Here is a 109,725-nt window from a genome sequence, read left to right as displayed (position 1 = left end):
ACATTAAAACTTTATGCGCCTGACTCTTGTATTACACTTCTTTACCCAACGTATTTAGGAGTTATCCAAATTTACACCATATATTTACATTACTACCACTACCCAACCTCTGCCCATACCCTCAAGTCTCTGAGTTCATAAGGTCAGGTGGGCTAGAGGCCTCATAACCCTGCCACATCTTGTTCTCAGTACAATCAGAGGCGTGTAGGCTCTGTCACTGCAGGTAAACGTAGTCGAATTAGAGATTGCTCTGGCATCTGGGTGTCTTTTCATTCGCTCTCTCTTCTTTGGTATTGACTTTCTCTTGTCAATTTGCCAGTCACAATGATAGATGCCGGCTGGTTTATCCCACATTTTACGGGGAAGACAAACTCTGGTCTCATCTCTAGTGTTTTACTTCTTCTTCCTTGGTGTGATGCATGCTAGGATGGAAGATAGCTCTTCCTGTTATAAGGATGTCACTTGATAGTAAACTCACCTTTGCATTTGGTTGAGTGTGTCCTGCTGTCCATGGATAGCTGCTACTCATTTGTGGCACTGACATGCTGGCTGGGGATTGCAGCGTCTGCTGTCTTGACCTACTCAAGGTGTCAAGGTAACTACCTCAGTGGCTGGTTGGTCTGGCCAATGAGGGGCTTCTAAAAGTGGACAAGCCTGTCTGCAAAGAGAGAAGACAATTGAGAGCTGAAGTCCCAGTTGGATGTCTCAGCGACTTGCAGTTCTGTATAATTTACGACATTGGTTGTCTTGACATCTTCTGCCATTTTCAGGAGATTTAGGGCTACACACACATCTCTGCTCAAGAGAGAAAAAGACTGTGGCTGAGATTCTCTAATATCATACGTCCCACCAACACTGCCATGCAAACGGAGAATTTGGCAATCAGTAAAAACTCCATTCACTGCAGCAGGACTGGAGAAACCCAGCCACAGGTGAGGTTGGAGAATTCCTGCCTGCCTACTGAGGTTATAGGTCTATTTGCCACCATACCTTAATGGTTACGGAATCATGCCTATGACCAAAAGTCAGATACTTCTGGGCCCATAAGTGATGTGACTTGTTTGTGGCCAGAAGCTTCTTAGCCATGGTTCTTTGTCCAACAGAACTGTAGCACTGGCTCCTATGTCTAATTTAAAGTTTGTGAGATGGTCATTAACTGAGTATCCAAATTCCAAAACAAAAACCCAGTATCTTTGACTCACCCAAAAATCATATTTGTGTGTGCATCCTCATGGTATGCTGTCTTTTCTTTGTGAATCCTCTTGGGATCTTTCATGGCTTTTGATGTTTTGGTGTTGCACACCTCTTCGAAGTGTCCTATTTGTTTAGATTGTTTACATTGTATTGGACTGAAATTGTCAGACATTGATCATGCCTATAAGAGAGCTTTACTACTCTACTAGTGGGTTAGGGTATTGCTTCCCCTGGCTTGCAGGGTCCTTGTTTCTGTGCTGAAGCACTGATTGAACAATGGGGTTTTCTTTGTATCGCAGTTTTTTTCCCCAATAATGTGGATCTATACTGCTAACAGATTTCAGATTGCTTGACCATGTGGTTGGCTTTCTCAAGCATTAGATCTCCCTTCATGTGAAGTATGTTGGTGAGTTCATTGTCCACCACTCCTGCAACTATTCTACCCATGATTAGCTCAGATTTCAGGTCACTGTAATCGCAGCTTTCAGCTATTCTGTACAGGTCATTAATGAAGGAGTCAACAGGTTCTCCCGGCTGCTGGACATTTTTATTAAATTCAGCCATTTCAAGAATTTTGTTACTTGAGGTAAAAATAAGTGTTCAATGATTTTAACGCTTCCCCAAATTTTGCAGGTGATTCATTGACTCTTTGTCTGGCTTCTCATTGGCTGAATAAAAGTGTATTAATTTGTTTAGCTTGTTTTTTTTATCCAGTAATCACATATCTGAGGCAATTCCTACTCTAAAGTCTTTGGTTTTGTGATTGATTTGTCACTTGGATTATTCCAAGTTGATCTGGAGATGTGAATTTTCGATCAGTGGTTAAAATTTTTAAATTGCAGCTTAAGCTTTAAGAAGTTTCCGAAAATCCAAGATAGTACCGCTGTACACTTCTTCACAAATGGTGCTTCCATTTTTGCCAGTCTTGGTGTGCTCCTACAGTAACTGTGTTCATGATCTCAGCACTTATATTTTTTCAATAATGGCTGACTGGATTGACTGGTTGGAGATTTCCTCACTTTAGTGCAATTTTCTTGGATCTTAGAAGTGTCAAATCCCAGGTGTTGCTGGAGTTTTTTTTAAACGGCCTACTACATTGCAACGAACCAATCTATTTTTCTTTTGTTTAGAGTGAGCTTGGTGCCGGCTCAGGAATTGGGTTTCTTGGACACAATTTAAATGGCAATTTTTAACCACTGCAGTATTTAACTTCATTCAGAACCTGTATTGTCCAGTGATTTTACATTTTTAGCTCACCCCTGCTAGGTCTGCTGATTCTGCACAACCTGAATTTTCAAACTGCGCTATCACGGGAGTCAATGGATTCTTCTGCTGCAGTGAGGAGTTTAATTTCTGCTTTCAGCTTCCAAGCCTTCCTTTGAAACTTTTCTCCAGAGATTCCCTTCTGCGCTTTCTCTTGAGCGTTTCTTCAGATCAGAATGCTTTTAATGCCTTTCCTTCAGTTTTTCAGGATTTATTTTGAGCAGTCTCTGTGAGGTTTTAAGATGTTCCATTTGCAGCCATCATGTTGTAAGGAGCTGGTGTAGTTCGATAGGTCTTTTCAGGTATTTGTAGTCTTGGGTAATTCAGGTTGTAACAGCCATTACTTTGAATATTGGAAAGGGATAGCCCGCAGTCATTACAAGAAATAAAAATGTATGTCCCTGTGCTCAGTGGTTATCCTGAGACTTACGATTGCCAGAGCTGTTTGCAGACTGCATTGAAAGACTCCTCACAGGCCCCAGTACAGTTCAGTTCTGCTGGATTAAAGGCGATCACACCCTTTTTTTTGCACAGCTGCCTTACAGCAGGCAAAGTTTAAAGGATCCAGTGCAATTGACAGGCCAAGGAGAAGGTATGTCTCAAAGGTAGATGGATAGGATTTGGGTGGTTGGGAAAAGGGCCAGAGGTCAAGCATGATGTGGGTGAGTGTTCAAGGGTCAGAGATCAGGGTGGGTGAAGGGATCGCATTCAAAGATTGGTGATGGAGTCAGCAGTAGGATATGGGGGAGGTCATATTTTGTGGGATTGGAGGTATCAGAGGTTTGCTGGAAATGGGGAGGGGATGGGGAAAAGATTGGGGAAGTTGATTGGGTAAGATCTACAGTTGAGATGGGTGGGTGGTTGGATCCGTGGGATCAGTTTAGGTCCACAGATTGGGGTGGGATGGGGTCTGTGTGGATGATCAGAGATCAGGAAAGGGCTGGGGGGTTGTGGGCCCACAGTGGGGAGGGAATCCTTGGTGGGTTGCACTGGTGGGAGAGTCCCATGGTGTTTGCTGTTTACAACTAAATTACAATTTACACCAGCCTGGTGTTTATAATTAAAAGTTAGAAGAGGTATTAATTCTTTTAACTCTTCTGGGTAACTGTTAGTGTTATCTTGGCAAAACCATCTAAAATTTGCAATTTAAATCACATTTTTGGATGATTTCCAGTGCAGGACAATTGTCCAGAGGAGGTATGCATTTCTGGACAATTGCCATCCTGTTGCTTACCTTGGGACCTCAGAGAGGGACTCCCTAGCACATCTTTGGAATACGGCCCAAATTCGATGTTGGGGCGTTTGGAAGTTATGCCCCAACTAGGTATTTATGAATGACTAGAGACTATACACCGAGATACAGTAAAATGTTCAAACAAAGAGCTATCTCCATGCTTGCTTCTACACAAGGCTCTGTTCAAAAGTACACTGACACTGGGAACAGGTCATGTGTTCTCTGACAACATTGTGTGGGAGATACAGTACTCAGTCCCACATTAATCCTTTAAATGTCAGACTATTATACTAGACAAGGGAAGTAGCAAAAGCACAAGGGCAGAAGTGGCAGCCACTTGTGGTTTCACCATTGGAAATGACATACCATGGATGAACTTCTGCCTACAGCATATTATGTGATGTTGCAAGCATGGTCTCTGATTCCAACATTCCCAGCATTTTGCCTTATGAGCTAAAATTTAGCATCTATAAAATATAGGTTCAAAACCAAGATTATCAATTCGTGATTACCAAATTTCTGTCGGTACTCTCTAAATAAATGCATATTATTTCCAGGAAAAATTGTTGCAATGGAACCTGTCATTGAAGCCAAGCAGGCCACTCTTTAATCACAAGAGAGACTGGAGTGGGAAAACTGTGAATGCACTAAAAGCTGCACAAAGACTAACAAACCGTTTGATGGTTACATCTCTGCCAAAATTTTTAGCTGTCCTTTACTGCAAGAGAATGCCAGGACATGTACATAAAGGGATCAAAAAGGCAATAGAGCTTTCAGCAAAAAAAAACCTCAATCAAAACAAAGGCAGAAGAGATTATCACTCACTGCATAAACAATTGAATTAGTAGAACGCTACCTTGAGTTGTACTCAGTTTTGCTCATCTGAAATCCTAGTCCCCGTCAGGGAGACGAATTGCTCTACAATGATCATGCTGCACTAATATTCTATATTGAGGGGCACCTACACAGGCAAACGGACAGACATCTCATGCCATAAAGAGTTTGGTTTAACCATCAGAATCAAGAAGACAAAAGTCATGGCAAGATGTTGTCATACCGCCATCTATCAGCATTGAACTGGTGTGACGCTGGAAGTTGTTGATTGCCTCGCATATCTCGGCTCAACAATCATCAGCCAATCTATCACTTGATGATGAAATCAACCTACACATCACAAAAGCTTCAGCTGTTATGTCCAATGAGTAGAACAGTGTGGAATAACAGCAATTTGGCTGAGGACACCAAACTGCGAGTCTACCAAGCTTGCATCCTAAGCGTGCTCTTTTCAGCGCTGAGACTTGGACATCATATGATAAGCAGGAGAAAAAATTGAACAGTTTCTATCTTCACCAACTCAGACCTAGCTTCGGCATCTCTTTGTAGGGCAAGGTCACCAATACCAAGGTTCTAGGGCTTGTTAATTGCATCAGCGTAGACTCATTGCTAAGCCAATGATGTCTATGCTGGCTTGGCTTTTTTCTTTGGATGGATGACTGTGTATCCATAGACTTTCTGTGTCTGGTGAATAGGCCATAGGACCATGACTGCTACGGCATCCATACCTCTACTGACAGGACACCTGGAAATGAAATATGAAGAGATTGGATATTGAAACCGACAGCTTTCTTTCTCCCGAAGCCATCTTGATGACACTGTGGAAGGGCGTTCCTGTGATGTGAAGAATATTTTGTGGAATGCTCACCTCTTGTTCTTGTCAATGATGGAAGACTGCTACCAAGTTCCAGCGTCTCATATGGTCATAGCATACTGGCTGGGAGCCTGTGTACGATACTTGCAGCATTGACTAGCCATACCATTATCGTAATTGGAAGTAAATGCATCTCAGACTACTGATCACTGCCCGTAATATGGTTATCTTATGGATGCTAGGAGTTTTCTGGGACTTGTAATGAGAATAGACAAACCTGCTCCCCAAAGAGGCAAAAGAGTTCAAAGCAGCAGTCCACATGTGCATACTCTTTAGTGTTTGAATATCAGGACTGTGCAGTTGAAGTTGACTAACAACACTTTTCACATCCACTGCCATCCAATGATCCAAGCCAACCAGGTAACCCTACTGGGAGAGAGAAAGGCTGGTTATGGATGACATACGTCAACTCAAAGATGTGTCAGAAGTATGCCAATGACTGGAAGTCAGATTCCTCCTGCCCCATAAGCGGAGTGTCTGTTGTTTGAAACCAAGGGTGTTGGAGACATGTTTGACAGGACTGTTATGTTGGCACCTGAGTTTAATTTAAATTTGTTTAAGAACCACAAACAATTACCTCACCGAGAAGCATGGCTGTGTGTCTTCTGGGTTTTTGGTCTTGATTTTGTGAATTCATTTTGGGCTCTCTATACGTTTCTGGTATTTTGACTTGCACGATTTGCCACAGTGTCTAATCTTGTTGCAATGGAAGCACTGGGCCGTACTCACAGGATACTGATCCCTCCAATGAGGGCACGTCACGCTGCAGCACTGGCAAGGTCACTCTGCTGAGTAGTTCAGGAATTGCCTTCTCTGACTTGGATTGTGGCTATGCCTTTGTGACCTAAGAAGCTGGACTGAGAGTTGGCTTCTATTCCATGTTTTATTCTTCCTCTTTAAAATTGTCCTGTGCTGCTCAGGTAGCTCAGAAATTCTATCTGTGGAAATTTTCTTGTCTGGGATTTAGTTGGTAGAAGGTCAGAGAGTGGACAACCTGTCACACCCACCACTATTCCATCTCTGTTGGATTCAAAATTTAAATCTCCATATTCACACCCCCCTGCCATTCTGTAGAGATCATTTCAATAGGTTTCCCAGGTAGTTGGACTCTCTTACTGAACTTAACTCTCCAATATTTTGTTGGCTCGCAAGTTGAAATAAACGTTAAAAGATTTTTAAACCTCTTCACATTTGGCAGGTGATATATTAATACCCTGTTTTGCAATAATGTAATCTACAATTAGTCCTATAGAGTAAAGAAGCGTGTTTTATTGCTCTTCTTCTGACTTCTTCTTTAAATCAGAAGTGATGCCGTACCTTAAAAAAAATTCCTCCAATTTTGTGACTGGTCTGAACCTTCGATGAGTCCAAATTGAATTGGAAGTGTTCAATTGTGAAAATGTAGTACAACTTTAAGAGCTTACAAAAGCTGTCATCACCATTCATTGTGATACAAAGGATTTCCCACACTTGCTGGTTTTGATGGGCTCTGCATAATGATAATGGTGTGCTTTTTCAGAGAAAATTTTTAACAATGGCTGCCAGCGTCCACTGTCTGTGGACTTATTTTGTTCAACGGTTTGTTTTTATGAGTAACAAGGCATTTAAATTTAAACACTATTTTCTGACATGTAACAGCTGTGATGTTCCCAAGAGATTTAAATTTTTTTGATCTTACTGGTTTGGAGGCAACGTGTTGAGACTATGACTGGGAAATCAGGTTTTAGCAACAGGTTTCATTCAAACAGCACTTCTGAGCCTGCGAAAGCATTCTCAGGACAAGCTGCCACCTGGAACTTTAAAAAATTTCACTCACCCTTACAGACTTCGTGGGCTCTGCATTCTGAAGTTGGACTTCCAAGGTACCTCTACCTTCAGCTTTCAAACCCTTTTCTCTAGAATGTTTGCTGGTGAATATTCTCAGTGACTTTAACTTCAGTTGGGAGATTCTCTCAAGTTCAAAATTTCTGGTGAAGTTTTTGTTTTTTCTTAGTCTGTAGAATTTTAGTGAGGTTGAGGGTTTTTGATTCATAGCTTCTGCCACATTGGGAGGGTGTTGATTACAGAATGGTGCCTCTTAAAGAAATCTTCAGTAGGTTAGCAACAAATCTTTATTAACTACTTGCAACTATATACTTATGTACACGAAAGGCTGTCTCCATGTCTCTGCTCAACAGTATACTGACACCAGGTCTGGATCATGTGCCTTCTTATGGCATTTATGAATGGTACTGTTCTCAGTCCCACATTAACCTTGTTTGTGCCAGATATTTACAATGCACAAGTCAGGTGTGTGATACAATACTCACTACTTGCCTAGATGAACTCAGTTCCAGTAACACTCAGGAAGCTCGATACCATTCAGAACAAAGCAGTCTGCTTGATTTGCACCCCATCCACCACTTTAAACATTTAGTCCCCCCATCACTGACCTACAATCAGCTGTGTGTATCATCTACAAAATTCACTGTAGCAACTCACCAAGGCCCTTTTGAAATCACCATCCAATCCAGCGATCTCTACCATCTGAAAGACAAGGGCAGCAGATGCACGGAAACATCCGCACCTGCAAGGTCCCCTCTAACTCCGCACCATCCTGACCTGGACCTGCTGTTCTTCCATTATCACTGGATCAAAATCCTAGAATTCCGTCCCTTACAACACTGTGGATTTTCCTGCACCAGATAGATTGCAAAGATTCAAGAAGTTGGTTCAGCACTATCTTCCCAAGGGCATTTCAGGATGGGCAATAAGTGCTGGCCTTGCCAGCGATGCTCAAATCCTGTGATCGAATAAATAAACAAACTTGTTGATCTCTTCAATTCTGCATGCAAGGAACTTAGCCTGTTACCAAATGTTGCCAAAACAAAACTCACATATAATCCCACACCTGCTCAGTCAAATGTTCCACCTTCCATATATGTGGAAGGAGAGACTGTGGAATTTGTAGAAGACTTCTCATACCTTGGCAGCTATCCTTCAAAAGACACAACTGATGAGGAGATCCAAGCCAGATCAACTGTACCAGCTCAGCCTTCTACAAAGTTCAGCAATAAGTGACAACAAAGCTACATCAATAAAAGTCCTAATGAAGAAGAGCTGATGTCACTACACATACTGCAGTGAAATCTGGACTCTGTATCAGTTACACATGAGAGTATTAGAGAAATTGGATCAGCAATGCCTCTGCTGCATCCTTTGAATTCAATGAGAGGGCTTTCAAACACATACTGGTGTCTTTCTGGACGCCAGCTCTACAAGCATTCAGGCAAAATCCCTGTAAAGCCAGCTTTGATGGACTGGACATTGTATCCAATGGTTGAAAAGCATTTCCCCTTCCAGGTCCAATTTTCTCAACTCTCAAATCTATCTATTTTACTACTTACATCCTCTAAAACCCTAGTAGGTTTGTCAAACACCATTTCCCTTTCATAAATCCATGTTGACTTTGCCTAATCCCATGGGATTTCCCTAATAAGTATTTCTTAAGCAGTAATTTTGTTTAATATTTAGAATTTGACTTTGAACTTTAAATCTGCAAAATAATCTGCAAGCTAGTTAGGAAATTAATAAATAGAAAATGCCTGCTAGTACAAATTAATTGTCATTATCTGAGAGTGGTTGCCAGAATAAGTGTCAATAACTGTAGCTTGAAGCTGATTTAGCAGTTATAACTTGAGTGTGATCCATAAGTTCTGTTAAAAAGTAGGCAGTGTTTTTTTACTGCAGAGTTTGGAGCACAGAGTGATTGGGGAACAGAGTACTAAAGAGAGCAATTCAAGGGAAAGTGTTTCTGTTTTTAATCTTTTGTTTCACCTCCAGTAATTGCTGAGTGTTTTTCTTTTGTATCAAAATTAGAAAACTTGTTAAAATTAGGAAACTCTTTACTAAATTAGTAACTAATTACATAAATAAATAAGTTTAGACAGAAATGGCAAGGTATACATAACTCTATAAGATTAACAGGGAGGGAAAACATAGAGTATGAGAAAACCAGCTGGAAATATAAAGGTAGAGTTTCCATAGCTCAGTGGTTCTCAAACAGGGCCAACAGAACCCAAGCAGTCCGTGGAACCCAGGGGGTCCATGAGAGTCCCCGGGGGATCAGTGACAGGAAAGGCACATTTGAAAAATTTGAAAAACGCTACAGGGCTGCTTGCCTGGAGAAGACAACCTCTGATTGGAGAAGTGTGGACAGTGGAGTGATACAAAGAGAAAGCTTTGGAATAGAACTCAGAGTCCATGCGTTGGAGCGTGGTGGGGGGTTTGGGGGGGGGGGGGGATGTGGTCATGGGGGCAGTCTGGAGCTAGTCTTGGAGTAGGTCTGGTCTAGCACAGGTCTAGAGCAGGGGCTATCTAGTGCCTCCTTACAACATGGTGACAGTGGGAGAAGGATCCTAAAATCACGAAGAATGAAGTAAAGAAATTGCATTCTGACCTGAGAGAAGAAAGCCTGACTTGAAGACCTTAAATTCATAAACGGAGATCACTTAAGAAACTCCATTAAAGTGTGAGGCTGAACAGCAGAATAGAAATCCACCGTGCAGCGTAAAAGGATTCCACCACAGTGCATGGAGATCCCTTGCAAGACTCAGTCCAAAACAGAGTCAAAGGACCTAGCGGCTGAGCAAAGCCCCCTCACCCCTCCACACCCAACACGCGTCCCAGACTGAAATAGGCTTTTAAATTCAGTGCAATAATCAAATAGCACTGGCAGGCTGATTGTTTTCACAAATGCGGTTTGGAGAATATTGAAGGTTGTCGGATCCAGGGTTGGCAACATAACATGAGGGGGCTGCCTGCAAGTGAAAAAATAAATTAAAGAGAAGTCAGAGCAAAAAGTTGGCATCAGTTCAGTTCTCCAAGCTTAGGAAAGCAACTGGCTGGCCAAAATTATTCAGTCAAAACTACAAAATTGGTGAAGTTTAATTGGCTCTGCAACTGCAATGGGAACCTGCCAAAGCTCGGCAAACATGGGAAGAGAAGGAAAATATTACTGTAGAGCCATTTAAAAAATAATTAAGGTTGTATTCCTCTGTGCTGAAAACAGCCATGGGTGGTAAGTCAACACTGCCACACCAATTAAGGCAGATGGAAGGGCCAGACCAGCACAACATTAGATATTATGAAGAAGATTTCTCAGGTATATCACTCTTTCACACATACTCACTCTCACACACTGCCTCGCTCATATACACACACAAACTCACTCAGACTCACTCATACATACAGACTCACTCATTCACAGACTTAGTCACACCTCAGCTAGGTCCTGTCAGAATCCCCAAGTGCCCTGGAGAGACAGGTGTTGTTGCTTTAACTCTGCTGTTCCTGGGCGTCTCCTCACCCAGTCTGCCATCTTGAGCCCTGTGTTCCTTTAGGAGCTTGGTGCCTATGTGGGAGGATGAGAGTGAGACAGAGCAGCCAAAGGCACAGAGGGTGCATGCTGTGAAAACAGGAGAAGACAGTCACTGTCATATGTTCGCTTCTTCTCCAATCAGACTGCTCCTCTCTTAGATTTGGGCTGATAGGCTAACAACATGGCAGAGAATTGGAGGAACAGCACTTTGCAGATTCTTTCGTTGAACTTACCCATAATTTCAATGCTGACTCTGTAGGCCAGATATATAAGCTCTGAGGACCAGGTTGTGGCCCACAGGCCATGAGTTGGAGAAGCCTGCACTATAATATGATCTAAAGATGTGATTGTTAATCAGATCCACTCCAATTGGCGAAGTTAAAACTAAGACACAGCTGCTTTTTGTGCTGGAGAGAATTAATTGTCCGTTTATTGCTCAACGCAAACTGGAGGAACAGCATCTCATCTTCCAACCAGGCACTTCACAACCTTCCAGCTTCAACATCAAATTCAACAACTTCAGATGATTAGCTCTACCCCACCTCAGCTCCTTTGTTTTTATTTCATTTCATTTTTAACTATTCTCTACCTTTTATTTCTTTATTGTCTTTCTTTATTTTTCTCTCCTCCCGACTCCCCTTACTCTATTCCCCCCTTTCCTTTGCTTTCCCTTCCCCCTTTTTCTAAATTTTTCCTCTCTCCAACCCATTCCCCTTTCCACCCACATCCTCATCAATCACAGCTTACCCTCTGATTTCAGCTTCTCTGCCATTTGGCCATTCACACCCTTTATTATCTTTATGGACTGCCATTAGCAGCCTTTTTCCTGGTTTCTGTGGCTATGACTCATCTTCCATTCCTTCACCCTACAGTATAAATATCTCCCACTCCCTATCTCCTTTAGCTTTGACAAAGGGTCATCCAGATTCGAAACGTCAGCTCTCTTCTCTCCTTACAGATGCTGCCAGACCTGCTGAGATTTTCCAGAATTTTCTCTTTTGGTTTCAGATTCCAGCATCCGCAGTAATTTGCTTTTGTTGTTGTTATTGTCATACTACATAGTTAACATGACTCCAAATGCACAATGACCCAATTATCCCCATTTATGGCATTTTAATTCAATTCCTATTTATAGGTGTACAAATATCCATGTTTAATAATGTAAATTAATTAGGCTTTGACAGTTTTCCCACCTCTTTCAAATTAAAACATTTTGAAAACTCAAGAACAATCTTTCAAATCAATCAGAAATAAACAAAACTATAAGTATTTGTTCATCCTCTATGCCTCACTTTAACAATAACAACTTTAATAACTTTAATAATAATTTTAACTAATAACTTTCCATATCCTCACTTTAATACAAGGTGCCTCTCTTCCAGTCAATCTAATAATTTCTTGGAGCAAGGTCCTTGCTTTGTAAAACAGTCTGACAATTGGTGACTTGCATCCGCTCATTTTCTTTTGGAACAAGGTCAATTCTCAACCTTTTTTCAGTGAAATGTTTTGTTGAATGAACGTTATCTCAAAAAGAGCAGTTATCCATGTTGCATTCTATGGGCAAACCTTTCTCATTTTGCCACTTGTATAGTGTTTCCTTCAGTATATTAAATAAGTATACCCCCATATCTATTGCTTTTATTCATACCAGTATTTTGGCAGCTAAGGTACTTTTAACTGTGTTTTTATTTGCTTCCCAGGCCAGTGGACAATATTTATTATTTTTCCCCACCAAGAATATGATGAACTGTTGGGGAATATCCATCTGGAAGATTGGCATGTGAAGCATCACTAAAAATGACTAACCTTTTATTTTCCTGATCAGCCAAGACTAGAAACCTGTGTATTTCTCTGAATTAATTTCTTCAATATTTTATTTGCTCTCAAAACCTTGAGGTAGAAAATCAGTCATGGTTGAGTTACATGGCAGAACAGGCTTGGGGGGCTGAATAGCCTACTCCTGCTGCTATACACTTACCGCCCAAATGTAAACTCTTATCTTTAGAACTCAAATCCTGTGAACATAAAAGTATATATCAGGTATTCAAAACAATTTGCATTTATGTTGTGCCTTCAATGCATGAGAATGTTCCAAATAGCAACACAGTAGCTCAATCAGACACTAAGCCAAACACAAAAATTTCTGACTTGTGAAAACTTGATTGAAGATATTACTTATAATTTCTGCTGTAAAAGAGACTCTAAAATGTATGAGTTCTTTATTTTCAAAATGTTAGTTATAGTCATTACTTAAACACCAGAAAAATGTTCCCAAGAAAATAATAGCATCAAAATTATAGGAAAAATATGTATATTAGAAATTGTCAGAAAACTAGGAGACCAATTGAAAAATAATATACCAAGACTGCTCAATACTCTCAGTTTGAAGTCAGAGGCCAGATTGCAAGCCTACAATTTTTTCCCTTCCAACGAAGGAATTCTAAGACTAAATTTGAATTATGAGCATGCTGTTCTTTTAGCAAGTAATTAGTTTTTGAATTGTAATAGGATTTTTGGCTACTAATTATGACAGGCCATTCATTTTTAGATAGGGAATCTTAAAGATGGATGAAGGATGAAATGGCATTTCGCAATAATAGCAATAATGCGTTGTCACTTTGATTTTGATTTATTATTGTCATATGTATTAAAATACAGTGAAAAGTATTGTTTCTTGCGTGCTATTCAGGCAAAGCATACCATTCACAGAGAAGGAAATGAGAGAGTACAGAATGTCGTGTTACAGTCATAGCTAGGGTATAGAGAAAGATAAACTTAATGTGAGGTAAGTCCATTCAAAAGTCTAACAGCAACAGGGAAGAAGCTATTCTTGAGTTGGTTGGTATGTGACTTCAAACATTTGTATCTTTTTCCCGACGGAAGAAGGTGGAAAAGAGAATGTCTGAGGTGCGTGGGGTCCTTAATTATGCTGGCTGCTTTGTCAAGGCAGCGGGAAATGTAGACAGAGTCAATGGGTGGGAGGCTGGTTTATATGATGGATTGGGCTACATTCATGACCTTTTGTAGTTCCCTGCAGTCTTGGGCAGAGCAGGAGCAATACCAAACTGTGATTCAACCAGAAAGAATGCTTTCGATAGTGCATCTATAAAAGTTGGTGAGATTCGTAGCTGATATGCCAAATTTCCTTTGTCTTCCGAGAAAGTAGAGGGTCTTAGAAAATTGGTGGGCTTTCTTAACTGTAGTGTTGGCATTGAAGGACCAGGACAGGTTGTTGGTGATCTGGACACCTAAAACCTTGAAGCTTTTGACCCTTCCTACTTCACGATGAAATTCTTCAGTTTGCTAAACATTAAGCTGCAAAGAAAGATTCATTTTAGTAATGAAGTGCATCAGCACTGGATATCAGGAATTTTGTACATTTTAATGAGATAATTTTAATAAGATTAGACTGAGTATATAGAGAGTAACTGTTATCATTGGCAGAAGGACTAGGATCAGAAGATGCTGATTTAAAGTGATTGGCAAAAAAAATTAATGGTGACATGAGGAAAAACATTTTCATGCAGTGGGTGGTTAGGATCTGGAAGGCACTGCCTGACAGCATGGTGGAAACAGGTACCATTAGTTCTTTCAAAGGGAAATGGTTAAATTTCTGAAGAGAAAGTAAATACAAGAAGAGGGAGTAGAACTAGCTGAGTTGCTCTGTCAGAGAGATCACAACAAGCTGAATGGCCTCCTTCTTTGTTGCAACCAGCCTGAGGACAGAATTTTATACTGCCGAGGGGGGCACGCACCTGACTTGAAAGCGCATGAAATCAGGCATGAAGACATCAGGCATGTATCCGGATATCATTGCACAGTCATGTGATATTTTGGTTGGCAGGAATAGGCATGGATCAATCATGTACCTGCCAACAATTTGGGAGCTTATTGAGAACATTAAAGTTATAATTGTCAATAATACTATATTGCCTTTGTAAATTTTAGGTTACCAACAGGAGAAGAGAAAGGTTAGCTTAATATGTGATAGGACCATTCAAATGCTTGATGGCAGCAGTGAAGGAGCTGTTCCTGAGTCGGTTGGTGTGTGTTTTCAGACTTCTGTATCTTTTTCTTGCCGGAAGAAGATGGAAAAGAGTATGTCTAGGGTGCGTAGGTTCCTTGATCATGCTGGCTGCTTTCCCGAGGCAGTGGGAAGTGTAGCTGGATACAATGGATGGGAGGCTACTTTGCTGGATGGACTGGGCTACGTTCACGAATCTTTGTAGTTTCTTGTTGATCAGAGCAGGAGCTGTGATGCAATGGGAAAGGGTGCTTTCTATGGTGTGTCTATAAAGATCGGCAAGTGTGCACGTGCTGGATTTCCCTAGTCTTCTGAGAAAGTAGAGGGGTTGGTGGACTTTCCTAACTATAGCATAGGCATGGAAGGAACCGAGCAGATTGTTGGTGACTTGAACACCTGGGAATATGAAACTCTCGACCATCTCCGCTTCATTACCTTTGATGTAGACAGGGACATGTCCTCCATATGTTTCCTGAAGTCGATGACTATCTCCTTTGTTTTATTAACATTGAGGGAGAGATCATTGTCATCACATCATCTCACTAGATTTTCTATCTCCTCCCTATACCCTGTCTCATCATTGTTTGCGATCTGACTCACTATAGTGGTGTCATCAGCAAACTTGAAAATGGAGTTGGAGGAGTATTTGGCCATGCAGTCATAGTGTATAAGGAGTTTCATAACAGGCTTGAGAGCACATCCTTGCGGGACACCGGTGTTGAGAATAATCACGGAAGAGGTGTCATTTTCTATCCTGTGGTCGTTGGGTTAGGAAGTCTAGGACCCAGTCGCAAAGGGAGTAGAGTCCTTGGCCACAGATTTGGAGATGAGTTTTGTTGGGTTAATGGTGTTGAAGGCTGAGTTGTAGTCAATTAAAAAAAATCTACATAAATGCCCTTGTTGTCCAGGTGCTCCAGGGTTGATTGTATGACCAGGCAAATGGTGTTTGCTGTGGCAATGGAGGTATTTGAAATGCACTCAAGGGTGAAGGGAAATATAAATAAACACAATTGACTAAAACCTGAGTAGAAATCCATTAAGCTGTCAATGATAGCCTCTTTCAGAGTACTAAACTTTAAAATTGACAGGCATCTAAGATTTCCAATGGAATAGAGAGGGCTTTAAAGGTTTCAGCTTACGAGGAAGGCTCAGAGACTTCAAATCTAAGGTGTGTTGTTACATTGGGGCTGTGCGCTGTAGAGAATGGAACCTTGCCACCCCAGCTGAAATTCACATCTCCTCTCTGTCAGAGGACTTCAAAGAGATCTGCTCACACCTGCAACTTTGCCAAGGAGACAAGGAAATTTCTTGTACAGAATGGAGTGCTACAGTGATATTAAAGGTGACCAGGGGGGCTTGGAGGCTAAAGTGACCTAGCCACTTCAAAATTTTTACAGCTGACAGACAAGAGTAAAGATGTTGATCACAGGGCTGCCTGAAATCACCATGCCAGGGCTCGTCTTCAGGTCTATGAGGGTTAGAAGGGGCAGTCCAGCCATGAGACCCCTCATCCCAGGAGAGCAACGATGTCAAACCCTTGCCTCTATCCTGAGCACATCCAACACTCAACACACTTCCTCTGTACTGGCAATGGCAGAGGGACAAATGGCCACTGGACCTACCTTCTTGAGCCCCCTTGTGCCCCAAGGCAGCATGTCAGGGTGTCAGTGCCAAGATACCAGGGGGCACAGTAAGGTGTGTAGCATGAAGGTGGATCTGAGTGGGGGTCTGTGGGGAAGGGGGGGGCTGAGTGGGGGACCTGCAGGGGGAGGGTGCCTGATTGGGGGGGGGAGTTGAGCTGGGGGATGTCAGATAACCCTCATGCCAGCTTGTTTGAATGGTGGGATTGGGTGGTTGGTGGTGTTGCTCTGGATCCTTGGGATCTAGTACACCGGGTCCATGCTAGTCCTATTACTACCACCTGATGCATTTCCTGCTGGAGAGGTGGATGACTGGAGGGGGCACTGGTCAATGGGCATTACAATTAGCAGGTCTTCATAATAACTGGGTTTGTCATCCACTATGGAACCCAATCAGGCCCAGCAGGCTGTCAGGAGAAACCTGGTTGCTTTGATGCTAGGCAGGTGTAGTACTTAAGTCAAATGCCAGTTACCCATCACCAACACCCTTTATTATGCACCAAAGGAAAAGGCGGCTCCTACAGCAGGTCTTCACCTTCACATCCGCAACTGCTGCCCATGTCAAGTTAAAAACCCCACTGGCTGCTTCCCATTGGGCAAACCTCTGCTTGCTCAATAAGGCAGTTCATACTCCATGAAGCCCATGGGAAGCTCTATTGGTGATCCCATTTGGCCTTTATGGTCAGCATAATAGCCCCCCTCCCTTAGGTCCATGTCTCTCCCAGCACTCCCATTTTGAAGATGTCTTTTCCATCACTTAGCACTTGGATGGAGGTCTATTGAAGGTGGGGCTTGGGCAGGCAATGTAAACTGAACAGGGATCTTCTTTTTTGAGAGAGGATTGCAGTTTTAGCAAAGTAGGTCTCCTCAGGTTCCACATCAGCCTCTATCTCTGAGTTCGTACCTTCATCGCCCTAAGGTGCAAGTTTCAAGCTGAGGGCTGGCACTGATAGTGGCTAACTCCATGGCTAGAAACAGCTCGGATTCCCTGGCCCTGATCAAGTGCTTCTCTAGGGTTTTACCCTGAACTTGTAAAATACTGGTCCTGTTTTCTCCATAATGACGCCAGGGATCCTTCTGGGACCATCCCTGAAGTTCATTTGACGACAGGTGATAAGGTGCAGTCCAGACATGTCAGATACCGCTGGAGAGTGTAAGATTCTGCAGATCACAGTGAAGGCTATGCTATTATCAGAAATAAGGACTTCCGGTTTCCATACGCACTGAAAATTTGCCACAATTCCTTGTTCGTAGCCTGAGTAGGTGTAAAGCTGATGTGGTGCACCTCCATCCACTTGAAGTATGTCCACGATGATTAAAAACACAGGACCTATAAAAGGACCTGCAAAGTGCACGTGAACATGCACCCAAGGCCTGCCAGGCCACTCCCAGGGAGACTGGAGTGGGACAGCTTGATTTTCCTGGCACAGGTCATATTGTTTTATCAATTCTGTGATGCTGGAATCAAGACCAGGCCACTAGACTTAAAGTTAAGTCACGTGCCTAATAATGGATAAAATGGGTCTTTTTGGTTCCAGGCTTTAACCTGCCATGCTGACACTGGCAAGGTCTCCAAACAATTCAGAATCATTATCACCTCTTCTATTGCTGGAACAGGAGGTAGGCTTGTGGGCAATGGGAGGAAACTTAGCGCATCAGCTAAGGCAGTATTCCAGAATATGTTCGTAGGCCACTAATAACATGGCCCAGCATTGTATCCAAGCAGAGGCAATGGGAGAAATTGCCTTGTCCTCTCTGAAGAGGCCCAATTGGGTTTGTGGTGGGTAACTATAAAATACTGTCGACTATAGACATATGGATGAAATTTTTTCACACCTTCACAATTTGTGAGTATCTTTGCTCTGCACCTGAAAGGGTCCTAGAGGCACAAAGGATGGGTTTCTCCATCTTGTCTTTCCAGCATTGTTACTGCACTGCACAACCTCATACTGTGAAGTGTCACAGATTAAATTAAGTTCTTTCTTAGGATCAAAATGGGGGAGTAAGTTGGATGACAGCAACTGCCACTTAGACTTAGAAAAAGCCTCTGCCTGAGGAGCTTCCCAAGACCATCTGTGGTATTTTCATAGTAGGGTGTGAAAAGGCACCAGCACAGAAGCCAAATTTGGGTTAAATTTTCTGCAATAATTGACCAACCCCAGGAAGAATTTTAACTCTGTGGTGTTTCTTGGGGTCAGTGCCTCTTTGATAGCATTTACTTTATCCTCTACCAAGTGTTCCCTCGCTATCTACTTGGGAGTCTAAATAGGTGAATACAGCCTGAAAAATGCATTTCTCCTTCTGATGAACTTTCACCCTAGAAAATCTCTGCAAGATTTCTTCTAGGTTGACCAGATGTTCCTATTCTGAAGTACACATTACCAAGACATCACCTAGCCATACTGCACCCTTAGGTAGCCCTCAAAGGATATTCTTCATGATTCTTTGAAAGATGACAGTTGCTGATGAGACCCCAAAAGGCAAATAGTATGCTCACAGAGTCCCTCATCTGCGTTAATTGTCACAAATTTCTGGGAGGACTCATCCTACTCGAGCTGGTGATAGGTGCGGCTCATGTCCAACTTGAAAGACATCTTGGCACCTGTTAACTTGGTGTACAGGTCTTCAATCTGAGATATAGGGTACCTATTAAGTTTGGAGATCTGATTGACTGTTTTTATTCCCTGCAAAGACATTTGTAAGACTTAAGAACAATGACTATTGGTACAACCCATTCTGCAAACTTCCCAGGCCTTACGTAATACCTAAGCTTTCCACCTTCTCCAGGGGTTGCATGCCTGATTGGAGGTGCTATTGGTCTACACTCTGATAACAGAGACCGCATCTCCTGTGTCCACCTCCATCTTCAAGGGATGGTCATTTACAAATAATTCCACCATTATCAAGGCAACGTACCTTGTTACAATATGATACAGTTGCAGTGCCCCTGTCTCTGGAAGAGGGGATACCTGCAGGATACAATCAGATACCTGTCTGCCTTGACTTTCTTCATTGGCAGCATGTGTTTTGCCTGTTCCTGAAACATTGCCATGGCTGTGTCCTTTGACAATGCTTGCAGTGATCCATCCAGTAAGGAACTTAATCCAGAAAGGTGTAGTTGTCAGTTGACGGATCACTGCAAGCATTGAAATGCCGCATTAGATGGATCACTGCAAAGAACAGCAATGCTGCATTACAAACATTAAGGAACTTAATCCAGAAAGGTGTAGTTGCCAATGTTTCTAATGTGGCATTGCTGTCCCGTGATTGTCTGGTGGGGACATTAGGGTTCCTACATTAAATGAGGGCCTTTAGTACCTTAATGACACAAGCATTAAGGACTGGTTGCATGAGGTCCCTCTCCAAGTTGAAAGCCTGATGCCCCTTTCTCTGCATTCTCAGGTGACAAGGCTATCTCAGCAGCTTTTTTAAACTTCAAATTGGGTTCTGTTAACAGGTTATTCTGGGTGGTTAGGTCATTTATGGCATATACATCTGTTTCACATCATTTCATCAAGAGGCAGTCCAAATTCAGTGGTCAGCTAGTTTCCACAACCTAGCCGAGAACTCAATGACATGTTCCCCAGGAGTTCTCCCAATTGTATTGAAGCAATATTGCTGGAGGATTACCAGGGGCTTTGGGTTGAAGTGTTTTTTTTTTAAAACCAGGTCTACCAGTTCATTAAATGTTTTTGAATTGGGGGCATCCGGATAGGTCAGACTTTTTAATCACACTGCAAGTTGGGGCCCCATATGCTGTTAGCAATATTATTTTTCGCTTTTCATTTCCTTCAATGTTGTTAGCGTAGAAAAAGGAATCCTTGTGCTCAGTATAATGGGCCCAATATTCCCCAAAGGTGTCATAGGGCTCAAGTTTCCCGAAGAGGAACCAATTCTTACCAGAGAAGTCCTTGGTGTTTAGCGATTTAGCAGAGGGAATGAAGGAAGAAAATATTTTTTTCTACTTCTTGCCAATTCAGCGAAATGCCAGTTTCCCATCACCAATATCCTTTGTGTACCAAAAAAGGCTACCCCTGTGGCTCTGTCAGGTAGCCTTCACCTTGAGACGTATAACTACGGTCCAGGTAAAGTTACTTAAAAACACCTGTTGGCTGCTTCTCATTGGGCGAACCTCCTCTCGCTCAATTAGGCAGTTCACAAAGCCCATAAATAGATCTGTTAATGATGCCCCATGGCCTTCGTGGTTGTCACATCAGGAATGCTGATTTTTGGCCAATACCCCAATTGGCACAGCATTGAGATTTCCATGGACTGTCTAATGGGGCTGGAGAATTCAGCCCTGTATCTCACTCACGGGCCTTTCAGATGAAAGACCATGTACTGAGTTAAGAGGCTATTTGATTATGGTGGGTTTTAACAGCCATGATCGACTTATCGTTGTCCAATGTCCACAACTGTACACTTTAAAGTAAGAGGCTTGGACTGCTTTGTTTTCATTTCTACTTCCACCATTTGTTGATATACAACCCACGCACTATTACTATTGGAACAGAGTCTGTATCCAAGAACACAACTATGGTGCCTTGGAATTAGTGTTAATTGCTAATTCAGTTTTGATTCAATGTCACTGTAATTTTTAATGCTGGTATTTGTCACAAAGTTTCAACTTGGCCTTTTCCTCATCATTGCTCATGAACATAATTACAAACATGTTCTGTTTTTAATCATTTCGGCAGCAAGTGAATAGCATAAATTTGGAGTAGACATGACCGCTCAGTCATACTACAAAAATAACTCAACTTTACACCTGTTGAAGCACTGACATGTGAAGTGCTATGTCTACTTTCATAAAATAGCAGCTTGTTAGCTTTAAGTTTGTAGCACAAAACCAAAATGGTCAAAACATTTCCAATTTACTTTTATTGATGCTGAAAATGCACTCTGTGCTTTACCAAAAAAATCTGTAAAGCTGGAACATGAACAGAAAAACTGAAAAGCAAATCTATTTTGAACTCCCCAACAATTCAGTGTGCAATTACATAAAGTTGTGTGGCACTGATTACCTAGACCCAAGGTAGAAGCTTCCAATTCTTGACTGGCATTTAGTTAATTAATCTTAGTCAGGAGGGTAATGTTGTTATGATCAGATGAGAAGAGGTGAATGAGCTCAATCACCTTGGTTGGTATTGCCAAAGGTTTAATTTTTTTTTCATAAGAATATAACCTTTTCCAAATCAGAATGTATTTAATTATTTAAGCTACGAGCAATAAGGAGCCAATCAAACAAGGTTTACATGAGTCAAAGAGCAAATTTATTAACCCCTAATTCCAAAAAAAAACAATGTGACATCAAGCATTCTGCCCTCATGCAGTCCTGAGGCAACTCACCCCTGCCCTACAATTGCCCCCACCCCCCGCACACACACGCATATCAGAAATAAGGGGAATTAGAGTCCAATAAAAAAAAGGTAAAAGAATATACATTTAAGTGTCATTTGATTGTCCTTTTTTAAACATTATAGAGGATTTATGTTAACTGCTTTCCTGAATGTGGTCAAATGAAGGAGATTTTGCAATTATTCATGATCTTGGCTCATTGTTAGGTTTCTGGTACGGTTGGCTTCGAGAGAGAGAGAGAGAGAGAGAGAGAGAGAGCTGGAGACACCCTCTGAAAACCTTCTTGATACATCACTTGCAATCTTTCTCTAATGGGTAGCGGTCTTGCCTCAAAATAGTTCATCCATTTTGTATTTCCAAGATGTCTGTCTCTGGCAACCATTGTTGCAATAGCTGGTACCTTGCATTTTAATGTCTCTTCCTGAAATAGCTATGAGCTTTGATAGTTCTCTGGATTGTAGAAAATACCTCTCTCTCATCACAAACCCCAGAGAGCAATTTGTTGGTTTTTCACCTCCAACTTGGAATGAGCTTAGCATTTTAAGCAGTTTGCCCAGTCTCAATTTAAATTGCAAAATTTCCAGTCAGTTGAAAGTTGAAGAATCATAAAAAAGAGGCACAGCATCATAACAATGGAAATATTAAAAGTAGAAAAAGTAAATTAGAGAGAGGAATTAAAGAAAATTGCCTGATATCAACTAATTAGGAATCTGCTCTTAATCATAAATCAGTGATATACTGAAATAGATATTACAGAAATGTAATGTAATGGCCTTCAAGTTCAACTAACCCACTGACAACATCTGGGAACATGAGAAGATGTTCACTTTGATAAAACATGGCTCTCGCTAGTCAAAGAATTATATCATAGCATGAAGGCAGAGGACAGGAAAGAAAATTCTGATGCACTCCAGAATTTTATACAATGTTGAGAATTTATTTGGTGCACAACAACTTATTATTTAACGTGGTAAATACATTTAACTAGTACTCTGAAAAAATGAAATAAGAAAAGTAATTGTACTTATGGGCTGGAATTCTCAGACCTTGTCCATGGCTGGGATTCTGTGGGCCCGCTGGGTGATTGGAGATTTGGCTGAGCACCTAATTCTTTGTTCTCGGTGGCAGTGGTTTAGGACATACGACATCGGAGAATTCAGGTCGTGGACTGTAGCGGTTTAAGCTGGCCCATCATTACCTCAAGAGCAATTAGGGATGGGCAATGGATGATGGCCTTGTTAGTGTCACTCACATCCCATGAACAAATAAAATAAAAATGTGTTCTCATGTTTTTTAAGCCTTAAAGTGCTTCAGAGAAATCACCTTCTGAGTGCAGTGGCTACACTATTGGCAAACGTAGCAGCCATTCCACATCAGCAACATCCAACTGATGCTTAATGTGTCCTGGTCATATTGGTTGAGGGAAGAAATGTTGGCCAGTATACCAGGAGAACATCTTGCTCTTCTACATTTTGAACAGGCAATCAGAACTTTGATTGAATGTCCCATCACAAAGCTCTCCCTTGGTTTGTTCTGGAATGTCAGCCCAGATGAGTTCCTGGCAAGACTCCAATCCACAATCCAACTTGGAGGTATGAATGATAGCAGCTGACATAAAGGGACAGAAGCTCAATAATTTAAAGGTAAGAATTCCACTTCCACAAAGCAATCTAATTTTTCCAATTGATTGATTTCAATTAAAAATATACACATTAAAACAAGTTTCTATAAAATGTAATGAAGTATAAAAATCTGTGAACTATTGATAAATTAGACCCAGATAACTGAAGTGTGATGATAAAAATATATAAAACCCAGAATGTTTTAGTCTACATGATTAAATATTTACTGATTTGAATGGCTGTTGTCCAAACTACCAGCCAAAACACTGACTTTAGTCATACCGAGGTTAAACATAATGGACTGTAGGTTGATAGCCAGGAAGGTATGCTCTGGATCTGTAGTTCTGTGCAACTCTTGAATCAGGATGTGCATGGTGAACAATTCAAATAATTTCTTATTACTCCTGTAAAGAAAGTACACATTATGATTAGTCTCTCTGATCAGTAGCATTACACTTTGCCACTGAGGGTTAAGATAAGTTTTGGGGCTGGTCCTCATCCAGAGATGTTAAATCGTCTGCTGAAAAATGTAGTCATGAACTGAAATTGATATAAATTAGTGTTTTAAAAACAGCAAAGCCAGTTCTTATATCACAAGTTGGTTTTGTTTTTGCTTTTTTTTGGGTACGAGGTTCATTTGACATCCGATCTCCTACTCATAATCTGAACCAGAAGATTAATCTCAAGTACTGCAATTACTTGCCTCAGCTTCGATGCAGAGATTGATTTTTTAAAAAGCTATAAAAATGAATTGTGTGTTTAGATATCATGCACATAATGTGGTTTGGAGTCATCTTAAATCACAAAAAATGTTAAACATTAGTCATGTCTAAAATTGCTCACAGTATTAGTGAGAATCAAAAATAACCAAGGCAAAAAACTGGAATGCAAGGTGCTCAAACCCTTTCACACATTCAGGGGTCTAAGAACTAATTCCTTCTTTGTAAAATTGTTAATTGCTATTGCTAGAAGTCACAAACAAACTGAAGAATAATTACTGTTATAAATAAAAGTCAAGTTAAATTATACAAAATTACTCATTAATTTGTTAAATTATACTTTGCACATTTCAGTCAATTCAGCAAGATGTAATTTTTCATACTTTAGTTTAGAGAGTTTCTGCAAGATGACGCTGAGTTTCTCGAGAATTTGTATCTCCAGTTTAGAGTTTCTCAGAAGCATGGAACAAGTGCAGAACCAGGTCTCAGTGCTGCATGCCTGGAGGAAATGTTGCAAATATCCTGCACAAAAACAGAGATGCTTACATTAATACATATTCCTTCTTTCATTCTTCCCCACTTAAATTCTTTTCAGTTTCAATGATTCTGCAACTTTTTGATTGTATAAAAGGTGCTTCTTTTACCTTTTTTTAAAAATACATTAAAAGTTGACCATTTGGCCCAAATCATTGGCTTCTATTTAGCGCCATGTTCTTGTTTTGTTTAATGATATATAATTGAACTCCTGTTCTTCATAAAATTAAGCACTGCATTAGCATGAATTCAAAATAATTTTTAAAAACTCGGATTATAGTTTAATGGAAATAACTGGCTGAACTGCTTGTGTTCTTATGAACATTCTGGTACATCTGTAAAATATTACAAACCAGCTTTAAAAGTAAAATACGCTGGATTCTGGAATTCTGAAATACAAACAGAATATACTAGAAATACCCAGCAAATTGGCAGCATCTGTGGTGAGAGAAATAGAGTTTCTTTAGAAGTGCTGGAAAGTATGGCAAAGACAGTGGATGTTGTATCCATAGTCTGTCCACTGCCATTGTATCTTGTCAATGGCGAGAAAGGTGTTAAATGGGTGCTGCCTAGAGTACAATTTGCCACATAAGTGGCTTATAAAAGATCTGTTCCCATCTCTGCTGACACCTTCACTGCATAGGGACCACCTGCTATATCAGGAGACCAGCACGCAAACATTTTTGAGCACTCTATGGCTTAGAGGGGGTCACCATGCAGTCATGGCTGCCTCTGCAGTAATAGCTCTGCTTGCCCTCAATGACTATCTACTTGTCGAGGCCTGCTTGATTTGCTTCAGTGTCTTAGACCCCACTTACCTCATCCAGTAGAAGCAATCCCATCAGTGACCATCACTAACATTGGTGCTGCTGAGATCTCGGGTTGGCTGGGAGGCTGTGGGACAACAGCTCTTAATAAGGATGGCAACCACAGCCACTTAATTTACTGCCGACAACAAGATGTAGACTTGGACCTGCTGACCTTCATAGTGGGTTTGCATCCAGCTTTTATCTCTGGTGGCAGGATTCCTGCTGCTTCCATAAAATCCAGTGTAATGTTAAAAAAGTGGGTAAGTAGTATTAAACAATGCACTCCTGAATTTAATTCTTCATTTGTGCTAAATTTACTAGCATCAGCCAAACTGGTAATGAGGACACCATAATTTACGGAAGATCTAAGCTACGGAGAAAAAAGTAAATCAGGATTCCAATTCATGGAACACTGAAAAGCTGCTCTAGAAGTGTACATAGAGAGACCGAAGATCAAACAGCCAGAGCCACACTCACAAAAAAAAGGGACAATGGGCAGAACTGAATTTTGGCAGCCTTTCCATGAGCTGAAGTTTCAGAAATAAATCTGTCATTTTAATTTTTTTTGAAAACTATTAAAAATACAAAAGGGGCATGACAAAATTCAATTAAATTGAAACTTGTTCAAATAATAAAGTCGGCAAAACAACATTATAGCTAACAGATCAAAAAAGCTAAACATTAAATTGCAAAACAGTAATATATAAACATTTCTTCCTGAAGGCTGCAAGACACAGTGACTTTGAGAATCTTTGATGCCATAAACTCTGATATTGTATGTGACCGTCTATATTTTGATCCACATCATTTTTGATTTACAGAATGGATAGTAAAAGTAGCTTGTTATCTCCCATGACAATTGCAAATATGCTTCAACTGAGCCAAGATTCATTCACTGCTCATCAACAAAAGTAAAGATAACAGATATTGCATGCTGTGTGTTTGGGAAATTGTCATTACATTAACTGTAAAGAAATTGCAGAACATTACAGTCTGTTCTTGGCATAGTCAAATTCATCAATGAGGTCAAAGACATGTGATTTAATGCGATTAGGGGGCCCAGGACCGAATTCTCCAGGCCTGCAAGCCTCTCCCACCCCAAAGTGTTTCACCGCAGTGGGGTTTACAGTAGGTCCCCACTTTCAGGGAACTATTAGGACAACCCTGCAGGAGCAAAACAAGGCGGGGGGGGGGATTGCACCCCCCCCCCCCCCCCCCCCAACCCCCCAAGGGTCAGGCGGCAAGGGGGTCGTGTCCCATGGGTATGGACACCCTGGCCCCTGGCACTGTCATCAACATGCAGCATCAACACGCAGCAGATCAGCTTCATCACTTCTATTTATTCTAGTGCTGGACTATGTCCCGATCCAAGTAAATTATAGGATATTAAAGCTATGCTAACTCTTCATGATAAGGATAATCTTCAAAGATGTCTAGGTCTCTCATTTTTTGTCTCCATACATTTCACTAAAAATCCTCATCATTAGAATTGTTGAGAAAGGGTGTGCCTTTCCTAGGACTTGAAAACCACCAATACCTATTTGAAGCACTGAAACTGCATTATCAGAAGCATAAACATAATTTTACGTTCCTACAGAGACCATTAAGCTTAACACACCTTCATAAAGGATGCCATAGAGGCAGCCAATCACGGGGTGGGGTGGTGGGATAGGTCAGGCTGTGTATAACAATGGAGGCATACTGAGAGCAGCAGAGACTGAGTGATAGGTCTCTGCTGCTAGAGACCCACACATGCACAATGGCACTCTCTGCTACTCTCAGCCAGCATTCATGGTAAAAATGAGAGTGTAGAATTGACAAGTTTACAGTTGGGGAAATAAGTCCACATCCAGGACCCCCAAAAGGTACGTGGCAACCAGCCGAGGTGACACGGATTTGTTCAGAACTAAGGCTGTATGATGTCATTACACACAAAGTTGTAACAATGAGGTATAGCTGAGAATGAATCAGATCCATTCCAGTTCCTGTGCAGTCTATTACACTGAAGACCCAAATACAACTAGGAACAACATCCAAGAACGATAACCACACAAATTACTGAGAGCCGTTAAAGAAACCTCCAGATGAGATTACCATTACAAGATCTGGGTATTACAGCAGATTATCTCTATGCTTAAGAACATAGATTCATCTTCTCTTATACACTTAGGAAATGGCAACTAAACATTAACATATTATAAACTGTCATAGTTCTTTAGGTGGAAAAGTATCTTTAAAAAGAAAGGGGGGGTTGTAATATGCTTTTAAGGATAGCAGCATGCTAGCAGTATATGCTCCAGTCTTAGTTTCACCTTGACTTGTGAACAGAACGCAGCATACAAAGTTTGGTTACTGATGTCTTCAAGCTTTATATGCATGCATATATGTTATTATGTGCTTTTCTCAATAAAATGAACACATTTTCCTCAATCCCTGATGAGTGATCGATGCTTTCATATCATTAAACAAATAGTGTGTGGCTTGGAGGGGAATATGCAGGTGATGGTGCTCACGTACATCTGCTGCCCTTGTCCTTTGGACAGCAGAGCTCATGGGATTGGAAACTGCCATTGAAGAAACCTTGGTGGATTGTTGCAATGCATCTTGTAGACGGTACACAGTGCTGGCACTATGCATGGGTGGTAGAAGAAATGAAGGTTTCTGGAAGGGTTGCAATCAAACGGACTGCTTTGTCCTGGATAGTGTTGAGATTCTTGATTGTTGGAGTTTTACTCAACTAAGTAAGTGGAAAGTATTTCATCACATTCCTGACCTCTGACTTGTAGATGAAAAAGGTTTTAGGAATCAGGAGAGGATTTACTCACCAAAAAATCCCCAGCCTCTGATTTGCTCTTGTAGCCACATTTATATGGCTGGCCCAATTCTGTTTCTGGTCAATGGTAATGCCTGGATGTTGAAATTGTTGATTCAGTGATAGTAATGTTATTAAACGTCTTGGGGAAGGGGTTAGATTCTTTCTTGTTGGAGATGGTCATTGCCTGCTAGTTGTATGGCATGAATGCTACTTGCCATTTATCAGCCCAAGCCTGAACATTGCCCATCTTACTAACCAGGAGAGAGCAACATGATTGACAATTGCAATTATTCACAAGAAGGTTTGAAGTGAAGAAAAGAGCACAGATAGTTTTGATATCTGGCCATGTGTCTTAAGACTGCCTACTGAAAGACTGAGGAGCGCACACATCAAGACACATGCATAAGACACAATATCCAATTCAGATTACAAGGGAGAACTAGGTTATGAACGAGAGTATGCTTTCACATGATTTGATATCTGGAAATAAGAGTCCATTTTGAACACAAGACTCATGAGACTGCTTCTGGGAATGAGAACACTACTAATCTCAAATGAATATCTAAAGCAGATTCAAAATTTGTAACATCATATATTGTGGTACCTATATAGCATAACTGAATGAGGCACTACATTAATTTCCTATCAATACATAAGAATATCTAGTGTATATGTGTACCTAACAAAAGACCAAGTACATGCAAATTAATTTCACAAGTCATTTTGAGACTGAGTGCTACAGTTAACTCCATCTATTATATTTGCAACATACTTTAAAAATGGCCTTTATAATCTTGTTCTAATCTAAATCATTAGGTAAGGAATTATCAATAGTACATAAAAATTGCTGATTAAGAAAGCAACATTTAAAAAATTAACACTTAAAAGTTGAAAATACACCAATGAGGCTGTTTCATCAGAAATTCTTGACTAATTATTGAGCTATAATGTAGAAAATACACATACTTACTGGACTCCATTGTCATCTGCAGAATGACGTCAACAGCACTGCACAGCAGACTTTTATTAGAAGGCTTCAAGTAACAAAGAATAATCTGTATTGCTCGATACTCCAAGAACAAAGCTTTGCCTTCATCTGTCTTCAGATCATTCAAGAGAATGTCAAACACTTGAGCCAGATAATCCACTAGTGATGAGAAGCATGTCGATTAAAAATATTATGCTTTATTTTCCTGAATAAATGTGCATTTCAGTATTTCCAATACCAACTAGCCCTATGGTGTGAACAACTTAACAATTTAGGGCCTCTGATACTGTGATTGTGATAGAATCTCTCAAAAGATTGAAAAGTAATTTATCCTTTTCAAAAGAATATAATTTTTAATGAGTAATCAATCATGTCAGCTGTTTGGGGCTTTCTTAAAATATAAGACAAGGACCGTAGCAGTTCAAGGAAAAGAACCAGTAGCATCTTTACAAGAAGGCAAGAACCTACTGGCTATATATCCTAAATCAGTCCAATTATCATATTCTCAATATGATGGATTTATACAAAACAATCTATATTTGGAAACCCATTTGTATATCCATGAAGTGCCAAGGTAAAAGTTTGCATTGAGTGCCCAAGTTCAGAAATTAGGTCATAAATGAGAATCGTCATAAGCGGAACTTTCCCATTAGCAAAATAAAAAAAATACCCTTGGCATTGAATTGCTGTTGCGCATATCCTTATGTGACTGATGAGAGACTCTTTGCATTAATTCTTTGCATTGCTTTGTTGGATGAAATTTTTGAACAAACCAGCAACATTTCTGAACATTTTCCCAAAATCTTACCTTACTGATAGATGAGCAGACCCTATGACCTGTTCCCAAAAGGACCTTGGGCTAAAGTGCAAACAAGGCTGAAACCCAGATGGCCCAAATGGCATTCAAATTTTGTCTCTTGCTCTGTCCCAGCGGATCTTCTGCCTCAATTTTATTTTACTTTTCTTTTACACCAGAATTTTGGGTCCACGGGCAACAAGGCCATGATGGCTCTCAATGCTCATTTCAAAATAAATTAATCTGATAGTCTACATTTACTAAGATAGAGGTTTACAACATGGAAACAGGCCCTTCGGGCCAACTTATCCACGCTGTCCTTTTTTTTTAAACCCCTAAGCTAATCCCAATTGCCCACATTTGGCCCATACCCATCTAATCCATGTAACTACCTAAATACTTTTTAAAAGATAAAATTGTACTTACCTCTGCTACTACCTCTGGCAGCTTGTTCCAGACACTCCCCACCCTCTATGAAAAAATTGCCCCCTGGATACTTTTGTATCTCTCCCCTCTCACCTTAAACCTAGCTTTAGACTCCCCTGCCTTTGGGAAAAGATATTGATTATTTATGCCCTTCATTATTTTATAGGCCTCTATAACGGTTACCCCTCAGCCTCTTATGCTCCGAGAAACATGTCCCAGTCTATCCAGCCTCTCTTTATAACCCAATCCATCAAGTCCCAGTTGCATCCTAGTAAATCTTTTCTGCACTCTTTCTACTTTAATAATATCCTTTCTATAACAGGGTGACCAGAACTGCACAGAGTATTCCAAGGCCTTTCACAACTTCAACAAGACATCCCAACTCCTGTATTCAATGTTCTGACCGATGAAACCAAGTGTGCCAAATGCCTTCTTCATCACTCTGTCCACCTGTGACTCCTATTTTCGAGGAGCTATGAACATGTATCCCTACATCTTTGTTCTCTAACTCTCCCCAATGCCCTACCATTAACTGAGTAAGTCCTGCCCTGATTCAATCTACCAAAATGCATCACCCCACATTTATCTAAATTAAACTCCATCTATCATTCGTCAGTCCACTAGTCGAATTGATCAAGATCGGACATAATTTTCTTCACTGTCCACTACACCACCAATTTTGGTGTCATCTGCAAACTTACTAACCATGCCTCCTACATTCTCATCCAAATCATTAATATAAATGACAAATAACAGCACTGATCCCCAAGGCACACTGCTGGTCACAGGCCTCTAGTTTGAAAAACAGCCCTCTACAACCACCATCTGGCTTCTGTCAAGAAGCCAATTTTGTATCCATTTAGATACCCTGGATCCCGTGAGATTTAACCTTATGCAACAACCCACCATGCAATACCTTGTCAAAGGCTTTGCTAAAGTCCATGTAGACAACATCAACTGCACTGCCTTCATCTACCTTCTTGGTTTACCCCTGCAAAAAGCTCAAATTTGAGAGACATGTTTTTCCACTCACAAAACCATGCTGACTGTCCCTCATCAGTCCTTGAATCTCTAAACACCTGTAGATCCTGTTTCTCAAAATACCTTCCAAAAACTTACCCATCACAGATGTGAGACTCACTGGCTGTAGTTCCCAAGCTTTTCCCTGCATCCCTTTTTAAACAAAGGCACAATTTTTGCCACTCTCCACTCTTCAGGCACCTTGCCCCCGTGACTATCGATGATTATGTTACTGATGAGATACTTAAACTATTAGTTTAAAAGGAGACCCAAAACATTCATCGACCTTTTTCCCATAACAATGTTGATGGAACTATGCGTTGTCTATATTTTTCAATTTTTGTTTCAGTAAAGAAATTGGATTGCTTCAGCAGACTGAAGCAAACTGGTTGACTTACTCTTGTTGTTTGGTTAACACTTAGATATGGCTTCCTATTTAACCACCTATTTAATCAATTCTGCACACTGGATTAAAACAAACAATAGAGAAGCTGTTGTAGCTAACATTGGACAACATTCAGGCTTAGGCTAATAAATAGCAAGTAACATTTATACCACAGAGATAGACAATGACCATCATCAACAAGACAGAATCTAATCAAGATGAAGTCAAAATATTGCAGATGCTGGAATCTAAAACAAAAACAGAAAATGCTAGAAAATCTCAACAGATCTGACAGCATCTGTGGAGAAGAAATAGAGCCAATGTTTCGAGTCTGGATGACCCTTTGTCAGAGCGGAAGAGAAGGAAGATGATTTGTATTGAGGGTGGGAGGTGGTTGTAATTGTTAGGACTGGCACAGACGAAAAGACAAAGGGAATGTAAATGGTGATGATAAAGACAGGGAATGGTGCTTAGAGGTACAACATCAATCGCTTCCCAGCTTGTTTTCCAATCCCACTCCACTAGATCCAACTGCTACATCCCTTAGGTTGTCCTATGACACTTTGCACCTGTGTTCTGCCATTCACACATTCCGATCTCTTAACGGACACTCTTAGCATCAGTTTGGGAATCCCTGGTTTATGACATATAGCCAATAGGTTCTGCCCTGTTTTTCTTGAAAAGATGCCAGTGGGCCTTCACCTTGAACTATTTACTGCAGTCCAAGGTGCAGGAAGGAAATTTCAGTATATTGATGACAAAAGAATGAAGCTACAGTCATGTTTTTGTTATCTGGTATGCTTTGGGATTAGGTTGTGCCTGTTAATCAAAAATGCTACATTACTCTGGAGAAGTGCTGCTCTATCTTTAAGTGATTGAGGGGAGCAGGGAAACAGCTGAGCAGCTAAGGGCCCCAGCACAGCAGAGCATCACACTAAAATCAGAGCTAAACAGATCACCACCACATTTAAAGGCTGAGCTAAAAAGAAACTCTCACTGATTTAGATACTCAGCTTTAGGTACAAAATCCATATGTTCACTCCAAGTGGATGTGACAGTACAATGCCATGTGAACAATTGCACTCATTATTAAATTATAAAATGCATGTTATGTTACTGCAGTGTGCCCAGGAATTAGGCATTGGTATATTGGTTTTGCTGGGGTTTAGGGCATTGCGAGTGCAGTTGAGGAGTTGCTTGAGCAGAACAACAGTTGCATAAATTTTGAGTGCAACAAGCAAAGAGGATTGATGGATTTTGTTCTGGGAAATGAAGGGGGACAAATAGCTGATACGAGAACAGAAAAAAATGGAAAATGGCAAGGACAACATTACTAGGTTCAGTGTAAGGACAGAAAAAGATAATGGAGATAAGGTTGTTGGGCTGGAAGCCAGTAAAATTTAGCAGCACATGATTCTGGCCCAAATTAACCAGGCAAAAAGTTAGCAAACAAGTCAATGGATCAGCAGTGGGAAATCTTCAAATGCAAGATGCAAGAATACAAAATAAATATAGGATGGATCAAAGTTGTATGTTCTACAGAAATTAAAATGAACTGAAACTTTGAAAGGAGACAAAATTAAAAAGTGCTGATGACACCAAAGTAAATCATGATAGAAAGTACAGCAGAGAGGTGGAATGAGATTAGAAAGCTGGAAATAAATCAGAAAATTCCAGGAGATGAAAGGATAGGGGGCTGTTTAAACATATAAAAATAAAATTGAGGAGAGTACAGCTGCTCAGGAATGAAGAAGGAAGTTTAACTTGATGAACTGTGGCAGAAATATTAAATAAATATATTTTTCAAGTTTTTTTTAAACAAATGACAATGCCTCAGAGACTTCTTTTAAGATCTCTTAAAATCCAAATCTTTGGCCAAGGCCTTTTTTTTGGCTCATTGCTAATTCTCTCGCACATCCACGAAGTGGCTCACAGTGTTCTCAGTTAAAGACACTGTATAAGGCAGGCAGTTGATGTTATAATTCCTCGAATATGCAGATAGATAAAATCATTTAAAAAAATAGCATTTTAAATCGAATATTTAGGAATATAGAGTGCAACAGTAAAATAACACATCTGCACAGATGTTGGTTAAGCCACAATTTCAAGTATAGCATTCAGTTTTGGACACCCACAATGAAATGCACATTAAAGTCATGGGGCATTTTAATGAACATCCAACAGTATAATGCCAGGAATGGAAAACTATAGTTATTAAGAAAGATTTGAGATACTGGAAACTATTTTCACTGGAGCAGAGAAGGTTAAGAGGAGATTTAAAAGAGGCTTTTAAAATTAATGAAGAATTTTAATAGAGTGAATAATTTGGTTGGGAAGTCAGCAATTAAAGATCAATTTAAAACTAATACAGAATGAGGAGAGGGGTTAGGAAAAGTTACACAGCAGTGGTGAGAACACAAACCACATTTCCCAAAGGAACTGGTCGTGGCAGAGACCATTGCAATCTTTAAGAGAAAATGTAATATATTCCTAAATCAGAGTAAGATCCATGCCTATGTGGAAAGGTGAGAGTTTAGAATTTGTTTTGGGTTACCCATGTGATCAGCTTCCACAGATATAATATCTTAAATGACCTCCTCCTGCGTTATAAACCTTTATGTTTCCAAGTGATTTTTCCCCCTAAAATATTCTAAATATTGAATTTAAATTACTATATTAAGCCTTGTATTGAATATAGTAAGTCAGAATCTGACATTCCTAGTACTGTCTCTGATTTAATGCTCATTCCATGATGGAGTACCCAAAATTGAATACGATACTTGAAATTGTGGCTTAACCAACATCTGGTTTAGGGGTCTTCTAATTGTACCTGAAGGAAGACAGAATTTATGCTTTCATCTGTAGGTACCTTAGCAAGTTATAAAAGTAAATCAAATTCAACAGTAGTTAAAAGTTTCTGCGCACCTTGTGTAATTGTTTTGAGGATGCTGAGTGATGATAAAAAACGGACATTAAGATCAGAGCTCCTGAAGAAAGCAGATGCCTTAGATTTGGTTTCTGCAATTGACTGTGAAGGATTCTCCTGCACTATCTGGATCACAGTTCCTCGGAACAGTTCTTCTCCTAGCCTTCGCAAAGTTGAAGTAATCTTCTGGAGTAAAGTTTCAATTATAACAAATCACTGTATCGTTGCTAGTAACTATACCATGACTGGCTTTTTAAATTGAAAGCAGTAAAAACAAATGTTCAAATATATCATATAGAATGAACTACACCAACTAAAGTTTATTTATTAGTCAGAAGTAAGGCTTACATTAACACTGCAATGAAGTTACTGCGAAAATTCCCCTAGTCGCCATGCTATGGCATCTGTTCTGGTCAAAACACCTAACCAGCACATCTTTTAGACTCTGGGAGGAAACTGGAACATCTGGGAGAAAAACACACACTGACACAGGAGAATGTGTAAACTCCACGCAGACAGTAACCCAAGTCGGGAATCGAATCCAGGTCCCTGTGAGGCAGCAGTGCTAACCATTGTGCCACCCCCTAATTATTCAATCCACAATAATTTTAGGAGAAATTATTTTTATAACATCAGATCAAAAATAAATGTTTTATACTAGCAAACACTCTTTGGAATGAACATTTGCAGGGTAATTACCTTTTTATTATAACACAAGAACAGGAGATGGTCATTTAGCCCAGTTACGCTATTCAATGAATTCATGACTCAACTGTGACATGGCTTCCAATGAGGGATGCTGGCAGGTTATTTAGCCTGGCTAAAGCACATTGTGACTGTGGGGCAGAGTGGCATGAAACAAGTTGGTTCCATGCCGACTTTGCTTCTGAGGTGGTGAGCTGTCCACCTCCATTATATGCAGTGCTATGTCTCAGCAAAAGCTCTCAATTAGCCTTGCACTCATTGACATGTATATGGTTTTAACTGTTGGTTATTTAATACCCATGGTACCAAACCATTTTTAGCAACTTTGTTTTACATAAATCCAGGATTAAAAAGGTGTATATAAGTTTTCATTCTAATCATATAGTAACTGCATTACTTTTTGGTTCCTGTAATTAGTATGTGTGAAAATTCTTCTAGACCTTCTTCCAGAAATCAGGTACTAAATAAACTTGGCAATAAATAAAAGCATCCTGAAATAATATTAGACATGGCAAAAACAGTTTATCTACGTGATTTTCAATGTCCTAGGAAAATATTTCAAAATTTAATACACAAATAAAATAACAAAACTCCATAAAGGCATGCTGTTTTGAGTTTTTCTGAAGGTACTGTTTTCAGGATTGTTTATTGAACCTACTGAATGCCACATTAAATCATTGGAAAGAGAAAGAGAACATTTTTATACATACCTGCATCTTTTCTCTGTCTATATGCATTAAAGCCCAGTAAATAAATTTCACTAATGAGAGTTGTAATTTGGTATTTCCAGATGGCATCAAATGAATTTGTGCTGTGATCAGGGGTAAGATCTGAAATTAATTACGTACAGAAGTATCAGTAGGAAAACAAAACATTATTTTACCAAAGCAATGCAAAACTTAGCATCGAGCTCCACTTAAAGTTATTTTAAAAGCATTTAATTTACCATTACAGGAGGATAACAACACAAATCAAATCAGCCCATTGTACCTATGCTGGGTCATTGAAACAGCTATTCAATTGTCCCATTCCCCATAGCACTGCAAGATTTTCCCTAAAAAGTATTTATGCAATTCCCTTTGAAAGTTATTATTGAATCTGCTTCCAAGCCCTTTAAGGCAATGCAGACCAGATCATAACAACTGTACATAATTTTTGTTTCCCTCAAATAACCGGAGTTCTTTTGTCAGTTCCCATAAGCTTGTGCCTCTGATTATCAATGACTGTGCCACTGAAAACTGTTTTTATTTATTTATTTAGGATTAGCCAAAGTCAACACGTATTTACGAAAGAGAAATCACGTTTGACAAACCTACTAGAGTTTTTTTGAGGACATAACTAGTAGGATGGACATGGGAGAATCAGTGCATGTGGTATATCCAGATTATCAGGAAGCTTTTGATCAAATGCCACATAAAAGAGGTTAGTGTGCAAAATTAAAACATGTGGGATTGGGGTAATACGTCGGCATGAGTTGAAAATTGGTTAGCAGATAGGAAAGAGAGATTAGGAATAAATGGGTCTTTTCCAAAATGCTAAGTGTGACTAGTAGGGTACCATAGCATTAGTGCTTGTGCTCCTGCTATTCACAGTTTGTATCAATGATTTAGACAAGAGCCAATAGTATTTTCAAGTTTGCTGATGGCACAAAACTAGGTGGGAATGTGAATAATGAGAAGGATGTAACAAGGCTTCACAGCAATTTAGATAGATTTACTAGGATGCTACTGGGACTTGGTTTTGATTTAGAAGAGGAGGCTGGATAGACTTGGAGTTCTTTCCCTGGAGTGTAGGAGGCTTAAACAGTTGAGTGTGTGGGCAAATATTTGGCAGATGTAGTATGAAATGGATAAGTGTGAAGTCTGCCTTGCTGATAGTCCTCTTGCATTAAATGCAGTTGAATTCAGGTTCCTCCCGCTGTCTGTTCTACTCTTTCCTGAACTGTTGAGTACTAGGATTACTGACACTGCCTTTACAATATAACATGCTCTCTAACTTCTGTGCTGTCCTCAACCTTCTCTTCTATCTCCTTACTGCTTTGGGTCCCACCCCCTGCCAAATTAGTTTAAGTCCTTCCAAGTGGTTGTGGCAAATCTCTGTCAGGATATTAGTCCCCCTCCAGTTCAGGGGTAACCCATCCCTCTTTTCCAAGTCACTCCTATTCCAGATGAGATCCCAATGATCGACAAATCGAAATCCCTGCCACCTGCATCAGCTCTCGAGCTATGCATTCATCTGCCTAATCTTCCTATTTTTTACTTAAGGATAGCCTTGCCAAAAAGGGAGTGCAGCAAAGGTTCACTAGACTGACTGCAGTGATGGCAGGATTGCCTTATGAGGAGATATTGCGTCAACCACGAATATAAAATGAGAAGGGATCGCATTGAAACATAAAATTCTGACGAGGCTGTACAGGATGCAGAGATGATGTTCCCCCTGATTTTGGGGGGATAGGCCATTTAGGACTGAGAGGAGATTTTCTTTTACTCACAGGCTGCTGAACCTGTGGAATTCCCTACTACAGAAGGCTGTGGAGGCCAAGTCATTGAACACATTTAAGGAAGATATACATAAGATTTCTAGACGCTAAAAGCATCAAGGGGTGGGGAAGGGAGCAGAGATATAGCATTGTGATAGAGGATCAGTTATGGTCATATTGAATGGTGTGTAGGCTTAAGGGGCCAAATAGCATTCTTCTGCTTCTATTTTCTATGTTTCTATTCCAGCGAAACCGGTCATGATTTTGAGCATCTATATCAAATCTCCCCTTAACATTCTCTGCTCCAAGCAGAGCAATCCCAGATTCACTAATTTCTCCATATAACTGAAGTTTTTCATTCTTAATTGCAATCATATAAAATCAGTCCTGTATCTTAACTAAGGTCTCGACACCTTTGTAAAGTGTGATGTGCCAAATTAGTTGTAATACTCTAGCTGGGGCCTAACCAGGGTTTTATAAAGTTTTAGCATAAATTCCTTGTTTTAGTACTCTTGGTCTTTATTTCTAAAACCAAGAATTCACCGTGGCTAAATATAGTTTTTTAGCTTGCCCCAACAATTTCAAAAACTTGATTACTTGCTGAAGTCTCACTGTTCTTGCACCTGAAAATTGCACAATTTAGTTTATATTGGCTTGCTTCATTCTTCCTACCAAAAGGAATTACATTTCATGTTCCTGTGTTAGATTTGATCTGCCAAGCATCTGTCAATTTCATAAGTCTGTCAATGTTGTGTTGAAGTATTACAGCCTTTCTCCCTTTATAACATTTCCACATTTTCATGTCATCTGTGATCTGTCAAACGATACCTAGATTGAGGTCCATATGTCAAAAAGAGATGTCCCAACACCAACCATGGAAAATACCACTGCACACTTCTCTGCAGTCTGAAAAACAACTTTGCGCCACTTATCTACAAATTACTTAATCATATTATCACTTTTAATCCCATAGGTTTCCATTTGGGGATGGAGTTTGGGATAAACAGCAAAGTGACAACGTTCACAAATGGCCTTAAAGAAAGTCGTGCAAAAAGATCTATTTATGTCAATGGCATGGATTTCCTCTTTCCCAACAGCACCACATCTCGAGGCCTCCAGGTGTCTAGTAGCAATGTTGTCATCAAGTGCAAGAAGCAATCACACTGAAGTATTAAAACAGACAGCAAGCCAGGAATTAAAAAGCATTGATAATCCTTCAATTTTAATTTAAATTTTCAGAAAAATAAAAGATTATGGCTCCATTAAGTTAAAATATCTTGCGCAAACTTTCTAAAAAATTGTTTTAAATGCGTAATTTATCATGGGGAATATAAAATTTGGTTTCCGGGCCAACGAGGGTGTTTAGAAGTAATTATGAAGGTGTTAAAAACTGTGTTACACTTCATTCAATTTTCAAAGGTTTTTGCTGCAAGACTGAACATAAAAGTAGATGTTTACATCAATCCACTGAATACTAAGGGACTGAACCAGAGGTAGGGATGGAGGAAATGCACTCAACAGATCATCTGGAGAAGCGCAGAAGCACTGACAGAAATGTCTGGTTTCCTACATTATTCTGCACACGTGCAGACTTCAGAAGATGTTGTCAGTTTTGATGAAGTATTGTTGATGGTTTCACCAACACTATCATAGCAAAGGTAACCTTTTGCTTACATGTCCTAACAACAATACATTATCAAATACCTTTGGAAAATCTGTACTGTAACATCCCCCGCACCTTCATCAATCCTGTCCAAATCAAATTTGTTAAGCTTGTTTTTCTGTAAACAGATTCTTGCTGACTTTCACTGATTAATCATACTCTCCAAGTGTCAATTAATTTTGTCCCAGAATATGATTCTTACAAATTTCCCCATCACCAACTTTAGATTTGCTAGCCCACAGTTCCCAGATTTATCCTTCTCCATTTCTCTTGTACAGCGGTGTAACATTTTTCACCCTCCCAGAACTTATAATAAAGGATAAGAACTTATAATAAAGGATCAGTTTGCTATACTGGAACAGCTTGGTTAGGTGTGCAGCCAGTACTGCTACAATACTAATATCTACCTGCAATGTAGAAAATTGCCTAGGTATGCCCAACCCAAAAAAAAGCAGGATAAATCCATTGCAGCCAGTTACCACCTCAATCAACCTTCTGATCATTAACAAAGTGATGCAAAATGGTTAATATTGTCAGAGGCCAATCACCTCAGTCCAAGAACATTATTACATAAGTTCATCGCAGCTGTGTTGAGGCCTAGCAGCTTATTCATCAATTCTCTCTAACAGGAAGCAAGGATGTTTGTTGATGATTGCCCTACCAGTTCTGAAGCACAAATATTCCAGTAGCACGTAAATTTGCTAGGTTGTGGGAAAAGGCTCTGTGTGGGATTGTGGTTGGTGTAGACTCGATGAGCCAAACAGCCTCCTTCTGCACTGTAAGGTTCTATATTCTTGATGGAAGGTGATCAGGGTCCATTGCCTTTGTAGCATCCAATACTATCAGCCATTTCCTGATATCATGTGGAGTGAATTGTATTGGCTTAAAATTGGCACCTGAGGAAGAGGCTGAAATGGAATATACTCAGCCCTTCTATCTGAAGATTGTTGCAAATTTTCTTTGCACTGATGTGTTGGGCCTTCTCATCATTGAGGATGGAGCTATTTGTGGAGACTCTTGCTTCTGTTAGTTGTTCAATGCTCAGGACCATTCATAATTGGATTGCAGAGCCTTGATTGATTCGTTGGTTGTGGGATCACTTTGCTCTACCTACTGAATGCTGTTTCAAATGCTAACAGTCCTGTGCTATAACTTCAACAGGTTGGCACCTCATTTTTAAGTATGCTCAGTGCTGCTCCTGACATGCCCTCCTGCACTCTTCATTAAACCAAGGTTGATCCTTTGTCTTAATGATATTGGTAGGGTGAGGGATAAGCCAACCCATGAAGTTACACATTATGGTCAAATAGCCATAGCACCTCATGGATGTCAGATTTTGAGTTGTTAGATCAGTTCTGAATTTATCTCATTTCTCACGAAGTTTGTGCCAGACAACACAATAGACAATTTCTCAGTGTGAAGATTGGACTTTGTCTTTACAAAGACAATATGATGGTCATTGCAACCTATACTGTCATGGACAGACACATCGTTGACAGGTAGATTGGCAAGGATGAGGTCTAGTAGGTTTTTCTCTCATTGGTTCAGCAAGTACCTGCTGCAGGTCTAATCTGGCAGATATTTCCTTCAGGACTCAGCCAACTTGTTCAGGAGTGGTGTTACCAAATCATTGCTGGTGATGGACTTTAAAGTCCTTCACACAGAATATATTGCCAGCCTCAGTGCTTCTTCCATTTGATGTTCAACTTGGAGTAATAATGATTCATCAGCTCGGAGGGCAACAGGTGATATTCAGTAGCAGGTCACCTTGCCTGGTTTGACCTGATGCCATAAGACCTCATGAGGTCTGGAGTCAATGATGAGGACTCCCAAGACAACTCCCCCCAAAACTTATACCACTGTACCATCAAGTCTGCTGGGTCTGTCCTGCCAATGGGCAGGACGTGTTCAGGAATGGTAATTGTGATGTCAGAGATATTGACTGTAAGGAGTGACTCAATGGGTGGAACAATATCAAAGAACAAAAACAGCGCAGGAAACAGGCCCATCGGCCCAACGAGCCCACGCCGCCATTTTAACATTACCAGTCCCCCCCCCACCCATGTCCCTTATCTATGCTTATGGCATTCCACATTGAGGGAAAACTAATTTAGGGACAATTTATTACCTCCAATCAGCCTAATAGCACACCTTTGAGGTGTGGGAGGAAACCGGAGCACCCGGAGAAAACCCACGCAAGCACGGGGAGAATGCGCAATCTCCCACAGACACTGGCCCAAATCCATGTGTCTGCACGCAAACAGTGATAGTCACTGAGCTGTTGTGTTGCACAGCATCTGGTCCAGTTTAAGCGTACACTAACGACATGAAGTACTAGGCTATTCTTGAACATCCAAGAGCAGCCCTTATACGACCCATCACGTGTATGCCCCTGGTTGGACAACAAGGCAGACCGACTTAAAACCTGTGAATTAAAAGAGAAAAACATTAGTATCATTCCACATCCTTATACATTACCAGGGACGTCCCAATGCTAATGAACCTTATTTAAAACAATCTCCAAATCCTTCCATCTCCAACCCACTCATGTGTCTGTCTAAGTAACTCGGAAACAACTCCAGCGTGCCTGCCTCCACCATCTTGCTTGGCAGAGCATTCCATACCCCACTAGCCTCTGTGTGAAAAACCTCCCTCTAATATCCGTGTTATACCTCTACCCACTCACCCCAAGCCCGTGACCCCTCATACTGTGCGTTTCTAACATAGGAAATAGCTTACCACTGTTTACTCTATCTATCCCCTTCATAATCTTACATACCTCTATTAGATCTCCCCTCAGTCACTGTCTTTCAAGGGAAAACAGCCCCAATTTGCTCAATCTTTCTTCATAACCCAGTCCTTCCATACCAGGCAGCATCCTGGTAAGCCTCCTCTGCACTCTCTCCAGGGTCTCCATGTCTTTCCGGTAGTAAGGCGACCAGAACTGGACGCAGTCCTCCAAATGCAGCCTAACCAACGTTCTCTACAACTGCAACATTAGACTCCAGCTCTCATACTCTATTCCCCTTCCTATAAAGGCTAACATACCATAAGCTTTCTTTACAGCCTTCTCCACCTGTACTGCCACCTTCAAAGACTTGTGCACTTGCACCCCCAGGTCCCGCTGCGTTTCTATACTCTTTATAGGTCTACCCTTTATCATATAACTCCCCCCTACATTATTTCGGCCAAAATGCATCACCTCACATTTATCCGGATTAAACTCCATTTGCCATATATCTGCCCAATATACCAGCCTATCTATATCCCGTTGTATTGCCAGACACTGCTCCTCACTGCCCGCCAATCCTGCCATCTTAGTGTCATCTGCAAATTTGTTGATCACACCACTTACTCCCTCTTCCAAGTCATTTATATATACTACAAAAAGAGGTCCCAGTACTGAGCCCTGCGGCACACTAGTGACAGACCTCCAGCTAGAAAAGGACCCTTCCACTACTCTCTGTCTCCTCTTACCAAGCCAGTTCTCAACCCATCTAGACACCTGGCCTTGTATTCCACGAGCCTTAATCTTTTCAACCAACCTACCATGAGGGACTTTGTCAAACGCCTTACTGAAATCCACATAGACGACATCAACGGCTCATCCTTCGTCGACGATTTTTGTCACCTCCTCAAAAAATTCTACCAGATTCGTAAGGCAAGATTTCCCCTTTACAAAGCCATGCTGCATATCCGTAATCAGATTGCAACGCTCTAAATGCTCATACATCCTATCCCTAAGAATCCTCTCCACAAACTTACCTACCACTGATGTCAAACTCACCAGCCTATAGTTACCAGGGTTATCCCTCCTACCCTTTTTAAACAACGGTACCACGTTCGCTATCCTCCAGTCCTGTGGGACAACTCTTCCAATCTTGGCACCAATCCTAGATTTAGTAAGAGGAATTCTTCAGGGATGGCCATGCCACTGTTGTCCATGTCGATGCCAGGTGATCCATCCAGTTTTATTTCTTTTTGCTTTTCTGTTGTGGTTTGGTACAACTGAGTGGCTTACTCGGCCATTTCAGAGGGCAGTTACGATTCACCCACATTGCTATCGGTTCAGAGTCACTTGTAGACCAGGTAAGGAAGCAGATTTCCTTCTCTAAAGGATATTAGTGGACCAGATGGGTTTTTACAACAATATTATTTTCATGACCCAATAGTTTTCAATTCCTGATTTTTTATTAATTAATTGAATTTATATAAATGCCCTCAGCTACTGGGATTTGTAACCTTTCCCAAGAATATTAGCTTGGGTGTTTGGATTATTGGTTCAGCGACATTAACACCAAGCCTCTATCTCCTGATATTGTGCATTGCCAATGTTTATGCACTTCTACTATCAATTTTTATCCTATCCAATTTCTCTACTTTCTCCTTTATTGTGAGATTGGCAGCATGCTCTTCTTCAGTGAAGATATTTGGAAAGTACTCACTTTGTACCTCAGCCATTTCCTCTGCTTTCACAAGAAAATCTTTGCTTTCCTTACTCCACCCTTCATTATCTTGATAGGCTTATAAAAAGCTTTCGGTGTTCCCGTTTACTTTGTTGACTAACCTGTTCTCATACTCTCCTTCAGTTTTGTACTTTTTATATTCAGCCTCACTCTCGACTGAATTTAAACATAGCATTTATCAGAACCTTCCTTTTTTCTTTTAATCTCCATATCTTTAGTTATTCAGGTAGCCCCTAGCTTTAGAAGCCTGCCCTCCCCTCCAGGTAGTTCAGGTTCATACTAAATGCATTCCTATCTCCCATTTGGGAGTCTTCTATTGCTCAGTCTAAATAACTGCACACAGCTTATTTGTTTCCAGGCAATGGGTGAAAGGAGAAGAAAATTAAGTCACAGGAAAAGGGAGGTGTCAACAATAAACCTTATGGTACTAATTGCAGAAAAATCCCTGCCAGATCAAAAATCATCTACATTACAGACATTAGACAATGTCTAGACATGATTAAATAAACAGGATATGAAATTGCAGGCACATACCCATAATCAGACACTGCGTAACTCGGATTTGACAAATGAATAAGCATTCACACATCTAATACAAAAGTTTAATTTTTAAAATAGTCAAACTCCTAATAAACATCTGTGCATGACTCATTAAATATTGTATGTTGCAACAGCATAAAATGCCTTACGGCATGCATTGCTGCTCTGCTGAAAGAGGTTGGTCACACATTCTGGACTTCCATCTGCATTCACGTGAAATTAGAAATTGACAACACCTAAACCATTTGTTGGGTGGGGTGGCAGACAGTCTCTGCTTGGCACCTGTTTCCAAATCAAAATTCAACTTATGGCTCAGAACAGTTACTATTTTGCTGGGCCACATGCATGTGATATTCTTAAAAGACAAAGCATACAAAATAATGGAAGATACAAGATGGAGGCTGGCAGCTTACCAGAATAGAAGTTATGAAGCATTTATGCACAAAGCTCAAACATAGGCCTCGATTTTCTCATGTAATTGTTGAAAGCTAATGAGTTGTTCACTTAAGTGCAGTCTATCTGATAGAATGCATAGATTTTTTAGTTAATAGTGGGGGGGAGGGTTCAGGGTACGGGGAATTACAAAATCAAATGTAAAGGAGAGGATATGAGTGCAGGTTAAATGTCGAGGACATTCAACTAAAGAACAAAGAACAACGAACAACCCGGGAAACAGGCCCTTCGGCCCAACGAGCCCGCGCCGCCGTCCCAACACCACCAGTCCCCCCCCTCTACCCATGACCCTTGTCTAATGTTTTATGGCCATCCACATTGAGGGAAACTAATTTAGGGACAATTATTACTGCCAATCAGCCTAACAGCACATCTCTGGGGTGTGGGAGGAAACCGGAGCACCCGGAGAAAACCCACGCAAGCACGGGGAGAATGCGCAAGCTCCCACAGACACTGGCCCAAATCCATGTGTCTGCACAGCAATCAGTGATAGTCACTGAGCTGTCGTCTTGCCCAGTATCTGGTCCAGTTTAGGCACACACTAACGACATGAAGCACTAGGCCAATCTCGAACAACCAAGAGCAGCCCATGTATGACCCATCACGTGTATGCCCCTCGTTGGACACAAGACAACTAGTTAAAGGAGTAGAAGGCTCAGGAGAGGTTAGTAGCATTTCAACAAATCGGGTCCAAATAAAGGCTAGCATAAAGACACTTTACCTGAATGCACAAAGCATTTGAAACAAAGCAAATGAATTGATGGCACAAATCAGTACAAATAGGTATGATCTAGTGGCCATTACAGAAATGTAGTTGCAGGATGACTGGGACTGGGAACTGAATATCCAGGGGTATCAGACATTTAGGAAGGATAGACAGGAAGAAAAAGGAGGTGGGGTAGCTCTGTTAATAAAAAATAACATCAGGGTGATAGTGAGAGACGATATAGGCTCTGTGGAGCAAAACGTGGAATCGTTGTGGGTGCAGATAAGGAATAGTAAGGGGAGAAAGTCACTGGTGGGTGTGGTTTATAGGCCCCCAAATAATAACTTTGAGGTGGGGCGGGCTATAAATAAGCAAATAATGGATGCGCGCAAAAAGGGAATGGCAATAATCATGGGGGATTTTAACCTGCATATTGATTGGTTGACTCAAGTCGGACGCGGTGGACTTGAGGAAGAGTTCTTAGAATGCTGTCGGGATAGTTTCCTCAAACAGTATGTTACAGAACCTATGAGGGAACGAGTTATCTTGGATCTGGTCCTGTGTAATGAGACAGGTAGAATTAAAGATCTTCTCGTGAGGGATCCTCTTGGGACGAGTGATCACAATATGGTTGAATTTCTAATACAGATGAAGGGTGAGAAAGTAGGGTCCCAAACCAGTGTCCTCTGCTAGAACAGAGAGGAGTACGAAAGGATGAGGGCAGAATTGGCTAATGTGGACTGGGAGCGCAGACTAATTGGTAGGACAGCTGAGGAACAGTGGAGGATTTTTAAGGAGATTTTTCTCAGTACTCAGCAAAAATATATTCCGGTGATAAAGAAGGAACGTAAGCAAAGAGATAACTAGCCGTGGATAATGAAGGAAATAAAGGAGAGTATAAAATTAAAAACCGATGCGTACAGAGTGGCCAAAACTAGTGGGGAATTAGAAGATTGAGTAAGCTTTAAAAAAACAACAAAGAACAACTAAGAAAGTGATAAAGAAAGGAAAGATAGATTATGAAACTAAACTGGTGCAAAATATAAATACTGATAGTAAAAGTTTTTACAAATATAAAGAAAGGAGAAAAGAGTGGCTAAAGTAAATGTTGGACTCTTAGAAGATGAGAAGGGGGATTTAATAATGGGAAACGAGGAAATGGCTGAGGCCTTAAACAAGCTTTTTGTGTCGGTCTTCACGGTAGAGGACACAAATAGCTTACCGAACATTAACGGTCGTGGGACTGTAGGGATTGAGGTCCTTAAAACGATTACTATTACTAAAGAGGTAGTGCTTGGTAAGCTAATGGGACTAAAGGTAGACAGGTCCCCAGGCATGGATGAAATGCATCCCAGGGTATTGAAAGAAATGTCAGATGAAATAGCAGATGCGTTAGTAGCAATTTAACAACATTCACTGGACGCTGGGGAAGTGCCGGCTGATTTTTAAACAGTGGCTGTTTTCCAAAGGAAGTAGACAAAAGGTGGGTAACTACAGACAGGTTAGCTTAACATCTGTAGTTGGGAAAATGCTGGAATCCATCATTAAAGAAGAAATAGCAGGACACCTGGAAAAGAATGGTTCAATCAAGCAGACACAGCATGGATTCATGGAGGGAAAGTCGTGTTTGACGAATTTACTGAATTTTTATGAAGATGTAACGAGTGCAGTTGACAGAGAGGAACTGGTGGATGTGGTGTTTTTAGATTTCCAGAAGGTGTTCAATAAGGTGCCTCGCAAAGTGTTGCTGCAGAAGATTAAGGTACATGGAGTTGGGGGTAAAGTGTTAGTGTGGATTGAGGATTGGTTATCTAATAGGAAGCAGAGAGTTGGAATAAATGGGTGTTTTTCTGGTCGGCAATTGATGACTAGTGGTGTACCGCAGGGATCGGTGCTGGGGCCGCAACTGTTTACCATATACACAGATGACGGGACCGAGTGTAGGGTAACAAAGTTTGCTGATGACACGAAGATGAGTGGGAAAGTGAATTGCATGGAAGACGTGGAAAGTCTGCGGAGAGATTTGGATAGGCTGAGTGATTGGGCGAGGATCTGGCAGATGGAGTATATAACGTTGGCAAGTGTGAGGTTATCCACTTTGGAAGGAATAATAGTAAAATGGGCTATTATTTAAACGGTGAAAAATTACAACATGCTACTGTGCAGAGGGATGTGGGGGTCCTTGTGCATGAATTGCAAAAACTCAGTCTGCAGGTGATCAAGGCGGCAAATGGAATGTTGGCCTTTATCGCGAGGTGAAGGAATATAAAAGCAGGGAGGTCTTGCTGCAATTGTACATAGAACATAACAGCGCAGAACAGGCCCTTCGGCCCACGATGTTGCGCCCACCAGCTAAAAAGCAATGACCCTCTAGCCTAAACCAAACCCTTTCCATCCATAAACCTATCCACGGATCTCTTAAACGCCCCCAAACTAGGCGCATTTACAACTGCAGCAGGCAGGGCATTCCAATCCCTCACCACCCTCTGGGTAAAGAACCTACCCCTGACATCCGTCCTATAACTACCACCCCTTAATTTAAAGCTATGCCCCCTCGTGCTAGCTTTCTCCATCCGAGGAAAAAGGCTATCACTGTCCACCCTATCTAAACCTCTAATCATCTTATATGTTTCAATAAGGTCCCCTCTTAGCTGCCTTCTTTCTAATGAAAACAACCTCAAATCCCTCAGTCTCTCCTCATAGGACCTCCCCTCCATACCAGGCAACATCCTGGTAAACCTCCTCTGCACCCTCTCCAAAGCCTCCACATCCTTCCTATAATGTGGGGACCAGAACTGCACACAATACTCCAAGTGCGGCCACACCAGAGTCTTGTACAGTTGCAACATGACGCTGCGGCTCCTAAATTCAATCCCCCTACCAATAAACGCCAAGACACCGTATGCCTTCCTAACAACCCTATCTACTTGATTCCCAACTTTCGGGGATCTATGTACACATACACCTAGATCCCTGGTACTGTTCAGGCTGCAACTAAAGTACTGTGTGCAATTTTGGTCCCCTTATTTGCAAAAGGATATATTGGCCTTGGAGGGAGTACAGAGAAGGTTCACCAGATTGATACCGGAGGTGAGGGGGTTAGCTTACAAGAAGAGATTGAGTAGATTGGGCCTGTACTCGTTGGAGTTTAGAAGGCTGAGGGGTGATCTTATAGGGACATATAAGATAATGAAGGGGTTAGATAGGGTACAGGCGGAGAGATTGTTTCCACTTAGAAAGGAAACAAGAACTAGAGGACACAGCCTCAAAATAATGGAGGGGGGGGGGTCAGATTAGAACAGAGTTGAGGAGGAACTTCTTTCAGAGGGTAGTGAATCTCTGGAATTCTCTGCCCATTGAAGTGGTGGAAGCTACCTCATTGAATACGTTTAAGTCACCGGTAGATAGATTTCTGATTGATAGGAGAATTAAGGATTATGGGGGCAGGCAGGCAAGTGGAATTGAACCACTTTCAGATCAGCCACGATCTTATTGAATGGCGGGGCAGGCTCGAAGGGCTAGATGGCCTACTCCTGCACCTATTTCTTATGTTCTTAAGTTGTTAATTTAGGTATGAGCAGAAATGTGCTTTTAGTGTTAATAGGGCTGCAAGGAATAGAAAATGCTTCCTCTTCTCATAACTTAAGCTCCTATGTAGTAATTGTGATGTTCATACTGACTGCAGTAGTACTGATGTAAAAAATAAACATTTGATGAAATATTTTGTAGATTCCCTGTGGAATGAATGTACATGTTTAAACAACATTCAGTTTTGATGTAAATTTCTATTCAGCTCTCACACAACTCAAATCATATAGTGCAGGAGGCCACCATTTGGCCCATTGAGCCTGCATTGACAACAGTCCCACCAGGCCCTAACCCCGTAACCCCATGTGTTTACCTCATGAATCCCCCTAACCTACACATCTTGGGACACCAAGGGACATATTTATCTGCCTGACACTAAGGGCCAATTGAGCATGGCTAATTAACCTAACCTGCACATCTTTGGACTGTGGGGAAACAGAGCACCCAGAGGAAACCCATGCAGAAAAGGGAAGAACATGCAAGTTCCACACAGACAGTATCCCAAAGCCGAATTGAACCCAAGTACTTGGCACTGAAAAGCAGCAGTGCTAACCACTATGCTACCGTGCCACCCAAACTCAGACTGTTTCACTCCACAATGGAACTGTTAGAACCAGTAGATAATGCACTTTTACCCACTTTATAACTATGTCGGAGACATTCCCAGGAGGACTTCCCAAATCTAACCTCTCAAGTCCCAACGATATGGGAAGAGCTGGAGTCAGAGGAACAGATTTTAGATGTATGGTTCCTAAGCCCCAGACAGCACCTGCCTTCCTGAATCAGTGAATAGCAGCATTATCCAGAGGCAATCCATACAAGGGTCACAGCAACTTATTAAAAAAGGTGGAACATAGGAGGTTAGTTTATTGGTCAGCAGAAAGACCATTAATATCCGGTACAAAGAACACCACCACTAATGATTTTTTTAAAACTGACTTTCACCCTATCATTGCTGCCCTCAGTCTACTACATCAATCCAGTGCAGTTCAATGCAAACTTGAGAAACTGCATCTCATCTTTTAATTAGGAACTTAACAGTCTTTTGGACGAACACGGAATTCAATAGTTTCATGTCATTACCTCTGTCCCGATTTTATGTTTTTCTTTGGACAGTAGCTGTGGGTGATCATTCCGCTATTTCCATCAGCACCTCCGCTACACCCATCTTTGGTTTTTTTAAATGTTCCATTTGCATTTCCTTTTGTCTTGTATCAATATCCCTTTTGGCATTTAATCTCTTCTACCTTCCAAATTATTGCACTGTTTTCCCTTTTACTTTTCCCAGCTCTTGCCTTTGTACTTGTTTAAAAGCAGTTACAATGTTAATTTTTCCAGTTGTGACAAAAAGGTCATTGATCTCAAACAATGCTGTTTTGCTCTCCAACGATCTGCCGAGTATTTCCAGCACTTTGTTTATCTTAGTGTTACAGAATAATTCAATTCCAGGAATGACATTCATACGACAGAGAAAAGTCTTTCAAACACAGAAAATGCCCAAGGGATAAAAAGAAATCATGAATACCTTCACACAATTCTCTTGAATGGATTTCTTAAGTAAATAATTGGGACCCAATGAAGTTTGAATATCATTTTCATCATCTGATGTCAAATAACAAAGGTAACCATCAGAGATCCAGTCCAGCAGCACTCCAAGCAGTTCACAGAAATTGCTATTTAAAAGAGGCTAGAAAATAAATAGGAGATCTCAAACATAGAAACAAGTTATAGAATTAGAGAACCAGTCATAATATTAGAATTTATATGCAAGTCTCCAATATCAGTTTTAATTTTGTGCTTACAGCAGGTGATATTATTACCAAATATATATTGAAAAGACTCACTGTACAGGTCAAATGCTGATACAGGATATAAAAGATCTCAATATCCTACTACGTCATTCCGAAAAACAGGAATACAGTCCTTGCATGCATTAGTTTGATATGTTATTTATGGCCATTGCTAACACGGTTCGTGAAAATTTCACGCAGCCAACATCCAAGTTTCAAACAGCCAACAGCATATTGGCTGTTTTGTACAATGGATTCAGGAACTTGGTCAAAACTAGCTTGGATTTACTCTGATAATGTCAGAAATGGGAAATCAGAAATATGAAAATTTAAAAACATGTTTGAATTTTAAAATCAATGAAATACTCTATAAACCAACAGCCCGCAATTCCAAATTAAAGCCACTTAATATAACAAAATATCTTACTCGACTGATCCTGTGAGCAGGTTGAATCTTCTCTTGTTTTTGCAAACTGGTCTCCTTCACACCAGCAGAAACATTTTCATGAAATTTCTGTGCCATACATAGCTCATTCTTCCTCTGCAAAGTAGAACGGTTTCTCTTTGAAATTGTGATGACATCTTGCAATGAGACATAATAGAAATTGCTGGGATACGAAGCTGTTTCACCAGTATGTGCGATGAAAAAAGTGTAGATTCTTTGACAGAAGTTGAATTTCTTTAGAGAAGCTGTAAATTTAGTTTTGAGTTTTTAAACGTTTTATAGACTCATCTTAGACTCATCACCAGTTACCTATATTTCCCACCAGCCATTGTGTGACCATCGCTGCCCAATACTGAAAATCAACAACTGACACTCTACATAAGCCTTCAAAGGTCACTTTGTGATAAGGTATTATAAACTACCTTTTACATTTTAGTGCCAGACTTTAAAGATGACAAATTACTTGAACTAAATTGATAGGTAATCCTGTTAGTAGGGAATAATGACAACTCTGGAGAAAAATCAAAATATTCAAACCCATTCCATCTCTCTCAATAGTGAGGCTACAAGGGTAGGTCAGAGGCTGGAAATTCCAGAGCAGTAACTCACCTTCTGTCTCCTCAAGCTTGTTCACTATCTACAAAGCACAAAACTGGAGTGTGATGTAATTATCTTTGTGTACCTGAAGTAAAGTTCCAACAAGACTCAAGAAGCTTGACACCATACAGGAGAGGGCAATAGATATCTATTGCCTTTGTCCTTGTAGGTGACAGCAGTTGTGCTGTCTAAGGAGCCTTGGCGAGTTCCTGCAGTGCATGGTACACACTATTGCCATGGCGCGCAGGTGGTGGTGATGTGGATTGTTTGTAGAAGGGATGCCAAAAAAGTTTATTAGTCACAAGTAGGCTTACATTAATATTACAATGAAGTTATTGTGAAAATCCCCTAGTTGCCACACTCTGGCCTGTTCAGGTGCACTGGGGGAAATTTAGCATGGCCAATGCACATAACCAGCATGTCTTTTGGACTGTGGGAGAAAGCTGCTGCACCTGGAGAAAACCAATGCAGACATAGTGAGAACATGCAAACCACACAGACAGTTACCCAATCTGGGAATCAAACTTAGGTCCCTGGCTTTTTGAGGCAGCAGTTTACTGTGCCACCCATATGCATGTTTCTTTATCCTGGATGGTGTCAAGCTTCTTGAGTGCTGTTGGAGCTGCACTCATCCAGATAAGTGGAGAATATTCCATCACACTCCTGACTCGCGCCATGTAGATTGTGGAAAGTCTTTATGAAGTCGGGGTACGGAGTTATTTGCCACAGAATTCCTAGTCTCTGACCTCCTCATGTAGGCACAGTACTTATATAATTAGTCAAGTTGAGTTTCTTATTACAACCTTTAGGATGTCAATAAACTGAACAGACAACACATAACTTTAATACTTTTTGACTATTGCAAAATTATAACTTCATGGCTTGGGGTGGGAAAAAGGGGATAAAATGTTCTCTTCCGTACTTCATGTTTTCTATAGATTTTGCAATATTTTCTAGTCCTTTAGAACTCACTTGTAAATTCTCTAAACGATTTTGCACCTTTTTGGCCTGAGTTTCCAATTTCTTATTCTGTTGCTTCACTTCGGTAATCTGCAAAATATCACCACCTGCATTAAAAGACATATTCTAATCTATTATCACCCCATTGAAAGCAAGTGCTTTACAGTTTTGAACTAGATAAAGCTCATTTGAATTATACTTTGAAACATTCTTTGAAATAGACAAATGTACACTTGCAGCATGTAAATGGTGGGGGTGGGGAAATTAAGGAGAGAATTTCTACTTCAACGCACCTTGGACTGCACATTTGGAAAACATACATGTCAGCCTATGATTTTCTGTCTTTTAATTGCAAAAATTCATGGGCTTGTGATCCACTGTTTTCAATGTGTTATCAGCAAATGTGCCAAATGCCAAAAGGAAGAAAAATCTACTTTAATGTCAGTGCAAAGGCAGGATGGTTTTCTTGATTTATAGTTCAGACTGGTTCAGTGATTTGAATAACAGACTGCTCCATTGATGTGGAATACTGATGCATTTCAAAATGGACCCAAAACCCTGCAATGATTTGAAAAATAGAGATAGGTATGTAACTTGTTCATATCTCTCAGTGAGAAATCATGGATATTGTTTGCGTTTGTGGAATCCGGTCTCTTGCTCTAACTAAAAATATGCATGGAGTACTACTCAGTTTGTTGAGAATCAGCTATGTTCAATTGTTGAGCAGATGTATTTCAAATACAAAGAGACGACTTTCCCTTGCAATCTGGAAATGGTACTCTGGTAAACTTTAAGGATCTGGAACAATCAGAATTGTCTTTTGCAATCATTTGCTTGAACACGATTTAGAATTTATATCATGAGACCCCAATCCAAACATCGAAACTTTTTAAATGTGGAGAAGCAAAAATTTGTCTGTGGAATTATAGTCATTTTTGAAATAAATTGGCTGTAGCTTGTCATAATAAAGGCATTTTAATTATGTCATGATAATGTATCAGAGCCTGAATTGTGCATGGACATATTGAACTTTTAAACAAAATGTATTTTTTAAAAAAGAAAATAGAAGTAAAAACTGGCTGAAACTGCAAAATAACCACTTGCTGGAATTCCAATGTAGAATATGCTCAGTCCTTAGGAGAGGAAAAAAAGTCACACCTTTTTCAGATGGAGATACTTCAAAAGGAAGAGATGCAGTACAAAGCTGAACTGTAATCTCCTGTGGAGATAATGGCAGCCATTTACCATATTAGCAGAAACCACCCCTTTGGAGTTGTATCCCACAAATGTTTGTGGTTTTCTCCTTCCAGGAATAAACAAGACAATTGGTCTCTGTGTGCTAGATTGGGGTTCTAGCTCTACTGTGCTAGTGAGAGCAGTATAGGTCACAACTAAGAACATCTAGGCACCCCTGCACTGATAAATAAAAGAATCTCTCTCAGTTCTGAAAGTCAAGTCAGTGAAGGAAGCAGAAAAACTATTCAGCTAACCTGCAGAATCAAGAATCTCCAAACCAACTGCTCAATTGTTTCAGTCAGCATTACCAGAATCCATTACCAACTTAACTGACATAACATTTCACCATCTACGTCTCATGGACAAGCTAAAGCCAGATTTGTATATCTCTTTTAACTTTTATTTTTGGATTCATTTCTCATTTCTAAACTGGCTTGTAAGTATGCTGTGTTTTATTTTCTTTTTGCATTTTAGTAACCAAAAAACTCACTCATTCTTTAAGTCAAAAAAGCCTGGTTAAATTTACACGTTTTAAAGCAGAACTACATTTGGACTGGGAAGATATCCACAAGGGAAGGGATCCCTTTTAAATTAACCTTGTTACAACCAACTGAGGAGATTGAATAAAGACAGGAAGAAAGTTCACCGCTCCTCACACGGGACACAGCAGTTTGGGGGTATCCAGTCCAGAATCATAAATTGTGGGACCTCGTCCAGTGACCGGTCATAACACTTATTTCAAACATCAACATTGTACTTAGTGTGTTAACTATTGTACTTAATGGAGCTATTTATATTCACGTGTAGTTTTTTTTAGCCTATTTATCACTAACACCAGAAATAATTACTTTAATAGCACAGATAAAGATAAATTCAAATTACTTCAAATGGAATTATTGTTAGCTCTCAGGAACCCAGCTCTGCAAGGAAAGCATTCATAAAATATACAATTTCAAAAGTTGTACAGGATGACAGTCTGCCAATTGAACAGCTGTTACATCACCGCCAGACAGGACAGTATTGAAGCGACAAAATATAGCATTAAATGGGTTATAATGATAACAGCCTGTCATTTAATGCAATTAATCACTATAAAATTTGTTAAAAACACCTCGCCCCACAAAATCATTAACTAATTTTGACAAGTTTAGGTAGAGTCTATAGCTTACTCTAAATAATGGCTTTTTAAGAAGTAAATCTCTAACTAAAGGCCAATATTCAATGTTCATCACTCAACTGTTGACTATACATCTACTTATTCAACATAAAATCATTATAATTATTCAGTTGAAACTGCATTCTGAATCATAAAGCCATTCTATGACCAGCTCAATAATATTCAGTAAATCAGGCTGAAAAGGTTTGCAGAGTTGAGAAAAAAATTATTACGAAAATGAATTTAATTTTGACAAGTCAGTAAGTTTGATGGATAAATTAGGTTTAGTGCAGGGCAAGTTGTAGATAGCTGATCTTTCATCAATTTTTAATTTGAAGTAGACAAAGATTGGCAGTCTGGTAAGGGCAGTGGAAAGTTGGGAGTTCTGAAGCTCACGCAAGCAGACAAGGGTTCCACATCACTGGAAGGGGAAGTAGGGGTGGAAGTGAAAACAAGGTCTTTGCTGACAGATTGAATATGGTTTTGAAGATCAGTTCTATACATTTACTTTTTGTATAATTCGGTCTCTCTTGAGCAACCAACAGTGCATACATCATGCATGATGTACCAAAATTTTGTTTTTGATATTTCCTTTTTTTTAAAAATAAAAGACTGCAATGAGGTTACTGTGAAAATCCCCTAGTCACCACACTCCGGCACCTGTTTTGGGTACACTAAGGGAGAAGTTAGCATGGCCATGGCTGCTTTTGGACTGTGGGAAGAAATCAGAACACCCGGAAGAAACCAGAACACCCAGAAGAAACCCTTGCAAACACGGGGCAAATGTGCATACTCTGCACAGATTATTACCCAAGCTGGGAATCAAACTCCAGGTTCCTGGTGCTATGAGGCAGCAGTGCTAACCACCATGCTGCCCACAAAGTTGTCAAATAGGAAAAAAGAAGTTTTTTGTGATATTGTAACTTTAGCTAGGATATGGTTCTATGCAGATTTTCATGTTTTTTCCCCTGATTTTGTATTTTTTTGACAGTGCTACACCCAAGGGAAGGGAGGGGCACTTATGATTAAAGGAAATTTAGAAAGCTTCATCCACATGTTGGTCTGACTCATGAAGGATCTAACTAACTTGATTGCACCTGCAAGATTTTCCCTGCTCAGGAAACAGTTACTACATTTAATGACCCGAGGCAACAGTCTATAGCTGTACTAGTTGAAACACAACCATATTATGGTAATATAAGCTTTAGAAAATAGTTCTTGCCTGTTTTTTCAAGGAGTCATTTAATTCTTTTAATGTGTCAAAGGAGGATTTAAGTCGCTTGTTTTCCTTTATCTTTTCCTTTAAGGCATTTGTGAGTTGACTGACTTCGGCAGTATGTTGCTGTGGGAAACCAAAAAAGGATAGATTTGCAACTTGTCATCTAGGTGTAAAAATTGGTATTGTGGATCACCCACCCATTGCAGAAATCATCCAAATCCCACCAATTTCAATGTAATGAAACTTAAATGATTTTGCTAAATGGCTAATTCACAGTTCTAATTTTACCACTGTTGGAAAGCAAAAAACCTATTCCAGTGAGACTCATTATTCACAATATTACTTTCTGGATACAATCACATTCAATAAGACCATAGGGCATGATGTTAATCTTGGGCAAATTCCAAATTATCACTTTTCCATAATCTGAACTTCACCAAAACTATTTCCTTAATCTTTCTGTTAAGGTTTAAGTTATTGTTCTTGATATCTACAGCAGAGCACAATACAGCTGAGAAACAAATGAAGCAAGAAAATAAATGCAGTTCAAAAGTCTGCATTCTTACTCGGGCTGGAAAATGGCATGCGACTTCCCATAATCAATCTGGAAGCAACCACGACCCCAGGAAACAATCATGGTCTGGTAATAGGACCTCTTATTGTGGAAGGAATAGGTCATGAACAGTACCCCAGAAAGAGATAAGAGAGCAAAGACTATAGAACAATCTAGGGATTCCACTAAAAGTAAGAGCCCTAATGATTGGCTACAGACAAATCAGTAGCTAAATTCTTGAGATGCAAAACAAAGGGCGTTGGAAAATCAGAAATAATTTGGTATCTGCTCTGAAGTGCCAGATGGGGCACAGCTGGCTTTATCAGAGGTGATATCTACAAATAAGGTACTTCTTGAGACGATATACAAGGCTAAAACCAGACTAGTGACTTGGGGTTTCAAGGAGAGACTTGTTAATCAGTATATTAGAATGGTCTTTCCCATGTCAGGAAAAATTATCCTGGAAATTTTCTTAGCTTTCTTGGCCACATATTTGTGCAACATAAAACCAAATTTTGTAGGGAGATGTGTTTATGAAACTACCTAAATAAACTGGTAATGTGGAAGGGAAGCTGTAGAAATTAATCGTGCGTTTATGGATTAAACAATATGTTGAGGGGATGGAAATGGTATTTCTCAGTTACGTCTGTCTTGCTGCAAGTAGGTTGTATTTAGCTGAAAGCAGACCCAGCAATGTTCTATTAACATCACAAAGAGGAATTTGCAGATATCTTTAACACACACAGTTGTGGTTTTCCATGAGGAGGTACTGCAGGGAATTTAGGATTGGTGGTCAGGTTTTGGGGGTTTTCAAAGATACAGGATTAGATATTAATCAGAAAGATCATAGATAACGTTGAATCAACAATCATAATTAGAAAAGGTTAATCATAACCCTATAAATTGGGCCAGGCTCTCACATAAAGATGATTTTTCATCCAAAGGATCAAAGCAGTTAAGCTCAAATAGTCAGTTAAACTGGTTATGCATTCAGACAAGAATGGATGCCAGTTGTGAAGCATTGAAACTTAATATTGTGGTGAAACATGCTACAGTTGAGGAGGTTCTGAGAGCAAACAAAAGAGTAAAAAAACTAAATTTGGAGAGATGTGCAGTCAAGTTTCTAGCCTTGGCTAACCCAAAAATATATGAAATTAGTCCTTTTCGGTGGTGCTTCCTATGCTTCAATTGTAGCATGATTCACCACAATATTAAGTTCCAATGTTTTACAACTGACAAAACATTGAGGATAGACCTTACTAATATGAAGGAAATGTTGATGACAAAAAATAAACTGTAAAATAAATTGGGTTGACACAAATTCTATTATCATACTGTTCTATAAAGAGGAATGCTTACATTGAGAAATTGTTGGAGGTTCTGGAAGAGATATATGTTATGATAAATTCTAACAAAATATGGAAAAACATTTTTTCACTTATGGTTTCGTAATTACTGGTGGGATTATGTTGTTAAACCCACAAAGTTGATGGCAATATTTGATTAAGGACCGAGAACACACATGAACACTGGGTTGACAAGAGGCAGAGATGTCTAATGCTACATCCTGTGAATAAACCTACCATCAGGAAAAGGACTGTGTTTTGTTTCATATTTCACCATCTGCCTTGATCCATATAACAGTAAGATAGGGTGATTATTGGCCATATTGAGTTTGCTCTACTTTTCATGGATAGGGCATACATGACCAATTTTCTGCACTCAGGTAAATGTCTGTACTGGAACAGCTTGGCTAGCAGTGCAGCTACCTCTGGGGCACATGTTTCCAATATAGCAGTTGGGTTGTTGTCAGGGGCCATTGCCTTTACTAAAATCTGTACCTTCAGCCATTTCCTGATCTCATGTGGAGTGAAATGAATTGGCTAAAGACTGTCTTTTATGACACTGGAGACCTTGGGGGGAGAGGGGTGGCGGGGAGGCAAGATGGATCTTCCACTCTGGTTGAAGATAGTTACAAATTTTTCGAGCTTGCCTTTTGAACTGATGTGCTGGGCTCTCATCATTAAGAATGCTGATATTTGTGGCACCTCCTCTGATTAGCCCACTATTATTGAAACTGGATGTGACAAGACTACAGAGCTTTAACCTAACTTGTTGGTTGCTTCTTTTACTGTTTAGTATGCATGTGACCCTGTGTCTACAGTTTCACTAAATTGACACCTCAATTTATATATTTTTATGTGCAATTCCTCACATGTTATCTTGCAGTCCTTCTTGAACCAGAATTGATCTTCTAGCTTGACGGTAATAGTCGAGTAAATTATAAGCTATGGCATGATATTAGATTGTGATTGAATCCAATTCTGTGCTGCTAATGGTCTACAGTGGCCAATTTTGAGCTGTTAGATTTGTTCTCTTTTGCTGGTTCTCTCACCACCTGCCATAGGGCTAGTCAGGCAGATACATGCTGCAGGACACAGCCAGCCCAGTCAGTACTGGTGCTACCGAGTTACTCTGCGACGGCACTGATGTACTCCCATCTAGACTACATTCTATGCTTTTGCTTCCTCCAGGTGATATACAACATGGAGGAGTACTGATTCATCAGCTAAGGGAGGGCAGGTTTCCATATCTATGTTTGATCTGATGTCTTGAGGCTTCATGTAGCCCACAGTCAATGTTGAGAACTCCAGGGGCCACTCCACCCAGACTGCATACCACTGCTCTAACAACTCTGGTGGTCTGCCCTGCCAGCAGGACAAAACAGGGATGGTGGTGCCTGGAACAATAGCTGTTCTGAGTATTACTATAATGACAGAGATAGATCTCCCAACTTTGGCACAAAATTCTAGGCCCTGGTGACAGATCAGTGTTGACTGAGCAGGGTGTGCCTTTGGCTCAGTGGCCAACCACATCGTTCAGGAAAATACAATATACACTGGGAAAAGGTTCACAAATATAATTTGCTTTAAAGAGGTCGTTTATAAATTATAGATATCATGAGAACCCAAGTAACTTAAGAAAGAACTTTTACCTACATGACAATTCTATAAATAAAAGCATTCTGTATTTTTATTATAACTTCTGTCATTATACAAAAAAAATTACCAATATAAATGGAGAAGCTGAAGACAAAATGTCACTGATTTCTGATTTTAGCTGTTTGAAAATGAGACGATATGTCAAGAGTGATTTTTTAAGCAGAATTGGTGTAAGTTATTGAGACTAGGTGAACTTTTACTATGAGCAAAGTAACCATATTAATTGAGTAAACTGTAACTTTCCATTTTGGGCGGCAGTGTCAGCAGCAAATAATCAGGTCAGTTACAGCAGGGTCAGATTGTAGAACAGCTTTGTTTACTTTGTCTTAGCAATATGTCTTAATCAAAAAAAACTCAGAGCGCCACCAGACTGCGCCATGACAAGATTGTCACTGTTGAATTAATGGAAGTTTGGCATCAAGCCCCCATCCAATAGAAACTTGTTTGAAGCTGCCCAAACTTGTTTCATATACAGGCGCTGAAAAAGACTTTTATCTCAGTACTTTGAATCTGATTCAACGTGTTGAAATAATACATGGTGATTTCCTATGTTGCCCACCACGAAGAGCAGGATCCTGTTCAATTGGAAATTGAAGTACTGAACAAAGACAAAAGTTAAATTACTGCAACCTGTAGGCTCTCTACATTTTAACATTCTGCTGAAGGCTATCAAATGATGAAATGTGGAAGGGTAGGCCAGTCCAATGAGGACCAAATTAGTTAAAAAGGGCTCGATTCTTTCCACTTAGCTGTAGATAACCCTTCAGACAAAGCTTAAACTGAGCAAAAGTCAAGAAATTCACAAAATGACACATTTAAACTGGTTAGACTCCCACAGTATCACTGAAGGATTCCTCAAACTTGGCTTTTAGCAAATGCACTCACGTTCTTTGGGCTAAGGTAAAAGTGTGTTCTTAAGAGCACAAAGTGTACACTCCACATCAAGCGAAAAGAAAATTCAATTATTTGGATTAGTTATTAAATATGGTGATGAGTTTCCAGCCAAGCAGCTAACCAGCTGACCAAAAAGAGCTTAATCCAATTATTATTCAGTGTTCACACAACAGACTGAATGCAGAAGTCCTGCATACCATTTTATTTTCCCTCCTCAATGCAGGGGTTTTAATGTTAATTACAGAGTCCTTACCACTATCTTTAACATCAAATAACTTCCAACTGACATGGGATCAAATTCAAAATCTTCCACCTCAACAACTCACTGTGTAAGTGTGCTGTTCTATTAGGGAAATATGCCTGACTTTTTTAAGAAAGCATTTATGGTGTTCAAGTGTGTCATGATCTGTTTTACAGCAATGGAATTTTCACTGCTTCAGAAAAGCACCATGCTCACTTTATTAGATACAGATGAAAGATTCATTTTGCTCTTTCGAAACTGAACAATGCTGTTGTGTTCCTTAAACGTCTGTTGTAGGTAAAATGTTAGAATCCGTCATCAAGGAGGAAATAGCGAGGCATCTTGAGGGGAACTGCTTGATAGAGCAGACGCAGCACGGTTTTGTTAAAGGGAAGTCGTGTCTGACAAATTTACTGGAGTTCTATGAGGATGTGTCTAGGGCGGTGGATAGAGGAGAGCCGGTGGATGTGGCCTTTCTTGACTTTCAGAAGGCGTTTGACAAGGTACCTCACAAGAGGTTATTGCAGAAGGTCAGGGGGCATGGAGTTGGGGGTAGGGTGTTAGCGTGGATAGAGGACTGGTTGTCAAATAGGAGGCAGAGAGTGGGGATCAATGGGTGCTATTCGGATTGGCGGATGGTGACTAGTGGAGTGCCCCAGGGGTCGGTGCTGGGGCCTCAGCTATTTACCATTTATATAGATGATCTGGAGGAGGGAATCGAGTGTAGGGTGTCGAAATTTGCTGATGACACCAAAATTGGTGGAAAGGCAAATTGTGCGGAGGGTGGGGAGAGTCTACAGAAGGATCTAGATAGGCTGGGCGAATGGGCCAGGAAATGGCAAATGGAATTTAATGTTGGCAAGTGCGAGGTGGTCCACTTTGGTAGGAATAATGGTAGGAAGGATTATTACTTACGTGGAGAAAAACTGCAGCAGGCGACGGTGCAGAGGGACCTCGGGGTCCTTGTGCATGAGTCGCAAAAACCCAGCCTGCAGGTGCAGCAGGTGGTTAGGAAGGTGAATGGGATGCTGGCCTTCATAGCGAGGGGGATTGAATATAAAAGTAGGGAGGTCTTGCTGTGGCTGTATAGGGCATTGGTGAGGCCGCAGCTGGAGTACTGTGTGCAGTACTTACGCAAGGATATTTTGGCCTTGGAGGGAGTGCAGAGGAGGTTTACTAGGCTGATGCCGGAGTTGAGGGGGTTGAGCTATGAGGAGAGGCTGAATAAACTGGGCTTGTACTCGTTAGAGTTTAGAAGAATGAGGGGAGATCTCATTGAGACGTATAAGATGATGAATGGGATGGATAGGATAGAGGTGGAGAGACTCTTCCCGCTCAGAAAGAATAGTAGGACTAGGGGACACAGCCTCAAGATAAAGGGGGGCAGTTTAGAACGGAGTTGAGGAGGAACTTCTTCACTCAAAGGGTGGTGAATCTCTGGAATTCTCTGCCCGTTGAAGTGGTGGAGGCTACCTCGCTAAATATTTTTAAGAAGCGGGTTGATGGGTTTTTGATAAGAGAGGGGATTAAGGGTTATGGGGAGAGGGCGGGAATGTGGAACTGAGCCACGACAGATCAGCCATGATCTTATTGAATGGCGGGGCAGGCTCGAGGGGCTAGTTGGCCTACTCCTGCTCCTATTTCTTATGTTCTTATGTTCTTAAAAAATCCAGATCTTTCCCAGAATGCCCTCTATCAGTCCACATTTTATGCAATAAAAATTTTTTAAAAATTGTGAACTTTCTGGATTGGTTTACAAGAGGGATAATATTAACTTGCCAACACTCATAAAGGTTCTTACTATTTCAGCAATGACCATACAGCATTTGTTCAGAATGCTGTATCGATAGATTGAATGCAACATTTTGAATCTCCTAATATTTAAATTATGCAGAAAGGCCAAATCAGTACCATTTTTCATAACAGGGTAATATGTTAACTTAACAGTCAGAGTGTCTCTGGCTTTAACCTACACAGTATTGATGCATTTTTTGAGCGAAGAGAGCGCTGCATAATGGTGTTAAATAACATACAGGAAATAAAGTCCATTGATCTGAGGCACCATTGAACATACAAAACAAAACCGAAGAAATACATATGTACATATTTTCTAGAAAAATATTCCTAATGAATAAATTAAAACTTTTCTAAATAATATAAAGAAAAATACTATTAGGATTAAAATGCATTTATCAATTGGACGGTTTCTGATAAGTAAAGGCCGATGATAATCAGGAAAAATGAAAACATGAACTATCAAAAGTAATATAACGAGTAACCTGCAGCAATTCACTATACCTCTTTCATTATCTGAAATTTAGCATGAACTTCTTCTTCAACTCCTCTTAGCTTAGTTAACGCATCTTGATGTTTGAGGAGCAAAGCCTCACGGTTCGCTAAACGTTGTTCATGTGACTGCACCTGATGTCTGTAATCCTGTAATGCTACACTTTCTCTCTGCAATACAACATAAAAATAAGAGCTGTTGCATATTAAGCATATGCTAAGTCAGTATATATTAAACCTTAAAAACAAAATAGCAGATAAGTGTTCTGTTCCTCCACAAAAAAAAACTCATGCGTTTTTATGATGCCTTTAACATAACAAAATATTGTACAGACTTGATAAAATTAATATTGCCATTAAACTTATAAATAAAAGTGATTTTCACTTTGGGGAAGTATGAGAGAGAGAGAGCGCGAGAGAAAGATGTGGGGGACAATGCTATCACTCACCATCATTCAAGTTGCTTTTTAAAGGTACATAGGAACAGAAGTAGGCTATTCAGTCCCTTGTAAATGTATATGTATATATTCAGCAAAGGAGAAACCTTTTCACACAATAAGTGGCTTGGGTCTGGAATATACAGCCTGGATTGTGTTGGAAGCAGGTTCAATCAAGGCATTAAATGATTATTTGAATAGAAACAACATGCAAGGGTACGGGGAAAAGGCAAAGGAATGGCACTAAGTCAAATTGCCTCCTTCCGTGTCGTAACAATTCTGTGACTGAACATGCTTCAACATTCAATGAAACTGTAGTTGATGTGCATCTTAACTCTATCCACCAACTAGGCTTGGTATCTCATGTGGTCAGCAAAAATCTGTCACTCTCAGAATTCAAGTTACTAATTGAACTAGGATCTACTGCTTTTTGGGAGATAGGGAGTTCCATATCTATCATCATCTGCATGAAGTAGTATTTCCTAACTTATTATCCTGAATGGCTCTGATTTTAAGATTATATCCCCTTGGCTTAGAGGAAAATGTTTTCAATTATCCATTTCATCAATTTCCTTCAAATTGAAAAATCACGAATCAAACAATGCTTCAATCTTCACTGTTCTATGGAATATTAGATTAGTTTTTGTCATTGCTATTCACAATTTAACCCATGGAGGCGTGGTAACATACTGTTGAATCAGTGCTTCATTTCTTCCAAGGTCAATATATTCTTCTAAGGTTTGGTAACAATACACAATTATCAAGACAAGGTTCAACTACTGTGGAAACTGTTCTTGCTTTATATTCTAGCCCTCTAGTTATAAAGTTAACAATGCACTGCCTGTTTTAATGCCAAACTTGGTACTTTGAGAATCAAGTTCTGCAATGTTGTCGACTGTACTGTGAAATTCATTATTCCATTCTTCCTCTACGTATGAATACTTTTCTTATGTTAAAGTTGCGGACACATACATAACGTTCAATAGCCATCATCAGCAATGAGGTAATTACTATTTCACACTACTAAAAAATAGGTAGGCTTAAGCTGAGTGGGGTCAATTCTAAGATTTGGTTGCACTGGAGGACAGTCTCAGGGTTTTACAGAACTGATGTGCAAGGTTAGATGTGCACTACACTGTGGGAGGTAGCTGGGGTTTGGCAGAATGGCGAGAGATCTTGTGGTCTTAGCACCACTTTGGAGAAGGAATTTGGGGATCTGGTGTTTGGCAGAATGTTAGAATGAATTATAGCATTTGGTTCACTGATGAATTCCTGGGGTCTGTCAGTATAAAGGACCAGGGCAGTGGGAGGGCGGGGGTGGCAGTTAAACAAACAGACAACAGAAATTTAAGTTTCCCTGAGATTTCTACAAATATTGAATTTAGCATTTCCTGGGTGTTTTCCTGTGTCTCTCTCACTCAGCTACCACTAATTATAATGCTTACATTTTCCAATATTGGCATATTTCAGTTTGCCTGAGAAGCATTCAAATTAACCATCTGTCCTTTATTTTGGGAATAGAGGAAATAAATTGGGACGAGGAAGAATACTTTACCCCTTCTCCCTCAGCCTGTACTGTTTTGAAAAATTATTTAAAAATGTAATTGAATATCTACTTTAATTCAGCATTCCATTTTTATTGAAACTATTTCTCAACCAAACTGACTTATTATTATATTAGTTATTACGCTAGTCCAAATGCAACCTTAGTTTTGAATATAGATACCGAAGAAACAAAGTTAAAGAACAGGCCCAAGCACTCAATTTTGAGAGATGCAGTGTGAGCGACTTTCGTATAATCTGACTAGATTCTGGTTTTGGTCCCATACTTCATATGTTTTCATCAAACAGAATTGCTATTTACATCCACATTCAAGTTAACTGCACCATAGTAAGAAAATGCAGCAAAGTAGTTTTCCCCACAACTTTTAAGAGTTCTACAGTGGTGTTTACAATGTAAGAATTAGTTTCTGCTTTGGAGCATTTGTTCCAATCATTCCAAATTAAGCCCCAGGGCATGAAGTTTCAGTGGCTAGTTGGGTGCAGGGAGAGCAATGAATCAAAAGCTGAAAGTCATGTCTGGCAAAGTTTTTGGCTAACACAGAGATGGTTAGAACTAGCATTTACTTAAAAGCAACTGACTATTAAACTAGTTTTGACAATCATAATTTTGTCATTCAAGTAGCACCTGCAAGTGTTGCCGTATGCTCGTTAACTCATTATAAATTTGCATTATATCAGGTGGCAAAGGACAGGCATCTTCCCAAGACTCCGAAAGGTATCCATTCTTCTTTGATCCTGTAATGTCATCTGTACAGGGAACTGAAGTTGAAGTGAAATTGGTGGCAGCTATGTTAGAAGATAATGTAACATCTGAAGAACAAGATTAGAAACTCACGTCAGAGATCTTTTTAAAAAATTAAAGCGATAAAATTAAACATATTTCTTACATATTAATCCGGGCATATAATGACCTCCTGTAATATCAGAAGGTCAGACCAAAGATGGAAAGTAACAACTTAAACTGACTGTCTGGGAATGAATGTGGGGACATATGCAACTGTGACAGCCAAAATTAGCATGTTTTGGAAGAAGTAGTCAAATACAAGCAAAAATGTGAGATGGCAGAAGTATCAGAAATCATACAATTTTATCATTGTTCAAACCCAAGGTATCTTTAGCAAGAAAACCAAGTATATCAGACTATATCTACTGGCTTAGACAATAATTGAAAGTGTACCAAATTATGGGGACAATGCTCCCATACCGCTGCACTAATTTTTAGTACAGCAGGCCGGGAGATTCTCAATTCAGCTGATTCGCAGGGTTCATGCATGCGTTCCCGCCATGATAGCGTTTCCCAATGCTGGATATCCGACAGTGTCAGTTCCATGCCAGAAATCCGCGGGGAGGTGCAAAGACCATTTAAACGGTCATTTTAATACAATTTAAGTATAATTAGCGGGCCCAGGACTGAAAACTCCAGACCTGCTAGCATCTCCCCTACTGCCAGAGTGGTTCGCTCCAACGGAGACTACAATGGTCAACTAAAGAGGAACTACCGTTCCCGCTGAAGTGAAGTGGGGGCGCTATTAGCATTGGCACCTGGCAGTGCCAGCCTTGGCCCTTAGGGGAGGGAATTCAGGACTGGGGGGGGGGGGGGGGGGGGGTGGTTCAAGATTGGCATAGGAACAGTGTGGGGCCAGCAATCAGGAGGCCGGTAGTGCAGGGCTACTGCGCATACGCCAATCTTAGCGCTGACAGATCGGCGAACGCACAGTGGCACGTGCTACCACCCTCTCCGGTGGGAACAGGCCCCGTCTACTGATTTTTAGTTATACACATGTTAAATGACCTCTGCAATGCACAAAGTGTGGGAAATTTTTCTCTGATCTCCCATTAAAAAATCCAGCATAAATTACTCCAGTTTCCACACTTAGAATTTTTTGGGAGAATTCCGGACCACATCTATTCACATGAAATGCATTTGATGAATTGTTTACTCTTTGATTCCTCTTCTCTCCCTCATGTCACTATTCGAAGAACAGCAGGAGAGTTCTTGCTCTAAACCAACATCACCAACAAAACAAAATTATTGGTCATTTACCGCATTGCTTTTTGTGAGCAATGTGCAAACTGACTGCCAAGTTTCCCTACGTTACTAAGGTAATAAGGGCTTTCAAATTTTCTGAAATTGTGAATGGTGCTTTATACATGCAGATTCTTTTTTTTTTCCCCCACTTGTTTTGGGATTGAAGTTTATGACCTGAATCTTATGGTATTAGGAGTCAAAGTGAATCAACACATGTCACTGATGTGCCTTGGGACTCCAATGAAATTCTGATGTAAATACACGTGAGGTACATTCACGGGAATTTTAAAATTACAATTTTACCCTGTCTGAATTGCTGCATGATTCTCTATAACACTGCGACCACGGGGCCAACACTACAGAGACCTGGACTGTTTGCCCTATACATATGCTGACTTTCACACAGATTTACTTAGAGTTTTACCTGATGGGTATAAAGCCTGCTTACGAGCATAAATCTGAGTCAACTGGAGTGTCAAAGCACAATGGCAACTGCAATGTTTGCCCCATCCTGGCTCCCTGTCCTGGCAATTTTCACCTGCCCCCTTCTAACAATGTTACCCTCTCCCTGCCAGCAATGTTCACCCCCATACTGACAATGTTGACACCTCCATCCCAAACAACATTCACCCTCTCTCGCCACATCTTGGCAATGTTCATCCACTGGCACCTTTCAGCAATTTTCACTCAATCCCTTCCGTCAATGCTCATTCCTGCCCGACAGCATTCACAAGTCCTCGCAATGCTCATCTCCCCTTGAACTCAATATTCAACCTCATCCCAGCAACGTTCACCTTTCCCCCTCCCAACAACATTCGCTCCACCTCTTGACTACGCTTTATCTCCCTCCATACTGTTCACCTTCTATCCTAACAATGTTCATCACTGACAAAGCAATGTTCACCCGCCATTTAGGCTCACCATCCCCTTCTCACACCCCTGATAACGTCCATCCTCTCTCCTGACTCAGTTTCTGGAATCCCCTGGCTCCTTTGTGGCCAATATTGGAAGAGCGTGCATTATAGGGGCATTGGGGGGGGGGGGGGGGGGGGGGGTGTGGTGGGTAGTGGGAAGTGGTTTAGAGAAACTGAGCACTGTCACGGGTGAGATTGAGTATTTGTGGGGTGAGCAAGGCACAAGCATTGTCAGAAATGAGAGTAAGCTATATCGAGAGGGCAAAGAAGGGTGAGCATTTTTGGAAGGGGTGAGGAATTGGGTGAACAATCAGGGGTTGATTGTTCAGGCCCAGTCAGGGTGGTTCAGAATGGGGTGATCATTGTCAGAGGGTGGGGATGAGAAGGGAGTGACCATTGTTGGGAGCTGTGATGAACAGGGTGAGCGCTGTCAGGGTAGTGGGGAAATGGTTGAACACAAGAGGGGATCAAAAGCAGGAGGAGCATTGTTGGTAGGGGTGGGAAAGGGGTGAGCTTTGTCAGGGCAGTGAGGAAGGGGTGGATTGAGCATTGTGTCAGATGAGATGAAGAACAGAGACAGCGTTGTCAAGGATGGTGATGAGTATCATTGGATGGTGAGGAAGATGGTGAGAATTGTTGAGGGATGAGGAAGGACATGAGCATCGTTGGGGGTTGAGTTGAGGAAACGCATTTGGGAGTGAGCACTGTTGGGGGTAAGGGAAGGTGAGCACTGGTGGAGGGAATGGAGAGTAAGGACTGTTGGTGGGAGAGGGGGGCAATGTGAAGGAGGAGTAAGCACTCTTGGCAAGATAAGGCCGACCAGTGACAGTGGGGGTAACATTTAAAACAGCTCAAATCAATGAACGTAGGTGTACCTTTTTTGCTGCTGACAAGATGATCTGGGTCTATGAATTGTTGCAGATCATCCTTTTAGAAGCAGCAGAAATAGTCCAGTGGGGTGACCATTCACTCTGTGTCTTTATTAAGTATGGCTGCATAATTCCAAATACAATTTGAAGTTACCACTCTCAACACAACATACTAGAAAGGCTCCCTAATTTGTGGCTGAACTCAACGAGGGCAGGTTCAGAGAGCAACCTACAGCAATTCCTCAAATTCTTTTGCAATGTGACTACCTTGTAAGGTACAACGTGCTTTTAATCTAAAAACTTGAGATACATATTTTCTTGACAAAAGTAGAAGGATGGCAAAACTGTTCAATGTTCTGCTTCATAGAGGGCACACCCATGTTGGGAAATTGGCCCAGTATCAAGACAAGAGTCATACAGACCCACACCATGTCATTGGCAATCAGTAGAAACAGAATCAAAGATTGAGCACACCACAAAAATTGCTTGGCCATACAGGAAAACAAAATGACAGCATCTCTTTTGTTTGTATGCCATTTTCCTTTGAGCTCTTTGAGAACATACTGTTCCCATTGTCTTGCCAAACCAAGAACAAAAACAAAGCATCACGGCAGACATCAATGTAAAACAAGTTCAAGTTTCATCAGTACTAACCAGTTTCTGTATAAAGCTGTGTTCCACTATCTTGTTTTGTGTGTATTATGGGTTCTTCCTCATTGAAGAATCCCTCTAATGCTTGATTTGAACGATGAGCATCAGCCCTGTAAGTTTAATGAAAGTGGGGATCATTAGTCTGTTTAAAATACAAGATAATTTCGACACCTTTTCTTTAAGCACATCAGCATGGACACCACATGTGCATCCACTAATGTTTTCGTATGCATGAAGTACCTGAATTAAGTTCATGTTCAAAAATCACTGTATAATCATTGTTGCTTTGACTACAAAACAGTCAGTAAGAAACTTCAATGGCTATGATGCCATCTGGAATGTTCTGAATATGGAAATCACTATATAAAAGCAAGAGCCATGTTCTGAAAAAAAAAAATGATAATGGTGGGCATTTACTTTTGTATTGCATGCAGCATAACCAAAATCATATTCTTAAAAGAATTCTTTATTATTGGAATTCAAGAGTTATATCTACAGAATTATAAAAGAACCACATCAGTCAGGCAACAATTTGTTTCAATAATCATCTATTAAGTTAATTGACCAAATGTGTAATTGTTCATTCACTGGGAAGGTAATAGAAGATACCAATCAGCACAAACATCCAGCATAAAACCAAGCCAATAAAATGCATTCTATTCAAAATTTGTTGTGGAGAGGGTTGGAAAAGAAGAACGGTACAGCACAGAAATAGACCTGTTGGCCCACCAAGCCTGCACTCATACATGACGCCTTTCTAAACACTTTTGGCTAAACACGGTCCATATCCCTCTATTTCCTGCCTATTCATGCATCTGTCAAGATGTGTCTTAAACACTGATTTTATCTGCTTCTACCACCTCCTCTGGCAATGCACTTACCGCTCTCTATGCAAAATAACTTGCCTCTCACATCTCCTTTAACAACTTTCCCCCTTTTATCTTAGTAATTGGCATATCTACCCTGAGAAAAAGACTATGACTATCCATGCCTCAATTTTGTAAACTTCTATCAGGTCACCCCTTAGCATCCAACTTTCAAATGAAAACAAACCAAGTTTGTCCAGTCTCCCCTCATATCTCATGCCCTCCAAACCAGACAACATCTTAGTAAACCTTTTCTGTACCCTCTCCAAAGCTTCCACATCATTCTGGTCATGTGGTGACCAGAACTTATGTAATATTCCAAATGTGGCCTAAATAAAGTTCAATACAGCTGCAAAATAGCTCATCAATTTTTACACTCTATGCCCCAACTGAAAGCAAGCATGCCATATGCCTTCTTGACCACCTTATCCACTTGTGTTGCTACTGTCAGGGATTTGTACGCCTAGATTTCTCTGATGTTAATTCTTCTAAAAGGTTTTGCCATTTACTGAATACTTCCCTCCTGCATTAGACCTTCCAAAACGGAGGACCTCATATTTGTCCGGATTAAATTCCACCTGCATTTCTCTGCCCAAGTCTCCAACCTATCTATACCCTGCTTTATTCTCTGGCAACCCTTCTCAGTATTTGCAGCTCCCCAAACTTTGTATTGTCTACAAACTTACTAATCAGATCATCTCCATTCTCCGCCAAATTTTATATAGAGCGGTTCCCATGTGACTTCATCTTCTGTATCAGCCTGCCATGAGAGACTTTGTCAAAGGCCCTGCAAAAGTTCATGTAGACAACATCCACTGTCCTGCCCTCAATCATCTCTGACACTTCCTCAAAAAACTTCAATCAGGTTTGTGAGACACTGCCTCCCCTGCACAAAGCCATGCTGCCTATCGTTAGTACGAGTCCACATTTTTCCAAAAGTGAGTAAATCTTCTTCTTACGAATCTTCTCCAATAATTTCCCTCCACTGATGTAAGCCCCACCGGTCTGCAATTTCCCAAATTATTGCTGTTGCTCTTGTTAAACAAAAGGAACAACATTGGCTATCCTGCAGTCCTCTGGGACCTCTCCAGTGACTGAAGAGGATACTAAGATTTCGTACAAGGCCTCACCAATTCCTTCCCTCAGTTTTCTGGGATAGATCCCATCAGGTCCTGGGGTTTGTCTCTTTTAATGTTTTTCAAGACACCTGACGCTTTTTTAAAATATCAACATGCCCTAGAATAACAACATTGCCCTCTCTCAGCTCACCATCTACCACGTCTTCCTCTGTGAATACCAATGCAAAGGACCTCACCCAATTCCTGTGACTCCACTAGTAAATTCCCTCCTTTTCCTTGCTACCCTCTTGTTCCTTATACATGTCTAAACACCTTGGGATTTTCCTTACACCAGCTCGTTAAGGACATTTTATGGCCGCTTTAGACCTCCTAACTCTTTATTTAAGTTCTTTCCTGTTTTCTTTACATTCTTCAAGGGCTCTGTCTGTCTTCAGTTTCCTAAACGTTACATAGGTCTCCTTTTCGACTAAGCTCACAATTTCTCTTCCAATCCTTATCCTTCATTTTCACAGGAACGTGCTGGTCTTGAACTCTAATCAACTGATTTTTGAAAGATTCCCACATGACAAATGTGGATTTATCTTCAAATAGCCAAACCCAATCTACATTTCCCAGTTCCTGCTTAATATCATTGTAGTTAGCATTCCACCAATTCACCCGAAGACTACTCTTGTACTTATCCATAAAGTAACTTAAAACTTAAGGCATAATGATCACTGTTCTCAAAATGTTCCTACACTGAAATTTTGATCACCTGGCCAGGGTCATTCCCCAATACCATGCCCAGGATGGCCCTTTCCCTAGCTGCACTGTGTACGTATTGCTTCTAGAAATCCTTACAAATTTGCCCCATCCAAGCCCCCAGCATTAAAGGAAACCCCATCAATATTCTGGAACTTAAAATCACCCACCACAACAGCCCTGTTATTTTCACATTTTTCCACAACCTGCCCAAATATCTGTTCATTTATCTCCTGCTGGTTGTTGGGAGACCTGTAGTACAACCCCAAAGTGACTGCACTTGGTGTCACATGGTTAGTACCGTATCTGAATGCTTATCTATTTCCCCATGCTTGACTACTCAGCTTCTAGTTTATCTCCCATTGTGGCTTGCTGCCAGTGTCTCACGGCGCCAGGGACAGGGGTTTGATTCCCGGTTTGGGTCACTGTCTGTGCGGGGTCTGCACGTTAGAATTTTGGAAATCATAGAAACCCTATAGTGCAGAAAGAGTTCACTTGGCCCATCAAGTCTGCACCGACCACAATCTCACCCAGGCCCTACCCCATATCCCGACATATTTACCCACTAATCCCTCTAACCCACACATCTTAGGATATTAAGTGGCAATTTTTTAGCATGGCCAATCAACCTAATCCGCACATCTTTGGACTGTGGGAGAAAACCCACACAGACATGAGAAGAATGTGCAAACTCCACAAGACAGTGACTCAAGCCAGGAATCAAACCCAGGTCACTGGAGCTGTGAAGCAACAGTGCTAACCACTGTGCTACAGTGCCACCCCATGTTCTCCCGTGTCTGCATGGGTTTCCTCCCAAATAGACTCAAGGATGGTGTGTTGCCTCCCTGGTGACAGAGTCATAAGCAGGAAAAGTGATGAGATCCTGCAAAGGGTGTTAGGTAGCAAGATGAAAAGCAGGACCTCTAGGTTTGTAATCTTTGGATTCCTCCCTCTGCCACATTCTAGTGAGACTAAGAAGAAGAAGAAGAAAGTACAATTAAATACATGGCTAAAGAGCTGGTGTAGGAGGGAGGGCTTCAGACACGTAGATCATTGGGATGTCTTCCAGAGCAAGTAGCACCTGTATAAGGAGAACAGGTCGCACCTAAACTGGAGAGGCACCAATATCCTGGCAGGGAAGTTTCCTGATGTCACTCGGGAGGGTTTAAACTAGTGGGGAAGGAGAGTAGAAACCAGAGCAGTAGGCCAGCAAGTGAAATGACCAAGGAGGAGTTAGAGACTAAGGCCAGTAAGGCTAAGTAAAAACAGACATAGATATTACTGAACACAGCAGGACTGGCAGTCTGAAGAAGTGCGTTGGTTTTAACATGAAGAATATAATAGGTACGACAGATGAATTTAGAGCTGGATTAGTACATAAAAGGATAAGACTGGCAGCTTAATGTTCTGAGATTTAAATGTTTCAGGAATATGAGAGAGATGGGACAGTTGCGTTACTGATTAGGGAGAATATCACAATTGCGCTGAGGGAGGACACCTTGAAGGGCTCATCCACTGAGGACACGCGAGTAGAACTCGGGAATAGGAAGCGTGTTTTAAGTTTACTTATTAATGTAACAGGCTTACATTAAAATACAATTAAGTTACTATGAAAATCCCCTAATTGCCTGTTTGGGTACACCAAGGGAGAATTTACTATGGCCAATGCACCGAACCAGCACATCTTTTGAACTTGGGAGGAAACTGGAGCACCCAAAGGAAGTCAGACATATTAGGCATAATTTTATGAGAATGATTCTAAATGTCCAGTTGGTTCAGGCTGGCTCCAGTTAGCGTGAAAATGGGAGAGTTCCTGATTCATTTTTTGGGCAAGTTTTCAAGCCCAATCTTACGTACTTAGTCATTGAAAAAAAGGTATAGACCGTTTTTAGCTGCTACAAGCAGCGGGCTGGACTTAATTCAACGACAACGCAGAGTTGCTGATAGCTAAGTTCCACACATGAGGACGGCCTCAACTGGGCTCTTGGGTTCATGTCACATTATCTGTAACATTATCCCCACAACTTGCGTGGACTTGCAAAATCTCACTAACTGTCCTGTCTGGAGACCCTACACATCTCTCTAACCTGTGCTTAATGCTCTCTCGACTCTCACTGTCTGTACCTTTAAGACTTGATTACCTGTAAAGATTCGCATTCCAATCATTATTTTGTAAATTGAGTTTGTGTCCTTATATGCCCTGTTTGTGAACAGAACTCCCTGACAAAGGAGCAGCGCTCCAAAAGCTGGTGGATTTTGCTACCAAATAAACCTGTTGGACTTTAATCTAGTGTTGTGAGACTTCTTGTTGTGTTTACCCCAGTCCAACGCTGGCATCTCCACAACTTAATTCGCCAGCCAGCTTGTAGAGGGAGCTGCTGCACATGCGCAATTTCAGCAGCAGGAGTCTGACAGAGCGAGCTGTCAGGCCCCTGCTGCTGGAGCCAGCCTGAACAACAATACCCCTCCCTCCACAACTGAGGGGGCCCGCAGCCAATTGGGAATCCCACAATGCACAGATATCCAGCCCCCGCATCCAGATTGATTGCACCCCTGCCCCATCTGATCTAATCCTGTTGCAAAGTGACAGCAGGCCCCTCTCCCAATTTGATCATGTTGCAGCGTGCAAGAGTGGTGGAGGGTCCATCTCCCTCCATCGGGCCACATCTTCACAGTACCTTGTGACTAATAAATAAAGTTTCATGCCCTGCCCGATTGACAATGCCAAGGTGCCCACTAGGCATTGTCCAGGTTCCAGGCTGGCACTTAAGGGGCATTGTCCAAACATGGGCTCCCCAGGGGGCTTCAATGGCCTCTTGTTCATGGGGAGCAGGTGTTTTCTTCGCCAGGGAGAACCTCTCTCGGCGAGGCCATAAAGACAAATCAGCCCAGACGATTGAGAATCAGCCTAACTAAACACATGCTCGTGAGTATTACAATATATTTAAACTAAAGTAATCAGTCCCTTGACCAGCTCCAGCACGAGGCTTATCATGCCAGAAATCCAGCTCACATTAAATCACGAGAACTAAGGAATCGGGCACTCTCCGCTCTTGCACAATTTTACTGACTCGCTCTGAAAATTCCACCCATTGTCTCTGTCTGAATATCACAACCAGCTCTGCCACCAGGCTTTGAAATCCATTTTGAGAGGGTAAAGCATCCATTATTCCATCTTTTTCTGCTTTTATTTCAGATTTCCAGCATCTGCAATTTTTAAAAATTTATTCGTGAGATAGGGGCATCGCTGGCTGGCCAATATTTATTGCCCATCCCCAGTTACCCTTGTTTAGGGGACAGTTAAGAATCAACCACATTGCTGTGACTCTGGAGTCACATGTGGGCCAGACCAGGTAAGGACAGATTTCCTTCCCTCAAATGACATTAGTGAACCAGATGGGTTTTTCCAACAAAATGGTTTCATGTCATCAGTCTATTCTTAATTCCAGATCTTTTAAATTAAATTCGAATTTCACTATCTGCCTTGGCAGGATTCAAACCCGGGTGCCCAGAACATTAGCCACGTTTTAGGATTAATAGACTAGCGAAAATGCCACGAGGCCATCCTGTCCCCTTTGCTTTTATATTACCCATTATTTTATGTTGCTTTTTTTTTCAAAAAAGTAGTGTTTGCTGTCCAATTTGTATTTATGGTCATAATGTAACTGTCACATTATTAGTACCTCTTGGCCAAGGGTATGCATCTGTTACTGATAAGGATGCTTCTCATCTCTCCTCGTCTCCAATTCAAAGTAGCTGTCCCCCACATCTAGGAATTGCCTTTCTTGCCTCAAGCTGTACAGTCACAGCTTCCTGAACATCCAATGCCAACACACTATAATCTCTACATGTTCACTCCCTACATATGAAAAATGATGATTTTTAAAAGATGTAACATGCATTAAGATGACCAACAGGGCAACATAGTAACACAACAGTTATTTTTAACTAGTCTTTTAAGATGGAAGTTGAAAAACTTTGCTGGCCTAAAGGGTTCTGTCTCATAGTTCTATGAGGACAAATAGAGGTTGGAAGCTTTTGGCTTCAAACCAGATGAAATTGTGGCCATGCCCCCATACACAACAAATGTAATTTTGGCAGTGAAACAAATTAGCCCCTTTTTCATTGCCTGAGACAACTGTCTGTTGGGCATAGGATCCTTTTCTTCTTGCCATCTATGATAATCTCTCTGTGCTCCAGCACTCACTGATCAAAATTTCCAGGGAGCACTGATCACACAATGGCCACTGTATGCCAGTGCATGAGGTGATCCTGAGCTTTCCCCAATGAGCAGTTTGAGGAGCACCCATGCACATGACTGGCTTCCCACTGCAACGTCATCACCTCCTCATTGACTAGAGTTCATTCATGTTTCCTATGCCTCCTCTCAAAAATTACTAATTGTCATTTAACAAGTTGACAATAGCACGTTTGCCTGATGGATTCAAGACCTGCTATTTTCCAGCAGCTTGTAGCTTTCCGATTCCTATTCAAAAATGGCAGTGTGTCAGGAATCTAGCAGTATTCAGTGGGGCAGCCACCTCTGTAGTAATGCAAAAATTTAGCTGAGTATGCATGTAGGGAACAGAAACATTTTGACTGACATAGAGATACAGAGAAAGACAAACTTCATAAGAGACACATAGAAGAGGCAAGGTAAAGTCTTAAGTAGGCTTTAGTCAAACTCTTATATATTTTATTTCTACTACATTTAGATAGTAATGTAATAAAGGCATGCTAGGATATCTAAATGTACAGCTTGTGCCTTGTGGGAACTTAAGAATTTTTCTTGTGTGGACAACCGTGTGTTTCAGAACACATGGGGAAAAGCTTGAGCAGCATTTTGGATCTGTGATATGCTGATGAGGCTGAGAATTATGTGAGTAGCATGTTTCAGGAAGCTCCCTCTTAATTTACAAGTGTGTAGGCAGAAAGCAAATGGGTTGCTATCAAACAGTCAAGGGAGACCAGGCAGGTAGTGCAGGAGCCCTTTATACAGTTCTGACAAGAAAAAATATTAAACCTTGTGTTTCACTCTGAGTTATTCTCCCAGAAATTAACTTCACTGCTTCAAGCCCTGCTGGCAACTCTCCTGGCTCTGTTTAAGTGCAGTGCCACCTAGCCCCACGCTAGCAATCAGCTCTGCAACGTCACCCTTAGAATAATATCATAGGTCCTCTAGAATGAGCTCTCCTTTTCCTTGCTCTGCAAAGTTAGCTTTAAAACTACATAATAAGTAAAATTGCCATTTTATTCCTGTCTGCATTCCTTGCAGGAAAACGAATGTTGCACAACAAAGCCAACAGTTCTCTCTCCCCAGGTTTCTTGTTCTGTATCTCTTGAACACCATTCTTCTCCATCCATTTGTGTCTCTTTCAACTTTTTCTGCCCTGCTGCTAATGTCAACTCTATCCCATTGCTGTTTCCCTCTTTTCCCTTGCCCTTCACTATCCTGACTTATCCTTCATCCTTAAATCTATGCCTCCTACTTATTGACCCCTCCAAGGGGAAAAGTTCTTTCCTATCTATATTCTTTATAATTTTGTATACCTTGAACAGATCACCCCCAGCCTCCTGTGTTCTAAGGAAAACAACCCCAGCTAAATCAGCTTCTAAATGGCGGCATGGTGGCACAATACTTAGCACTGCTGCCTCAACGCCAGAGGCCTGTGTTCAATTCCTGGCTTGGATCACTGTCTGTGTGGAGTCTGCATGTTCTCCCCATGTCTGCATGGGTTTCCTCCAGTTCCCTCTCCACCCAAAGGGTGCGCTGGTTAGGTGCACTGGCTATGCCACATTCTTCCTCAGTGTATTCAAATAGGTGCCGGAGTGTGGCGACTAGGTGATTTTCACAGCAACTTCATTGCAGTGTTAATGTAAGCCTACTTGTGACACTAAGAAATAAACTAAAATGCTCCAGAGGGAATTTCCTGGTGAATCTCCTCTGTATCCTCTTGAACGTGATCACATCCTTTCTATAGTGTTGCAGTGTAACTTCCCTGCTTTTATATTCTATGCCTCGGCTAATAAAGGCAAGAACCCCATACGTTTTCTTAACCATGTTACCTACCTCTCCTACCAACTTCAGGGATATACATGCATACCAAGTACACTCTGGTCCTCTGTACTTCATAGCATTTTACCTTTCATTATATATTCCCATAACATGTTAGTCCTCCAAAAATGGATCATCTCACACTTCAGGGATAAATTCCATTTGCCACTGTTCTACCCAACAGACCAGCCTGCCTATATTGTCCTGTAATCTAATGTTTTCCTCCTTGCCGTTTGCCACACCATCAGTTTTTTTTGTAATTTGAGAGGTTACAGATCTTATCCCCCACATTCACATCTAGATCATTAATATACACTACAAACAGCAAGAGACCCAGCGGAACACAAAATCAACCTTCAATCACCACTCTCTGCCTTCTGCATCTAAGTCAATTTTGGATCCAAATTTTCAAACTGCCCTGGATTCTATGGACTTTTGGACCTTGTCAAAAGACTTACTGAAGTCCACATAGACTACATTAACTGCACTGCCTTCTACACCAGGTCACCTTGACAAATACAAATTTGTTAGACATGATCTTTCCCTAACAAAGCCATGCTGACTTATCCTTGATTAATCCTTACCTCTCCAAGTAGAGATTAATTCTCTCCCTCAGAGTTTTTTCCAATAATTGGCCCACCATTGATGTTGGACTTACTGGCCTGTATTTATCTGGATTATTCCAACTTTCCTGGCATCTGGGATACTGGTTCCACATTAACTGTCCTCCAGTCCTCTGGCACCTCTCCTGATGCCAGAGAGGATTTGAAAATTAGCGTCAGAGGCCCCGCAATCTCCTCCTTTGCCTCCCACAGCAGCCTGGGATACATCTCATCTGGCCTGGGGATTTATCTACTTTAAGCCCTCTAAAATCTTCTCCCTCCTAATGCTCATTATATCATAGTCCCCCTCACTGATTTCTACACCTGTATCATCCTCTTCCATTATGAATACAAATACAAAAAGTCTCATTTGAAATCTCACCTACATCTTCCAACTCCACACAAAGAATCTCACTGTAGTCCCTAATGGGCCCTACTCTTTCCCCAGTTACCTTCACGTACTTATAAAAAAAGTTGGGATTTTCCTTTATTTTGCTCGCTAGTGTTTTTTCATGCTCCCTCTTTACTTTCCTCTTTTTTTAAGCAGCCCTTGAGCACTTTCTATAGGATTTCCAATGTTTTTGAGACCCCTGTATTTACCATAAGCCTCTGTGTTTTTTCCTCATCCAATCCTGTACATGCCTTGACATCCAGGGTTCTCTGAACTTGTTGGTTGCACCCTTTACCTTATTGGAAACATGTTAGCTCTGTACTCCAAGTCCCTTTTGAATGGCTCCCATTGTCGTGATGTGGATTTTCCTACAAGTAGCCGCTCCCAGTCCACTTTGGCCAAATCCTGTCATCTTAAAACTGGTCTTCCCTCAATTCAGAACCTTTGTTTCCATTTAATCTTTGCTCTTTTCCATGATGACCTTAAATTTTACCGAGTTATCATCACTATTTCTTCTTTACTCCTAAATGCCTCCTCTGCCCTTATATTGAACTTATGGATGAGTTGGGACCAACGAGAGGCTACAAGTTACAGTAGAGGGAACATGCGCACAGGATCAGTTCTCAATTACAACAGGGCCTTGGTTAAGTTCAGTGAAGTTTCAAATAAGAACAGGAAGTAAAAATCAAGCTTGCACAGGGTGACATGGTGTTAGTACTCCTAATGCAGCTAAATCAGGAGAACCCAAGCAAGGTCAAATTTAGTCTTCTTGTTTATAAAAAAAAACTTACTGCAAGTTTGTATATTCAACTTGCAAAATCACAAAATAAAATATATAAATCAGATGCCCACTCTTTTTATCCTCCTCTTCTTTGGAAGTGGAAGAGAGTTGGGGCCAGACAAAAATGCATGTTTCCAAGAGAGTTTAAACAGTAGTGAACATTGCTGCATCCTGCCGCAGAGCTATGGGCAGAAGGTGGGACAGCGGCACTTGGTAAATTGCTCCTATCCTACAGAGAGCCAGGCAGACATAACAGGTCAAATGGCCTCCTTCTGCGCTATAACAATTCTATCATTCAGTGATCTTGATTGTAACTGAGAAATAATGGGTGAGAAATTATTAGCTTTTGAATACAGCACCATCTAGTGGTTTGAATCAAAACTCAAAATCAAATCCAATTTAAGTAATGAAATGCAAGTAGTACACAGCACAATCATATCTCTGATCGCCTACTGGTTTGCAATTCTGCAACACTCCCGGCTTCCCTTGGTTATATCTTACAGTAGTCACTCTGCTTAAAGCAAAGGTGGTATCTGACTTCTTGAAAACAAATGGATGCCTAACTCTTCAGAGCAATCGAATTTTAAAATCACAGAAGTACTGTGGATGCTGCAAAAAGCAGAATACTAGAAATACTCAGCAGGAGAAAGCAGTATCAGAAAAGGAAAGAGCCTTCACATTTCCGGATGATAACCTTTTATCAAAACTGGGAAAAATTAGAAATTAAATAGATTTTAAACTAGTGAAAGAGATGAGAATAACAGAACAAAAGGGATGGTGTGAAGTAGGGTGGAAAACAGGAGAGATTAAATGGCAGAAGATTGGGTCAGTGCTAGGTCAAAGTGAGTGCTAATGGGGCAAATAAGGAAACAAAGGATATGTAGAGAGGAGGCGTGAATGGTAGCATGAAGAACAGTTGCCTTGGGACGGTAACACAGTGGTCCGTGCTGCTGTCTCTCAGCTTCAAGGACCTGGGTTCAATTCTGGCCTGTGGTGTCTACGTGAAGTTTTCACATCTCCACGTCTGCAAGGGTATTCACCGGATGCCCCAGTTTCCTCCCAGAGTCAATGACTCAATGACAAATGAATTGGGCACAGTAAAGTATAAGTGCGTGTGTACGTGTGCATGAGTTGGACTGGTGAACTGTCCTGAGTGTACCCTGCCTAGCAACCAGCGGTTGTGAGGATAGGTTCCAACTTTCCGCAACCCTGAATTGGAGTTTAAGTGAAAGTGAAGTACACAGCTGCCATCCAAAGGCAAAAGCAAGTGTAAAATTGAAATCTATAAAGAAAGGGAAAATAAAATTACTGTCAGATATTGCTAAAGTCAATGTTGGCTGTGAGGTGCTGAATCACTGAGTCTGCACCGAACATAATCCCACCCAGGCCCTACCCCCATATCCCTACATATTATTCCCACTAATCCCTCTAACCTATGCATCCCTGGACACTAAGGGGCAATTTCTTAGCATGGCCAATCAACCTTCTGCCCATAGCTCTGCGGCAGGATGCAGCAATGTTCACTACTGTTTAAACTCTCCTGGAAACATGCATTTTTGTCTGGCCCCAACTCTATTCCACTTCCAAAGAAGAGGAGGATAAAAAGAGTGGGCATCTGATTTATATATTTTATTTTGTGATTTTGCAAGTTGAATATACAAACTTGCAGTAAGTTTTTTTTTAAACAAGAAGACTAAATTTGACCTTGCTTGGGTTCTCCTGATTTAGCTGCATTAGGAGTACTAACCCGCACATCTTAGAACATAGAACGCTACAGCACAAATAGGCCCTTCGGCCCACAAGTTGCACCAATCACATCTACACCTACTAAGCCATAGACCTATCTATAACCCCCAATCCCATATGCTCATCCAGAAGTCTTTTAAAAGACCCCAGCGAGTTCCCCTCCACCACCACCGACGGCAGCCGATTCCATTCACTCATCACCCTCAGTGAAAAACTTACCCCTAACATCGCCATCTTTGGACTGTGGGAGGAAACTGGAGTACCCAGAGGAAATCCACGCAGACATGAGGAGAATGTGTAAACTCCACACAGAGTGACCTGAGTTGAGAATCGAACCCAGGGTCCTGGAGCTGTGAAGCAGCAGTGCTAACCACTGTGCTACCATGCCGCCCGGTGCTGTTATGTTGAGCTTCACTCCCCAAGGAGGGATAGATCAGCATGACAGCATGGGGGAGGAAAATTAGGATGACAGGTGGCTGGAAGCTTAGGGTCATGCTTGCAGACTGAATTGTGATGCACAACAATGCGATCACTCAGACTGCATCATGACTAGTGAATACAGAATAGTGATCTGAATAAAGTACATGTAAATTGCTGTTGCATCTAGAAGGACTGCTTAGGGCCTAGTGAGGAGACAGAAAGTAAAAGGGTAGGTGTTGCATTTCTTGCACGTGCATAACAGAGTGCCATGGAAAGGTAAGGAGTGCAGAAGAGCGTATCAAGGTGTTGCAGATGGAATGTTCCCTATTATTTTACATTCTAAAGGGAAGAGAAGGTGTGTTTGATGATAGCATCATGCTAAAATTGACAGAAATGAGGGAGGATAATTCATTGAGCACAAAGGCTGATGGGATGAAGGGCAAGGACAAGGGAAAGGCTGTAATGGTTCTGATAGGCAGGGGAAGGGGTGACAGCAGAGGTATAGGAAATGAGATGGATACAGTCTTATTTTATTTGCAACAAAATGGTTTTCTGCATCATTGCATTTAGAAGCATAAAGGTTGTTCATCTAATTCATTGAGACTGTACTTGCTCTTGATTAAAGCAATCCAAAATCAATTCCAGACCTTGCTCTCTCCAATAGCACGTTCTGCCTCACAGTTATTTCATTTTTCCTTCAAAATTTCTACCTCAGTTATTCCCTGGAGCAAAACATTTGACATTCCAATAACTCTCCAAACCAAGCAGTAAGCCCAAATCTCTCTACGCACACTCACCGACAATTTTATATTGGTGACCCACTCATCTGTAACTCCCCGCCAGAGAAAATATTTTTTCCCATTCATCTATTAAAATCCTTTTTCTTACAAAAAGGAGCACAAAATCTCATTCTCTGCTCCAGCTGATATAAATCCAATACCTGAAGCATTTCCATAGAACTCGTTGAGCATGTGTATGGTTTGCTAAGACTTCATTTTAAGATATTTTTACCTGTACAATTACATTTAAATGCCAAGCTGAAAAAGTTAACTAACCCAGCTTTAACTCGGCCACCTTTTAAAACTCAGCAGGCATGCCGTATTAGGTAGGAAAATTGCTTGCATTTTTGAAAACAATGCCAGCAAAAACAGACTTTTTCATAAGCCAAACAAAATTTTGAGAACAACAACCACAGCTGCAAAACCTGCTTTTGCAGACAGAGACAATCTGAGAAGGACATTCAACAGCGAGAAGAATTAACATGTATTGTAGTCACAGTTCTATGTTGTTAGTTTAGTCCAGAGTCCATTTTGAATGTTGCTTTAATCAGTACAAAAGCCAGTATCTTTCTCTCTCTCTCTCCAATCTTTTTGCTTTCTGTAATGTTTTGATTTTAAGATTTAATAAAAGAAATTCAACTCCATGCCAGTGCCATCTTCGTCTATTCAATGGAATGAATGGACTCTACAGAACTACAATTTCCAAGTCCTAGCATCATCCTGCTGAATCTATCTGTATGCAACTTACGGCCTTCAAAACCTCACAGCTCCCTATGTACAGCCAAGTAAACATTTATTATTGTTTCATTGAACATACCTTATGCTCCTAACAGCAAATCCCAAAATTCTGTTGACCTTTATGGACAATCTTGAACTCTTGATTCTTTGTTCAACCTTTCTTTTCTGAGTGCTGTTCTTGGTCCCTACCACAAACTCTATCCACTGGTTACTCATCTCTCCTTGTAACCATCCGAGCTGTTCACAACCTTGCTGTCATATTTGACCCAAAGATGAGTTTTTTTTACCATATATCTAGATGAGATATTTCCACCTCCATAACATCATCTGACTCCCACCTTGTCTCAGTTCATCTGCTGCTGAAACGTTCATTCATGTCATTATCATCAGACTTGACTATTCTGATGCACTGCTGGTTGGCTTCCCACATTCTACCTTCTGTAAAGTTGACATCATCAAACCCCCTCTCTGCTTACTTCAAGTCCCATGCATCACTCGTGTTTGCTGACCTACATTGGTTCCCAATTAAGTAACACCTCAATATTAAAATTCAGACGCTTGTTTTCAAATCCCATCTCTTTCTGCAATCTCCTCCAGACCTTCCAGGATATTTGCGCGCAACTAAATCTGACCTTGTAAGCAACCCCACTTTTAATTACGGCACCATTAGCGATCAATTGCCCAGGCCCTAAGCACCAGGATTTCCTCCCTAAATCTCCCCATCTGTTTTGCTTCCATCCCTTAAAAACTACCTCTTTAAACAAGTTTTTGGCATCTGCCCTAATATCATGGTATGGGGCTCAGTGTCAAATTTCTTTGGGAAGATTAAAGGTCATTTTATTATGTTTAACACACCATAAAAATGCACATTATTGTTGCATTGCCTTTTTGTTTCTTCAGTTTCCAAAATGCATAACTTCAAGCTTATTACAATTAAAATCTTTTTCACATCTGTCTTTCCCAAAAAGCCCCTATCTTCCTTGTATTTTAAATTTTTCCTCAACGTTCATCAAATCCCCTACTCATGTGTCAAAGTAAGCTGAGAGATTGCCGAGCTGAAACCTTGGTTCTGTTTCTCTTCTCTATAGATGCTGCCTGATGCAGATCTGCCTGATGCAGATGAAGATGAGAAAGTAGTGTCCCGAACCTGTATCCTCCGATTGAACAGAGGGGAGTACGATAGGATGAGGGAGGAATTGGCAAATGTAGATGGGGGGCGCAGATTGGTTGGTAGGACGGCTGAGGAACAGCGGAGGATTTTTAAGGCGATCTTTTTCGGTACTCAGCAGGAATATATTCCGATGGTAAAGAAGGAATGTAGGAGAAGGGATAACCAGCCGTGGTTATCGAAGGAAATAAGAGGAGAGTATCAAATTAAAAGCTGATGCGTTCAGAGTGGCTAAAAGTAGTGGGCGATTAGAAGATTGGGAAAGGTTTAAAAATCAACAAAGAATGACTAAGAAGTTGATAAAGAAAGGAAGGATAGACTATGAAGCTAATATAGCACTAAATATAAAAAAGGACAGTCAGAGTTTTCACAAATATATGAAGAGGAGGAGGCTGGCTAGAGTGAATGTTGGACCCTTAGAGGATGAAAGGGAGGATTTAGTGGTGGGAAATGAGGAGATGGCTGAGGCTTCAAATAAGTTTTTTGCCTCAGTCTTCACAGAGGAGGACATGAATAGTTTGCCAGATATTAAAGATAGAAGGATGGTAGGAGTTGAGGGCCTGAATGTGATTACTGTCACTAGAGAGGTAGTGCTTGATAGACTAATGGGACTGAAGGTGGACAAGTCCCCAGGACTGGATGGAATGCATCCCAGGCTTCTGAAGGAAATGGCAGATGTGATAGTGGATGCCTTAGTGATTATTTACCAAAATTCACTGGATTCTGGGAAGTGCCGGAAGATTGGAAAACGGCTAATGTCACGCAGCTGTTTAAAAAAGGTAGCAGACAAAACGCAGGGAACTATAGGCCGGTTAGTTTAATGTCTGTAGTTGGAAAAATGCTCAAGTCCGTCATCAAAGAAGAAACAGCGAGGCACGTAGAAAGGAATGGTTTGATAGAGTAGACGCAGCACGGATTCGTTAAGGGGAAGTCGTGTCTGACAAATTTATTGGAATTCTATGAGGATATGACTAGTGCGGTAGACAGAGGGGAACCAGTGGATGTGGTGTTTCTAGATTTTCAAAAGGCCTTTGATAAGGTGCCCCATAAAAGGTTGCTACAGAAGGTTAGGGTGCACGGAGTTGGGAATAAGGTGTTAGCATGGATAGAGGATTGGTTGTCTAATAGGAAGCAGAGAGTTGGTATCAATCGGTGCTATTCTGATTGGCGGTTGGTGACTAGTGGAGTGCCACAGGGATCGGTGCTGGAGCCTCAGCTATTTACCATTTATATAGATGATCTGGAGGAGGGGGCTGAGTGTAGGGTGATGAAATTTGCTGATGACACGATGAGTGGAAAAGCAAATCGTGTGGAGGGTGTGGAAAGTCTGCAGAGAGATCTGGATAGGCTGAGCGAGTGGGCGAGGACCTGGCAGATGGAGTATAATGTTTCCAAGTATGAGGTTATCCACTTCGGCAGAAATAATAGTTGGAGGGATTACAATTTAAAGGGCGAAAAGCTGCAGCATGCTACAGTGCGGAGGGACCTGGGGGTCCTTGTGCATGAGTTGCAAAAACCCAGTCTGCAGGTGCAGCAGGTGATCAAGGCGGCGAATGGAATGTTGGCCTTTGTAGCGAGGGGGATAGAATATAAAAGCAGGGAGGTCTTGCTGCAACTGTACAGGGTACTGGTGAGGCAGCAGCTGGAGTACTGTGTGCAGTTTTAGTCGCCGCACTTGCGCAAGGATATATTGGCCTTGGACAGAGTGCAGAGGAGGTTCACTAGGCTGATACCAGAGATGAGGGAGTTGGACTATGAAGAGAGACTAAATAGACTGCGTCTGTACTCGTTGGAGTTTAGAAGGATGAGGGGAGATCTTATAGAGACGTATAAGATAATGAAGGGGATGAATAGGGTAGAGGTAGAGAGATTCTTCCTGCTTAGAAAGGATAGCAGGACTAGAGGGCACAGCCTCAAGATAAGGTGGGGGGCAGTTTAGATCTGAGTTGAGGAGGAACTTCTTCACTCAAAGGGTGGTGAATCTCTGGAATTCTCTGCCTGTTAAAGTGGTGGAGGCTACCTCGCTAAATATATTTAAAGTCACGGGTAGATAGGTTTTTGACAGACAAGGGAATTAAGGGTTATGGGGAGAAAGCGGGAAAGTGGAACTGATCCACTTCAGATCAGTCATGATCTAATCGAATGGCGGAGCAGCTCGAAGGGCTAGATGGCCTACTCCTGCTCCTATGTTCTTATGTTCTAATATATCTAAGCATTTTCTACGTTTACTTCAGATTTCCAGATCAGCAGTAGTTTCCTTTTGGATTGAGATTCTATTGTTAAGCTCACATCTAAATCACTTCAATAAACTTTGACTAACCCATGTTTTCTACATGCTTAACAACCTTTCCTCAAATTATAATTTCTAACATGTTGCCTGGAAGCGATATTACAGTAACTGATTTCCAGATATCAAACTACTTTTTCCCCATTTCACTGCAACCGAGTCTAAACCGTACCCTTTCATTAATAGCAGGGTAGAGCTTCTTTTTTCTTTTTAAAAGTGACCATTACATAATTTGGTGTACACCGAGCAACATAATTTGTCCTCAATTCACACTGCTAAGCATGTTACTGCACACCTTTCTTTACAGTTTCAATATCATTCACGTTTACTGCTGAATACAAGGGAAAATTAAATATTTAAAAATTAATGGTATTGTTGGAAAAAGAGAATTATGATGCAGAAATCTATTCTGCAGATATATCACAACTTTACAGTTCTCCAGCCTTACCATGCAAAGTTACGTTTTGTCTTGCATAGATTATGCAACATTCTGGTGTAGTGCTTTCTCTCACTGTACGTCAGATCAGATATAGGAGACTTCATGGGAGAAGGTTTCTTTCCTGATGATGTACCCAGAGTGGCTAATAGTGAGGACAAAACAAGTTTTGGATTACTTAAAATGCATGATCGCACATCAAATACCAAAAGCTGTGACTAAGCATCCGGTTATTGATTTATATTTGACATCAATCACTTGCAAATAACTGTCACAATTGAAGTCTATCAAATGATTCTGTGGAAAAAAGTTGTGCATATGGATATGTTTTTGAGGGAGGAAAAACAGAACTTAAGAAATGATACCACTGTTGATGTGAGGACAACAAAATACAAACACTTTTTATCTCCAAAGTAATTTTTTAAAATTCAGCTTTGGAATGCTAGATATATAGATATCTAATGCAGCAACTCTTACCACAGGTTTTGTGGCAGAGCTAATCTTACATGTGGATGTTCTTCCAACATCCAATACTGGCTCAGAAATAAGTGTTCAAGTTTCACTCTTTTGAGGATATTGCAAGTATGACGCAGTATGTTTTATGAAATGAAAATGACAAAATTCAACATGCAAAAACCTGGAATATAGTGGTCAGACATTTACAGGTAAAGTTTGGGTGCACCTCTGACCCGGAAGCATATAAAATAAATACACCAGACGATGTCAGGCATGCATCCCAACATCAAGCCCACACATATTTTGGTCAGGAGGTACAAACACATGGGAGTCAGAAGCATGCCCACCAACAACCAGGAAGCCAATTTAAACATCCCAGTCAATTGCTTTTATGTGGTCCATCTGCTTTTATGGTTGGCGGGTGGGCCAATTGGCTTGGCCAGGCGGCCTTTATGTTTTGGCTGCAATCTCGATCCAGGACATCATGAAATTAAGGGCTCAAATAAAATTAATAAAATGTGTCTGGGGACTGACTTGTGGCAGAGTTTTTCTACTGATTTTTAAAAAAATAGATCCGCATGCAGCTCGCTCACATAGTAGCTGTCCCCGAGAGACCAGTGGAAGCTCCAGCACATACCCTCCTTTTTAAGAACATAAGAACATAAGAAATAGGAGCAGGAGTAGGCCATCTAGCCCTTCGAGCCTGCCCCGCCATTCAATAAGATCATGGCTGATCTGTTGTGGCTCAGTTCCACTTTCCCGCCCTCTCCCCATAACCCTTAATCCCCTCTCTTATCAAGAACCCATCAACCCGCTTCTTAAAAATATTTAGCGAGGCAGCCTCCACCACTTCAACGGGCAGAGAATTCCAGAGATTCACCACCCTTTGAGTGAAGAAGTTCCTCCTCAACTCCGTTCTAAACCGCCTCCCCTTTATCTTGAGGCTGTGCCCCCTAGTCCTACTGTCTTTTCCTCTTCCTGTTCTCTCTGGCAGCTCTCAGCCTTTCACAGTATGCATTTCCATTTTGGATGGCCATAAATTGACAACCTACAGCATAACGTTGCATTAACTATTCCAACAATTCCATTCTAACCTATCACCATCTTTTCAAGGGCAACTGGGAATAGATACATCACCTTGCCAGTGATGCCCACATCCCAGGAAAAAGATACAAGTATTTTGAAAATTAACATGATCTCTGACGCCAGTAAAAACAAAAAACAGCAATGAAGTTTGTATATTGAAATGTTTTTAAAGTACTTAGTAAAATATTTTATATATTCACGTAGATTTCAACCAAAATCTCCATATTCCATAGTGACACAGACTCAGTGAAGCCCCTCTCCCCTCCACCTCCCACATATGCATTGTAATCAGAACCACTATGTATTCTCACACTTGCTCCTTTTCCCCCCAGTTAATTTACTAAGCAGCCTGGTCTTGCCAGCCCTACAGCAACACCGAGCTATTCTGAAGGCTCCACAAGCCCCTTCCTGCATAGCCACCATGGCCAGGAACTGGTGCTGATCCACTATAATCAGCTGAGACTAGGGTTAATCTGCATCATTCTCCAGCAAGGGCAGTAGAGTGGCGACGCTGATTGGTTCGTGGGAAAAATTTGCATAGGGGCAGTCACTGCTTCCAGAAAGTGGTTTGTGGAGGAACTGTTGTAAAGAGACAAAGAAAAACTTGCAAAAAGACGCTGTAACCTGATCAGCAGATAGGAAATATATGCTAAATTTGAAAAAGTAAACTTCAAAACGAAAAAAACAAAATCTGGAGTGTGGAGATGAGGGGAGACCTGATAGAAGTGTACAAGATTATGAGGGGCATGGACAGAAGATAGTCAGAAGCTTTTTCCCCAGGGTGGAAGAATCAATTACTACAGGGCATAGGTTTAATGTGCAAGAGGCAAAGTTTATAGGAGATGTATGAGGCAGATCTTTTATACAGAGAGTAATGGGTGCTTAGAACTTGTTGCTGGAGGTGGTAGTGGATGCACATAGAATCACATTGGATACAGTAATGACTTTTAAGGAGTGTCTTGACAAGCACATGAGTAGGATGGGAATAGAGCAATATGCTCCCCAGAATGGTAGGGGGTTTTAGTTAAGTCAGGCAGTATGGTCAGTTCCATGCTATGGTTCCAGGAAATGCCATTATCTTTACTGTCCAACAGCTATCCAATAGAGTCTCAATCACAGAGGACTGAAGGTCCACTTTTTAAGGACAACGGTCTCCAATTTTTTTAAGCACAAGATCACATAGCATCAAAATGCAGCACGAGATCTACTTTAAAAGTCTGACTTTACTAAAAGCCCCCAAAATATACTCATGCATAACATTCATCTATTTTTAGTATGCAAGGTGCTACACTGAGTGTTGATCATAGTTTGAGGTAGCCCATTCAATACAATCCATTAGATGGCCATCTGAGATGAGTATGATATTTGGACTTGGTGATTTTCATCTCACAGTGGTATGTGGAACCAAAATAGGCCTTCATCTTGGGTGCACATGATGTCAGAAGAGGATACAAGTTTAAAAATCTCCAGAAGTTTTAGTTCCTTGACCTAGCTTTCAGCTCTAAGCCATTTTGCATGATAATTATTTCCACATCAAGTCCACTGCTTTGTTCGAACATCTGAAGTTTTGCTGTCAGTTCTCCACCGTCCACTTGAAGAGGAGGATTTGAGACAAACAATGACTTGTTCCATCTCGTCTAAGTCCTGAAATCATCTGTTGAATTTATTTTCTAATTTGTTTAGGTGGACGCAGAATTTGTTTGGATGGAGCCTTTTCTGTTTGAGCTGTTAGATTTTCTCCAAACTTATGCTCAGTAATTTTGTTCTGTGACTGGGAGGACCACAGGTGTTGTTTCAACTTGAATACATTCACTGCACTAATCAACAAAGACAAATCTCTACCCATCCCCTGCAGTTCACAATTCAGCTCATACGAATTTGCACTGCGTCTGGGAAAAAAAACGCTAAGTCTACAACCAGGCATTACCTGGTTGCTGTATACCTCATTTCTTGATTTAATAAAAGGAAACAATTTCAAGGAGCAGATCTAAAAATCCTCAATTTAGCCATCTCACAAATGCATGAAGGATTAGCTTACTGGTGGTGCAATATAGTTTGAATAATAATTTGAACAAACAATGTTGCAGAGGTCTGGCATGAATCGAGTTGGCAATCTTGATAACAGCCATCATTACATGAGAAATGTCAACCTTGCTCACGGTAAATGACAAAAGAGGAGAATTCAAGGTCATTCTTGTAAAGTGCAACAAAGCTTGCATTGACAGTGCACCATCAGTTGTGAATGAAACCAGTTTCTTGATCAGAATTTTTTTCTCAGTCATACGTCTTTTAAATCGTTGTAGGTGTCCACACCTCATGTCCTTCTTTCCATTGGCAAAAAAAATCAAGAAGTCGTCTTTTGTTGCTGCATCTTTAAGTGAAGTGGGAATGAAAACAATCAGCTGATCATATCCATCATATCACCTAACTCAAACTGAAAGAAACATTGATACGTCTTGTGTATTTGCTGAGACACATCCTCGGACAACAATTTCACCTTTCTGGCTACTGTTGAAACACGAAGTGGCATGCCTCTTGATGGCTGTCATAATTTCATTTGGTCTTTAAAATCGTTGAACATTGTGTCAGCAGCAACCATCATAGTATCCTTGATAACTTCACCATTGGTAAACTGTTTGTTTTGCCAGCAGATAGCTAGTGCAAAAAGACATCTCTTTGATAACCTATGGCTACAGGCAAGGCTTCCAAAAGGTTGACTATTAAACTTGCAACATTCCTTTCAATCCCCAACTTTGTCTGAATGACACTGTTTAAAAGGCAACTTTTAAAATTTTGCATGCACTGTCCTGTGTTCCTGCCCTAAACTACCTCTTTTAGTTAAGGCTACACTGTTGATAGATGGCCTTACCTTTGACATTCGTAAAAGGAAATTCACTTTCCCATTCCTGGTGAAAATTGTAGGTTTTTGCCTTTTTGGAGGTCCCTGGCTCATCGCTAGTCATTTTGTCTTCATCCAGCATAATTCATTTTGACGCCAGCGATTCAATTAACTTGCCTGTTATCATGAGAAGCCAGAGTCCCATGCATTTTCAGCTGCAGTTTGGCAGCCAATGAGCCGATTCGCTCATCAATAAGAAATCCACGTCCTGCACATTTTCAGGATTGGTTCGACAGTCACCGGCAATTGACTTTGAGACTCCAAGATCTATCGGTCAATTGCGATCGACTATTGGAGACCATAGTTTTAAGAGAATGTTGAACAAGAGGTCAAACAGTGATTTATAAATATACACCAATGCCTAATTGTTCTCCTCAAGTATTGGTTCAGAATTTCAGTAGAGAGCCAGTACTTTACTTTATACCAGAAGAAATCAATTAATTTCCTGTGAATCCTGATGAAAAATTCAAGGAGAGGAACTAAAGTAACCAAATGGTATTAAAAGATGACAGGCACTAGGTTGTTCATGACTGACCACTATCTTTACAGAAAGGCAATTTGAGAAATGCTGAACAATGTCCAAAGACAAGTAGTGGCTGGGGAATTGCTCTTTTCCTCTTTTGATGGGAAAAGGGACTCAAAGTCCTTTTTATCACTTCCGTTTTGTTTCTTGACATCTGTGCTACTATGCAGAGCTCACACAGCAAAGATGTCTGAGACGTGGTTTGCAAAATTTCAACAGGAAAGATACAAATAATTCTAAAAGTATAGAATAAAACGATGGATTAATGAACATCAAGAGTGGCACATTCCATCAGTGGACCGATCAGATCATGGCTAATCTCCACTTCAATTCCATTTTCCCACCCTTCTGCTTCCTGATTTTACTCATAAATGATCTGGTTCTAACTAAATTCACTTCCCCTTGTTCTAGATTTCCTCATCAGAGGAAATAGTTTCTCTAAATCATTATTTATTTTATTTATTTTCTCTAAATCATTATTTACCATTATTTTATCATTTTTAAATATCTTAATTTTCTAATCTCAAGGGAACCAAGTTAAGTTTCTGTAACATGTTTTCATAGTTTAACTCTTTGAGCCTTGGTATAATTCTGCAAATATGCAATGAACCTGATCTAATAAGTTAACACAATAAAAAAAAACAAGCATCATTTTTGCGTAAATATTATTAGCTTACAAATCTAGTGCAATTACTATTTTCATTCTGCAAAAAAAAACTTACCTTTGAAACATGGACTGATTTTTGGATTTCTGGTTAAATTTATTCTGGAGTCCTAAAACAAAACAAACTGTTGAAATTGGAATTCCATGACCTTTAAATCAGACATTAAAAATAGCAAAACACGGAACCTTGTGGGACAACATATGCTATATTTGTAAAAATATGTACATCAGCAATTTAGTGGTGGTCTTTTATTATTTGTTTAAAAAAAACCTATGGGCAAGTTACCATATCTCACTTGTGCATAAAATAATGAGTAACATTTTATGATGCATCATACTGCAACATTTTAAATTACTAACAACATGAAGGTGAAATATCAATGGGAGAATGTCTAATAATGTTAATATATCTCAATATTCTGTACAACACAAAATTCACTTATTATTGTGGTATCTAATTTTGTACTTGATTACAAAATTTAATTAATCGTGCTTGACCTTTTTTCCCCCATAACACAGCTTTAATTACCCGAAGTGTTGCGGTATACTATTTTGATCAATTGCAACAAAAACAAAATATAACAATATACACAAAATACAGTACCTCAACTGACACCTTTGAAATTAACGTAGGTAAAACTGTATATAAACTATAAATAACGGACACCTCCAGTTCTGTAATTCAATGAGTTTTGAAGAAGTCAAGAAAATTGAAGTAATTCACATCGGTTAGCCAAGCGTCAGGATTAGATTATAACCACTAGGTGGCAGAATATGTTTGTTCATCTATAGACTTTTGATCAGTTTCACGAAAACATCCACTTCGTTAATCTAGTAGTGCTGTAGTGCTACAGGTCTTCACTGAACAATAGGGAGGCCCAGGATAATATTATTAGCATGAATATAATCAATTTTTAAATCTTATAATACAAACCCAAACATATTAGCACAGCTGCCTTCTCACTAATTATAGTCAAGTGCATTTCTCTAAAAATATATTTTTTCTTAAAATTAATAAAACGTGACACAAATTAGAACTATGTTTAGATGTCAGCTTCAATTCCAAATAGCACTCTTCTTCTGAGTCAGTAAGACCTGATATTTGAGTTTCAATCCAGAGACTTGAGCACATAATCTAGGCTGACAATTCAGTGTAGCGACAATGTTTCTCAGTTAAAACGTTCAGCTGAGAAGACATATAGGGCTTCAGTTTGATGCAACAGGTATAATACCACTATTTTGAATTAATATTAAAAATGGATCCAGGGTATATTTAACACAGACTACTGGAAACAAGACATCTGAAACTTCCAAATATTTATTATTAACTATTTACAACCATGTACAGGGACAGTTATGCATGAGGTTCCTTCCCGAGGCAACTGAATTCCAGAGACATGTGATCTGACATCACCAGCTATAAATCCTTTATACTACATTTCTCCACCCCTCCGCCACCCTCAAGTCTTTCAGTCAGGTCTACTTACACATCCTACCTCCCACTATCCCTCCTTCACAGGCTTCTATGCCAGTGATGTAAATTGTCCAGTTTTCAGCTCTGGAGGGTGTATGATCTCCATATTCTTCCTGAAATGCACTTAAATCAGTAGAGATTTTAGTTTCTAGTGTACAGTATAAAATTAACGGATGCCCTCTTTGCCTTTGCAACCCTTTAGAGATTGTGCTGCTGGAATGAAACTTGGTTAGCTTCTTTTTAAGATTTGTATGGGCCTGCAATCTTCCAATACAGTAAATTTGTTGCTTTGCAGAAGCATTAACTGCTAAAGTACATTTAGTGATTCTTGTCCCCTAAACAAACTGTTTGCCTTCCCAATGCCACATTCAAGAATGAATCTGATGGACAAGTGAAAGAATGAAGATTATTCTCAAGTAGAGTTACTATGCTTCTGTCAATACGACAGGGCTTATTTTGCTGTTTGCAATTGTTTGGCCTGTGCACACACTGTTTCACATCAATGTGAGTTTGTTGTTCATGAGTTATGGTATTGAGAGCTTCAGCTGTCAAGACAACATCTGGAATAGAACTGAATGTCATCTTGGGTCCTGTTATTCAATAGTGCTGTACTGGGTCAGATAGTCATTCTACTGCCTCTACTAGATTCAGAGAAGTTACGCTTCCGTACAATGTCTGAAGTGTGTGCAAGATCAGTAGCTAGTATAAGTTTCAGTTACATCCTATTCAGTCTTAACTTCAGGGCTTGGGAGTCAGCTTTCTGTTCTGCACTTCTCTCCATGGCTTCTATTGTTGGTCATTATTTGTAAAAGTCAGTGCCTATACTAGGTTGTTCCATGTCATCATGGTCTTTACCAGAATGGCCCGATGGATTGGCATCCTGGTCACATTCATTATGAATGCTCTGGTAACTGGTGGTCTGGCCTTCTTCTTCATCCATCTTCTCCCCAGAGTAATACAAGTTCCAGAATATCCTCCTGTGGTTGCACATGTGGAGTTTTTGGTATGGGGACTAGTTTAAACTATCCTGAGTCAACTTGCATTTCCACTGATTATGGATAACTCAGTAAATTCTCAGTCATTATATTGACATGTGGCACTCATTTGCCCTTGCACCTCTGGACTGTGAAATCAAGTCACAGACGGCTGGGGAAATTCACGCTTCAGCCACGATATCGGATCAGAAATAATGCACATGTATTCACCTAGTCCAACTTGAAATCAATTTTGTGGCCATTGACGATGATATTTGTATTCCAGTAGGTTGCAATTTCACCAAAGAAAGGCACTTTGTGCTCCTCTGTACCTTCTATTTCCTGGATACCATGTAATCAGATAGATTGCCCATTGCATATTTGAATAGGAGGCTTGCTGTTGTGGTGTACCGCTTTAAAATGAGCCTGTCTCCAGCAGGCAAGACTCATTGAGTCTATGATGAGCAATCATAGTATGGTTGAGTTTTTGATGCAGATGGAGGATGAGAAAGTAGTGTCCCAAACCTATATCCTCTGTTTGAACAGAGGGGAGTACAATAGGATGAGAGAGGAATTTGCAAATGTAGATTGGGGGTGCAGATTGGTTGGTAGGACGGCTGAGGAACATTGGAGGATCTTTAAGGAGATCTTTTTCGGTGCTCAGCAGAAATATATTCCGACAGTAACAGAGGAATGTAGAAGGGATAACCAGCCGTGGTTATCGAAGGAAATAAAGGAGAGTATTAAATTAAAAGCTGATGCAGAGTGGCTAAAATAGTGGGCGATTAGAAGATTGGGAAAGGTTTTAAAAAAATCAACAAAGAATGACTAAGAAGTTGATAAAGAAAGGAAGGATAGACTATGAAGCTAAACTAGCACTAAGTATAAAAAAGGACAGCCAGAGTTTTTACAAATATATAAAGAAGAGGAAGCTGGCTAGAGTGAATGTTGGACCCTTAGAGGATGAAAGGGGGGGATTTAGTGGTGGGAGACGAAGAAATGGCTGAGGCCTTAAGTAAGTTTTTTGCCTCGGTCTTCACGGAGGAGGACGCAAAAAGTTTGCTGGATATTAAAGATAGAAGGATGGTAGGAGTTGAGGGCTTGAATGCGATTACTCTCACTAGAGAGGTAGTGCTTGATGGATTAAGGGGACTGATGGTGGACAAGTCCCCAGGACCGGATGGAATGCATCCCAGTGTTCTGAAGGAAATGGCAGAGGTGATAGTGGATGCCTTAGTGATTATTAACCAAAATTTACTGGATTCCGGGAAGTGCCGGAAGATTGGAAAACGGCTAATGTTACGCAGCTGTTTAAAAAAAAAGTAGCTGACAAAAGGCAGGGATTTATAGGCCGGTTAGTTTAACATCTATAGTTGGAAAAATGCTTGAATCCATCATCAAAGGAGTTCTATGAGGATGTGTCTAGGGCGGTGGATAGAGGAGAGCCGGTGGATGTGGCCTTTCTTGATTTTCAGAAGGCATTTGACAAGGTACCTCACAAGAGGTTATTGCAGAAGGTCAGGGGACATGGAGTTGGGGGTAGGGTGTTAGCGTGGATAGAGGATTGGTTGCCAAATAGGAGGCAGAGAGTGGGGGTCAATGGGTGGCTATTCGGATTGGCGGTTGGTGACTAGTGGAGTGCCCCAGGGGTTGGTGCTGGGACCTCAGCTATTTACCATTTATATAGATGATCTGGAGGAGGGAACCGAGCGTATAGTGTCGAAATTTGCTGATGACACCAAAATTGGTGGAACGGCAAACTGTGCGGAGGGTGTGGAGAGTCTACAGAAGGATCTAGATAGGCTGGGCGATTGGGCCAGGAAATGGCAAATGGAATTTAATGTTGGCAAGTGCGAGGAGGTCCACTTTGGTAGGAATAATGGTAGGAAGGATTATTACTTACATGGCGAAAAACTACAGCAGGCGACGGTGCAGAGGGACCTCGGGGTCCTTGTGCATGAGTCGCAAAAACCCAGCATGCAGGTACAGCAGGTGGTCAGGAAGGCGAATGGGATGCTGGCCTTCATAGCGAGGGGGATTGAATATAAAAGTAGGGAGGTCTTGCTGCGGCTGTATAGGGCATTGGTGAGGCCGCAGCTGGAGTACTGTGTGCAGTTTTGGGCGCCGTACTTACGCAAGGATATTTTGCCCTTGGAGGGAGTGCAGAGGAAGTTTACTAGGCTGATGCCGGAGTTGAGGGGGTTGAGCTATGAAGAGAGGCTGAATAAACTAGGCTTGTACTCGTTAGAGTTTAGAAGAATGAGGGGAGATCTCATTGAGACATATAAGATGATGAATGGGATGGATAGGATAGAGGTGGAGAGACTCTTCCCGCTCAGAAAGGACAGTAGGACTAGGGGGCACAGCCTCAAGACAAAGGGGGGTGCGGTTTAGAACGGAGTTGAGGAAGAATTTCTTCACTCAAAGGGTGGTGAATCTCTGGAATTCTCTGCCCGTTGAAGTGGTGGAGGCTACCTTGCTAAATATTTTTAAGAAGCGGGTTGATGGGTTTTTGATAAGAGAGGGGATTAGGGGTTATGGGGAGAGGGTGGGAATGTGGAACTGAGCCACGACAGATCAGCCATGATCTTATTGAATGGCGGAGCAGGCTTGAAGGGCTAGATGGCCTACTCCTGCTCCTATTTCTTATGTTCTTATGTTCAAAGAAGAAATAGCGAGGCACCTAGAAAGGAATGGTTTGATAGAGCAGGCGCAGCACGGATTCGTTAAGGGGAAGTCATGTTTGACGAATTTATTGGATTTCTATGAGGATGTGACTAGTGCGGTAGACAGAGGAGAACCGGAGGATGTGGTGTTTCTAGATTTTCAAAAGGCCTTTGATAAGGTGCCTCACAAAAGGTTGCTACAGAAGGTTAGGGTGCACGGAGTTGGGGGTAAGGTGTTAGCGTGGATAGAGGACTGGTTGTCTAATAGGAGGCAGAGAGTTGGTATCAATGGGTGCTATTCTGATTGGCAGTTGGTGACTAGTGGAGTGCCGCAGGGATCAGTGCTGGGGCCTCAGCTATTTACCATTTATATAGATGATCTGGAGGAGGGGGCTGAGTGTAGGGTGACGAAATTTGCTGATGACACGAAGTTGAGTGGAAAAGCAAATGGCGCGGAGGGTGTGGAAAGTCTGCAGAGGGATCTGGATAGGCTGAGCAAGTGGGCAAGGACCTGGCAGATGGAGTACAATGTTAGCTAGTGTGAGGTTATCCACTTTGGCAGAAATAATAGTAGGGGGGGATTACTATTTAAAGGGCGAAAAGCTGCAGCATGCTACAGTGCAGAGGGACCTGGGGGTCCTTGTGCATGCATCACAAAAACCCAGTCTGCAGGTGCAGTAGGTGATCAAGACGGCTGGCCTTTATAGCGAGGGGGATGGAATATAAAAGCAGGGAGGTCTTGTTGCAACTGTACAGGGTACTGGTGAGGCAGCAGCTGGTGTATTGTGTGCGGTTTTGGTTGCCGCACTTGCGCAAGGATATATTGGCCTTGGAGGGAGTGCAGAGGAGGTTCACTAGGCTGATACCAGAGATGAGGGAGTTGGACTATGAAGAGAGACTAAATAGACTGCGTCTGTACTCGTTGGAGTTTAGAAGGATGAGGGGGGGATCTTATAGAGACGTATAAGATAATGAAGGGGATGGATAGGGTAGAGGTAGAGAGATTCTTCTTGCTTAGAAAGGATAGCAGGACTAGACGGCACAGCCTCAAGATAAGATGGGGCGGGGAGGGGCGGGATGCAGTTTAGATCTGAGTTCAGGGGGAACTTCTTCACTCAAAAGGTGGTGAATCTCTGGAATTCTCTGCCCGTTGAAGTGATGGAGGCTACCTTGCTAAATATATTTAAGTCACGGGTAGATAGGTTTTTGACAAACAAGGGAATTAAGTGTTATGGGGAGAAAGCGGGAAAGTGGAACTGATCCACTTCAGATCAGCCATGACCTTACTGAATGGTGGGGCAGGCTCGAAGGGCTAGATGGCCTACTCCTGCTCCTATTTCTTATGCTCTTATGTTTGTATCATATCTCTGTATGGTTGGTTTTTTTGTGCTTAAGAGATTATTGGATAATGCCAGTGATCACCTTCTCTTTGGCCTGGATCTGCTTTGTAGTGGGAGTGCTGGTACGTCTATTGCTCACGCACTGGACTGTGTCAATAGTCTGAATCCACAAAAGCTTGCTATCACCCTTGGTTAAAATTTGGTTCTGCTTCTGAAACTCAGCCTGTCTCATTAATTGAGCTATGTATTATTAGCTTTCCTCTGGACTGCAGAAAGCTAAATACGGCTTTGTCTATAATAGTGCATCTCTAAAGACTAAAATATGAATTGAAGACCTTAATAACCTCTTCATAGGCAGCTGTGTGCTCATTAACACCCTGTCCTATTCAAATGTCATCTCTGCCACTGATGGACTAGAGGAGTATCCTAAGCTGCTCTTTACCAGACTTCTGTGCTAATCCTGAAGCAGCCCCCTATATCTGCTGAATTTGTGGCCCCAGTTTGTCCAGTGTGCTGCATAGTTGGGGCCTTTCATGTGGTCACAGAAATCAGGTAGAGGTAGGGCTTTTTCTATGGTAAGTTAATCAACTGTTTTGGGATTCCATTGGTTCTTTTCTTTTTAATTAATTGTTGCAGTCGTTCCCTTGCTGCGTATTCCTGATGGCTTTCACTTTCTTGCTACCAGCAGTTTAGTCAGGGATCCTTGTGCATCAGTTAATTTACTGTTGCCACCATGAAGTAACATCAGAAATGGGTCCAGGGTATAATTTACAGAGGCTACTGGAAACAAGGCATTCAAGAACTTCTAAATGTTTATTAACGCTTTACAAACATGTATGGGGACAGATAACAAGGCTCCTTTCTGAGGTATCTCCAAGTTACATAGACTCATGATCTGAAATCACCGATCATGTACAATAGCTATTAGCATAATACCTATTAACCCATTCTACTATATATTTGATGAACATTAGGAGAGTTCTCCTATTGTCTACATCAACATCAAAACAAAACATGTAATTTATAACACTTTTTGTAAACTTGCTCTGCAAGAATTGGCTAACACATTTATTGAAGTTATTACAGTAATTACACTACATACAAATTGACTGAAGTGCTGTGGGGCTTTGTCAAGGTTTCGTCGACTTAAACCAGTAGATTTAAATCAAGCGTTCAATGGTTCACTCATCGTCACCATAGCCTTAGTGGAGTTGTCGTCATCACCTTGTTTCTTCAAGCCTCCCTCAGTCTACATCTCAATGTTATTCACTCATCCAATTTTTTTCTTCCTCTTTTGTTACAAGGGTATCAGGATATCAATCTGCTTCCAATCTTGGCTATCCTTCTCCCTAACTGTACTTGACATCCCTTTTCATTCCTAAACTTCTACTTTTTATCTAAACCAATCATTTGTCTTTCTGTCCACCCAGCTGATTTGGTGCATTCTCCATCATACCCACATTTCAGTAGTTTTGATCCTCCTCTCATCCTCTTAAGAGTGTAACCCTTACATCCATAAAGTGCAACACTCCACACTACTGACTGTACTGGACATTTTTTTTTAAACTTCATGCTGATGCTTTTGAACTCCCAGACTCTATTTTAGTCACTGTTCATGCCTCTTCCTGTAATCAATCTAACCTGAATTCCATTCTTAGATGCAACATTGAGGCTTATCATCAGCCCATGGTCCTACAATTGGTCTACTGCCTCTATTTTAGTGCTTCCACACTTGACTTTTCAATTGCCATTTAGGCCCAACTTACAAAAGGGTGAAATGTCCCCATGTAATCTGGAGCTGGTGTAATTTTGGCATGTGAGCAAAGGGTAACTGGCAGCCAAGTGAAAGAGGTCTAGGATGCTAGAACTGGCTCTCAGCGACATAGTTTCACATTGGGAGATTCTCGTAGAAGCTTGATTGCATACAGTTGGTCAGATCTCGAGCAGAGTTTTTGCATTTGAGGGACAAGTAGAGTGCTCAAGGTTTGATAACTGAGAATTAGTGAAAAATGAAATGGAAGATAGAGTGTGGCACAGCTGCAAAGATTAAAAGAGCTGAATCCAGGGACAAAGTTGTGGGGGACCTGGAAACGTGTGCCTTCTGCAAAAATAATGGTCCATTTTGTTGTTATTCCTATTAAAAGGGATGACCTCGTGCTGACCAACATTGTACTCCATCTGCCGGACCCTTGCCCACTCAGATTATCCATAATTGTTTTGCAGACTTGCAGAGTGTGTCCTCTGCACACTTCACTGTACTACTCATCTTAGTGCCAGCTGCGAATTCTGACACACTACACTTGGTCCCCAACTCCAAATCATCTATATAAAATCATAAATATTTGCAGTCCCAATACTGATCCCTGAGTCACATCATTGATCGCCAACCAGAAAAACACCCATTTATCCCCACTCTTTGCTTTCTGTTAGTTAACCAATACTATTATATCACTCATAACACTGTGCACCTTTATCTTAAGCAGCAGACTTTGGTGCAGCACCTTGTCAAATGGCTTCTGGAAATCCATTGTTTCCCCACTGTCTATCACACTCCTAATGTGTTCAAAGAACTCCAGTAAATTCATTAAACATGACCTATTTTTCATATGAACCCATGCTGCTTCTTCCCAATGGGACAATTTCTATCCAGATGTCTCACTATTTCTTCCTTGATGATCATCAATTCAAGTATTTTCCCCACTACAGAAATTAAGCTAACTGGCCCATAGTTACCTGCCTTTATCTACCTTTGTCACATTTGCTGTTTTCCAATCTGCGGGAACCACCCCAGAGTCCAGTGAATTTTACTATATTACTACATTTGCTATTTCCCCTGCCAGCTCTTGTAGTACCCTGGGATGCATTCCATCACGGCCAGGAGACTTTTCTACCTTTAGCACCATTAGTTGGCCCAACACTACCTCTTTAGTGAGAGTGATCATTTCTAGGTCCTCACCTGCCACAGCCTTCTTGACATCAATTTCTGGCATGTTATTTGTCTTCCATTGTGAAGACCGATAAAATACCTGTTCAATGCCTCGGCTATTTCCTCATTTCCAGTTATAACAACCCCCTTCTCATTGTCTAAAGGACCAATGTTTACTTTAGCCATTCTTTTTGTTTCATATATTTATAGAAATTTTTGCAATCTTTTTATATTCTGAGCTAGTTTACTCTCATAATCCATTTTACATTTTGTAGCTTTCTTCGTGGCTTTCTGTTGACCTTGAAAGATTTCCAATCCTCTAGTTTCTTACTAATCTTTGCCACTTTGTATGTATTTTCTTTCAATTTGATACCCTCCTTTATTTCCTTAGGTACCTATGGCTGATTGCCTCTTTTCCTACAGTTCTTCCTTATCACATATATACTTTTGCTGAGCACAGCAAAAAACCATTTTGAAAGTCCTCCACTATTCCTCAGTTGTCCCACCATAAAGTTTTTTCTCCCAGTCCACCTTAGCCAACTCCTCTCTCATTCATTGTAATCTCCTTTGTTAAAGCACAAGACACTAGTATTGGATTTTACTTTTTCACACTCCATCTATATTTTAATTTCAATCATACTGTGATCGCTCCTTCCAAGAGGATCCTGTGAGATCATTAATTATTCCTGTCTCATTACATGGGACCAGACTAGGAAAGCTTGCTTCCTCGTAGGTTCCATCACATACTGTTCAAGGAAACTATCGCAGACACATTGTATGAACTCCTCTTTAAGGCTACCTTGACCAACCTGGTTTGACCAATCGACATATAAATTAAAATCCCCCATGATAATTGCTATACCATTTTCACACACATTGATTATTTCCTTGTTTATTGCTCCCCCACTGTGGTGTTATTATTTGGTTGCCTATATACTACGCCTATCAGTGACTTATTCTCCTCAATTTCTAATTTCCACCAAATGGATTCAACCTTTTTTCCATAGAACCTATATCATCTCTCATTACTACCCTTATATCATCCTTAAACATCAGGATTCTATAATAAGAATGCCATGTTTAAGTATTTAAATTGGCAAAAATGTTAATTTGTTTTCGTTATAGTTAACCTGTATTCTTAAATAAAGCCTATCTTAATAAAAGCTTCCTAGTGGGTCAATAGAACCAAACTTGGAGCAGAGCACCTTATTTATGCTCATACAAAAATAGAGAGAAAGGATTCTGACTTAGAGGCATTTAGTCATAATCCCACAGATGGTAACATCGTACCATTGGCTCCTCTGCCAAGCACTTACACTAAATGTCTGAACCTGTAGTTCCTCTCATACTGAGCAGGATTACTATTGCAACAACACTTTTTATCATCAATAGGGTAAAACTAAAACTAGAGGTCTAGGATAACTTCTAATGTATCTTGGAGGTTCTAATCTGATCCCTAATACTACACATTGCCTATTCATGTTTAATTTATGTTGAATAAGTTATAAAAAGTGAAAGTGTCCATTGGTTTATCGCCAGGGTCATTTAGTAAATTTAATTATTTTAATTTGTTGGTCTCCATGAGTAAAAAGCACCCCCCCCCAAAAACAGACCTACTCATTCCAGTCTAAGTATCTTTATGGTGATTAAGTCTCAATTACCCATAAACCACCTCTTTGGCACTGAAAATTAACTTGTACAAGCATATCAACGCTTCTTCATTCATCAACAGCAATAGCCGAGATTGACGTTGTTATTCCACATGAACAGGCACCAGTCTGGAGGATTGCTAACAAGACTGTTCCACAGGCACTGAGAGACTACAGAACGTATCATCAACATTATCACTGTTACACACTCCAGCACGGGGTCAGCAGCCAATAGCAACTTTGGAATTAAAGAAAACCACAACAGAAACACAATACAGAGAGCAGGGTGGCACCCGTAATCCTCAAAGCAAAATGGCCAGGATGTTAGATGGCAGGGTTGGGATGGGTAGAGGGGGCGGCGAGGGGGCAAGGGAGGAGTTGACGAGAGAAGGAAAAGTTGAAACACTGGGAAGGCTAGCGGAAAAGAACAATTGGGATGTGGGAGATCAGGGCTCTGTCCCTTCAGTTTGTGGTCAGCTCCGAGACATATCCCTTCACTACGCCCACCACTCCTAGTTGAGTGGGTAGGGCCGATACCGCTCGGGCGGAGGCTGGTAAATTGTTACCCCAGCTCATGGAAGTCGGTGTTTCTAATTTGGAGGCCCAGAGTCCTTAAAAAAAGTGACGAGCAGCTCTGGAGCAGATGGGGCGATGAGCAGTCGGAGGCTTCCTCAGCTACGTCCATGGATAGTTCGCTGGCAAAAGTAAGGACGAGATTGGAAAGGCTCTTCCCGCTCAGAAAGGACAGTAGGACTAGAGGGCACAGCCTCAAGATAAAGGGGGGGGCGGTTTAGAACGGAGTTGAGGAGAAACGTCTTCACTCAAAGGGTGGTGAATCTCTGGAATTCTCTGCCCGTTGAAGTGGTGGAGGCTGCCTCGTTAAATATATTTAAGACGCGGGTTGATAGGTTTTTGATAAGCAAGGGGATTAAGGGTTATGGGGAGAGGGTGGGAAAGTGGAACTGAGCCACGACAGATCAGCCATGATCTTATTGAATGGCGGGGCAGGCTCGAGGGGCTAGATGGCCTACTCCTGCTCCTATTTCTTATGTTATGTTCTTCACAGAAATATTTTAAAAATTTAACTTTTTTTTTCCTATCCCATACCTGGGTCTTCATCCAACTTCTCTTTCCTTCTTTATTTCCCTTTCTGCAACTAAACTGACATTGAATTGAATATTCCAATTTATATTTCCTGTTTCAAACATTGCATTGTTTTGGTATATTATGATTTTGCAATTTGATGCATAATATACAGCTGTGTGACCTGTACTTGGGTCCCACATGCCCTGTAGTGGGCTCTAGTCTTTTTGGATGGTTAGACGATAGGAGTTTGCCATGCAAACACCCATAGAAGCCCTATGGGCCTTGGACAAGTGCCTGTTCTGAGCAATTAGTCCACAAAAGGCCATACTTTTCTTAATCAAGGTGATTTTGTGGTGTGCCTCATTAGTTAAACTTGCTCACTCACAGTTAGATTTTTAAATATTTGTCAACCATTTTTTTAAAAAATACCCACATTAAAGCAAAATATTGTGGATGTTGGAATTGTGAAATACAAACAGAAAATGCTGGAAAACTTAGCATATCTGGCAATTATGGTTCAGTCTCCACAGAACTGACAGTTGAATCCATATGACATTTTTTCAGAGCCATGATCATTCTGGAAGTCATACAAATTTGAAATGTTAACTCTGTTTCTCTCTGCCAGATCTGCTGACATTTTCCAGCATTTGCTGCCTGTCCCCAACTGCCCTTGAACTGAGTGGCTTGCTAGGCAATTTCAGAGATCAGTGACAAGTCAATTACACGATTGTGGGTCTGTAGTCATGTGTACTGGGCAGGTTTTAATGACATCACCCTCACCATTACTGGGACTAGCTTTCAATTTCAGATTTTCTGAATTTGAAATTATTCAAATCCCAAAAGCTTCCATGGTAGAGTTTGAACCTATGCCCAGATTACTAATCCAGTGATATTACCATTATTGCCCAAATTGGTGGAAGGGCAAGCTAACAATGGCATAGCAAAGGCAATATCACACTGTGGCTTTGATAAATGACAGTGTTTCTTGTTCACCAATGAGATTTAAAATTGAGAAACAGAGGAAGGACTAAGAAGGGTGAATTCATATAATTTGTATAATCACGTACAAAAACAACAAAATAAATTGGTTTAAAAGGGAAAAGAAGAGAAAGGACAAAGTATAAAAATTTTACTTTGAAATATCTAAAACAAGTCAAAACCTGAAGGAATGAGACATACATTTTGCTCACTTTCTGGACAAGTGAGGTTTATTTTCAGTTATTAACTGTCACCTCATTAAAAACATACTTGCAATATTAATTACTACATTCAACTTTTCCTGGCAAATTTACAACTGCAAACAGCAGAACTTTCCAAGGCATTTCACAACATTATAAAGCAAAATTTGCACTGAAACATATTGTAGTGGTGCAGATGAACAAAAGTTTAGCCAAAGAGGTAGGTTTTAAGAAGTAAAGAAAGATAAAGAGGCAGTGGAGTTTAGGGTGGAATTTCAGAGCTGAGAGCCTTGGCAGCTGAAGGCACAGCCACCAATGTTCGAGCAACTGGGGATGCTCACGAGGTCATATTTTAAAAAGCACCAACTTCTTGGAGGGCTGAAGGAGATCAGAGATACAGAAGAGCAAGACTTTGGAGGGATTTGAAAACAAGGAGCAGAATTATAACATCCATGTGTTGCTTAACTGAAAACCAATGTAGGTGAGCAAGCACAGGGACGATAGAGAAAAGGTCTTGATTGCGGTATGTTCATTGTTACCTTGAGGTTCCTTTATTATGTTGTTACTGTTAATTGTGTCTCATTGCAGGCTACTAGGTCTGGAATAGCCTTCTCCCTGGTTGGTGCTGAAATGTTCCACTCTTTAAGAAATTGTCCCAAATATACTTGATGAACTCATTTTCCAGGCAACCTTTGCCAATCTGATTGTCTCAAGCTACACATAAATTAAAGCCACCCATGATTATTGCAGACTAAAAAAAAAAACAGAAAATGCTAGAAAAATTCAGGTCAGGCAGCATCCGTGCAGAGACAAAGTGTGTTAATGTTTCAAGTCAATATGACTCTTCTTCAGAGGCAAAGTGAGGGAGAATGTGATGGATAATATATTGTATAAGATTAGTTAGAGCAAAGTAGGTTAGTGATAGGTGGGAGAAACGAGAGATCGCCACAAAGAGATGTAGGGTGAAGACTCTAACAGGTCATACACATTTATTTAAATTTGTGACAACAATTCATCAATTTTATTATGCATCTTGCATACATTCAGGTGCAAAACCATTAACTTTGCATTGCACATTTGCAACCTCTGGCTTTAACTGCAGGTGCATGTTCTGTCCCTCCTAGCCATAATCTGGTAATTATCACCCAAATTGCTACCCTGCCTTATTACCCTTTATTTCCCTTTAATTTACCAAATTTCCCAGATAATGAACCCTTCCTTCCACTATTTAGTTTAAACCTTCCCTAATGCCCTTGTTATATAACTAGTCAGACCATCCCCAGCAGTCTTGGGGTAGCCATACCCTATAATTCAGCTCCAACTTTTCCAACTACTAATGACAAAACCCTGTAAATCAAAACCCATTTCTCTATCAGTCTTCCAGCATTCATTGCTCTAATCTACTCAGTGCCAATTTACCAGTGGTTCAGGTTATTGCCTTTATCTTTGAGGTTTTGGATTTTTAGTGCAATAGCTTCTCCAGAGAATGCTTTGCACACAATCTCTCAAACAAAGATGAATGCCCAATATTGACCAAGGCTGATGGGCAGTACAGTGGCACTGCTACTTCACAGCACCAGGGACCACAGCTCAGTTTTAGCCTCAGGTCACTATCTGCATGGGGGTTGCACATTCTCAGCATCTGCGGGGTTTCCTCCAAGTGCTCCAGTTTCCTCCCATAGTCCAAAAATGCACAGATTAGGTTGACTGGCCTTGCTAAGTTGACCCTAGTATCAGAGCAGAGTAAATACGTGACGTTTGCGGGGATAGGGCCTGGGTGGGATTGCGGTGGGTGCAGATTCAATGGGCCAACTGGCCTCCTGTTGCACTGTAGGGTTCTATGATTCTAAAGGATTCTACAAGGTGAAGTGCACGGTAAGGGACACGCTGCTCTTTTCACTTAACAGCACCCCAGCCCTGTCGTGTTAGCCCAGCTACCAGAGTAGCCTGCCAACCTTTTAACCTCCGCTATCCTCTCACCTGATCCTCAGAGTGCTGGAACCCCGGTTTGAACTGTTCCACGCTCCCATATCCAGTGTCAGCTACCCTCCTCCTACACTCTGCCTCCGTATTGCCGAGGTAACGGCGTTTTAAGCGCTCGACAATGGAGTCCAGGGCCTGATCGTCGTTACTCCCCATAACGCTGCTAGCCAGCTCCATGACAACCGTTCGAATTTCGAGCCCCCTGAACCGGAACTTCCGGCTCTTCAGAGGTCAAAGGGTGGCTAGTCGCCATGGCGACGGCCATTTCAGCACCTGGACCCGCGCCGGTTTGTTAAATCCCCACTCCTAAGTGGAGAGCAATTACATTTCAATGAACACAGCATAAAATGTATGGAACCGGTTGGAAATTATGATGTTGGACCGGTGATCCAGAGGATTCGGAGTTAATTCAATTAAAAAGTCCGGATCACCCTCTTAATAAGGAAATTGCTTCACCCAGAGTTTCACAG

The 109,725-nt window shown here is 40.9% G+C and overlaps 1 protein-coding gene across 2 annotated transcripts; it reads right to left on the bottom strand.

The window, feature by feature from the left end:
* Nucleotides 1-22,696: 22,696 nt before the first annotated feature.
* On the bottom strand, nucleotides 22,697-109,445 carry LOC145349003 (coiled-coil domain-containing protein 138-like). Of its 2 annotated transcripts, XM_080197198.1 has the most exons (16): nucleotides 109,253-109,445; nucleotides 94,038-94,089; nucleotides 88,364-88,496; nucleotides 70,266-70,372; nucleotides 66,425-66,609; nucleotides 63,812-63,970; nucleotides 56,827-56,946; nucleotides 53,225-53,302; nucleotides 51,638-51,751; nucleotides 50,946-51,107; nucleotides 36,236-36,355; nucleotides 34,820-35,006; nucleotides 29,250-29,426; nucleotides 24,505-24,643; nucleotides 23,685-23,806; nucleotides 22,697-23,388 (listed from the first exon to the last, which is right to left on the bottom strand). In XM_080197198.1, exons 1-16 carry the CDS (start codon nucleotides 109,430-109,432, stop codon nucleotides 23,246-23,248), a joined length of 2,178 nt encoding a protein of 725 aa, XP_080053324.1. In that variant the 5' UTR covers nucleotides 109,433-109,445; the 3' UTR covers nucleotides 22,697-23,245. The 2 variants fall into 2 exon arrangements, with proteins under 2 accessions (XP_080053324.1, XP_080053325.1); XM_080197199.1 differs by lacking the exon at nucleotides 50,946-51,107.
* Between the last annotated feature and the right edge of the window lie 280 nt (nucleotides 109,446-109,725).

The sequence above is a fragment of the Carcharhinus amblyrhynchos genome, chromosome 10, assembly GCF_965287045.1.
Source record: "Carcharhinus amblyrhynchos chromosome 10, sCarAmb.v2.hapA, whole genome shotgun sequence".
Taxonomy (NCBI): domain Eukaryota; kingdom Metazoa; phylum Chordata; class Chondrichthyes; order Carcharhiniformes; family Carcharhinidae; genus Carcharhinus; species Carcharhinus amblyrhynchos.
This window is presented reverse-complemented; position numbering and strand designations above follow the sequence as displayed.

Coding starts and splice junctions, on each gene's coding strand:
- LOC145349003 (XM_080197198.1), bottom strand. CDS start 109,432: ATGGAGCTGGCTAGCAGCGTTATGGGGAGTAACGACGATCAGGCCCTG. Junction 63,971..66,424: donor GCATACGGCAACACTTGCAG/GTGCTACTTGAA, acceptor GTTGTATTGCAG/AGAGAAAGTGTAGCATTACA. Junction 56,947..63,811: donor AATTTCAGATAATGAAAGAG/GTATAGTGAATT, acceptor GGTTTCCCACAG/CAACATACTGCCGAAGTCAG.